At 50.9% G+C, this 141,860-nt stretch overlaps 3 protein-coding genes across 5 annotated transcripts in view; all 3 read right to left on the reverse strand.

Annotated features, from left to right (window-relative positions):
- Nucleotides 1-3,751: 3,751 nt before the first annotated feature.
- CACNG1 (calcium voltage-gated channel auxiliary subunit gamma 1) lies at nt 3,752-15,116 on the reverse strand. The gene is made up of 4 exons (XM_081027981.1): nt 14,685-15,116; nt 5,881-5,955; nt 4,668-4,805; nt 3,752-4,487 (listed from the first exon to the last, which is right to left on the reverse strand). The coding sequence occupies exons 1-4, from the start codon at nt 14,917-14,919 to the stop codon at nt 4,261-4,263; spliced, it is 675 nt and encodes a 224-aa protein (XP_080884107.1). The 5' UTR covers nt 14,920-15,116; the 3' UTR covers nt 3,752-4,260.
- An 8,151-nt stretch (nt 15,117-23,267) lies between these two features.
- CACNG4 (calcium voltage-gated channel auxiliary subunit gamma 4) lies at nt 23,268-80,248 on the reverse strand. The gene is made up of 4 exons (XM_081027730.1): nt 79,934-80,248; nt 34,548-34,631; nt 28,999-29,139; nt 23,268-26,197 (listed from the first exon to the last, which is right to left on the reverse strand). Exons 1-4 carry the CDS (start codon nt 80,151-80,153, stop codon nt 25,662-25,664), a joined length of 981 nt encoding a protein of 326 aa, XP_080883856.1. The 5' UTR covers nt 80,154-80,248; the 3' UTR covers nt 23,268-25,661.
- A 44,723-nt stretch (nt 80,249-124,971) lies between these two features.
- The window catches only part of CACNG5 (calcium voltage-gated channel auxiliary subunit gamma 5), a 40,543-nt gene continuing 23,654 nt past the window's right edge, over nt 124,972-141,860 (reverse strand). For all 3 annotated transcript variants that reach the window (XM_081028673.1, XM_081028674.1, XM_081028675.1), the window contains 5 exons: nt 140,495-140,755; nt 139,040-139,126; nt 137,999-138,139; nt 134,738-134,883; nt 124,972-134,439 (listed from right to left, as the gene is read on the reverse strand). In XM_081028673.1, coding sequence (XP_080884799.1) covers nt 134,182-134,439; nt 134,738-134,883; nt 137,999-138,139; nt 139,040-139,126; nt 140,495-140,690 — 828 coding nt within the window. In that variant the 5' untranslated portion in view covers nt 140,691-140,755 and the 3' untranslated portion in view covers nt 124,972-134,181. The remainder of the gene's footprint in view (nt 134,440-134,737; nt 134,884-137,998; nt 138,140-139,039; nt 139,127-140,494; nt 140,756-141,860) is intronic.

Consider the following 141,860-nt stretch of genomic DNA (forward strand, 5'->3'; position numbering starts at 1 on the left):
GAAGGAAATTCTGACACATGCTACAACATGGATGAACCTTGAGAACATTATGCTAAATGAAATAAGCCAGACACCAAAGGACAAATACTGTATGAGTATGATTCCAGTTACATGAGGCCCCTAGAATAGTCAAATTCATAGAGACAGAAAATAGAATGGTGGCTGCCAGGGGCGGTGGGTAGAGGGGATGGGAAGTTGTTTCCTGGGTACAGAGTTTCTGTTTGGGAAGATGAAAAGAATTATGGAGCTTGGTTGCACGATCATGTGAGTGTACATAATGTTATTGAGCTGTATACTTGGAACTGGTTAAGATGGTAAATTTTATGCCATGTATATTTTACCACAATTTTTTAAAAATACCACACTTAAGTATTAATCTTGACGACTGAGTTGCTAGTCCTGGCTCTGCTACCATGTTTCCCTGAAAATAAGACCTAGCCGGATGTCATGCAGGGTCTCTAGTCCTGCTCTCCACACAAGAACACAGGACATGGTGAGGCCAAAAAGGAACACCCACGGAGCCATAGGTAGGGGAGTCAGACCACTATAGTCTCGCTGGCGGCTGGGGTGGAGACACAGGAAGCAGGAGCCACATAATCCGCAATCCGCCGTCCACTTCTCTGCCAACCAAACTCACTTGCTAACTGCAATCTGTGCTTGCTAGTTTAGCCACGGCAGTTATATCAGTGGCTAATGGCTAACCGGTAACTGCTGATGGCCAACTACTATCCGAACCAGCATCTTTCCATGGGAGGCCGAGAGCCTCGAAACTGCTCTCTGGGATTCTGTCCCCACACCGGACCATCAGCTCTAATGCGTCTTTTGGAGCAAAAATTAATGTAAGACCCAGTCTTATGTTATATTATATTATATAAGACCCTGTATTATATTATATTATATTATATTATATTATATTATATTATATTATATTATAGAACTGGTCTTATATTATATTAAAATAAGACTGTGTCTTAGTTTTTGCTTCAAAAGACGCATTAGAGCTGATGGTCCGGCTAGGTCTTATTTTCAGGGAAACACAGTACCTTCCTTACCTCATAGAAGCTGATGAGTTTTAAAAAGCTGGAAAAGTGTCAGTGTTATGGGACCTCAGGATTTGATGATTGTTGAATTCACACACGCCTGGTGAGAAGTTAGAAGCTGTGGGTTTCTGATGCTAACTCCTGCTTCAGAGCAAATTGCACTTTGTTTGCTGCCTCCCCACCCCACCCCCAGTAGGCTTTCAGACATGGCCTGGCCAAACTCTGTCTGCAGTGAGAGCCAATCCATGCCTGAGTCCCCGAGCCAGACCCAGCCCGAGCAAGACTGCCCAACTGCCTATTCCTGACAAGGCTCAGTTCCTGGACTGGAGAAAAACAGATGTTTTCTCTCATTAGTTTGCTTGACGGGTTCATTTTTTCGGCATTGGGCTCTGTTTCGCATTGTCACATCGTCTTTTTCTCCACAACAGAGGCAAACGGAGGTGCGATGCTGTGTGGCGGTCTGGCAGCTACCCTCCGACCCTTTTGTCTGCCTAGCAGTTTCAGGCACATCTTCGTCTCTATCGAAAGATTTAAAACTCTAGAAAGCCAAACGTGTTCTGTTCAGTGGATGGTTAGTCCATTCAGAAATGTTTTTCAGTGATAAAAATACAGGCATCCATGTAGAAATATAAAACATGCACCAGTCTAATTCTGCTAAAAGTAATAATAGTAATAAAACAACACAACAACATTACTGACCTCAAAATGGAGTTTGTGGAATGAGGTCATTCGTCTTTCTTCTTAGCTGTAAACCATGGCCCCAACTACCTGGCTGGCCCAGACTTCCATTTTCCTATTCCCTTACCTGGAGCAAGTTTGTGCCAGGCTCCCCTTTGCATGGCTGGAACGGTGTCCTGCCTTTGGCTGTGGGACCTCGTCGAGCTGTGCAGCCCTTCCCAGGTCTCACCTGCTGCCTGCTTCCCTCTCCCCCCACCACAGTGCCCAGGCTTTGACCTCATCACATTTTATATCACCTGCTCTTTTTGACCCTTTTGGATTTCAGAACCATGTGCCAAACATTTGCACTGTCCCTGACTCAGAGGCAGGCTGGGCTGTGCTCTCTGTCTGTCCCCAGGCTCCTCAGCCACCCCTCCCAGCCCAGCCCAGACCCCTGAGATAGCAGAGAAGAACCTTGACAAGCACCCCCATCCCCACTGATTAGGGGGGGTGGCCACTACCCAGATGCCCCGAGACTCACGCACCTTTCTTTGAGTTTGTTCTAAGCAGCATGAACAAGTCTCTTTCCCCTCGCTTTACAGATGGGAACAGAGAAGGGTTAACAAGCTGGCTGATGAATGCACAGGGGCTGGCAAACGCTTTCCATAAAGGGCCAGGTAGTAAATATTTCTGGCTTTGCAGGCCAGACAGTCTCTGTTGCAACTACCTAATGCTGCTGTCTTAGCAAGAAGTTAGCCACAGAAGGGGCGTGGCTGTGTTCTGACAGAGTCTCTCCTTGACCAGACTCTAGCCTGGCTCCTTTGAGCCCTCTCCTCAATTCAGCCTTGGCCTATCAAGACTTGAGCAAACACTAACAGTCTCTGACAGCTCAAGCCCGCATCCCCAAGATGACCATAACCCCCTTAAAATGATTGCCTGAGAAAACTCAAGGCTGCCAAAAGAGTGTGCTGATATGGCCGCCTCCTGAAGATATGGCCTCTGTGAGAGGGTAGGAGCCTAACGTTGATAAGAGCCAGTTAGCAAACCCAGATGGGTTTTACATGGACCAACTCCCCCTTCCAGCTTTTTGTAATCTTCCATTTCTCTACAGACCTCTCCCTCACCTCCCTCCCTACTCCCTCATTCTCCCTTTAAAATGCCCATTCCCCTCTGTACAAATCACAGTTGAGTCCAGTTCATACTGGACTCTTCACTATTGCAGCAGCATTTACAGGACAGATTAAAATCTGTCTTTCCCACTTTAACCAGTGGCTTTGTTTATCTTTGACGGTTCCAATAAAACGTGACTCATGGACACTGAAATTTGAATTTCATACAATTTTCACATCATGAAATATTCGTCTTCTTTTGATTTAAAAAAAATTATTTAAAATTGTAAAAAGCATCCTTAGGTTGTGAGCCATACAACAACAGGGGGTGAGCCAGGTTTGGCCCCCAAGCCATAGTTTGCAGCTGCTCCATGCCCTCTCTAGAAGAATGAGCTCTGCACATGACTTCTGGTGCACGTTCCAGGCAAAGGAGTATATGGGTCCTCTGCCAACGATGTTTGACTTGCCGTCTCTGAGGGCTGGGTGAGTACAGTGGGGTTTTGGAAGGCAGAAGAGTGTAAATTATGGCACGCCATGTGGCCCTATGTGTCTAACTGCTAAGCTCTGCTTCCTGATGTTCTTGGCAACAAAAACTCAGCATCAGAAATCAGACACTTGTGGCCGTGCTGCTTGAGTGCTGCGTTAGCACTCAGATGCCAGCGTGCCCGCCTCTGGAAATAACCCCTCCTATTTTTAACACCCTTGCCTAGTCAGACGTTCTCTGGTTTCCCCCAGAGAAAATCTCAGGGCCCAGAGATACAAGTTGGAATTCAAAACCTCTACGTCTCACTGGTAAATAGGCCCCCTCTGCCCCCTCTCCCCGTCATCCGCACAGAAGCCCTCAGGATACCCAGGGGACACACTTTCCTTTCTCCTTCAGGGATGTGGGGCCCCTGAGCTGTGGTCAGGAATCCAAGTCATTTCTATGCACGCACAAGGAAAAGGCAAGTTTTCAAAGAGCTTTTATTTCAAATCACAGTCAGAAAATACCCAGTTAAAAATGCTTCTCAGGCCTCCTAGGAGCCAAAGATGGAACACTCAGCTCACGGGACAGGGTGCCACTTGTCACCCAGGAGGCGAGACGGGCTGGCTATTTACACAGGAGGACACCCAGAGCTGGTAACGAGCACAGGGCATCCCCATAAGGTAAGAGAGGACAACAGGAGCCAGCTTATCAAAGACAACGGGCCCAGTGGGGACAACTTGGGGCCCCAGCGGAGCTGGCCCTGCCTCCTTCCCACCGTGGGCAGCTCGGGATCATGTCCACTTGCTCCTTTTGCAGAGGAGCCTGTCACAGCCCAGAGAAGAGCTCAGAGAGGGCAAGCAGCTGAGGCTGTTGTGGGGCAGGTGGGAACAGGAGCGATGTCAAGTTCCTGCCTCCTATCTAGAATGTTCTGGGCTGGGCTCGGCTTCCTGAGGGGTGAGCCCTGGGAGTCGCTGGGGCCTCAGGAGGACTAGTGCTCGGGCTCGGCGTCCATGCAGGACTCCCAGGGGTTCTGGGGCATTCGAGGCAGAGAGAAGATGAGGAGGGCTAGGCCGCCCAGGAAGAGGAGGACGAAGGCGGCGCACGCGCAGGCAAAGGACCAGGAGTAATGGTACTCGATCCAGACGGTGTCCTCGCTGTCAATCATGCGCTTCACCGACTGCCGCATCACCTCCACCGAGACGAAGATGCAGAGGCCTGCGGGCGGAGCGGGGACGGACGCTCAGGGCCGCTGCCACCCTGAGCGCGTCTGCGCCTGCGCCTGCGGGGAGCCTGGGACTCTCCACACGCACATCCTGAGGTTGGCGCGAGGCGGGGTCGCAGCGCCCCCTCCCTGCGCCGGCGTCCCCCCCACGTGGGCAGGAGCCCCCCTTCTACCTGCGAAGGCGTAGAACATGGAGGCCGGCCGCAGCAGGTAATCCCGCTTCTTCCGGAAGGACAGGAGCACGCAGACGGTTCCCATGAGGAGGAAGCCCAGGCTGAAGACGGCGATGGCCGCGGCCGAGATGCTGTACTCTGCAGCACACAGAGGGGCAAACACAGCCTCACCCCAGGGCCTCGGTCCCGGCTGGTTGTGCTGTCAACCAGGTGAGTGACGATACCACGCACCGCGATTCCCATTGCACAGGTGAGCAGACTGAGGGTCTGAGAGATTGAATCACTCACTCAAAGGCGCATCGCCGGGAAGGGGGGTGTGTGGCCAGGACGTGGACGAGTCCTAGTCCCAACTCCCAGGCTGCCCTGAACTGCAAGTTCCTTCTGCCCGGGGCAGAGGCCTGGGCAGGAGCGGGAAGCTTACGGCTGGAGAACTTTCTGGAGCAGAAAACTTGCTCTGAGTGACAGGGCAGAGGGACAGACAGCATGTGGGAGTGTGGCTTGTTTCGGAGCCCCGCGCGAGTGACTGTGTGTGTGTGCGTTGGGGGTGTGTGTGTGTGCACACGTGTGTACACCCATGTACGCGCATGCTGCAGGTGTAAGATTCGCCAGTGAGGGGGTTAGTGTAGCACTGGCATGTAAGGGTCTCTCAGCGTGAGTGTGTGTGCCTGTGTGTGTGTGCAGCTGTCTGCACACGTGCTGCTGTGGGTCTATATTCATGACACTGGATGCTTCTGAGCTAATGGTTCCCCAAAGGCCCCAGGGCTCACATGCTCCCCGAACCCTTATGGATCTCCCCACATCCCTGCTCTCCTGATTCTCAGGGAGTGATTTATCAGCAAGGGCGGGAAACCGACAGTTCCCCACAGACTGACTCTCCAGCCTGAAAACCATCAGTGGGATGTGGAGAACTTGTTCCATTTTCCTAGCTCCTGTCACAACAGCTTCCCTTAGGTGCTGTTGGAAAATTCATTCCTTCTGCGATTCAGGCGCCTACCAGGAACCAGCTCTTTACAGCGTCTCCCCAGCCCTGATGAATGGAAGATCCGCACACCTGGAGATGGAGCAGTGCTGTCTCTGGAGCGCAGAGGGTGACAAGGCTCTTTTCATCAAGAAAGGGGAAGTCAGGGCTTTTGTGCCAAATGATTTTCTGGCTCAGCAGCGTGTGACGGCAGTCACTTCTCCCCACCCTCCCTGCTTCCCACCACGGGCTCACCTTTCTGAGTGGTGACTTCAAAGATCTCCGAGCTCTCTCCTGGGTTAAAATGCCTGAAGTAGGAACAGTTTTTCTCTGCAAAGGAGAGAGACAGTTGAGAGAAAGGGTCTTTAGCCAGAGGCAGAGGCTGGACCAAGAAAGGGTGGGTGTGATCCCGCTGGGGGTGGAGGGGGAGGGGCACATGAAGGGACTTGGTGACTGGTCCTCTTCTCCCCAAACCCTGATTCTGGGCCCAGACAAAGAGGGTTCCCCGACCCTGACACCAAAATGTCAGTAAGTTAAAGGGGTGGCATAAAAGGGTAGGAAATCTTCAGGGAGCTGAGGCTGATGAGTTGAGGGCGCAGATAGCACTGTGGGTGCTAACCCCGTGGGGCAGATGGGGAAACTGAGGCCCAGGGCGCAAGCCATTTTTCAGGGAGCGTAGGATACATGGTCAACAAAGGGCCAAACAGTAGTTCCCGCCGAGCCTGATTCTGCCCCCCAGGGAACATGGGGCAATGTCTGGAGACACATTTGGTGTCACAACTGGGCAGGGCTGATGTTGGAATCTAGTGTGTAAAGGCCAGGACTCTGCTCAACATCTCACTATAAACAGCTCCCTACGACACGGAATTTTCCAGCCCCCCAATAGCAGTGGTGCTGAGGTTGAGAAAGACTGGATCACACCAAAATCTAGAGCTGTGTTTCTTATCAGCATTCAGGCCCACCCTGACTCACTGAGTGTGACCTGGGAAGCCAGCAGTGTATTTCCAAAGCTTTCCAGGAGATTCTGAGGCTCGGCCAGGTTGGGAAGCCCTGCGCCAGGCTCCTTACAAAGCCCCACGAAGTGCTTCTCTGAGTGGGCCATCTGGATGGACTTGGGTGAAGGGCCATTCGAGGGCCAAATGGGACCATCGCATCATTTCATCGGACTCTTGACACCTGTGGCCAAAGCGGCAGCCCAGATAAGACCTCCCCTGGAGAACTGCTTGGTCCCCTGATAAGTGTCAGAAAAGCCATAGAAGATCGGTGGACAGCGGATCAGAAATCTGGATTTGATGGGGGCTAGAGGAAGGTCCTAGAACAAAGAAATTCATGCCGATTTAAAATACAACTTCAGGCATAATTCCTCTTCCGTATTTCTCCTTTCAGCTCTCTTATAACTCAGGGATACTGTAAAAATCAAAGGATAGCCTTTTTGCTTATTGAATATAGTTAATATTCTTTACTTTTGATTTAGGAAGTAGATGAATGGGTTATTTTATATTATTTTATTTCTTCACAAAACAAGCAAACCTTAAATGAGGTTGCTTTTTATTTGTGGGAGGCCCTTCACTGATTTCTTTTTCCTGTAGATCCATGACCTTCAAATAGAAAACACCTGTGCTCCTAGGTTAGATGGCATCTGGTTTTTGCATTCATTTCTTTACCTTCAGGCTATATATACATTTTTACAAGGAGATTGACGCCTCATTTCTTTTGAAAACACCCGGGAGGTGCTGCTAAAGCCATAACCTTCTTCGGAATGCAGCCTTCCTTTTCTCTGGCCTAAATCATTATTGCCACTGACGCCTGAGGCCTCCCACTCTTCCCTCCTCCCCCAGTGTCAGGGTTACTGCCGCCCCCACGGTTGAGGAAGGAAATGACCCCTGGAGACTAGGCCTGGCTTAGCAACAGTAAATGCTCTGAGAGGTAAATTGCCTTCTCTTTGAGCTTCTATATTTAAATCACTTTCCTTTTGAACTGAGTTACCTGGGGTGTCTGACTACCAGTGGTGATGTCAGAATTGATGCTTCTCTTTTCTCTCTCACAGCTTCTGGTGCTATTTTAAAGCATAATGCAACCCTCTTACATTTGTTAGATTATTAGCTATAGATTCTCTTGAGTCACTGCTTCAAAAATGGCTCATGCTATGTCATAAGTCACCATGTGTCTCCCTCTGGACAAAGGAACATTTCTGTTTCATTCTTTAAGGACCAATTTTGGTTGTCATTGAAAACCCTCTGAAAAGAATTGACTGAATTCAAGTGTATTTCACGGTCAGCTGCCTCTCTGACTACTTGCAATCCGCAAGTGAAAGGCCTTTGAGTGGAGGGCCCTGAGATAAAGGTCTGTGAGAGCCTGGCCAAGGCAGAGCTATTTGGCGGTTCTGGGTTGCTGAGGCTATTGTGTTTCCCCGAAAATAAGACCTACGCCAAAAATAAGCCCCAGTTACGATCGTCAGCCAGAGGGACACATTTAGTACGTTATGACAATGTTCCAGAAGATGACATGACTGTATTTGAATAAATGTAGATTGTTGTACATGAAAAAATAAGACATCCCCTGAATATAAGCCCTAATGCGTCTTTTGGAGCAAGAATTAATATAAGACCCAGTCTTATTTGGGGCGAAACACGATGCTCTTGCACAGGTCGTGTTTGGATTGTCAACCCTACCAGATAAACATCAGGCTCCATTCTGGACAAACTACTGCTGACACCAGGTTTTTGCATCAAAACTGTCTTAGCTCAGACCACAGCGGGAGGCTGCCTGTCTGGGAAGGCAGACTGAGGGTTCTGGGAGGTGATTTGCGCCTCAGTGGCCCAGGTACGATGTTTCCCTCCCTCCCCTCCCCTCTCAAATGCTCTCACACATGGGAGATGGGAGCACGCAGTGGGTGGGGTTCCCACTCAGGACATCTGGAAGTGAGCTTCTCTCTGATGTGGCTGAACTCAAGGCTTGAGGGTGGACAGGTCAACCCGGTCTCCTCTTTGGGGCTTAGCACAGGAGGAAGGCTGGTGCTTTCTGCCCTGAACCCAGGAGGAACATCCACTCAGGGAGCCGCGGCTGCCCATTGGAGACTATGGGCTCCTCTGTGGTTTTTGCTGGCCCTGGCCGGGGTGGGGACATGTCAGCCCTAGACCTCAGCCTGGGTATGTCCAGCACCCACAAGATGCTCATTCAGGACTAATCAAGCCAGGCATCTACCATTGTCATTCAAGAATTGCCCGGGGTCCTGTGGAGATGGGCAGACCTGCTCTGCCCCTTTGGGTGCTGTCTAGGTAAACTGAGCATCAAGGGCAATTTGAAAAAGGAAGGACCTCTGGAATGGGCCATGTGTGGGCCACTTAGTCACAGGGAGGGGGTTTGGAGGAGAGGGGCAGTGACACTTCAGTGCAGATCCTGAGCCTTCTTGCCTATGCCTCTCCCAGGTCCTCCACGGTGCCTGCCTGGCCTCCATCACACTTGCATGAAGCTCAGGGCTTGCAGCTCTGCCTCGATTGGCTCCAGCCCCTTGACTGAGCCAAAGAAGCAAATGCTTTGGACTAAGTCAGCAGAGAGACCGATGACAGGGTGATGGTCTGGGACCATAATTAGGAACTCCCCCCCCTCCGCCCCAAGACCAGCCCCCTTCGTCTCTGCAAATGGCTCATGGTTATTTTAACATTTGTATTTCTATTTGACTGTATTTCAGAAATATCTGCCATGAGCGGTCATAAGACTCAGTGGTCTAAAAACTTGAAGTGGATTATTCCTTTAAAAATATGGTGAACTCAGCTATTGGGCTTAACTGGGGTCGGAGTATGCTGGCTCACCAAGTCTCCTGGTGAAGGGAGTGATGCAGAACCACATCTAACTACCATTTTCAGAGAACTACAACAGAAGGCACATTTGACTCCAAGCTGAACTTGAATGAATACAGCTCTTTCTCTGATAGTTGGAACAGCTTATACAATTAGGGGGTGCCTCTGCATTATTACTGAGAATGCACCGCGTGCTGGTTGATGCAGACTGTAATATATTAAAAAATACCTGGTTGATTTGCATAAAACCAAGGGAACTAGTGCTTTAGGAGTTGGAAGAAACATTTCACCCACTCCTTACTTGCTTCGACGCCAGGGTCGTCTTCACCATTTTTGTAAAAGTCCTTGCTCCCAACAGTGGTTTCTCTGTGCTCTGTCTCCCTCCACCCCTCTGATTGAAGACTTTTATAAAATGAGTTGGAGAAATCCTCAAGACTTGACCCTAAGCTTCCCAGCATTGCTGTTCTATGGGAGAGAAGTCTAGTTATGGCCTGGGTCTCCAGCTCGGGCTTGCGTGGATGGGAAAGGGAGCCCCTGAAATTCTTGGGGTCAGTAGCATCATGTTCTTTCCTATGGCCCCAGTCCCTGCACTAAATACCAGCAGAGAAGATAGGCCACTAGGGAAATGGGGCACTGGGACAGGCCGCTGCCTTGCCCTAAAGAGGCAGAGCCTGAAAGAAACAACATTCTACTCAGCCCAAGGGCAGGTGTTGACCCCTCTGAGATTCACTTGGGCTTTCAGACAGACATCTTCTCCTGACAGCTGGGGAAGCCCTATTTCCGCTCTGGAGGCACTGGAATTGACCTCAGATGTTGATCGTGTACACGATAGTCCTTTTAAGACTCTGGGTCAGTGAAAAACCAAATCAGACAATTTGTGTCCTCAGAGCCTCCAGCATTCTCTGGTGGAATGGGACCTTGAAAAGTCTCCTGTATTGCTACTGGGCCATGTCATGTCAAAAGCTGGCCTCTTATGTGTTTTCTGGGCCAGCAGCTTTTAGAACCTGTGTTTGTATGTACAGTAAAGGGTATGGGAGGGGACTGGAGAGAAAAGAGGCTCTGGACCTGAGACTTGGTTCTGTTTGTTAATTGGTTAGCCTTAGGAAGGCCACTCTGAGCCTCAATTTCCCCACCTGTAGAAGGAGAACCACATGGAGAATGAGCGCCTTCTCACTGGGTGGTTGTAAAGTAATATAATGGTGTGATTAAGAAGGTGAATTTTAGGGGTTTGAATCCTGGCTGCTCTGCCATCGTAGTTGTGTGAGCTTGGTCAAATTACTCAAATTTTCTGTGCCTCCTTTTCTTTATCTGTAAGAAGGGATAATGATAATAGTATGAACCTCATCGAAAATTTGGTGAGGATTAGATAAGTTCATATATATATATGTGATCCCACTGCCTTCTGGCCTCCATGGTTTCTGGGAAGGAGCAGAAATCCCTTGCATGAGATGAGTCACTTCTTGCTCTTACAAGATTCTCTGCCTTGACAATTTGATTATGATGTGTCTAGGTTTCATTTTATTCTACTGGGAGTTCATTAAGCTTCATGGGTTTGTAGATTCATGTTTTCCATAAAATTTGGGGAAATTTTGGCCATTATTTTTCATCTATCTTTTCTGCTCCTCCCTTTCTCTCCTCCCCTCTCCTTCTCTCCTCGCCAGTCCTGGAGAGGACTGCCTTTATGCACATGTTGTACATTTTGCTCTACAGGTATCTCAGGCTCTGTTCTCTTTTCTTCATTCTTTGTTTTCTGTCTGTTCCTCAGACTCACTCATCTTAATTGACTTATCTTCAAGTTCACGGATTCTTTCTTCTGCCTGCTCAGGTCTTTTATTGAACCCCTTTAGTGAACATGTTCATTTCAGTTATTGTGTACTTCTCAACTCCAGAATTTCTATTAGGTCACTTAAAAATAATTTCTATCTCTTCCTAAAGAGTCTCTATTTCATGAGACATCATTCTTATTTTTACTTTACTTCTTTAGACATGGTTTCTTTTAGTCCTTTGAATATATCTAAAACACGTGATTTAAAATCTCTGTTTTAATATTTGGGCTTCCTTAAGTCTAATATTTGGGCTTCCTTAAGGATCTATTGGCTGCTTGTTCCCCCCTATGTATGGACCATCCCTTTTTAGTCTTTGCATGTTTTATAATTTTTTAAGATTTAAATTTAAAACTGGACAATTTAAACAACAGAGTGTAGAAACTCTAGAAATCAGATTCCCACCCTTCCCCAGGGTTTGTTCCTGTTTCCATTTGTTCCTGTTGTTTGCTTACTGACTTTTCTGAATTAATTTTGTAAATTCTATATTCTTTGTCACATGTGGCCACTATAATCTCTGCTCAGTTAGTTTAGTGCTCAGCTCACAGAGGTTTCCTAAAATGCCTGGAACTAATACATCACCCAGTCTTTACTGAGGGCCTCCATGCTAAGCATAGAGCAGTCAGTGAAGCAGTCTACATTTCTGCCTTAACCTTTCACATTCTGCTTGTTTAGCCTCAGGATGGGTCGGAGGTGAGAGCTTAGGGCCTTCTCAGGTATTTCCTACACACTCACATAGCACTGTGCATGCACATGGCCTTCTAAAGTCCTAGGAATCTGTCCAAACTTTTCAAAGCCGCCTGTGGACCTCTCATTCTCCAGCTGTTTGGTTAGCCTATTGTTTGCCCTAACTGTTACCTACTCCCGCAGGCAGTTGTGATATTAAATAATTGTTTCTAATTGTTTTTGACAAATGACCCCCTGCCCAGGGAAAAGACTGTTTCCACTGGAGGTGCTCAGAGTCAGGTCAAACAAAGACAGCCTTGCAAATAGGGACTTCCAGGGAATCACCAGACGGATCAAATAATGACCACTCTTTGGGAATGACGCTTTGGAAGAGATCCAGCCCATTCTGTCCCCTCTGGTGGCTGGCTACCAGGCTGCTGGTTTTCACTGTGATTGCAGGCTGGAGGTTTTCAACGCTGTGACAGAGTTGAGGGTGGGGTTGGAAATAAGAATAGAGCAAGTTAAAACATCACAAAGCTCACTGTTCTTACTGAGGTCTTCCCGTTTCTCTTGAATAAGCACTGCTGGATTGCTGCAAGACTGGTTAATTTCCAGAGTTCTGAAAAAGTTTATGCTGATCATTTTTGCCAATGTTCTCATTGTTCTTATGGAGGAGATGACTTTTGGAGGTTCTTACTCTGTCATTTTTTTTCTCTCTGATATTCTCGTAATTCATATCTATAGAGCACTGAAAACAATGTTTTCCAGATAACTGCTCTGTTTGTGTTTGCAGTTGTTATTATTATTGTTGTTGTTAATGATAAATCAGAGAGCATGTGTGATCTCTTTTCATCTATCCAGAAAACAGTGAACCCATAGAGTACAGGGAGGGTGGCTGGGGAAGAAAGAAGATGTCCACTTGTAGAGAAAAGGGAAAGGGGAGAAGGCAGGGATGCATGTCAGAAGCTTGTTTTGGGTAAGGCCGTGCTCACGAGGAGGGGAAGTATGATTCACTCTGGATCAGAGTGAGAAGGCATAGAGATAGACTCCCTTCAGGTTCAAGGCCAAGCCATGCCTGTTGGTCCCCTGTGGCAGATTCAGTCACCTCCCACCAATCTGCCTCTTCCTTGTATAGACTTAGCTCACCTCCCTGCTCATCTGCTCTGCACACTCACCAGACTTTAAAAGGCAGGTGCTTCCAAGGACAGGTGGCCAGGACCATATCAGTGCATTTCCGTGCATGGTCCCTGGAGAATCTGCCTCACCCTGCCCTGCCCTTCCCTGCCCAGTTGAGTTGGCTGGATAACGCATCTGTTTACGGGTGTGCTCAGCCGTGGCCGAGGGGCGTGGGCATCTGAGCTATGTGATACCCTTCCAGTGCATGTTCATGCCATTTAAAGCCCTCAGCCCTGGGACGCGATGTTTCCAAGACAGCTGGGTATTTACAAGTCTTCCGAGTATCCAGTGGGAATAAGCAAGGCAGGAGTTCCCTGGAGCCAGCAGGAGGTGAAGGAAGACGAAGGAGGGAAGAGAGTGGAACAGGGTTTGGGTTCCTTTGTCCCACACATACAGTGCAAGATTTGTGCAGACTTGGCACTGATTTCCTAGAAGGGCAGGTTTCAAGGAACACCCAGTCGAATGACAGAAGGAAATATTCTGAAAAGCAGGTGAGACACTACACTCACCCAAATGCACTGCCACCTTGGAGTGGCATTTGTAAGCACTGGAAGGGATTTCATGTCGCTGAACCCAAGCCCTATAGGAGGAAGCAGAGGCTGTGATGGGCTGTCACCCCACCCCACCCCACCATAGTCATTTGTGGGGGGTCATGGTCAATGTATGACTAGAGCCTTGGACTCTGAGTCTCCAAGCAGCGTTCTTCCCTCAGCCTGTGCTCTATTTGCTGTGAGTGCAGAGGGTTCCACATTTGCAGAAGAGACCTAATTTGCAGAATACCTAACCCAGGAATTCGTGAGAAGGAATTCACCTTCAGTGTGTCGTTTGGTCACATGGTAGGACATCAAGGAATGCGCTTCTATTACAGAGGAAGAAACTGCATTCCAACTCTGAAGGGGTCTGAGCCAAGAGAGGACGTACGGAAGGACCGACAGTTCTGACTAAAAGGCTCATCTACAGCCAGGTACCTGCTTCACAAACGTGTGACCTGTGCAGTCAGTCACGGAAGGCCCTGCACCCAGAAGGGACCTAGGCTTGATTTCATGCTCTGCTGTCACCATCTTGAGATTCTTAAAAATAATTACAAGGAGCCCTGCATTTTCATTTTGCACCAGGCCCTGTCAATTCTGCAGCTGATCCTGTCTATACCCTGGAGGCTGGGGAAGCCAGCCTCTATACCCTGAAGAAACAAGCCAGCCCCACAGATTCCTTCCCTGGGGACATAGGGCCAGCAGCCTGTCCTTGCCCGGAGAGCTGGGCACACCCAGAAAAGTGACTGCTGCTGGGGCCAGAAGCCCCTAGGCTGGCAGCTCCATGGTTCCTTTCTTGAGCCTCTTGTCCCACCTGAGCAGCCCTCTGCTCTGGGTAAAAAACCCCAAGCCTCAGCAAAACAGAAATAGTGAGAGACAAATGCCCTCCTTTTACAGCCCAACTCTGGCGGCCCGCACAACCTCATGCAATTCAGATCCTCTTCCCCGGACGCAGAGGGCTGTTCTGAGGCCGGAAAACCTACCCTCTTTCCCACGGGCCACTTTTCCAGGGGGATGGGAAAGGGCAGGAAGCAGGGACAGGGGACAGAGACTGGCTACGTTACCCCCAGGCAGGGTGATGGGTCCGCAGCTCTTGTCCTTGCTGTCGCGCATGACAATAGTCTTGGTGCAAATCCGCCAGAGGCCAAAGTGGGCCGCCTCGCAGGTGGTGTTGTGGTGCTCTACCTGGGGGCTGAGCACAGCCCAGTGGTCGGTCACTACGGCCACCGTGGCCAGCGTGATGCCCACCAGAATACAGAAGAGGGTGGCACGGATCTTCAGGGCTTTGATCTGGGCCATGGTGGTCGCAGAGGAGCGTGTACTCTGGACAGCGTCCGGCGGCAGCGTCTTTTTGGGCAGGTGGCAGCCAGGCTGGGGTGGTGGCAGCGGTTATGGTGCAGGAGGTGGAAGCTAAGTTTAGGGTGCCTGGCCGAGCCAGAGTGGGCTGGCCTTGGGGCAGAGGGACACTGGACGGGGCTGAGCAGCTGCCCAGACGTGACAGGGGCCTGAGGGAGGCTTCTATTAATGCACATGGACAGGCACGCCGCCGTCACCGAGGATGACTTCTTCTCGGGTTTCAGGGCTTTCTTCCTCTCATGGAGCCAGAAATACCCCAGGGAGGGGCGAGGAGAGAAGGATCTGGATGGTGACTGGAGACCTACAATGAGTGGCAGCTCAGGACACCTGAGGTGGGAGGGAGTGAGGGGTAAGCAATAGGGATACTCAGTGTAGGAATCTGCCTGCTCTGGCCTGAAGGAGAAAGGGCACTTCTGGGTGAGGGCAGGGGACCCTGGGAGATACAGGTGGCACAGCTTTCTGTTGTCACATTGGGCAGGGTGAGTGGGTCCTTGTCCTGGAGGCCTGGGGGACCCAGGATCCTGCCTAGGGACATCTTGGGGATCCCCCCCGCCATGGCCTCTGGAGCCCACTACTCAGGCAAGAGCTTTAGCTCAAGGCCTATGCCATCCCCCAAACGACAGGAAGATTTCAGGTGGTTCCTGGGCCTGGCATGGCCGGGCACTGCCCAGCCTGAGAACATCATTTCCGCTTCCCTTCTCCCCTCTCTCCTATTTGGTCCAGAAGAAGAGCTCCATTCAGGGTTAGTAAGTCTTTACCACCTGGCTGACACTTGTAAATCAAAGCGTGGAGAGGACACAGAATCCAGCCGGGACCTGACTGTAGTTCTGTTTTTGTTTTACTGTTTTAGTTTTACTTCTATTAATTTAGGTAATAAAGATTTTCCAGTTATGTTTCCATTTACAAAATAAATACATTTAAGTACAGAAGAACAGAAGTAGATTGATTTATGGGTGACTATTATGAGGCTAATGGGTGAGCAGAAGCAGCAGAAGACGTGAAAGTTTGGGACCACCATCCGAGGGCCTGTCTGCCCACATGACCCCCGGGCTGGTCTCCACCCCTCCTGGGTTTTGCCTCTTCTTCCTCAGTTCACCAGGTGCCTCTTTTGGGGTGTATCTGAGGCTAATGCATGGCCACAAATAAACCCCTGAGCTGGGCAGGGCTTTGAGCTTCAAAATCCTGGCCTCCGGCTGGGGCCCCGACACCCGGGGTACACGCAGTGTCCGCTGCACCCACATTGCTGGTTCATCAGACAGCCAGGCTGCACCTTCCCTCAGTGGCGTGCAGGTTTGTGCCGCATGCAGGGGTCCTGAGTCCTCCAACCCAGCCAGGAAAGCATTAAAGATTGATGTCTGTTCCTTCAGAAGTAGTAGGTGTGTACATCTCCCACAGCATTGGCAGTGCCAGGGACTGCAGGCAGGTCTCCTTTCTCTCTCCCATTCACTAAAAGCTCCTTCAAACAGATCATTTCTGCTCATGGAAGCCACTGCCAGGCTTCTTGCTTGGCACTTCCCAGGGCCTTGCTAGGCCAGGAAGGGGGCTCCAGCATTTGCTGGGAGCCAGGGCTGGGGGACGTCAATGTCCTCCACACAGGTCCTACCTTTTCCAGGTCATCAGGAAAGATAGCTTCTTAGGGATTGCGAGTCAGCTTGCCAGTGATGGAGCGGGCAGCCCCAGGGTTAGGTCCCCGCTCTGCCGGTCTCTAGCTGTATGGCTTCCAGCAAGCCATTAACCTCTCTAAACTGCCCTTTCCTCATCTATAAAATGCGGGCAATGGCAGCTGGCTGGGGAGCTGCTGTAGGATTAGAGATAATGGATTTATCAGTTTAGCCTGTGGTAGGTGCTATGGACTGAATTTTCCGCGCCCCCCCCCCCATTCATATGTTGAAACCCAAACCCCAATGTAATGGTATCTGGAGACGGGGACTTTGGTGGGTGATTAGGGTTAGATGAGGTCATGAGGGTGGGGCCCTCCTGATGGGATTGGTGTCCTTCTAAGAAGAGCCACCAGGGGGATGGCTCTCTCTCTTTTCTCTACCATGTGAGGACTCAGTGAGACGCTGAAAGCCAAGAAGAGGACTCTCACCAGAACCCACCCAGGCTGGCACCCTGATCTAGGACGGAAGGAAGAGCTGTGAGAAATAAATTTCTGGTGTTAAGGTCACCCAGCCTATGGTACTTTGTTATGGTAGCCTAAGCTGACTGATACTGTAGGCAACTGAACCAGGATGGCTGTTATTATTATCGATAGACTGCAGATGGATCAGCTTTCTCTGCAGGGAAGGTAGAGACGGTGAGAACGTATTATGTACTCATTTTGGGTCCCCTTAGAGAAGCCCCCGAGAGCTGAGCCCAGGATGGGAGCTCCATAAATGTTTGTTGCATGACTGACGGATGGATGATGGACACGTGGATGGAAAGAAGAAGGGGATACAAGCTTAGATCATTTACTCCACTGGTTGATCCAAAGGACATTTCTATGTAGCTTAAGGCCACAGGGAGCCCCGGGACAGCTTGAATTAATGGCTAATTTACCTGCGGGTGCAGAGGGACACCCCAGGAGGGCACTGTCGTCACCTCTGCAATCAAGTGCCGCCTGCCTACCACCGGCAGCCTTCCGAGATAGGACATTATCTGCAATCTTCAAAGTAGATGTGCCACACTAAGAAATTTGGTAATTGTCTGTATTTTCCTCATTCAGATGAACCCGTTTCCATTTCTCCCAAGTGACTAATCTTTTCCCAAGAAGGACCAGACATAACGAGGGGAAAGAAAACACCTCCCAGAAGTGGGCCTCATTCAGAGCTAGGACCAGGTTGTGCCTGGGTGGGGGCCCAATAAACCCTCTTTGGCAATATGCTGATCTAATTTGAGCTCAGGCTTAGTTGGGCTAAGAAATGGCCTTGAGTGTTTGATCTTAAGATACTATATAAAAAAGCAAGGCACCCCCCAACTGGTCCCAACCTCTTCACTCCATCTGCCTCCCGTCACTGTTCATCTGGGACTCTCTGTTGTATCAGGCTTGCTGCCCCCAATTCTATCTGGTGCCTCTGTCCAGGGGACCCAGAAGCCTTCCATTTCCAAAGCAGTTAATCGCATCACTCTGACCTCTGCTTCCGTCATCGCATGTTCCTCTGTGACTCTCCTGCCTCCCTCTTCTTTCCCTTCTACAGACCCTTGGGGTTAAGGTGATGATCCATGAAAACCTCCCCATCTCAACACCCTTAATTTAATCACACCTGCAAAGTCCCGTTAGCCGTGTCAAGTGACATATTCACAGGTTCCAGGGATTAGGACTTGGACATTTCAGGGGCCGTTGTTCTGCCTACCACAAGCATCGGTTTTGAACTTGCTTGATTTTCTCTGGCATCACTTCTTAGCTCAGGTGCAGGGATGGAGAAGATGGAAGGTGAGATTGAAAGAGGGCTGAGGCTCTTTCAGGAGGGAAAAGATAGAAAGCAAAGGGCCCAAGGGGACTGAGGGCATCAGCAAGGGTGAGTTTAAATGATGAGTTGCCATGTCGGGGCTGGTTAGGATGCCCGGCAATGAGGAGGTGTCAATATATTAGGAGGAAATGGAGAGGTCAGGGCCCTGAAGGGTTTGATGAGGTTGGAGGACAGCTGTAGTGGTGAAGGAAATGGGAGCATTGGAAGTTGTGGTCAGAGAGGAGGACAGAGCCCTGACGATTACAGGGGGGACAGTCAGGGGTGATGACAAGATCCAGGTTGGAGACGAAGGTCCAGGGAGGTGAGAAGGCAGAGCTGTGAGGCCAGGGAGTTGGAATGGCTGGCCCCACAGACGTTGATGTGGCTCAGTTTGGTGGTGGTAGGACTTGGGGAGCAGAAGAGGGCTTTGAGCTAGATGCGAAGTTTCTGATGAACATAAAGGTGTGGGCAGGACGGGGTTGGAGAAATGACAGTGATGAGAAAGGGTTCAGGATGGTCTACCCAGGCCCTCAGAGAAGGCTTTCCCCAGGAGGGTGGAGGAGTGATGGTTTGGCGGTATCAGCGCCCCCACCCTCCCCTGTCCTGTAATTATAAATCCAAGGACATGAGTTCATGACCTTCTCTGATTGCAGACTTCTGTTCCTGTGGTTGTACCAGCAGTTTTGTAGGAAGCTGCAAGTTTAAAAATATCTGTATCAGGTGTATCTGCCCCGGTCTTCCTCTGGAGCCTAAGGTCTCTCAGATCCCCTTTCTCCCTTTCCAGCCCCACACCTCTTAGGACTGAGTGTGGGACTGGGCAGCCTGGAGCATTATATTGGGAACCTGGGCAGGGAACCCCAGCAGAAATATGGACAGCTTTCACCAGGATCCTGGGGAAAGGAGTGTCCTTGGAAGAGAGGATAGTTTCATTGATCCCAGCACGTGGAGGGAGACCTCAGTAAGGAGATTTTAAGATGTGTGGAGTTCCAGAGGGAGATGGAGGATGGAAGGGTTGGAGGGTGGAGAAGAAGCTTAGAGCCAGGTGAGAGTCCTGGAGAGACAAGGGGGACAGATTGTATCTTCCCAAAGTGGCCACAGCACAATTTCTGCTCCCACATGTTCCTCCAGAACCTCGTCATTCCCCATCAACAAGTGGAACCTATTTCCTCTCCCCTTGAACTCGAGCAGGTTTTTGACTGTTCTAATATGTCAAGTACAGTGGAAGTGATGCTATGTGACTTCTGAGACTGCCACCTTTCTCTCTTGCTCTGGGACACTTGCCCTGGGACCCAGCCACCATGCTGTGAGGAACTTCAGGCCACCCAGAGAAGCCACGTGTACACAGTCAGGGTGAGAAGTTTGCCAATAACCAGCATCACCTGCAGGACATGTGAGCAATTGAGCCTTCCGATGATGCCAGCTCCTAGCTATTGAGCCTTCCAGCCGAGGCTCCACTCTGGAGCAGAGATAAGCCATCCTGAGCCTGTCTTTCTATCAGGCAGATGTAAGAATCTGTGACCATATTTAATGCTCGTTTATTGCCACTAAGGTTTGGTGTAATTTGTTACACAGCCCTACTAACAGATACAGTCAGTGACTGGAAGGAATTCTGTTTTGTGTGGCTGAGGATGGCTAAGTGTAAGGCCTGGTGGAATGAAGCAGCCCCAGCCTTCTGAGAGGAACCTGGTGTGAAGTTGCTCCCTAGCCACCTGGCAGGGAATGAGGGAGGGGCGACTGTTATCCCCAGAGCCCAGACACCCAGGTGTGAACGTAGACAAGATCCTGACCGTGTTTGGAGCGGGATCTTTCCATCAGCCTCTAGGACAAAGCTGGGTCTGAAGATCACAGTGAGAAGTTGTCAGATCTTAACCAAATGCAGCCTGAGTATCCCAGTACTTTGTTCTCATTCAGATGCCATTTATGATCTAGGGAGCAAACAAGCCACATCTAGCAGGAGGACACCAGTTAGATAAATAGTGATATCTCTGTTTTATAGGGAGCAAACAAGCCACATCCAGCAGTAGGACACCAGTTAGATAAATGGTGATATCTCTGTTTTATGCAGCCTTTAAAGATTATATTTTTGAGGAATATTGAAAGGTGGGAAGATTCTCATGATGAAAAACAGTGGAGGGAGACAGGGCATTAAGCCGTATCCACACACACATTTGGGTACCCTGAAATGTGAAGCGTGCTTATGGCTTGGGTAGTAGAATGATGGCTGACATTGTTTTCTTCTTTAACGGTGCTGTATTTTTCATGTATTTTTAGGTAAGATGTAATACTTTTTAGAATTAACAAAATAAGTATAATGTTTTTTAAAAAAACATAAGTATATTGTTTTTAAAATGATCTGGCTATTTATAACTTAATTTGTGAATTCTGGAGATCCCACAGGGGTTACTGTATCTCCAAGGAAACATACCAAGGGACGAAGGTCAGGATGGAGGTCCCTCCAAGCCCCCTTTCCTGCAATTGTAAGCACAAGGAGGTGGGTCCCTAACTCTCTTTGATATCAGACTTCTGTTCCCGAGGTTGCCCTGGTAGTTTTGCTGGAAGCTGCAAGTTTAAAAACATCTGTATCAGGTATATCTGCCCCATCTGCCCCTCTGGATTCTAAGGTCCCTGGGCAGTCCCTCCCCTGCCCTCATCTCTAGGGCTGGACAGTCGGGGATGCTATATTAGGAACCAGTGCAGGGAGCTGAAATCACATGGCTGGTTATCTACAGGGGGGCCTCCCTTCCCGCCTCCCATCTGCTTCCCTCCCTCTCCCCTCTTCTTCCCCTTCCCCCCAGGCCTCTCCCCTTTGCTAGCTCCACACTAGGGACCCAGAAAAAGACTCCTGTTTGTGCAGCCCGGCTCCCAGGGCACCTGAGTGTGGTCAGGACTGGGCTTTTGCAGTCCCCGGCACCTGTGTGGAATCAGGAATGCCCCAGTGGGATTTAGGGGTTGCGGGACCTGCAAAGAAAGCAGCAGCCATGTGGCTGCCTTGAGCACCAGAATTCCACAGCTGGGGACCCCTGTGGGCAGAAATGCATGGGCATCAGCCAGGGGAGCAGCTGGGGGAGGACCCCTCTCCTGGAGGGAGAGTCCTGCACGGTACCTGGATTGGCTGGATGACAGGTTTGTCCCAAACCAGAGTGCTGTGGGCTCAACACACGAGGGACTGGCTCTCAGAGCACCCCTCCAGGGGTTGTTCTAGAACAATCCATTTTGGGAAACGGCGTGAGTGTTGTTAGTCAACAGGTACTCCTGAAAGCTCACTCTAATGCCAGTCTCTGAGCTGGGGTATTTATGAATGTTCCTTGTTTAAGTTAAAGTTTGATTCACTCCACTAACTCTGGGAGAGAAGTCTTACCTTCCTCGTTCCACTGAGGAAGGGCTGGGGCTCGGAGAGAGGTTGGGTGACTCACCCAGGGCTGCCTGCAGGTGACCGCAGGATACGATCCCCATCTTTCTGCCCACCTCACTGCAGTTGCTGGGGTGTGGGTGCAGGAAGATGCCACAGAGAGCTGGGGCCGCGTCAGGCTGGGCCAGGTTTCTGCGCTTGCTTGTTCTTCGGCTGCCTGTTTGGTTGAATTTTGCTCCTAAGCCCAGGGAACAAAGGCACTCCCACCCCCAACCTGGGACACGTGGCCATTTCCCCATGTCCTTCTTCAACCCCCAACTTCTGTTTCCAAAACTGTTGACTCAAAAGTGAAGAAGAAAGAAGCAGAAATTGGAGTTTGTTGCAGGGAAAGGAAACACTGGGAATAAAGAGATGAGTTTTCTTAATATATCCACAGCCTAGATACGAATACCAAAAATCCTCTGTGTGATTTTGCACAAGTGGCCTCACCCTTCTATGCCGTAGTCCCCCTCACTATAAAATCAGGCTAGGGCACGGTTTCTCAGCCTGACATTTTGGATCAGATCATTCTTGTGGGGCAGCGGGGGATGGGGGCTGCTGTCCTGTGCCTTCCAGGTTCTCCAGCAGCCTCCTTGTCCTTTACCCGCTAGGTGCCAGTAGCAACTGCCTTCCAAGTTGGAAGAAGCAAAAATGTCTCCAGACATTGGCAAATGCCCCCTGATCAGGGTTGGAAAGGCCTTCATAAGGATCAAGAGGGAGGCCAGATGGCTCAGGTGGTTAGAGCGCGAGCTCTGAACAACAGGGCTGCCAGTTCGATTCCCACGTGGGCCAGTGAGCTGCGCCCTCCACAACTAGATTGAAGACAACGAGCTGCTGCTGAGCCTCTGGAGGGGCGGCTGATGGCTCAGAACTAGGGGACACTGATTATCCTTCTCATGCCTTCAGTACAGCAGGGTTGGTCCCCCTCTGTTCTTTACCTTACTCCTCCTGGTGTCCACCTGTCTACCTGGGATTGGGGGGCGCTGTCTCATTTGGCCTCTGTCAGGGCCACATTCTCCCATCAGCTTTTTCAGTAATATAGCTCATATCTGGAACGTGGGCTCCTCTATTTCTTAATCACTTCAGAACTTGGAGGGGAAAGGAGGCTGGTTAGGGACTTCTTGGGAACCCCACCAAGCAGCTTAGGGCCTCTGAGGCTGTGGCTGTCTGTCTGGCCTCCACCCTGCAGCTTGGCTTGGTCAGCTGCCCTGATGCCTACACCCTACCCAGGGTGGCCTGTCCGTCTTCTGACCCTTTTGTGAAGAGGCCCCTCGACAACACCACGCAGAAGTCTAAAATCAGCTGCTGGTACAGGGACCCAGATGAAAACCAGAGAAAACGGCCTTGAGCCACACAGAATCCACCTTCCTTCCCAATCCCAGTCCCGAGACTCGGGGACACTGTTTACCTTAAGTGCCTGAAGATTTGAGGGGCTCTCAACCCCCCTCCTTCCGCCCCCCACATCAAGAAGAGAACGTTTTAAAAATGTTTTTATTTAATTAAAAAAAAGACAGAACTAATCCAAAACCAGTCGTAGGTACAGGATTCACAGGTGCTTAATTGGCAAAACACACGGGCTGGTTGGAGAGGATGGTGGGATGGGAGGGTGGTGAGGAGGCGGGCACAGGCCACCACATATCCCCTGTGGGCGCAAGGTCTCAGACTGATAGTTGGCAGGGGGCCAGCTCCGTTCCCTTCTCCAAGCATGCCCTGGCTGAGATACCATGAGGAGCAGGGGACAGACCACAGACGAGGGTCCCTCCCAGAGCCTGGGGCGGCAGTGTGGAGAAAGGCTGTGAAGACCAGGGGGTCTGAGGTTGTTCTCCCTGCTCTGTCGCTTCTTTCTACTCTTTCTAGGAACTAGAGTGGGCTCTGCGTTCTCTGCCTGGGACTGGGCAAGAGGTAGGATTCATTGGAACACAGCTTTCTCCATGAGATGACAGAAACTTCCAGAGATGATAGAAACTCATGTGGAAGAAACAGCAAGGCTGCCTTGCTTTTGGAAATGACAGAAGAGTCTCTGGGCCTTGCTAGGTGATGGGTCCCCCAATTTCACCCCCTTCTTTCTAGCCTGGAAAGATGATGTCATGGCGTAGAGGGGGTGCGGGTGGCCTGGGATTAGGGCATGGGGACAAGGTTGGTCCACAGCAGGGGCAGGCCATGAGCCCTGGCTCTCCAGCATTCACTCTTGTACATGCTTGGACAAACCACCACACAAAGCCAACCTCAATGGGAGGGAAGGGTTCTGAGCAAGCACAAAGGGGCCGGGGACACCACGCCTCAGCTCACCAGCACACAAGGGCGTCCAATAGAGATGGGGCAGTGGAGATTTCCAATCTGGGGGGCAAAAGGAGGATGGCAATGACCATGGTCTGGATGTGAACTAGGAGCCGAGTCCGCTAGGTGAGCAGGTGGCTGAGGTAAGAATTTGCTCGTCACTTCTAAGTACACAGCTACTGGGATCACAGACAACTGCTCAAGGTTGAATGACCAAGTCTCAAAAAGTAAGAAAGGATGTGTCTTTAGAAAGCACGTGTTTTATATAAAAGAGGGTAAGCTCCATGTTCCAGAAAGTTTTTCTTCTGAACCCAGACATGCTTCCATGTTCTCTCCTGGCTTCGGGAAGTGGAAAAATGTTTGGAAAAAAATGTCAAACAGGGAACCTGCCTCCTCAGTTCCAAAGCGCTGAGACGTCCCTTTCATGAGGAGGAAGAAAAGCATAGCCTGGCCCTTCATCCAAACTTCCTCACTGAGCCCTTTCAGGTGGTGGCAGAATAAATTACAACAATAGGAGTTGGGGGAGGTGTTCTGCTACTTTTGAAAATGAGGAAATGAATGTAACTTGCTCTCCTGGCATTTATTTGCAATAAATCATGATTAATAACCACCTAGGAAATGGATGTTTGTTCTCTGATTTTTTTGGTCACTGTTGACCCTTGGGTCTCCCTTTCTTGCCCAGAAGTTCAGGCTTCGTTGCTAAACCCCCATGAGAGGGGGTATCTGCCCTCCACCTCCCCCAGAAGAGACAGAGTTGCTAGTCAGGCCAGTCGGGCAGGACACAGCAAGAGGCCACATGACCACCTTTCCTCTGACCCATGGAATCTTCCGGACTCTCAAGTACAGTTAGTGTGTTCTGCTCTTTCTTTGTGAGGCAGAAACTTCCATAAGCAGATAGGAAACCCAGCAACAGACTCCAGCCTTTACCTCATGCCCAGGCCAGTGAAGGCCCCCCCTCTGTGGATTCCTCCTCAGGGCCAGGGGAGCCAGCCCCAGGGCAGCACACAGGCCAAAGCACCAGTTGGCTGCAGGGCTTTCTCCTCAGGATTACTGTTATTTTGACAACAGGCCACTGCCAGAGAGGGAGACAGACAGACAGAAGGGAGGAAGGGGTAAGCTTCGGCTTTCACATTTCCAGCTCCCAGACATGGCAACTCCAGGTTGAAAAGCAGCTGACCAGTATCCTAAGGCCTCCATTTGCCTGGCGAATACCTTGGTGGCCATCGCCCAGGCAGGGGGGGAAGGCCCCGGAAACTCATTCTTCTGGCAAGATTTGTTTCCAACAGGAAATAATGGCTCGATTTTATTTACTCAGGTTGGTGAAGGCTGGGCAGCCTCAGGAGAGCGCTGGGCCTCCTGGGAGATTTTGGAACCCGGGGCATCAGAACAGCCTTTGGGGGGCTACCGTGAGCCTTCCGCTTCTGGTTCTAGTCTCCTGGCACGTCGCTCTGAGCCAGCCCGTGACACATCTGGAGACCCGGGAGGGTTGGGTTTGGCTTCAGTCCATTGTGGGTCCGTCTTAAGGGTTCAGTGCCCTCGTGTGGGATCCAAACAGCCGTTCTGAGGGAGAGGTCAGTGCCAGAAAGGGGTGCTCACACGGGGGTCGTCCGCCGGTTCAGCATGCTGACGTGCAAGCCTTCCTTCAGGTCCTGCTGGAAGAAGTCGTGCACCTGCAGGAAGCTGGCCTCCTGGTCGGGGCTGTAACTGGCGGCGGTGGTCACCTTGAGGGGCTCCCGGGACAGAGTGTACATGGACAGCTCGCCCATGGGGATGGCCCCGGCGATCTTCAGGCCCACTGGTGACACGTCCCTGGAGGGCGAGGCCTCGGTGGACCTCGAGCTGGACCGCGAGCGCCGGCGGTACCTGTAGGTGGGCATTCTGGCGTAGGGGGACGAGGAGGGAGCCCTAAGGAACTCCCGTTTGGTCTTAAATCGCAACTCTTTATTTTTCTCAATGTAAATGTTCACGGCCAGGACACCCACGGTCTCGGCCACAATGAATGACAGGGCTCCAAAGTAGAAAGACCAGCCGTAGTTGTAGTGGTTTTTTTTGTCTTCATCGCGCTTGTCGCTTGGGTCACCTGTGTTACTGGAAATGTAGACAATGATGCCTATGATGTTACTGAGACCTGAAAGGGAAGCGGGAGAGGGGGCAGGAGGGAGAGAGGCAGAGGTTAGTCCACAGCAGGACAGGGGGCAGGAGGGTGGAGGGCAGGCTGCTGGCCACTCCCCCGTTTTGATGGGCGTTGCTATCATCTGGTCGCTAACTTGTCTTCTAAGTAATTAATTTGGGATGGGTAGCAAAGTACAAAGTTCAGATGAGGTATACAAAACACAGGCTCTTAGCTACTCAATTTCTCTCCTGAAGGCGGCTGTTGTTATCCTCTCTTGTATAGTTTTCTTATATCCAGTCTCTCTCTCTCTCTCTCTCTGTGTCTCTCTCTGTCTCTCTCTCTCTCTCTCTCTCTCTCTCTCACACACACACACACACATCTGTTTCTTTCTTTGCACAATACTCTTTGGCTCCTTGCCTTTTCACTCAACAGTCCATCTGAAAGGCGGTCCATACCAGGCCCTGAAGAGCTGTCTCTGTCTTTCTAACTGCATGTGGCACCCACCACATGGACATCTAACCAGGCCTCTGCTGGGAACAATCAGGTGGCTTGCAGCCTTGGATACCCTTGTGTCCACACCATTCCACACATGAACGGGTACCCCTGTGGGAATTCCTTGAAGGGAAACTGCTGCTTTATCCGGTGTGTGCATTTAAAAACTTAAAAATAAGCTTCTAGTTGGGGATACTTCCAGATTTATTGACAAGCTGAGAAACAGCACAGAGAGCCCCTTTCTAACACCCTACCTGGTTTCCTCTATGAACAGGCACTGCCCAAGCACCCTTCATGGGGGCACAACCTGTCTCTGTAGTTTATAATTCGGATTATCCAATTTCTGGATCTTTGCCAGCCTGGGAGGTGACACATAGTCACCCGTGGTTGTGTTTATTTGGTTCTCTCTTATTATAAGTGAGGTTGAGCAGAGCCAAGCTGCCTGGGTTTTAATCCTGGTTCTACCACCTGAAATGTTGGGCAAATGACTCCCCTCCCTTTGCCTCAGTATCCTCATGTGCAAAATGAGAACCCCCGTGGTGCACCCTTCACAGGGTGGGTGTGAGGTTATGTGAGCAGTGGAACACAGGGAGTGGGCTCTAGGCCCTATTTTGTTGTATTGTCAATGCACTGCCATGTCCTTTGTCCATTTTCCTACTGCACTGATCCCAGTGTGGATAGGTTGCAATATTTCCTGCTAAGTGGATCAGAAATCCTGCCCGGAGCAAACCTGTTGTAGGTTTTGATCCTAAACACATGTTCTCCCTCCCAATACACACACACACACACACACACACACACACACACACACACACACATCCCGAATACACATTATATTTAATGCCCTGAAGGAAACAAAAGCATAAATGGTGTAGAGGAAAGAGCACAGGAACTGGAGCCGGAGCCCCCAGGGCTCTGCCAATGTGGCCACAAGATTTTGAGCTGGTCCTGTACTTGCTTTGACCCTCAGTGTAAACAGAAGTCATCTTCTAAGAGAAACCACGAGGAGAAGGCGAGAAGAGATGAGGATGACCTCTGGGCACCTACATGGGTTGGGGGCCACTCAAGGCCTTCCCTGTTCTCAGCAAAGGGGGCACGACCACCACTAGTGCTGGAATTCTCATTACCAACATCCAGCTATTACTGATCATTTTAGGATGTGCAGACCTGGAGCAGTGAGGGGACAGGGCTGGGCTGGAGCTCAGGCCAACCCCCAACACTGTTCCACCTTCCCAGTCCAGTGTAAGAAAAAAGACACTTTGAAAGCAAAAGCACTGTTAGGACAGTGCAAGGAGCTATGATAACAATTTAGGAAAGAATCGCTGAGCTTTGTAACATTTTTCACATTTATTTGCTGGAACGAGGCCATAGAAGTCAGGCAGCTCCTGTTTCTCCTGACAGGGACCCTGTTGCACCTTTATCTGAACTCCACAGGCATGGCCAGAGCCTTGGAGATGCCGCCAGCCAAGCTCTGCCCCGGCAGGCACCCTCGCTACAGGCTCCCAGAGACTCAGGGCCAGAAAACTGGGTTCTCGCTGAGCTACAGGCACTGGGCAGTGACTGACCAGCTGTGAGACCACTTCTGGCCTGGATTTCTTCCATGTTTGCAATGGCATGGCATGCTTTGCATTGTTTCCATTGAGGCTCAGAGGAGTGACAGTGGTAAGCCATTTTGGACCCGTTAAACGGGGTATGTTACTGTCACCATAGCTCTGTGGGTTTTCACTAGGTCACAGTGGGGTGGCTCTGAGGTGCTGCTGTCTGTCTCAGCCAGGAGAGTCGGGTAGTCAGGATGGGCAGGAGGGTCTGCCCTGCTCTCTCCCGAGCCCTCTCGCTCACCCTGCCCCAGGCACACGGGGCTTCTCTGCTCTTTCTGCACCCTTGCCTGCCCTGTACCCCAACCCTGTCTACCCCTGTTCAGCTCCTTCAGGTCTTGGCATCCATGAGTCCCTCTGGGTACCTCCCTGAACCCCGACTCAGCCAGGCATCCCTGTTCCCGGCTTGAGAGGCAACAGTGCTACCCCTTTGTGGAACTTTGCACACTTGGACTAACTATTTTCTATTGAGGTGAAGTCACCTAACATAAAATCAACCATTTAAAGTGCACAAGTCAGCGGCATTTAGGACATTCCCAATGTGCTGCATCCGCCTCTCTCCACTCGCAGAACATTTTTGTCCCCCTAGAAGGAGACCCCATACCTGGTAAGCAGTTGCTCCCACGCCCCGCGCAAGCCCGCTCACACCTGGATTTTGGAAGTCATTGCACGGCCTGCCTCCCCACCAGGACGGACGCTCTGTGCAGCGGGGGCAGAGCAGGGGCTCACCTGCGGCCACAAAGAGGATGCCGGCACTGAGGACGATGTTGTTCCTGCGGCTGTAGAACCTCCCGGCGCCGATGCAGAGCCCGCCGAGCAGAAGCAGGATGGTGCTGAGGATGGGGAAGACGCTAGAGGCGCGGACGATGCCTGGGCCGGGCAGGAGACAGAGCACTCAGGACGGTGAGACTGACCACCCTCCTGGGCGTGGCCATGGCACTGGCCAAGAGCCCCAACACTCAAGGCGTTGCCCCCCGACTTTGCATATTCCCCTCAGGCCCTGGAGACGGTGGTGGGTTGGCAGCTGGGGCGAGGTGGTCCAAGCCTGCTGGTTCTCCCCTGCCGGACGCCAAGTGGGCCGGGGCCACACTGGCCCACATCTCGCTTAGGCTCTCCCTGGGTGTGGGTCACACTTCTGCCACCCAGAAGGGACGAGGGCACCTCAGTGGCATCCGGGAGGCCACAGTAACAGCCATGAAAACACTGGACCACCTCTCATCCGGGTGACATCTCACAGCCCACTGCGCCTGTTCATAGACACCATTTCCACGAAGCTTCTGGACGGCTGGGAAGTGGCGTCTGTGGGAGGTAGCTCCAAGGGGTGGCTGAGGACCCAGGCTTTGGCACGGGCTGGGTCTGGGGGCAGGCGCTGCTCTGTGACATGCTGGCTTGTAGCCTTAGCCAAGTCACTTTACCTCTCTAAAACGGAGTTTCCCCATTTGTGGAATGCAGTTCATGACCGTACCTACGTCCTATGGTTGGTTTTGTACATAAAGGGCCTAGCACAGGGCCTGGCCATAGCACACACTTTCCTAAGTGACAGCCATTATCTCCACCATCATCATCACCTCAGGACCTCCTGAGGTCACAGAGGAGGAGGTGGCTAGACAGAGTGTGGCATGCATGGACCATGGTGACCAACAGAGCTAGATTTGCACCCTTGCTTTGCCACTGACGTGCAGGTGACCAGGACAGCTCACTTCTGACCACTCAGTTCCCTCTTTTATAAGCTGAGGAGAATAGTAACACCTACCTGGTGGGGGTTGAATCGTGGACCCCAAAAGACATGTCCAAGTCCAAGTCCATAGGTGCTCACACCTACGCATGTGAATTTATTTGGAAAAATGGTCTTTGCAGATGAGATGATGCTAAAAACTCTCAAGATAATGCGTCCTAGATTAGGGGTCACCCTAAACCCAATGACAAGTGCCCTTCTAAGAAGAGGAGGCACAGGTGGGAGAAAAGATACACAGAGGAGAAGATGGAGGCAGAAAAAGGAGGGACGCAGACCCACATCAAGGAGGCCTGGGCGACAACAGAAGCTGGAAGAGGCGGGAAGGAGTCTCCCCTGGAGGCCGTGGAGGGAGCACACCCTGCCAACACCTCGCTGAAGATTTCTAGCTTCCACACTGTGAGAGGGTAAATGCCTGCTGTGTGAAGCCACCAGGTTGTGGTAACTTATTATGGTGGCCTAGGAAAAGACGACACTGCGCACGAGGGTTGTTGTGAGAAGTTGATGGAATCAGGTTCATAAAGCACTTAGTGGGGGCTTACACATGTGGGTCCCCTTTCCTTAGCATCTGCCTGGGAGGAAGGGCAGGGAGATGTGAAGAGGAGCTCTGAGCTCAGCCTTCCTGATGTGCCTGCAGGTCTCTCAGCCCAGTGGAAATCTTACTAGGTGGATCCTTGGTGGCCCCGGCAGGGGACAGTGAGTTGGGGAGCGCTGGCAGGCGCCAACCTCCTGAGCCAGCTGAGTTGGTTTGTGGCCTTTCAGCCTCTGAAGACAGCGTTTGTCTCCTGTTCTCTAAGCCCACCAGTGTGTGCCGTGCTTCACAGAGACGGGTTTGTTCGGGGCGTTAAATGAAGCCCTTCTCCGCACGACCTCCTCCTCCTCCCTCTGGCTTCTTGAAGCCGCAGGCTCTGGGGGGAGGTTTCCTGTGGGCTTCTGAAACGTGCCTCTGAGTTGTGCAGGCCAGAAAAGCCAGGATCAGGGTCCCCTGGATGCCCGCATTCTGCGGGTGGTTCAGAGGGGCAGAGAGAAGGGTGCCCGGTGCCTCTAAGTTTGCTGAGGGCAGGCCTGCCTCAGAGCCATCCATTCTGCCCAGGTTAGTCATGTGAGTACCTGTTCTTTGCCATATGGGCTCTCTCTGGAGCTCTGAATGTGCAGATGTCAGCTGGGGTCACTGTGCACAGAGGTGCAGGTTGGGTTTGCACAGAGCTGAGGGACGAGTGGGGCCGATGTCCAGCCCATGTCCCGTGGCCAGAGCAAGCCCTGGCACACCTCCTTCTAACTCACCCTCAAGCAGACTCAGCAGCCCTGACTCCAGTACTCTGCAGCTTAACACAGAAAGCATCCAGCTAACTGGAAATTCGAAAACCTGGAAAAGGGACGCCAGGCCCAGGGTAAGATGCTCAGGAGCTGGTGGGGCCCTTCGGGCCAGTGGAAGAGAAACAGCAGGCAGAGTGTGGGGTGGGGACCCCTCAAACCCCACACCCGCTTGTGAATCTGCAAATCAGCAGTGGTGTCGCCAGAGCCCGGAGGCCATCAAGAAGCCCTGTGAAAGTGACCTCACTCAGTGCAAACCCAGTTTCTCTGAAAGGTTTCAGAATGCACGGCTTGAGGGTGGACTTTGTTCTTGAGTTGTCACAGACAGGATATGAGGAGCACAGACCTGCTGGGGCCGGTGTCCCACTCCCAGACAGCTGAGCTGCTACTCTAACCAGTTCTCCCACAGGCAGCCCACTGCGAACCCTCTGTGACCTCCAACACACCGGTCTCCACTAGAATGTCAGCATCAGCAGGGCGGAGCTCTGTTTTGTTTACTGTTGTATCCCACATGCCTAAAACAGTGCCTGGCACATAGTAGGCCCACAATAACTTTCTGTTAAATGAGTGAATAATTCCCATGAACCCTTGTCCCCTGCAAACGTAAGTCCCCAGAGCGCTCTCTCTCTCCTGTGCTTCTACATATTTTGGGGATCCACAGTCTGGACATAGCCCAGAGGACTGAATACTGGGAACCCTGGCATCCTGGGAAACACAGGCTGGATGGCTGCGGTGACCGAGACCTTGGCCTGTCTCGGAATGTCGCCTACTCCCTTTTGCCCCAAGCTCACAGGACCTGTACCCTGGAGCTCAGTTTTAGGGTGAGTTCTCCCCATTTCTGCAGCCCCTGAGTGGAAAACAAGGGAAAAAACCCCTCCTGGTCAGAGAGAGTCGTCTCTGCCCTCCACCCCAATTCCACCAGCGGCCAGAGATCACAGGCCTTGAAGCTGTCACCTCTTCTCCTCCTGGGGAGTTTCCCGGCTTGTTAATGATCCTGCTGGTTTCCCCATAGTGTACCTTTGAGGAGAACATTTCCTTCTCAAATGAGCTTTCATCGCTGTTGTGTTGTCACCGTCCTTTTATTTGGGAAAAATCATTGCTGGGTCCTCCAGGCCATCCCACCCTCCCCAGTGCAGCACTGGTGGGGTCCGAGGAAAGCAGCAGTCTGAGGCTGGATGGCAAGTGAGCGGCGCGTGCTTGGTCTGCCCCCCACACCCTCGTTCCACCTCTTTCCACCCTGCTCTGGACCCAGGAGGCTGATGCCATTGACGGATGAGCGATTGGGCTCCCCTGACTCTGGCTTTAGGAGGTGAGTGCAGGGGAGACAGTTCTTCCCCTGGCTTCCTTCCTGCAGACTGTACCTCAGGTGGCTGCAATCCTTCACAAAGGCCACGGCTCCTGCCAGCCAGCTCTGTCCTTATGGCTGCTGTCCTCCAGGTTGCCATGGCTGCCTCCCTCAGCTGTCCAGGCCCAGGAGCCCAGGGGTGTATGGCCTCCTTCTATCGCTCAGCCCGGTGTGCTCAGTGTTCCCTGCAAGTTTCCCTTACCCTTCACTGTTGTCAATAGTCCTGCACTAACATCCTTCATTCCCCCGTCTGAGCACGCCATCTGCTTCCTGCCGGGATCTCAGGAAGCCACATCCTCTGCCCTCTGGGCTGATAGGTCATGAGGCCAGCCCAGAAAGAGATCCTAGAGCTCTGGAGACCACGGGGAGGACAGGGGCAGACGAGTGAAGAGGAAGAACCAGAACCAATGTCCATAGCTTCAGGCAAGTTCAAGTGGGAAATGCAGATGGCACGGCTTGTTTCTCCAGCGCCTCCTTCCTTAGAGTCCCCGGTGGTCAGTGGGGCAAATCTGCCCACAGAGCCTTCAGAACCACCTGACTGCCCTGCGTGGGGCAGACAAGGGCAGGTTCTGAGTCAGCGTGGAGTTTGAGTTGAGTCATCCCAGCTGGGCTCAGCCCCAGGGGCCACTGTGGATGGCTGTGCAGGTCACACACTGTACAACTCGAAGGGTGTCATGTAACCACCGTCTACGCGAGGGGCATCCCCCAAGTTGTGCAGTGTGCAACCTGCACAACTATTTGTGGCGGTCGACGGACTATCACTTGCTCAGTTCAGTGTTGGCTGCCAGAAAGCAGAAAGAGAGTTCAGGCAGGAGGAAGAGGAGCAGGGGAGAGGGGAGGGAGGGGAGGCAGATCTGACCAAATTATTTCAGGTTCTGCACTTCGCCAGAGCAGCCTGACACTGCCAAGGGCTCCACGGGAACCACACGCTGTTCTGTTTCACTAGATGACTCAGAACCAAAATCCTTTCTCTTAGGAAAAAACGACCCATAAGCAGGTGCAGAGTGAATTGCGTGCGCTCCCTCGCAGGACACTGGTATTGATTCTCCATAAATGAAGCCAGGCCAGAGCCCCTGGGGTGCTGCTGTGAGTGGCGCAGCGTGAAAGGGAACATAACTTCGAAGTGGTGCTGCTTTTTCCGTTTCCAGGCTCCTTCGTCCCAGGTAGGTATTCACAAGCCCTGGGATGAGAGCTGCACTGAGGGCGTGGGGGTGGGTTTGTCCTTCGGGTTCAGAATGTGCTGAGATTTCCGGGCTCTGTTCTGGGGTGCAGGCAGGGCAGGGGCAGACCTGGTGGCTCCCCCAGTTGGTGCAGAAAACACTTGAGGCCCACCTATCAGAGGCTGCTCCTGCCACCTTCCTCGCCTTCTCCCACAGGCTGCCTGGCACCCTAGCATGCTGTCTTACTGTGCGACGTAACCTGGTTTGTTGAGAGTAGAATGCTGGGGGTGTGTGGGGAGCGGTGGGCAGGCCCTGTGCTAGCAGGGCAGTGTGCTTGGGGTTTCACAGTCCCCTGGGGGTGCTCAGCCTGGACAAGCCCATGTCTTTAACCTCCTGGCCCCAGGCCCACCTGCAGCAACAGCTCCTCCAAAGCTAACCACGCCCAGCACCCCTGGGGAGTGGGACACCACACCCTTATTGGCTCTCCCCAGGCCTCATTCTCCCCAGGCAGGTGCCTGTCAGCCAAGTAACTACACTGCGATGCCCAGCAGGTCACGGCAGCATTGAACGAAACTCCAGGGTCTGAACTAACAATTCTGAATCCGAAAGGGAGTGACATGGGCATGCAGAGAAAGGTACGCCCTCCACCCAGTCTTTCTGCCAGCTGCTCACCCGCCACCTGCTTCCCCTCCACATACAAAGGAAGTGAGAGACTCTTGACACTCACGAAGGAGATACTCTGAGCTGTCGTGGTCGTAATCATTGTCCTCGGGGAAATGATTGATCCGGAAACAGTGCCCTTTATAGATCCCTGGAGGGAACAAGAGGAAAAGAACATTGTAATTGTTTCATGGGTTCCCCTGTCCATTCATTCCAGAGCTGGTTACTGCATGTGTGCCAGGCTCTGTGCAGGTCCAGAGCACGTAGAGAAAAGAAAGGCTCAGGCATCCCCAGTCTCGTGGGGGACGGGCACACACACACACACAGACACACACACGGAATGACTGGCCAGTGAGAAAGTGCCCCAAAGGTAACTATGGCATTTATGGTCCCGTCTGATTTTTCACCTGCGAGAGTGAAAGGACACACCATCGATAACTATTCAGGGACAAGGGGCCTCAGGCAAGAACTGCCCTGGGCAAGCAGGATGTGCAGTCCCCCTACCCAAGGGGACTGCAGAGCCATGTCTTAAAAAACGACAAAGAATTTGCCACCGGGAATTGGGTGGAGGGGGTCTTCTAGGCAGAGGAGGAGACCATAAAAGACAGGGTTAGGGTCAGAGCTTGGTGGATTTGGGGAGTGGCAGGAAGTTCAGTGAGGCTGGAATTGTGAAGGGCCTGTGTGTGTGTGGGGGGGCTGGGTCTGAAAAGGGGCTGGAGGCAGTATCAGGGCAGCCATGGGTCAGGGAAGGCAGGATGAAATCTCCCACGGTGTCTGTCTGTGTCTTTCCCTCTCTCTCTCACAGTTATGGCGAATCCCTTCTAAAGTATATACCGAATATGTACAATACTGACAGCCTGATTCCAATCCCCTCACTCAGCATGATGGAAGGACGAGAACATGGAGCAAAAGAAATTTCCAGAAAGGCCGAGGCATCTCCTGCCTGGTTTCCCTTCCGCACTCTGAGAAGTAGCCTTCACAGGGTGGGAGGCACGACACCTTGGGCAGGTTAGTAACTGCAGGTAGAGAGGCCAGTCCTCCCTTCCAGAATCTTCCATCCAACTCTCCCGGCCCCTGCTCCCCTGCAGTCTGGGAATGCCCAGCACAGAACTGGACACAGGTGGGGGGGGGCACACAGGGGGTCAGGTCCTGCCCTGCCAGCCAACCTCCGCATACCAGGGCAGCATCCCTGCTCTTGCAGGCTGCGCTCAGGATATCGTTCCTCTTGATCACAAACACTCATGGTTCTCCACCAACTTAACTACCCACAGTAGAGTACGGACCTGCAGAGCAGAGGGTGGGTGATTTCTGGGTCCAATAGCAGTGAACCTCCCCCTCCCCCCACTGCCCGAGCCATCAGCATGGGCTAAAAACCAGCTAAGCACCTATTAGGGATTATCTTGTGCGAGTCTCCTAGATCCTTAGCAGATAAGGCCTGTGGTTATCTCCACTCTACTGAGGAGGATGGGTAAACTAAGTTGTTCATGTTTGACCCGGCAGGAACACCACATATCACACCTGTGTTTTCTAGCTATTTCTAATAATGCTGTTATAAACATTCATGTACAGGTTTTTGGGTGAACCTGAGTTTTCATTTTCTGGGATAAATGCCCAGGAGTGTAATTGTTGGGTCATATGGTACTTGCATGTTTACTTTTATAAGGGACTGACAGTCTGGTTTTGAGGATGGCTATATCCCTATTTTTAAAACGGAATTATACAATACTCTTTTCTCTGTTACCTGCTTTTTTCACTTACCACTATGTACAAACATCTCTCCAGGTCAATACCTGCAGCTCTAACTTTAAAAAAACAAACAAACAAACCTGTTTATTTGTAATCAAAATACATTAAGTTGATACTTATCCAATTGTTGCTGAAAATCCTAGAAGGAAATAAACAGCGTAGGGATAAGGAGGATAAAATCTGCCCCAACGCTGATAATGTTAAAAGAAAAATATGCTTTGGCAGAAATGAGGAAACCATATATTTATATGTTCAGTCTGAAAGTAAAACTCAGGTTTTGAAACATTACTAGCTTGCATATAGACACATTTATTCCAAATGCTTCTCCACTACATTTTGCTAACCTCCACTCCACATTGAGGGTGTTATTTCATATTTGACAGAAACTGTAAATAGAAATCACTACGTAACACATTCCTTTTAGCGGCTGCTTAGCCATCCATAGTTACAGTTTACCAATTCAACTATTCCATAAACATAAACATCCCCCTCCTTCTTGGGACTGTCTATATACACATGGATGGGACCTCAAGGAATTATGCTCTAAAGCACACTGAATGCATGCACTCTGCAGTCACTCTGCCACTCACTGACTCCTTTCTTTTCCTTTCTTCTCCCCCTTTCTCCTTCTGCACCGAGCTCTTCTGCCCAGACTAAAAGAATGGATGCTGCTGGAGATTGAATTGTGTCTACCCTAAGGGATATGTTGGAGTCCTAACCCCTGGTACCTGAGAATGTGACTTTATTTGGAAATAGGGTCTCAAAGATGTAATCAAGTTAAGATGAAGACACACCGAACTAGGGTCCAATGACTGAGTCCTTATAAGAAGAAGGAAATGTGGACAGACACACACAGAAAAGGCCATGTGAAGACAGGAGCAGAGAGTGGAATGATGTGTCTACCAGCCGAGGGTACCCAGGAGAGCTGGCAGACGCCAAGAGCTAGGAAGACGCAAGGAAGGATTCTACCCGGAGTCTCAGAGAGAGCTTGGCCCTGTGGCCACCTTGACTTTAGACTTCTGGCCTCCAGCCCTGGGAGACAATCAACTGCTGTTGTTCTAAACGACCCGGTTTGTGATCGATTGTTATGGCAGCCCTAGGAAGCTAACACAGGAGTGTTGCTGTGTGAGAGAAAATGCAACCTGCCTCATCGTTGGGACCCAGCCTTGCAGCAAGGTGAAAGGGCCCCCAGGCACAAGTATGATAGGCCTTCCTGCTTCTCTGTCAGCTCATGGACGATGTCCCAGAAGCCATGTTTACTGGGCATCTGCAAAAGTACCTTCTTGTTGAATGTTGTACAAGAAAACTCATGCAATCTCTCAGGCTTAGTCTTCCAAAGCAACTTTGTCAGTCGTCTGGTGCAGGTTCCCCCCACCAGGGGCCCGAATCTTCCAGCCAGTACCTATTTGGGGACTGCTAGCAACGGGGACCTCACCACCTCCCAAAGCATTCCATTTTCAAACAGCATTAAGTTCCTGAGAGGACACCTGCCTCCACAAAACTTCATCCATTGGTGGTATTTATTATCCCCGGGAATAAAACATTCCTTTGACCATGTGTCAACCCTTCATGGTTGAGAGAAATTGTGTCTAATAGGATAGACGCACAGGTACTTGTCCAGTTGCCCAGGATTTGCAGGTAAGGACAGAGGTGGCTTACAAGCTGCCAAGGGTTGGGACCAGGCGCCTTCCCTAGACAGAACTCATTAACAGACTGGGACACTGACCCTATTCCCATCAACCTTACTCTCATCCCCAGTCTGAAGAGGTAGGGGCTGTGGAGGAGAAGGCACAAGGCATCTTTGGCACATGGAGAGTGAAAGAGATTGCTCCCTGCTCCTAGAGTCCACAGTTATTTGAGAATTTCCCCTAAGTGAATGTCAAACATCTTCAGTTCCTACTCTGGGTATAGGACGTAGGACTGATGGTTCCAAGACCCTTCTCTAGCTTAGTTCCCAACTCTCGCATCTATACAACTTGGGAATTGGGTCAGAGGGAGCCCCTTGTGCCCTAAGATTCTAGGACTATTTTGTCGATAAAAGGTATAGGAGCGTGTGCATGTGTTAACATAGCCATTCATCTACATACATCATGAAACACTTTTGTTAAAGGTATTCCTATAGACATAGGAAACATCTGGAAATAGCCTAAAATGTGTGCAGTGTTTTATTTCTGGGTGCTGGGGTTATGAGAGAATTACAATTTTATTCTTTACATTTTCCCCCCTGTATTTTCTGAATTTTCTATGATGTCTGAAAGTGAACCAATAAGGCTTATTAAAAGAAAAGAAACAGAATCTTTGATTCTAAGTGAAAATGGGGTGTGCATCTGAAATGACCGCAGATCCACTTGGATATGGAAGCAGGTGAGAGGATGTGAATTGTGCTGGAAGACGTGTGGGCGGCATCTTAGCCTCTTGTGGGTGAAGGTCCTGCCCTGGGGTCATGCCATTATCTACAGCTAGGATGACCAACCCGCAGGACTCAGCCTACGGGACATAGGACTTAAACACTAAAGCCAGGAGAGCCCCAGACAAACCAGGATGAGCTGGTCACCCTATGAGTTCTTTCATGGGCGCTAACATCTGACACAAGTCTCCATAATGGGCCACCTCAGAGGTCTGTCGTAATGAAGGGGACCCTGGAGAAAAGAACGTGAGAAGGCGACTTAATGATAACAGTGCTCATCCGTGTAATCCTTACTGCGGGCGAAGCATTTTCATCAGCACCAGTTCACCTGACATTCCCCAATACTACTTACTAACAGCAACAACGGACACCCGTTGTGAGTGTTAGGACACCCTTTGCCCCACCTCTTACTTCTCTGCCACCTGTGACTCCAGCCATTCATTGATGCAGCAACCAGCTCCATGCACGTGTCACCTGCAAATGCCTCAATTCAGTGGCACCAATTATTTCTTGCTGTTTGCCACGGCATCAGGCAGGTTGCCCAGGGGAACTGCATTGTATGTGCACGTGGGGAACTGGAAGCTCAAGGGATTAGGACCCCACCCCCACCGACCTCAGGGTAATCTCTGGGCAAGAGGATGGGAACTGGTGGATAAATGTTCTGGTTTCCACCCTTAGGTCCATTCTACCTGCTTGGGGAGGGGAAGGGGGGTGGCGAGTCCCAGCAGGACAGAGCCAAGGGATGGTCAACTCAAGGATACCCCTGCTCAAGGATACCACTGGCTCTCCCTCTGTCTTGGTTTCACTCTCCCCAGCCCTCCCCCATGCCCTCCCCCTAGGATGGACACCCAAGATACACCACCTCTGAGCAAGCCCTGGCTCAGGCTAAGATGAAAGCTACTAAGCATGTTCGATGCATTAGTCCATTTCGTCTTCGTAGTAATGCTCCTTTACAGATGGAGGAAAGAGACGTAGAGATGGTGGAAGACCTGCTTTCACAAGCCCCACTGCAGAGGCCCAGCTCTGAAGGATTAGGCCTTCTCCCTTCCGCTGTAAAGCCTTCATTGCCCCATTTTAAAGAAGAGGCTCAGGGGATGCCTGGTGTGCCTGTGGCAGAGGCGGCCCCTGGAATCCAGCTTCTTGACGTCTCATCAAGTGTTCTTCCGGCCCTACCCCGACGCTGCAATGCCAAGTGTCCTGCGGGGTCTCAGCTCCCGCTCCCCACACAAGAACACAGGACATGGTGAGGCCAAAAAGGAACAACAATGGAGCCATAGATAGGGGAGTCACACCACTATATTCTCGCTAGTGGCTGGGTTGGACACACAGGAAACAGGAGCCACACGATCTGCAATCGGCCGTCTGCTTCTCTGCCACCCAACCAACCCCGCCTAGCATAGCCACGGCAGTGGCTAATGGCTAACCGGTAACAGCTGATGGCCACCCAGCCACAGCGGATGGCCACCTGATTACAGCTGATGGCCATCTACTACTCGAGCCAGCACCTTCCCACATGAGGCTGAGAGCCTGGAAACTGCTGTCCTTACACCAAGAATCCTTTCTGAATGCAAGAAGGGGTTCTAATGCAGTGTAGGCCACTGGTCTTCCTCCCCTCCAAGATAGACCAGGAAGTGAAACCAGAGAGCAACCGAGAGCATTGGCTTCAAGGGAACAGTTTCCAGATAGCGAAGCAGGAGGCAGCAGCATCTCCAGGCCTTGGAAAAGGCAGCTCTGGATGTGCGGGGCTGCTGGAGGCAGGGGGAAGGAGGCCTGGCGTGGCAAGGCCCCTTTCAGCTCAAGGACAGGATGAACATGAATACACAGCAAAAGGGCTCTGTAGAAGAGGGTGCTGAGTGGGGCTTTTCTGCACCATCAATTCCTCAACAGTACCTGTACTGAGCACATACTGCTGTGCCCAGTATGTTCCAGGCGCTGGAGCTACAGATCTGAGTTAGGCATTGTCCTAAGCTCCCATGCCGGGGGGACCTGACAACACGAGAAGATAAACCAAATGACTAGCGGTATCATTTCAGGTGGGAACATGGGCTGGCCGGCAGAGGAACGGGTCTGAGGCGTTTTAGATCATGAACGCCTGTCTTGAACTTGTGGCTGAGCTCAAAGCTAAGGTCAGCGGCTCAGATACGTGATTTCAGAACATCTCTGTCATCCCCGCCCTGCGGGGGCAACACAAGGAGCGGGAAGGGCCAGACGAGGCCCAGCTGCGGAGGGAGGCTGCCCAGACCGGAGGAGGGGAGCGTGAGAACCACGTGGGGGCCAAACATTCCACCAGCTTCATTTGAATCATTTTATGTGTTGGAAAATAATCAAACAACATTTCGTTTTCTAAATAACTATCAATTTGAACTTTATAATAATTTGAAGTGGCCGTCTCCTACTGTGAATTGAGTCATCAGATGCTGGCCACTGCCGGGGTCCAAGGGCCAAATGGCCCAAGTCCTTGTCCCAGAGTGGGGCATGTGGGAGGAGCTCTCCATGCTGGTGCCAATCACCTGCTAGGACGGCTTCTCTTCTAGTGTTTTCCCAGAGTTGTTTATCTGTGAGCCTGGCCTCCTACCCTAACCCACTCCTACCCTAACCCTAACGCTAGGAAGGGCAGAAACAGCCTAGGAGGAGGGCTGTATGTTTCCAGAGAGGACCCAGGACTTCATGGAGAAGGTGGAGAATTGAGGGGTGGCAGGGTTTTGGCCAGGCTGATGGGCGGGGATGTGGGGGAAAGAGTGTTATCCGCACAATGAGAATAACAGCAAGGATTTATTGAGCATTACGTGCCAGGCACCATTTCAAAGCACTTGGCATTTATTCACTCACTTCATCTTCATACTAACCCTATGAACTAGATAGGATTACTAACATTTGCTACCAGGTGCTCTAGGCAGGATTCGAACCCAGGCTGCCCGGCTTCAGACTATATGCCCTGACCTCCCACACTCTGGAGGCAGAAGGACACAGTGTGCTCTAGAGCTCCAACAAGTTCTGATTGGCTGGAGCATGATGGGGAAGTGTGGGTGCCCAACACTCTCCTTTGGTCGGAAAACTAGTTTTCTCAGACTCTTGGGCTAAGGGCATTTATTGGCCGATGTTTGAGGTGGGACAACCTTTCACTGGAGGTGGAGATGCTCAAGTAGATGGATGGCAATCCAGGGCCCCGCACTTGTCAGGACAGTGAATAGCTGGGGTGGGGTTGGGGGACTGGGCATGAGAACAGAGCTTGGCTGTGGCAGAAGGTCAGGAGTTTTGAAAGGTGCCGGTGTGTATGGAGGGGGTGCTATGACTGGCTGTGGAAGCACAGGACACGTGGGGGCCGAGGCGTGCGGAGAGGCCAGCCTTGTGCTCTGGAACTCAGATGGCCTGGCGTGGGCATAGAGGCAGAAGAGGCTGGGCTGGCCTGGGGATCTCACATGGTAGGCTGAGATGGGACTTTACAGTACAGTCTCCAGGGCGGTGAGTTGGGGCTGGAAGTCCCTGGGCGGGCAGCAGCCACTCCTGAAGGGAGCTGCATGGGGTGAGGGAAGCCAGGAGGTGTGAAAAGAAGAAAGGCAGCACAGGACAAGGGCAAGCAGTGTGCTTGCTTTGGGGAGACCCCAATTCTTGTCCTTAGATGTGTCTATAGATGAGGGACCGGAGGCCAGGATGGAAGTGACTTGGCGGAGACCATTTCAGTGCAGAGAGGCAGAGTGCATTCGTTGCGAGGGCTGCTGTAACAAAGTACCACGAACTGGCTGGCTTAGGTAACAGAAATGCCTTGCCTCACAGTCTGGAGGCCAGAAGCCCAAGATCAAGGTGTGACAGAACTACTTCCTTCCGAGGGCTCTGAGGGAGAATCTGTTCCACGCCTCTCCCCAGCTTCTGGCCCTCCTTGGTTTAGAGAAGCATCATCTTGATCTCCGCCTTCATCTTCACTTCGCGTTCTCCCTGTGTGTGTCCACTTGCGAATTTCCCCCTTTCATAAGGACACCAGTCATCCCGGATTAGGGTCCACTCTAACGACCTCATTTTAGCTTGATTAACTCTGTAAAGACCGATATTCCAAATAAGGTCACAGCCTGAGGCATGGGGATTAAGACTTCAAAATAAGAATTGGAGGGGATACAATCCAGCCAAACACAGGGTTAGGAGCACATGCTCGGTCAAGTGTCCAGGTCAGTGTGCCAAGCCGCATTGACAAACCCAGGCTCCATGCTTCTCCCACCCATTGAGCTCCTTGCCCTACCCTACCCCCTGCTCTCCATAATTCCCCACCCCCATAATTCTTCCACTTTCATGCCTATCTCCAAAGAATCCTCCTAATAGCTGTGATTTTCCCAATTGGCACCCTCTGGTGTCCTCCTACAGCTGGCCCCTCTCCAGCTGCTTCAAGGCAGGCTGTTGGGTAAAGAAACTCCAGGCTTGGAGAGGCAGCGTGGGCTGAGCTGGGCTTTCCTGGGGGAGCCCTAGCTTCTGGCTTGTTAGTGACTCTCTGTGAGACCCTGTTAAGCCACTATGACCTTCAGTTCCTTCACCCAATTTACATTTATTGGGCACCTGCTATATGCTAAATGCTGGGGACTCTGATGCAGCAGAGTATCTGCTCAATAAAAACTCATGTCCCCTTCTTACTGGGCACGTGGCTGCACTGTATTTCTCAGCTTCCGTCGTAGTTAGAAGGTGGCCATGTGGCCGAGCTGTCGAATGGTGTGTGAGCAGAGTGATGTGCGCCCTTCTTGGATACTTCTCAAAGTGGGTGTGCCCCCTCCAACTCCACTGCCTCCCCACCAGCCTCAAGGAATGGGGGAGCCACAAGACAGAAAGGGCCTGGGTCCCTGGGTCCCACTGTGGAGGAAAGCCACCACTCAGGGGATTATCCACTTTGGGCTGTTACGTAAGCAATAAATCCACTTCTATTATGTTTAAGATTATACATTTTGGTGCATTTCTGTTACAGTAATAATAATAATAATAATAATAATAATAATAATAATAATAGTAAAGAACAAGACAGATGTGGTCTCTGCCATTCTGGAGCTTTCCGGTTACAGAGCCACTCAATTATGACTGAGGAAAGAAGTCTGAGGAGGGGCCAGCGCTTCAGGGCGCATGTCACTGAGGAACCTGGCCTAGACTACAGGGCAGAGGTCAGGAGAGCTTCTCATCACCTGGAAAATGGGGGAAATACTGTTCTGCTCTTTCAGAGCTGAAGTGAGGCCCAAGGGTATCCATGTTGGTCAAAGCATTGGAGAAAGATAAGTCCTGATAATGTTGTGAGGGTGAGAATACAGTTTTTAACTCCTCATTTCTTAGAGATGCCTCAGACTCAGCTGTTTTCCGACTGGGGTTTGGGGAGGAGCTCTCCGTGTCCTCCCCATGGCCAAGGGCTTGGGACTCAGAGCCTGAGCAGTGTCTCTGGGCAACAATGACGCTCACACCAGTGCCAGACAAGTCCCACACGCGCTCTTTTCTTCTTTCGATAGCATAGAGTCATTGAGCTGCCTAGTCATCCCTGGGGGGTTGGTTTGGGTTTTGGTATAGACATGGATCATCCCTCCAGCCCTTTGCCCATTCTTCCTTTTAATTCAGCGTTCGTTTGTTCATTCCAGACCCTGTGGGAATCCAAAGACACGGGTCCTGCTGGCAAGAATTTAGAGCGTAGTTGGGGAGGTGGGTGTACACATCACCTTAGAACAGGACAGCCAGTGGCATGTGCTACAAGGGACGTGGCAGGTTCATGGAGTTTCAAAGAATTAGGGATACGTGCTGGTTGGGTCATCTGGGACAACTCCTGGAAGGAGCTAGAGCTCACGAAGAGCTGAGGAGTAAGTAGTACAGTGGTACCTCGGTTTTCGAACATAATCCATGAGTTCTGAAACGTTCAAAAACAGCCAACAGTTAGGCCTCAGGATCTTGCACTCAGTGGAAGCCGAGTGACATGTTCAACTTCTGAGTCGTGTTCAAAAACCGAACCGTTTACTTCCGGGTTTACGGCATTTACAAACCAAAATGTTCATCAATGGAGACGTTCGGAAACCGAGGTACCACCTGAAACCTGTATTTGACATATGGCAGCCCAGACAGAGGAAAAGGCCTTTGGGAGTGCGCTTCTGGAGGACAGCCGGCGCGAGGAGTTGGAGGGGTGGGGACTGAAGCTGAAAAAAAGCAGGTGGGGCTGTAGTCACTGAGGTGGCCTGGATTGCCCTGCAAGGGGACTGGATTTAATGCCATCGGCTCCGAGGTGCCAGTGCCACTGTGAGCTTTCCTTAAACTGGAAAAGTCCCCTCAGACTAATGCAGGGAGCTCTCGTCCCTCTCAGCTCTACACGTCTGGGAATCTATTCCCAGCCTGGCTGGGTGTCATTTGACCTGTTAGGGTTGAGGCCCCACCCTGGGCCCCATGGGCGTCTTATTTTAGTCCCGGAGGAGCCCAGCTGCGTGGGGGATTGCAGGCGGCACTGCTCCAGGATTAACAAGCTCTCCCTTCATTGTTCCCCTCACATTGGAGCTCCTTGTGAGGAGGGACACATTTAAACTTTGGCTCAGAGTCGGCAGCTTCCTGCAGCTGTCCAAAGGGCCATGGCAGGCTCAGTCCCGGCCGCTGCCAGGGCTGCGGGGTGGGGAGGCTGGCAGGAACCTTAGGCTCAGCCTGCCTCACCTCTAGCTCCCTGTCAGTCACAAGGAGAGAGCCATCTTGAGGAGCGTTGGGTCTCAACTCGCAATGTTTCTGACCTAACCGGGGAAAATGTCTCCTCCCTCAGCTCTAGTCTAATCAGGCAGCATGCAGAGGGATCTGCCTCCAAGACACCTCCTATCTCTGCAATCTAGGTGAGCTACTAGGTCCAGTAGGGTATTTCCCTCAAATGGGACAGTCTGGAGTGAGGCCAGTGGAGGATTCGGGGGGAAGCCACCCTTGTCACCAGCAGAAAAAAGATGGCACCTGTTTCAGTGGGGCTGGGCTCTGGTTCAATGTCTGATAGGGAACTGGGGTCTGTCTAGAACCGGTCCTGGTTCAAGACCTTTCCCCAGGCAGTGGGATTCTCAGGGAAAACTCTATTTTTGCCCCCAACTCTGTCTCTATAAACCTGAAACCTGGAGATCCATGAGTCTGGTAAATGGAGGCATCTCTCTAGGTCCTGGACTCTAAGGACCTTGTGCTTGGATAGCTGGGCAGTGACCCAGAGGGGCAGAAGACGGGGAGCGAGGGATGGGCCATGTGCCTGGTGCTAAGGCCATTCTGAGGCTCTGATGTACTTCTGGGGTGTACCCGTGGGAAAGGGCATGGGTCCTTCACACAGACCATGGCCCTGTCCCTGGACAGCACCATCCTAGCACACATCTGCCCCAAGTGCGACCAATCAGATGCTCACTCAGGAGTTTGGATTTTGGATCAGAAACAGAGGAGATCCAGGGGCTAAAGGGTGCTGGGAAGTTCACAAATGGGGTAGTCTCAGTGGCCCGTGATGCCAGCTACAAAACTCCTGGTTCTCCCTTTCTTCAGTTTTGGCTGTTAAATTCCCTTAACCCTTTGGGGCCCTCTACATCCAATCAAGTCCTCTTTTGGGATCAAGCTAGAAGTTGGTTTCTATGCCTATAACCAGGAGAACCCTAACCCCCAACCAGCTGCACCTCCATCAAGGGAAAGAAATTCCAACCCAGTTCTCAGTTCTGAAGCTCGGGCCCTACTTCCTTCCTCAGGCACACATTCCAGGGGAGAGGAGGGACGTTGTATTGGGGGACAGGGGTGCTGAATGCCAGTTCCCGTGCTGCCACATGGAAACGGTGTGACCTACAAATTTCAGCCTCCTGAAGTCTCAGTTGCCTGGGAAAACAATCACTGGGCTGGTCAGTTAATCTTTCAGTATCTTGTTTCCTAATGGACAAAGTGGAGATATCAATGGATCTCACACAGTTCCCATGAGGAACAAGGAAATGAGACCATGTGTGTTTAGCATGGAGCTGGTTCCCCGTTAATGGTGACTTCTCCTCCATCCCAATAAGAAAAAGCCTTCTTACCTGCTGGTGGCCAATGCACCAAGCCCTTGAACCAAATTTCCTCCCACATAAGTCCTGCCATTTCAAGAAACGCCTACTGTGAAAACCTCAGAGATGGCTCTTGGGCCCCAAAGGACCCCATCCTCATGGCCCAGCTCCTGTCCACCCACCCTGGACCTTGGTGGTAGGTGGGACCCTGGCCTCACTCTCTCACCACCCGCCATCCCTCATCTCATTCAGCAAGTTCTTCAAGAACCCACAGAGCCAGCCTTACGCCTCCTCCAACCCTTCACTCCAGCGCAGCCAGGATTTTCCAGGCTTCCTGCCGAGATTCATAATTGAACGGAGCCGGGGAGATTTCCCCAACCAATAGCTCGTTTTCTCTCCTAACACAGGGAAATGGGTGTTCAGTTATTGTCTCTGTGCTTTTTCTACTTGTAGCTGCTTGATAACTACTGCTTGGATGAAATCTCGGTACCAAGATTCGGGGTTTTTTTCCCTTTGTTTCTTTCTTTTAAAGAGGAGCAAATAGGAAGCGCCAAGGGGGCGAAACAGCGCTCTGCAGATTCCAGGCTTTCCCGATGGTTTGCCCCTGCAAATCTCTGGGAAGTTATGCTCCAATAACCTAAGAGTTTTAATTGAAGGGTCTGGGTGAGGGAAGGAGAATCTTAGTGTGGGATCACAGACTTCCAGAAGCGACTCTTGGGGCCATCTACTTCATCCTCTTTACTTTACACATTAAGAACCAGATGCCTGGGGCGGAGAAGGGCCATTTCCACGGTGACAGGTTGGTTGGTGACAGAGCCAAGCATAGAACCTTGGTCTCTTGACTCCATGTTCAGTGCTCTTTTGTCCATCCCCCACGGCCTGCTCCAGTGCAAAGGTTCTCAACCGGGGGCAAATTTACCTCCCAGGAGACAAAGTCTGGAGACAGTTTTCATCATCAGAACTTGGTGGTGGGGGGGAATCAGGTTGTCAGTGCTATTGACAAGTAGTGGGTGGAGTCCAGGAATGCTACTAAACAACCTAAAATGTACAGGATAGCCCCATAATAAAAAACGATCTGGCCCAGGGTGTTAGTAGAGGTTCCTGATGCGAAAGTATTCTATAGAGAGCCGAATCCTCCCTTCCCAAGTCCATGGAAGACATTGCTAGTCAGTCACAGTACTTTCCTCCCCTGATCACAGTCTAGATGTCTTCCTGCAGGGACTTCTAGTCGAGATGATATCTCTTGATCATCCCGTGGCCGGGTGCCAAAGAGGTGGCAGGTTCTGAATCATTCTGCTTGGATCTCAGTACTGGCTCTGTCATCACCTACTAGCTGTGTGACTTGGGGTCCTAATTAACCTCTCTGTGCCTTATTTTTCCCCATCTGTGAAATGGGGCTCATAAATGGGAAAACCTTCAGAAGGCTGTTTGGGGGATTCAACAAGTCAACGCAGTCTTTAAATGTCACTGTGCCTGGGACATTGTAAGTGCTTAAAACATGTAAGCTGTTATTATAATCAGCCCTGCTCTCATGACAAAGAGGAAGCTGGCCCTACTCTCAAAAGGGTGCAGACCAGGTTTGTCCCCTATCAGGACTGACATCGATTCTCCCTTGTCCTCATATAGCCATGATATGGTGGCTTTCAAAATAAGCAAAGTCTCCTGACTCTTAGAAGGCACAGCAAAGCGACCCTGCCCTTCTTTAGCCCCGTTACCAATTGTGGGGACAGAGCCCCAGAGAGCAGTTTCCAGGCTCTCGGCCTCACATAAAAAGGTGCTGGCTCAAGTAGTAGATGGTCTTTGGCTGTGACCAGTTGGCCATCGTCTGTTACCGGTTAGCCATTGACCACTGATGTAACTGCCACGGCTAAGCTAGCAAGGTGGGGGTGTAGTGGCATGGCGGAGTGTGGATTACAGATTGCAGAGAGGCGGATTGCAGCTAGCAAGTGAGGTTGGTTGGCAGAGACTAGTGGACAGCGGGTTGCGGTGCGTGTGGCACCTGTTTCCTGTGTCTCCAACCCAGCCGCCAGCGAGACTATAGTGGTGTGACTCCCCCACCTATGACTCCGTGAGTGTTCCTTTTTGGCCTCACCATATCCTGCATTCTTATGTGGGGAGCGGGACTAGAGATTCCGCATGACACCCCGCGTGACACCAATGGACGAACGAGAGCTGTCCTCCCTGGAACACTGACTCCCTGCAAAGCCCTGTGCTAAGTTCTTCCCATTTTCTCATAGAGGCCTCCAAATAACCTATGAAGGAGGAGCTCCTAGGAACTCATTTTACAGATGAAACCAAGGTTCTGAGGGGGCAAGTAACTTAAGTGCCTGAGGGAGCAGAGCCCCAAGTAGCCAATCCAGGATTCTCACCTGCTCCTGTCTGACTCCGGAACCACAGCTCTCACCACTGTGCAGCCTTGCTTCCCTATTCTATTTGAGAATGGAAGAGAGAGAGGAATAAAGGGAGGCAGAGGGCACCAGTGTGTTGGAGGACACACACATGCCAGGTCACCAGTATGTGACAGGCGGGTGGGCAGGGCTGAGGCCAGGCTGCAGGGACTGCACATTTGCTTCCTGAGTCTCCCCAGGGTTGGAAACGGCTCCTCCTGCGCAGCCAGGAATGGGTTTCCAGCCCAGTTTTCAAGACCCTGCTCACTACCGCCAGCACCTGTGGTCCAGGGTGCCAGGTTAAAATTCTCACCTGTGCTAGAACCATAGTGCTTCTATGGTGCTTGGTGGGGAGCCTCCAAGCTGTGGGCTTAGACGGGCTCTCAGAGTGCCTGGGCTGACCAGCCACACCTAGTGCCATGTCCCATTTTCCCCAACTCCAGAGCACCCAATGTCCTGCCAGTGACCAGTCCACTGTCTGGAGGCTTTCCAGGAAGGGCTTCACTATTTTTGGACTGTGCACTGTCCCTTCTCTTTGGAGCCAGAGAAAGCACATCAATGCCGCCTCCTCCGCGAGGGCCCCCCAAGTGTTAGCAGAAGAGCTAGCTGTGTAGTCACAGCTACCCAGACTCCCTTAATTCAAGTCGGCACCCAGACCCGAGGGCCTCCATGTGCCAGGAAGCTGGCTGTGCACTGGGCCATGGTGGGGGGCAATCCAGAATCTCTCGACTTTGAGTTGGCACTGAGGGGGGCTGGGGTGCCTGTAGAGGAGTCAGGGAAGCTGCCCCAGGAACTGACACAAGAGCTGAGCCCTGAAGGATACGTAGGAATTGGCAAGGTGAAGATGGGTGGAATTCCAGATAGAGGAAACCGCACTGCTGAAGCCAGGGGTTAGAGGTCAGAAGGTGGGGCACATCTGGGGAGATGAAAGGAGGCCGGTGGGTGCAGGTGGAGGCAGAGGGCAGCGGGAAGGGATGGGAAGTGGCAGGGCCTCCAAGCTACAGGGGACTGTGGAAGAGTGTTAAGTCAGTAATCCGACAGGATCAGATTTGCTTTTTATAAAGGTCTGTCCCTCTCTAGCGTGGGGAACAGAGTGGAGGCAGGGAGCCCAGTCAGAATCCAGTCTCTAGGATGAAAACCTCATTTAAGGTCACCTACTGATTTGGGGCAGAGAAGGAGGTTCCCCAAAACTAATCTGTGCCCCATTCCCATCGAACTTCAGACTAACCATCCATCTCCCCAAAAAGGAGCCCTGGCTTAGGGACACTAGCCCCTTTGAAGTGGCCTTCCCAGGGCTGTTTCACTCATGTCCTGTGTCCAGACTCAGGGCCTGGGGAAGTTGGCCCTCATTTGTCCTCCTGTGTCCTTCCCAGTCTGTCCCAGAGGCAATGCCCACACCTGAGTTCTGTTGGTGGCTCTTTGTTGATGGCTCAGTGTCCCAGGGCATGTGCCCTGAGGCCTGTCTCCTGTCTCCAGGCCCTTTACTTCCAAGGCCCAGCTCACTCAAAAAAAAAGGTAAATAAAATGTAAAAGCCAGCTTCCCTCCTTCCACAGGCACAGCAAGGCCCATGACTAGGGTATTGGTGGAGTGGGACACAGCAGTGAGAGGTTGCCTGTGAGCAAGATGATGAACGATGGAGGAACCCCCGGGAACAGAGCAGAACAGTTGTCACTGTGAGTCAAGCGGGCCATTTATGGGGAGGATAAAAGTTAATGGGAAGCCATATTCCTCACCATTAAGCAAGAGAAATGCTGGCGAAAGACAGAGAAAGAGAGAAGAGGCCTGGAATGCTGCAGGATTCTGTAGGCTGGGGATCCCGGGTAAGGCTGGATGGAAGCCGGCTGGAAGCAGGTGGTGGAGAGCCACATTTATCACCTGATTAGGAAGCACTCAGCGTTTGGACATGACTAATTTCATCTCCTCTCCGGGGGCTTCTTCCTCTGTCACCCATCATCCTTCCCAGGCCAGCTGGGGGGTGGCGGAGTGGGCCTTCTCCCTCATTCATCGGAATAAAGTGTTTTCAGGAGGCAGCCCAGTTGGACAGCCCGAACTTGAAGTCTCTTCTGTCCTAACAGTTTGTAGTTGCCCTGGCTTGTTGCCAGTCTCCAGAGATGTGCAAGGGACACAGGACCCAAGTCTGCAGAGGGGAGCACCAGTGGGGTCAAGCAGATACTCCCATGCTAACCACCACGATTACTGCACTAGCGACTACTACCAACAGCTGACACTTATTGAGGACCTCACTGTTCTAAATGCTCTGTCGACTCATTTAGTCCTCACTACAACCCTCTCATGTGGGTGCTGCTGTTGTCATCAACCCCATTTTATTATTTTTTAATTTTATTTTATGACATTTTTTATTGGGGAATATTGGGGAACAGTGTGTTTTTCCAGGGCCCATCAGCTCCAAGTCAAGTCGCCGTCCTTCAATCTAGTTGTGGAGGGCGCAGCTCAGCTCCAAGTCCAGTCGCCGTTTTCAATCTAGTTGTAGGGAGCGCAGCCCACCATCCCATGCAGGAATCGAACTGGCAACCTTGTTGTTAAGAGCTCACGCTCTAACCAACTGAGCTATCCAGCCGCCCCATCAACCCCACTTTATAGATGAAAAAATGGAGGCTCTGAGAGGTTAAGTGACTTGCTCAGGGCTGCCCAGATTATAAGTGCAGAGCTGGGATTAGAACCCAGGCAGTCATCCTTCAGAGCCCAAGCACTTAAAGACACTTGGCTCAACCACCATCACACACTGTGTATAACACATACTGGCACCATCTGGCCATGCCAGGGCTGAGGGAGGCCCAACCCATATGATGGAATGTTCTGTGGGCTCCTTGGACCATTTTAGGAGGGCCTCTCTCTCACCAGCTTCTGTACCACACTGGGCACCCAAGTGGACCGAGGTTGGGTGTGTCTCCTTGGAAATGTGTGCTCAGTTGGGAAGGCAGAGCTGGGCAGGGTGAGGGAGAAAAATGTGTGAATCACCCTCAGATGAAATGGACGTGGAAACAGAGCATGAGGCGGGGAGTGGGCCTGCATGGGTCAGCCCAGGAGCGTGCCGAGGCCCCAGGGCTGGGCCTGGGTGAGCTCAGCTATGCACTGCTGCTGGAAAGGAGCTGCCTGCATGGGAGTTTGGGGGACACTCGGGGGAGTGGATGCATGGAGGGGTCCTGAAGGATGGGAACTTTAGGCCAGGCTCTGGACCAGCAGTTCGCAATCCTAGGCTCAGGAATGCACACGTTAAATAAAGCCTGGGGACCTCACTTGGGGGGACTCCCAGGCTCAGAGGGCCTCAAATTCTCAGCATCGATGTATGCTTCCCCCGGTGACTTTCAAGAACTGTTCTGAGGGGCCCGGCACCCTGACATTTCAAGGGAAAGAGCTCAGCATCCTGGACCTTTGCAATTCTTCTCAAAGGTTACTTCTCTGGCTTCTGTGGCCTTTCTCTCCAGTGAGAGAGATTAGGAAATCTCTCTCACTGTCCTTCTCAATCTCTTCTCAGAGGGTCCAGAGTTTCTCCGCTGCCCTTACTTCGTGTCCTCACACTCCCCCTGGTGACCTCCGCACTCATGCTGTTCACCACTCTGCAGGCTCCGCTCCGCAGTCCATAGCTTCTGCCACTTCAGGCCCCACAGCCAGCTGCCCGGTGGACACCTCCGCCTGGATGTCCAGCAGGGACCACCCTTGTGTGTGACTCACATCAAATGATCATCCTGCCGTTGGTGGCCCTCCACCTCCGCTCTTTGTCTTATCGCCCCAACCCTCTCTGGGTGACCCTCACAGGAAGGCGTCTCGTCTCTTCCCCCTTCTGTGCCCTGCCTAGATTTCACCCATCAGCCAATCTTGCAACTTTATCTCCTCAAGATGCCTTGTCACTGCCTCCCTCAAAATCACCTGCCTGGGTGACCTTGTGACCTGGGACTCTGACCACAGCACCGTCAGCGACGTTCACCTCTTGCGAGACGAAGTTCGGGCATGCCAGTCATCATGGGCTGGTACGTGTTGACCCGGGTCTCATGGCTGGCTGGCTCTGTCCTCCAACAACAGGGAGCTGTGCAGGGTTCCCTGTTCATGCCATTCTCTTCTGAACCATGTCTGGTTCTGGCTCTTCTCCTGGTCTGGAGTGTTCCTCCCCACTTTCACTTTGTCAACTGCCGAAAGTCATCAGGGCAGGCACTGCCCTTCCAAGAAGCTTCTGGACCTGCCTCCCCCTTTCGAGTGCACATAATGCTCTGTGCATACCCCTATCCTTGCAACTTCCTGCATTCTATTTAAATTGTGTCTCCCTCCGAGCCAGAGGGCCAGTTCTGAGACTTGCTTATTTTTGAGTCTCAAGCTCCTATCCCAGTCTCTGCTCAACTCATGCTGATTGAATTGCATTGAACTTCTTTCTCCAAAGGGGGCTTTTGTGACGCTCGGGGTGTGGAGGGCACTGCTCTGTCCTGGCACCGTTTCCATGTCCACAGGGGAAAGGTGAAAAGACCATCCACCCTGCACTCCCATTGCTCTCTCTCCCCGTGGGTGAAATGCCCCAGAAATGCCACCAGAATGTCCAGTAACAAAGCTGAAAGACACTGGCAGGACACGCAATGCCTCTCTGTTCACGAGATGCCAACGACACATGTGCTTGTCATCAACCCTCCTAAGCCAATAAATCACTCCTGGAAACCTGGGCCAATTGTAATATGAATACGACTGTTCTAGCATTCAATGCATGGGCTGCACTCTGAGAACCATAGTTGGGGGACAGTGTGACCGCTGTCAGACAAGTTCTATCTCGACAAACTCTAAAACCGAAGTGAAAATCACCACTGTGTAAATAGGCCGAAGTGACAGCATCCGGGAAAAGAAGGAAAAACCCAGGGGTCTGTCTAGATCCCATTTTCAATTCCACAATCTCTGTCACACAGTCCTACCGTCTTTCTGGCCTTCTTCTTCAGAAGAAATGCTGGCCCACATGAGAAGATGCTGCAAATAGAGGCATGGATCCTGCGAGGCCTAAGCTCTCCAGCCCGCCCTGCAACATATCCCCTTTCTGAGCTGGGGCAGAAAAGCCTGCACTTCCTCAGGCCCCAGGAGAAGCCACCGCCGAGTCACGCACGGCAAAGCTTTCATTATTCAGTAAGCCATTTTTCCTCCCAGTTGAGATCTGGACCCAGACACAGGAATAGCACACCCTTGTTCTTTGGCAGAACCTCTCCCTGTCTGCGGACAGAAGCCCGGGACGCCCATTTCCAGCCGTTCAAGTAACAGCCGGAAAATGAAGTTGTCCAGGTGCCATGACCCAGGCCAGAGGCGTGAGCCGTGGCCGGGAGCCAGCATCACACCCGTGGAGGCCTGAATATTTTACATCTAATGCCTCTGAGTTATGGGCTTTATACCTTTAGATCCCAGCATTAACTTGATTTGAAATGGGCCCTGCGGGAAATTTGTTAAAGAGAAATAAAGATGTTAGACAGAGTCCATTGTACTTTGCAAGGTGGTTCTCTCCACTTACATTCACAAGGCCATTGGGGGCTAATTGTTCCAGCCTTCCTCGTATCAACGCCATAAATCCCCATCCCTCCCCGCCTCTCATCCTGGAAATATCACTCACTCACCCTCTGCCCAGCGTCAGCCTCCAAGAAGGAAAGAAGGGGAACTGAAAGCTGACTTGGTGTGGCGCTCCGTGCCACGCCGCCAACATGTTTATTGCCAAATCCTGATAACCCGAAAGCTGGGTACCAATGTCCCCATTTTATGGAAGAGGACACTGAGGCTTCAGGAAGTGATTTAAAGAGCAGCAAGCAGACAGAGCCAGGGTTTGAATTCAAACACGGCCACTCGGGGGCCAGTTTGGTAGTTGGCTGAGTCTGTTAAGGGCTGTTGGCACTTGACAAGTTGCTCAGCTCCTCTGTGCCTCGTTTTCTGGCTCCAAACACCAGGATAATCACAGGATCTGCCTCCGAGGGTGAGAATAGGTAAAGCAGGAGAGGGCCTTGGCATAGTGCCTGATGTGCCTTCACGCGTGTCTGCTCTTATAGGAGAGGACATTGTGACTTAAGCCCAGTATCGAAATGCTTTTGTCCTTGAATGACAGGGTGTGCCAACCTGTGTGTGTGTGGATAGGCATGTGGGTGAGCTGGTACATGGCGGCTCCAGCTGGGGTGTTGATGGGGGAGAAGGCGGATGGACAGTTGTGTGCTCTTGTCAGAGGCCCAGCCCAGCCCCAGTGGGGGTTGGAAGCTGCCTTTTGCCCCTGAATGCATGAGCTTGGCTTTGAGTAGACAAACACTGTGGGGAGTGACCCACAGACAGAAGCAGCACAGAGCATCTTCCAGCAGATGACAAGCCGCTGGAAACCAGTGGCCTTGCCTGCCCAGCCTCTCAGAACCCACGTTTCCAGCTGAGCCCTGATTCATGGGGTTGCTGCCAACGCTCATTAATAAATGATGGAAAACCTCTCAGAAAATGTCGAGTTTCCACCGTGGGCCTTGGGCCCACACGAATGAACCAGGCAGCCTCAGGTTGTAAGGCCGGGTGGCGGCCTGCAGAGCTCCATGTGTGGGTATGAGATGCCTTACAGCCAGTCCAGGCCTGGGCGGGTGGGCGGGGCTGGGTGCCGACATATGCAAATGCTGGATGCAGGGGTGGGCGTTCCCTCTGGGATTTTCCTCCAGAAACTCAGGCAGCCAGGTTGGACGGCTCTGGTTTGCTGGCAGGGATCAGGGCTGCTGGCTGGCATCTGAAAGGTCAGTCTGATCAGTGTGCTTTCTAATTGTCTGGGGAGCTGGAGAATAGACAAAAGAAATGAAACACACTCACAGTCCTTGCTCGGGGGCCCCTACCTGGCCAGGGGCACAGGACCAGCAGACTGGCTTCAGACAGGAAGGATCCCCAATTCCATCCTTAGAGACCGGTCCTGTTTCAGTGCCAGGAGTCCATTGTCCCTGTCCCCTTATAGCTTGATTTAGAGAGACCTGCTGGAGGAAAGTGGGCTACCCCCAGAGGTGTGCACTGACATTCTGGGCCCCCAAACCTTCTTTCATAAAGGGCCTCTTGGAGCCCCGACAGGCGGGGACCCCATCTTCCCGAGTAATCCTGCTTGGGTGATGCTTACATCTATGGCCCAACCAGGGACAGATCCAGATTTCACTGGGCCCTAAAGTTTGTGCAATTAGACAGACCCTTTTAAAGGAAAAGAATATACATCTACAAACACACAATTAGACTCTGGGCCTAGGAAGGGCCTATGCTAGGGAGCTCTGGCTTCTCCTGCATCACAGTAAGTCCACTTTTGGGCTAACCCAGGACAGGCTCCTGGGCCCCAGGGCTGATCTTGTCTGGAGAAAGCATTTCAAACACCACAGCCCTCTCCCACTTTGTTACCTTCTCGGGAAACCCCCAACAGACTGGGGTATCTATATCAGGCTTGGATCGCTTTGGGATACCTCAGAGGGGCTCACACAGGCAGTTCCTGTCTGAACCCCTCCCCAGCCACTCAGGACAGGCCTGGGTTCCTTTGGTGCAGTTGGGAGGACTTTATTATTTGACATATGCCCTGTGCCTGGGAGAATCAGTGCTCAATTGAGTGAATGAATGAATGAATGAATGAGGTCAAGGCTTCATGGGGAATGCTGCCTCTGACGTGAGTCTTGAAGGATGAATGGAGTTGGGCAGCAGGCAGCTTCCCCAGGGAAAGTCCCATGGCATTCCAGCAGGGTGGTTGTAGGTGAGGCTGACGTGCACAGCAGAGAGTGGAATTTCAAGTTGGAACTCTCCCTGGAGGTGGCAAAGAAGGCTCTGTCTGCAGACCTGTGCCTTCACACCTCTGATTTCAGTTTGCTTCAACATCAGGGCCAGAGGACGCCCTAAACAAATAAGGCCCTCGGCTGGCAAGATGCTCTCCTGGTTGTTCAGTTGCCCAAGTATCATTAATGTGTGGGTGAGAGTTGCCAGGTCTTATCCAGGGTTAATAATTGGAGGCTGCATAGGACGGTTCATGCCATGTCGGGGTGGGAAAAACCTGGTCTGCATGAGACTCTCCTGAGGGTTACGACAGAGAACACACTAAAGGTACCAAATGGGCCAACGAGTGATCACACAGGAGGAAAGATATCTACTACTGACCTGCATGCCCCCATGGCGCAGCTCAGGACCAGGAGGGGAGGGTGCCTCTCATTCTACGGGATCTGGACCCTGGGAAGAGGAGAACAATGCCTCACACTTTACAGGGAGAAAGACCTTTCCAAAGTGTTTGTTTGGGGATCTTGTTTCATAGTCACCTTTCACAAGGCAAAGCTGCATTTGGGAGAAGGGTAAGGGGCAGGCAGGCCCTGCCCCGAGATCCGGTGGAAACCTGGCCAGGCCTTCTGGCTTCAGGGCCAGGTGCCTTCCACCCATCCCGTGTTTTCCTTTGTGAAGGAGATACACATGCAAAAGGAAGGGAAGGAGCTGCGAGGTACTGAGCTCCTAGCAACTGCCAGTGCTTGAGGGTTTAATTGATCTAATCCTCATAACAGCCCTGAGTCTGGTATCATTGTCTCTCTTTCATAAATAAGAAGACTCAGATTTAAAGGGTACAGAAGAAAATTCTCCAAGGCCACACCCCAAGTCACGGAGAGCCAGGACTCCAAGTTAAGTTCATCTCAGTCTCAAACTCAAGTTCACCTGAATTGGTGGTTCCCCAGATCCCCACCCCCTGGTATGTTCCCCTGGAGTGTGGGCAGCACCTGTGAATATGATGATTAGGTTACTTATATAAGACTCCCCTGGCTGGTGGGAAGGGGAGAAGTCAGAGAGATGCTTCTGCTGGCCTGGAAGAAAGCATATTGTCATGTTGTGAACGCCAGCGGGGCCATGTGGCAAGCAACTGTGGGCACCCCTAGGATCCGAGAGGCCCTGGCTGATGGCTAGCAAGAGAACGCGGCCTCAGTCATACAGACACAAGGAAACGAACTCAGCCACCAACTGAGCTTGGAAGAGAACACCAAGCTCCCGAAGGAAAGCAGCCCCACTGACACCTTGATCACAACCTTGGGAGACCTGGGTAGAGGATCCAGCTGAGCTGGCCCAGGCTCCCAAGCCACAGAAACAGTGAGATAACAAATCTGCGTTGCTTTAAGCCACTAAATGTGTGGTAATTTCTTAAGAAGCATAGAAAACCAACATTGCTCACCCAAACAAAATCCATTTGGCCTTCGGTAGCTGAGTTCAGCTTTGAAATGAGCCAGTGACCAAATAAGAAATAAAAAGATTCACGCTGTCGTGGGAAAACGATTTCACCTCTCTGAGACTCAGTTTCCTCCAGTAGAAATGGGGAGGATGACAGTGCTTACATCCTAGGGTTGGTAGGAAGGTTAAATGAGAGGACACACAGCTGCTGACAAAAACCACATTTCTTTCATGTCAGGTTACCCACTCGAAGAGATGACATGGGCACAATTTCAGGAGGCTGGTTAATTTGGTGGATATGTATATGGTTGAATTCATTTCCCTGTACTAGTTTCCTAGGGCTGCAGTAACAGAACGCTGCAAACCAGGATGGCTTAAAATAATAGAAATGTATTCTTTCACAATTCTGGAGGCTGTAAGTCCAAAATCAAAGTGTTGGCTGGGCCCTGCTCTCTCCGAAAGATCTAGGGAATCACCTGTTCCATGCCTTTCTCTTAGCTTCTTATGTCTACAGCAATCCTGGTGCCCCTGGGCTGCCTCACTCCGACCTCTGCCCCCGTCTTCACATGGTCTCCTCGTGTGTGTGTGTGTGTGTGTGTGTGTGTGTGTGTGTGTGTTCTTCTAAGGACCCAGTTTATTGGATTGAGACCCATCCGGTTTGAGTATGACTTCATCTGAACTTGATTACATCCAAAAGGACCCTATATTTGGCCTCCACCAAGGAATTTCTGGAATGTTCAGGCCTGAGAGAGGTGAAAACTCTTTCCTTTCCCCCCCCGCTCCAGGCACCATGTTCTGTATCCCTCAGGACCCTTCGAACAGCAGTGGACCATGAGCTGCTTGGTGCTTTCTGAGTGTCGAGATGCCAGGGCCAAATGCACTACGGAGGCGATCGGAGGCAGGTGCCAGGAGGGGGCAGGCGCCAGGAGGCAGGCCCGGCCTCCCTGCAGGTCCTGCCAGGTTGACATGTGAAATCAGTAGGCAGATGCGGCAAAATGCCTAATGATGGAGCTGGATTTCTAAGGAAAAGAGAGAAGCTGCTTCCTCCATTCCAAGAAAAGCTGGTGCGGCAGATTCCAGGATCCTTCTCCTTTCTCCCTGGCTCCTCTGTCCTTGCACTTACTGGGGGGCATTTACAGCAGGAAGATGTCACATGACGAGACTGGCGGAGTCACAGGGCTCCATGGAGGAGAGAGAGCTGAGCCTGAATGTGTGTGCCCAGCCTGCTCCTTCCTCCACGGCAACGCTGTGGGATGGGCTGCAGGCAGATGCAGCTCCAGGTGCCATGTGACGGCCTCGCATGATTCCAGGTGCTGGCACACGGGGACTCATATGGTCAGGACGTGTCCTATCAGGTGGGTGGCTCTGTGGCCCCACTGTATGCAGTTGTACATGCTTTGTGCACACAAGGGGATGTGCGGCCATGAGGCACATGCATGCATGTGCTGCGACTCTGCCTCCCTCCTTGCTGCAGACCTGTGGCATGCACGCACCAAGAGAATCTCCAGTCTCAGCACACCAGTATCATATGTGAACCAGCACACACAAATTAACAGTAGACTTTGCTCACCAACCCACAGGCGGCAGAGAATGGCTCTGTATCCCAGGGGACTACATTTCCCAGGCTCCCTTGTCCTTGGTTTCTGGGTAAGTTTGGCCAATAGGAGGCTCTGATGGAACATCAGAGGGCGGGAGGAAGGGAGAAGTACAGGTGTTTCTTCCCCTCTTCCTTGGATAGTGTTTGTGGCAGCTGCTGCATGTCTTCTGGGAGTCCAGTTCCTTCTGGAAAATGCCCCCCTCTGTGGTCCCAGCTTCCTCCATGATCCAAGCCCCTGCTGGACGGCCTGGCCTCTGGACTCTGGTAAAACCGCCTCTTCTTGTTTTCTCTCCACCATAGGAGTGGCAGGGCTTCCTGTCCTCACATCTGGGTGCCTCATGGTTCCCCCGTACGTCTTCTCATCACCTGGGACATCAACTCCCTCTATCAGGACAGAGTAACTTCTGTTGTCCTGGACGGACCCTGACTGAAAATGACAATGACCATTTATTGAGCACTTAGAAGATGCCAGTGACTCTTACGTACATTATCGCCTTGAATTCTCACAGGGGTAGCGAATGGGGTTGGTATATTGACTCCATTTTAGGGATGAGAAAAATGAGGCTTGGAGAATTTAAATAACTTGTCCAAGGATAACTTGTCTATTTGAACTCAGTTGTAAGGGGAAGAACACAAACTTTGGGATAAGTCTCATCTTGACCACTTAGTTGTCTGACCTACTATTTCTAAGCCCGTTTCCTAGTTCTAGAACATTTTCGTCACCCCCATGGACACTCCACGCCCATTCAGAGTTACCCCTATTCCCTGATCCCCTCCCCAGCCCCTAGCAATCACTAATCTGCTTTCTGTTTCTATGAATATGTTGGATAGTTTGTATAAATAGAATAATACAAAATGTGGTTGTTGAGGTTTGAATTGTGTCCTTTCTCCCCTAGATTCATATGTCGAAGCCCTAACCCCCAGTACCTCAGAATGTGACCTTATTTGGACATAGGGTCATTGCAGTATAGTTAAGAAAGCCATTAGGGTGGGCCCTAATCCAATATGACTGATGTCTTTATACAAAGGGAAAATTTGGACACAGACACATGCCTGCAGGGAGAATGCCATGTGAAGATGAAGGCAGAGACCTACGAGCGGAGGAAAGGAACGGTGAACACTGCCAGCACGCCACCAGAAGCTGGGGAGAGGCACAGAGCCGATTCTCCCTCACAGCCCTCGGAGGGAACCAACCCTGCTGTCACCTTGTTCTTGGACTTCTGGCCTCCAGCATCGTGAGGCAATAACTTTCTGCTGTTCAAGCCACCCAGTGTGCAGTACTTTGTTATGGCAGCCCTCGCTTTTGTGTCTGGCTCCTTTCACTTAGCATTTTGTTTTCTAGGCTCATCCATGTTTAGCAAGTCTCATCACTGTGTTCTGGGTCCTCCAGGGCTTAGTTCTACACTGATGACAGCTAAGTGTCTCTTGACAGTACGCGGCAGCTATGTTCTCTCCCAGCGAGCACTGCAGGCTGGAGACATGACTAATGCGGGGAGGCCAGCTGGCATGCACAGTCCTTCCAGGAAACACAGCTGAGGAGGCTCAGTGAACTCTGTTTTGTCCGTCCTGGTCACACCTGTGGGGTCCTGAGTTCCCCCCCATGCCAGCTGAGAAATAGGTACCAGCCTGCGTGGCTCCTCCCACTGCCCCAGAGAAGTTCCCAGCTCTCCCCTGCACCCAGCAGGTGGGGGCCTCTCTAGGGTTGCCTCCCACAGTGTGGTGGTTAGGAGAATGGCATCCTGAGCCAGACTGCTTGGGTTCAAATCCCAGTGCTAGCTCTGCCACTTGGAAGAGTTGCTGTAACTCACTGTACCTCAGTTTGCTCATCTGTGAAATGGGGATAAACAGTGAAGAAATTAGTTAAGACACAACAGCCTTGTTCAGTCTGGTCCAAACGGATCAGTTGCTATAAAGGGCCCTGCCGTTCCCTATACACGTCCTGTGCTTTCACCATGGAGCTGGACTTCTCAGTCCCATTCATAAAGTCCTCTGCTCCTCCTAGGTGTCCTGTCTTGTTTGTTAACACACCATCTACCCCGTCACCCCGTCCGTGATGGGTTCTCCTCCCTCATCCCCACATGCAGTCTATCTCCAAGATGGATCTCACAACCACCCTCTCTCCTCCATTCCATCATCCTAATTTAGGGCTCATCAACCCTAGTCTGGACTCTCCCAGTGTTTTCCTTTACTGGTCCCCCTGCCTCTAGCTTTGTTCCCTCCATTCCATCCTCTGAATTTCTTCCTCATTCCGATACACACTCTGTACTCTGTGTCCCTTGGCTTCCCAAGGACCTGGGACATGGTAAGTACTAGATAACTGCGGAATGCCTGGGTGCAAACATGTAGGCTTGTGTACCTTTGCCCATGCTGGTAATTCTGCCCATATCCCTCTCCTCCTTCTTATTTTCCTACCGAACTCATGTTTATTTTTCAAAACTGGCTCAGATGACCTGTTATCTAGAAAGACTCCCATGACCACAGGGAGGCCGCTCCTGGCTACTTTATCATCACAACCCTCACCTTGACACTCCCGGTTCTCCTCGCTTATTGTCTGTCTTCCCTGTGGCAATATAATCCTTACACAAATTGTTGTTTTATTCACTGCAGCGAAGAAAACTTCCCTCACCACTGGGAAAGCTGCTTGGTAAGTAGCGGGTACTTAATAAATGTTCGCGGAATGAACAAATCAGTCTTTGGGTGCCCAGGACTCAGTCTGGGATCTGGTTTTCAAATTCTCCCTCAGTATTTGCTAGATTCGAATAGAGACTAAAACAACAGTGGGGTGTTGGGGGCAGATGGGGCAGGATGAGGGCTGGTGGCCTGAGTCTCCCAGAGCAGGGTACCAAGCAGTCTCTCAAAATCACAGTTGCCCAGCCGAGAAAAAAATGGTCTCCTGTGGGGTTGTGAGGGAGGGTTCCATGAGAGATGACAATGGGAGGTCTTATCATTCTAGCAGGTCAAGCAGCGTTCCCAAGAGGTTGGGCACAAAAATAATTGCAGAATGAACGAATGAATCCTTGAGTCCTCAGAACTTAGCTGGGTGCATCCATTCCCAATGAGTATTTGCTGGGTTGACTAGAAATAAAGAAAACCCCCACCAGCAGGTGGGGATCAGTGGGGTCAGACGAGGGCAGGTGGCAGGCCACCTGAGGGGTCTTTGTTACTCCAGACAGGTATTTGTCTGTTTTAAATTTGTATAGAGGGTAATACACAGATGGTAATCCTAAGAGCACAGCTCAATGAACACATGTCTACATCCGTGTAACTACCTCCCAGGTCAAGATACAGAACATGGTCACAGCCCTGTAGGCTCCCTCTTGCCCCCTCCTGGTCTGTACTCCACAAAAAGAGCCACGTCACTGACTTCCATCGCCCTGCCTTAGTGTGGCCTATGTGTGAACTTGCTATAAATGGAGGCATACAGTATGATCAGACTCGGTGATTCTATCTGCTGTTTGTGAGCCAGGAGTCGACACGTGAATGCCAACAATCGGAATCTGGGTGTGAAAGCGTGCTGGCAGGTGGCATCCCCTGCAAAACGTGGGTTCCAGGGGCTTCCGGGGGTTTGACGTGCATAGTTAATGTCTCCTTAAACGAGCTGTCTTGAGCAGAATGATTTTCACCTTTTCTGCTGAGAGCACCCCATCTTAAGAGCCGCCCTCGGTCTGACAGCGGAATCTTTTCTCTCCAGGCTGCATGAGTCAGTTCTGGAGCCCCACATTGTGCACTGTTCTGGTCACGACGCTGTGCCCACCTCTTCCGAGAAGACTGCCGTGCCAGCCTGGCCCACTGCCAGTGTCTGGTAACCATTGGGCTGTACCTGTGGGGTGGGTCTTGTTCTCTCTTCACCTCTAACCTCCCTCCCCCGACCAGCATCGCAGCCTGCACTGTGTTCCTTGGATTCCTGGGGGTCACTTGAAATATCTAAAGGACACTGAGCCACCCCACATTCTCCTGGGGGAGACTGAGGCTACTTCTCTTTTCCAACATGCAGCATGCAGAGGACAGTTTTCAGCATGGGGCTGGAGAAAGAGCTGAGAATGGGCTTTGGAGCCAAAGACCTGGGTGCAAATGCTGGCTCGTGTTCCAGAGCGTAAGCTTGCCTCATCTCCTCACTTCCCACAGGGAAACGGTACCCGTGCTATGTTGTAAGGATGAAACGAACTATGAAAAGTGCCTGCACATAAGAGATTTTCAGAAGTAGCAGTTACTGCTGTCACAGCTCAGTGGTACAGCTCAGTGTTGCAGAGGATGGAATCTGAAGCTTAACTGCCTGGGTTTGAATTCTGACATTACCACTTGTTAGCTCTGGGGCTTTGGGCAAGTTACTTAACCTCTCTGTACCTCAGTTTCCCCATCGACACAATAGAAGTAGTGATAGTACCTACCTCACAAGGTGGCTAAGTATGAACTTAACCAATGTCTGTAATGTGCATGGGACAGTTCTTGGCATGCAGTAAAGGCCAGGTAAGTGTTAGCTCTCTCTATATATAATACACCGGATTAAGTAATAGTTCATTAAATAATTAGTTAAATAGTATTAAATCATATCTGTTATGAGGATAAGATGGGATAACACTTGGAAAGTTCTTGAGATACTATACATAGGGCTTGGTACACAGAGAGTGCTTACCAGATAGTCTCTCATTTTTTTTTAATATTCATGACTTGGCTCCTACACGAAGTGAGCAGGAGGGTGTGGGGTGGATAAGCAGGTAAGGGTGGAGGGGAACAAGGGCTGTGCAGGGCTGGCCTGGCCACCTTCCTGCTCGTGGGCAGCTCCACGACCCACTTCTGATAAGTGGAAAGGTCTCCTATGGGTCTCTGGACCCCAGCACCTCCCAGAGTGCGTTGTACCGGCAGATATGCCACCAAGGCTTGTTGATGGAAAACCAGAAACGGTCTAGAGAAAGCAACCAGGTTGAAAAACAAAAGACAAAAACACCAGGTAAATTTCCTCCCTGATCCTCCAGAGATGGGGAGGCTGATGGAAGATGTAAATACCACTTCCAAGAAAATGAAGGGCTTTCAAGGGCTGTAGATGAGTGCTTTGTTTTCAACCCCAAGAAAGACTGAACAAGAAAGAACAGACGTTACCATCAGAGACATAGCAATTTTGACGAGTATCAAGGAACGGCTTTCTAATCCCAGTACTGGACATCTTAGCCGCAGGATTGATGGACTTGGGACCTCACTGTCTGCTTCTCTGTACATCACCCGCACTTTTAGTTCTTTTTAAATTTATTTTTTAATTAGAGTTGACATACAGCATTAATATATTGATTTCAGGTGTACAACATAGTGTTTGCACATTTATATAACCTTACAAAGTGATCAAAAGATATTTGCAGATGATATATCTGATAAGGGCTTAATATCCAAAAATATAAATAACTCACTTTTTATTTTTATTTTTTAACTAGGAAGGCTGCTAACAGCAAAAAGCAACATTAGTGAGCACCTGGCAACAAGGGCATGGAAGCTGAGACCTTGGCGTCGCCTGAAATTTAAGGGTCAGCTGACTCATTGACACAAAGAGCAAGGGATTGTCACAGTGGCGGTACAAGTCACGATGGAAATGGCATTTCCTCCAGTATCACCACGCAAAGATTTTTTCTAAAGAATTTACACAGATGGAATTGGCAATGCAAAAATTTTGAGACAGAAGAACTCTTTCAAGTGTTAGAGGATTTTGGGGTGCAGCGAAGCATGCTTCAACTTGCCACAGAGAGATTTTCCAGGAAAAATAAAGTAAGCATCTTCTGTTCAAACTTCATTGGGTTCGTCTTGGGCAGTCTGGCTCCGGCAGAAAAATTCCCCCAAAGGAACCTTTCATGACACAGCTTTTATGTTAAGTGCTTAGTTTTACATATGTGATAAAAGTTGGTAAGACCATAGATTTGGGTTTTATTTTCTTTTCACTTCCTTTTGTGTTCAGTCTGGGCACTTTTATTGTATGAGATAGATTTCTAGGAATGGAAACCCAGAGTGTAAACTGTGCTTACAGGAAATAAAGATTCCACTGTGCACGGCTGGCAAGGCTTTCATCCAGGAATCCATTTGGTTATAAGTCAGGGGTGGACAGTAATAAAACACTGACAAAAGGTGACTGGGCATGACGCCGGGGAGCGTGTTCCTGGATGCGTTTAAGAATGAAGAGAAGAAACACCATCAATGCTGAATGAACGTCCACCTGCATTTATCTATCTGAGGACTGGAGACAGACCCTGCCTGGTGCTTTTCACATCTAAACATCAGGTTTAAATTTGAAAAAGATAGAGGGAGATAAAATCAATAACTCATAGTTCCCATGATCACATTTTCACATTTTGGAATTTCTTTCCAATATTTTTTTTCTGGCCTCATAGAACAGCCATAGCCATATTCCTATCTGTATTGTACCAGATGATCTTCAGAAGTTCCACATCTGTGGGTTTTTCCACACACTCCATTTACTATTTAATAGAATGCTTCCCATGTTTAATAATCCTCCTGATAATCACAGAGTTGAAATAATACATTTTTATCCAGTCAATGCTTCAAGAACTTTCAAAAGACTGCCTTGAACAGGAAGTAGGAGAGGGCTTATGATTTAAATATGGCAGACTGGAAATGAAAGGGGTAGAAATAATTAGACATATAATACAGATAAGAAAAAGGGAAGAAGGGATGGGGGATGAGAAAGAACAAGTGATTTGGATTTCAGAGGATGATCATAGAAGGGGCCTATGGGGTTGCCAGGTGGGTGTGGTGATGGTGGGGACAGTGGGGATGGCAGCGACCCAAACAAGGACCTTTGGGACACGTAAAAAATCAGTCACTGAGTGGGAAGAGTAGTATGACCAGTGTGAAGGTGGAGGGAAGGCAAGGGGCCAGTGGGCAACTGCCCAAGAGACTGAACCTGAAGGCCTTGGCCACGGACTATAAACGGCCGCCATGGTGGAAGAAGGGAGACCCTCCAAAAGGTTAGGCAAATGGGGGACTCTCCACCCACTAGGCATCTGGCCTTGACTCACATGCAGGAATCCGTGGGCAGAAAGACAACAAAAGCTATTTTTCATGCAAGAGGAGCTGGACATCAGGAAAGATCAGAGCCCCTTTGTATGACATGCCAAACTGCTGAAGCGAGAAAATGTCTCGGGCGAGGGCTCAGATGGGAGCGGGGAACAGCAAGCTCGCCCTGGGGAACCCGGGCCGTCAATGCGTGCTTGTTATCGGGCTTTTTGGAGCGATGGCCGGAAGCAAAAGTGAGGCATCCTCCCCCCACTGCATGGCAAAGATGAGCTGGTGCCATGGCCTTGGCCGGACTGTTCAGCCCCTGGAAGGGAGCCTGGGTGTCCTGAAATGTCCTCAGGGAGTCTTTGGGGATCCATCATCTTTTCCTTGCTTGTGGTTTGGTCTGGGGGCTGGGTGATGGCCAAGGACACCCTCCCTCTGCGACCCATCCTCACTGCGGGACCCCTTCCCACTGCCCCACATGCAGGGCATTCTTTGGGTTAGCAAATGAGAATAACCGCCAAGCACTGAACACTTGATTCCACCCCTAAGCTAAGCACTGACATACCTCATCTTGGCTCCTGCCCGCAAATCTGCACAGTAGGTATTGCTAACATCCCCATTTTGCAGAGAAAGCAACTGAGGCTCAAAGGAGGTGAAATGACTGGCTGAAGGTCCCACAGCTAGTAGGAGGCACAGCCTGGATTCAAACCCCTGCTCACTCCAGGACCTGGGCCCTCCAGCACCATCTCCACCACCATGTCCTACTTCCGCTCCAAGACGCCACTCAAAATAGCCACTGTGTATTTCAAGTCTGTGGCGAGGCCGAGGCCCTGCGTGTATTTGATCCTCCTGAAGACTCTGAGACAGGCATTGTTAGAGTCCCTAGCAGGAGGCCCTGACACCCAGGTGTGTTCTAATGCTCTCCACATCTGCGCTGTTATTATGCTGTCCATCTTTCTCCTGTGGGTTCCCTGGACCCAGAAAGGAAGTTCCCCAAAGGCTTTCTATACCCACAGTGCCCACCAGCATGAAGGCAGGCACTCAGCAGGCGCCCCATAAATGCTAAACAATGATGGAGTTTTAAGTAACACTGCTCTCCAGGCAGCCCTTGGCTCTGTGTAGTGTTTGTGGTGGGCTTTGGAAAAAACAAGAGAGGGGTGAGGTCTGGTTCCAGCACCCACCTCTGCCCCCCACCCCACTCCAGCTGCCAATTTCTGTACAACCTCAGGACCCTTGGTTATCAGCTTTCCTGCGGTACCAGCTTCCCCCGTCCCACCCATCCTCTAATCAACGTCTTTTCTCAGGGTAGAACAGGACACCCAGGAGTGGCTACATAATTTGTGGGGTGCAGTGCAAAATGAAAATGCAGGTCCTCTTGTTCCCACGTGATTAAGAACTTCAAGACGTGACAGCAAAGCATAAATTGTACCAAGTCCAATTGCACAAGTCTCAGGCCCATGAATATGGCCCGGGTGACACCAGTCATTTTACATCCCTTGAACATGACCTATTACTGGGGTCTGGATTTTTCTAGGACAGTCTTGATTTAAAATTTTCTGGCTCTCTTCCTCACTCCGCCACTTCCCCCGCAAAACTAGAAATGCCAACATTTCAGGGTCTCAATAACAACTCTTGGATTGCCTCTTATAACAATGACCACAGAAAGTCTGTTGCCTGCTGTTTTATCTAGAGTTTTAGTTCGGAAAATGCAAATGCCACACTACCATGTGTGGCACTGGGGTTCAACCCCCCCCCGCCTGACATCTCATCGCGAGGAGGAGTTGCTTCTCTCCATGCAGGTGACTTCCACCTCTGTCTCTCCAGGCCAGCCTCGCCTCAACCTGTAGAGAAGAGTGGTCCCCCAGCCCTGAGCACTCCACTCATCCAAAGCCTAGCTCTCCTGTTCCTCATCCCCAAATGACTCCTCCTTCGTCTGTGTCTTGGGAGATGGTTCCATTGCCTGGGGGTGTCTATCACTATATTCATTTTACAGGTAAGAAAACTGAGGCTCAGAGAAGCTAATAATGTGCCCAAGGTCACAGAGCTAACACAGGGAAGACAGGATTCAAATGCTGCTCTCTTTGACCCCCAGCCCCTACAGCACCTGTCCTATTCACCATCACTTGAACTTGGTTTGGACATCATCTCCCCTGACTCTCATGGACAGTGAAGCTCCTGGCGGGAGATGTCAGAGGCGTGCGGGGCTTCATAGGTCAGGGAATGAGTTTGCCTTTATCACACGTGGGACGTGGTCCCGTTGGAGGGTGTCGAACTGGGGAATGATGTGATCTGATTTATATTTTTATAAGATGCTTCTAGCTATGATGGAAGGGCCAGAATGGGGGGTGGAAGGCAGCAGAGAGAGCGGGGAGATGGGTCCGGACACTACCTGGGGCATCCAGGGGGGAGGCAACAGGCTGGGAGTGAGGTTGAGAGCAGTGGAGGGAAAGCTGTGGTGAGTTCTGGAGATGGAGTGGGTGGAACTGGGGAGGGCTGTAAGGAGTTGAGAGGGGGTGTTGCAGGAAAGGGGTTTTTATCTTACCTCTGAGGTGGCCCTCATTGTGGGGGGCACAAAGTAGGCTTTGGGGTTTGCTGCATGAGTGGACTAATGACCGAGCGGGTGGAGCGGGAACAGGGCTGATTCTCTAGAGCTGAGAAAAGACACTAGCCAGGAGCAAGCACATGTGACGTCTGAGGCTCCCGCCAGTGTGTGGGTCCTTGCTGAGGTGTCAGGGTGAAAAGAGGCCAAGCCAACAGTGTTTCCAAGAAAATGAGCCTGAAATCCTGTCCCTTCTGTAGCGCTTCTGTGGCAGCACAGCCACTGTGCTTTTCACAGCACTTTCCTAAGTATCGTTTCTTTGGATTTTCACAGAACGGGGTCCGGGGAGGGGGAGGACATAGGGATAGACGGAGGACAGAGGGAGAATGGAGGGAAGGAAGGATGGAATGTAGCAGAAAGGATGGAGGGAGAATGGAGGAAGGAGGGAGGGATGAAAGAAGCATGGGGGGAAGGACAGGTTGATCCTTTGCCAATTTGACAGCCAAGCCAACTAAGGAGGTTAAGGGACAAGCAGAAGAGTGTCCAGATGGTTAGTGGCAGAACTAGGACCAGTCCACAGGCCTCCTGACTCCCAACCTGATGTCTCCGTATCCCTGCCCCGTCCGCCTTTATCACAGCCCACATCCTGGGACACTGGACGTCACAGCTATAACCGCAGTGCCTGCCGGGGAATGGGATGAGAGGACAGGCAGCCTGGGTGGCTGCCATGGGGGCTAGACCCTATTTCAACTCCTAATTGACAGCCCTCACGTTCTGATTTGATGGTTCACAGAAGCCATTCAGTGCGGTTCTGCCTCTGAGAGGTGAGGAAACAGTGCCCTGTTCTCTACTGGCCCGAACATCCTTGGGGAGGCTCAGCTTCTCCATTCCCACACTCTGGAGGTCAACGAGCTGACCTGGAGCTTCATTGAGCTCAGCTGCAAAGGTTGGGCCACTTAATTCTTCTGGGAAAACTTCCAAGTTTCAGGAAATATGGAAATGGGGAGAAGGCAATCATACCTGGACGATCTATGAGGTACCAGGCACTCTGAGGGTATTTTGCATTGTTTTCTCCAATATAACCTTTACAACAATCCCAGGGGTTGATTCGGTGATGACTCTACTTTACGATGAGGGTAAGCGGAGATCAGAGAGGTTAGGTGATTTGTCTGAAGACATGCAGCTGACAATTGGCAGAGTCTGTACTCAAACCCAGATCTTGGTTTTTTCTCTCAGGCTCTGGAGCTGGACTTAAGTCAAGAAACTTTCCCAGGCCTTTCCACACTCAGAGATGGGGCAGTGGTGGGGAGGAGGAGGGACCAATAAACAGCATTTGCTAAGCACCCCTGGCTCTGTGGACTTGGCACGGTAGGAAACACAGAAGGGCTGGACGCTGTGACAACAGGGGCCTTGGAGGTCTGCTCTCCTTGGAGGTGGGGGAGGGGAGGATACGTAGAGAAGGGGCAAGAGCAGCCCCAGGTAAAACCCAAAGCCCTTATAAGCCTAGGTACAGTGGAGGCCCTTGTGGCTGGGGGGACATAAATGCTTGAGGAGCCCAAAGAAGGAGCAAGCTGGGGTTGGCTTTATAAAGAAGGTGGCTTGAAGGATGGATAGAAGTTTGGGGGGGGGAGTAGAAAAGGGGGTGGTGCTTTGGGGGAGCAAAAACAATAGAGGACTCTTTAGACCCAAGCACATCTCTGGCTCCAGCACCCCAACAGGACGGCTCCCTGCCCCCATCCTGGCTCCAGGGCAGTGGGAGGGGAGGGACAGAAGGCCTGATGCCAAGGCCAAGCAAAGCTAAGTGTGAAGCCACAGCCTACAGTCCTTGAGCCAGCAGAGAACCTGGGGTCTGTGAGGGGAGGGACTGTCCGCTTTGCAAATACCCTGGAGCTTCACTTAGAGGGTCATCTGGATGCAGCAGAGACACCAGGGAGCCCTGGAAATGCAAAGGGGCAAGGATATCTAGCTCCTGCCTGGATGGCGGCCCAGTGATGGATAACCTTTGGGCCTCTCACAGCCCCCGTGTGTTAGAGGTTGGTCCCTTGGCCACACCCAGGAGCCTGGTGGAATACAGAGGCCAGGGGCAGTCCCGATTTCCCCCAGCGTTCTCTGAACAAACTCCATTTAGGGAACACCTACTCTAGCTGTGTGCTGGATACTTTCACATTCACTGCCTCATTATCCTATTTTCCAGGCACGTGAACAACTCAGAGAAGTTAAGTAACCTGCCCAAAGCTACACAGCTACCTGGAAAAACTGGGATTTCTCTCCCCGAAACCTGGCTTCTCTAGAGTGTTCATTTCCTTTTATTATATGTGCACTGTGACTCTTATATCTGGTCATATTCTTCTCTCTGTCTCAGCCCCCAGAAAGCTCAGAGACCAATCTATGGAAACCCACCTCTGGCAACCCAGCCAGCCTTTGTAGCAAGCCTTTTGTGCACTAACCAGACTCAACCATCATCTTATTTGCCTAATTTTATTTTAACTTCCATTCCAGTCCCTCACCTATTTTGTTATTTATCTGGTTCCTTCCCTCCGTTCTCTATTTTTCAGTCGGAGGAAAAAGAACTAAACAGAGTAAAATCATGTGATATAATTTTCACAGTTTCAAAAAGTTTTCATATGAAGAAATTGATATGTTAGAAAACAATGTGCTCGGTCTGGTGCCAAGTCCTGACTTGCAGTGCAGAAAAGATGGTCTCACGCAGCACTTCCCAGAATGTCATGGGGGTGATCAGCAAGAAAGATGGAAGGCTCCTGGGGTCCACCTAGGCAGGCCCTGCCTGGCCAATCGCTGGGAGGGTAGAACCAGTCTGTTGTCTTTTTGAAGCTGTTTCCAGCAGAGCCGGCCCGTGCACACACTCACAGAGGATGTTCCTGTTGGAGGACAGGGCTGCCTCTGTGAGTGTGTGTTCACAGGTTAACTCTGATGGAGCTGACGAACTGTGGCAGAGAAAGGCCCACAGGGAGCGCGTTCCCTGTCCCTCCGCATTTCTTGCTGCTTACCCCAGACTGTGGTGGCTGCTTCTTCCCAACCTTCACCCAGGTGCTGCTGGCTCCAGGAAAGGGGTTGCTGACAGAGCCTTAATCAGGCAGCCCCCCACCCACTTCTGTCTGCTCTGGCTCTGTTACTAACAAGCCATGTGACCTGGGGGACATCATTCTGCCTCTCCTGCTTTTAGTGTCCTTTGCTTACAGAGTGTGAGGATCGGGTTACATCAGCTGTTCTCATCCCCAGGGGGGACACATGCTAGGATGTCACAGGCAGGGTGAGCTGGGTCACCTGCAATTCATTACTCTTAAGGATGGAATGGAACGGGCACAATCTACGCCTCTAGTCACCCAGAGCAGATAACAGGTCATCCCAGGAACAGAGATGCTCCTCTTACTTGCGATTCACGCCTTTTCTAGAAGGAAAGACAAATGAGTGGTGTTCCTACCAGCTACCAGGAACTGGGTCTGCCCCTGCCTCCACCTAAATGATGCTTCCTTTAGAGTGGTTCTCCATGGGGGACAATTTTGCTCCCCCCCACCCCAGGGGACATTTAACAATGTCTGGAGATATTTTTGGTTGTTACAACTTGGTGGGTAGGAGGAAGGATGCTACTGGCTTCCAGTGAGCACACTCCAGAGATACTACCCAACACCCTACAACACACAGGAAAGCCCCAAACACAGAATGATCTGACCCAAAATAGTACCGAGGTTGAGGTATCTGCTGTGAGGGGCAGTTGACAATGAACCCACACACTTGGGACTGTTAGGAGTTATGATTCTCCTGAGTTATGCTCTACACGTATAGTTCTTTCTGGCACTGCTTGGCTGTGGGGGTGTTGGATAGTAGTGTCAAAAACTGGGGACCCCCAGGGGTACACACTTGATTTCCTTTTCCAATCCTGTTCCTTCATGTTCCCAATGTGGAACAGAATTGGAAGGAACATGAAGGAACATGAAGGAACAGAATTGGAAACTAACTTGCCAGCTGCCATAGCCCAAAATCCAGGCTGTCATCCTCGAGTCGTCACTCCCTCCTCCCATCCTGCCCTTCATTCCTTCTATCTCTGCTGCTGCCCCTTGGTCCCAGGTCTCAGTCTGGTCACTTGCCATAATGTCCAGACTGGTTTCCTGGTGGCCTCCCCTGCTGTCCCGAATCTCCATTCTCTACATACAGTCACAGGATCTTTTAAAAACATAAATCAGATCACTTTTCTCCTTTGCCCAAAAGCTCCCAAAAAGGTGTTTACAGGACGCCACATAAAATAAAGCAGGCTCTTGACTCTGACCTTAAAGCCTCTCCGGGACCCCCGCCCTCCACAGTGATGCAGCCCCACGCACCCCACTGAGCTCCTCTTCCTCGCCCACTCCCTCCATCCTCACCAGGTTCTTTCCTCCTTGGCGTCTTGGCTTTCCTTTTCCTCCTCCCGGAAGATCTTCCTCCAGTCCTTCTCTGATAGCTCTTTCCTGTCCCCTCGACAGACAGCATCCTTCCCTAGCCTCTCCCAGCTTAGCCCCCTGCTCTGTTTTCATCGTAACACTCATTAGTTTCTGGAAGTGTCAGCTACCCCAGTAGATGTCGGCTCCAGGGGAGCAAGGACCATGTCTGTCCTGTCCACCACTGTGACTCAGAGCCTCACACGTCTGACACAGAGCAGGTACTCAGTGAGCATGCATGTATGCATGCATGCATGCATGAAGGAATGAACAGAACTGTGTTCGGCAGGCAGGTGACTTATATCCCTTATGTGTGTGTCTTAGCAGAAAAAAGGTTGAGAGCCGCTGAACTAAGTAATCTCAAAGGCTCGTCCAGCTGGAGAAACACACCCCTCCTCCTAGGAGCCCAATCAAGGCCACGATGAACCTGGTTCAACTGGAAGTTATGGCTCTCCGGGGCTCGTGTGGCAGAAAGTCAGAGGTGGGAAGAATATTCCACATCAGCCAGGCCCCACTCTCAGATGAGCAAACAGAGGCCCACCAGGCTCTCTTCCATAGCTCCGGTTTGGCTGTGCTGTTCTTGCCTCCCTCACCTCTGAGACCTTGGATCCGATGGCCAGAGGCCCCTAGTACTCTACGCTTCCGTGACTATGTCCTAGAAACTCCCAGAATGGAGGCCTTCTGAGGGGACTGACACAGGAGGTATCTTTTAAAGAGCTGCTTCCTTCCTACTGAGCCTTGCTGCAGCCTCAGATAGGCGGCTCCTCCAAAGTTAGCTCTGTGGTGGGGCCTTGAAATCAGATCTCAGGCTGGGGTCCACCAAGATCCCCAGCTTCTCCCCACTAAGTCAGGGGGTTCCAGTTAAAAGGAGCTGATTTTTTCTTATGAGAGAAAGCAGTGAAGAGCAGAGGCGGGTGAAGAGACAGAGCAGGGCATTAAGGGAAGTTAGACACAAGAAAGGACTGCCAGGGCTCCTTCCTGAATGATTGCAGACTGAGCACCAGCTATGAAGCAGGAACAGGAAGGGAGACCACCCCTGCCAAAGAATGAATGTTTGTTTGTGTCCCCCGCCCCCCCAAACCCATATGTTGAAGCTCTAACCCCAACCGTGTTTGGAGCTGGGGCTTTTGGGAGATGACAAAGTTTAGATGAGGTCCTGAGGGTGGGTTCTTCATGATGGGATTAGTGCCCTTATAACAAGAGACCAGAGAGCCAGCTCTCTGCCATGTGAGCGCACAGAGGGAAGGTGGCAGTTTGTAAGCCAGGAAGCAGGCTCTCACCAGACACCAAACTGGCCGGTACCTTAATCTTGGAATTGTGAGAAATAAACGTCTGTTGTTTAAGCCACCGAGTCGATTGCATTTTGTTAGGGCAGCCCGAAATAACGAAGACAACACTCTTTCCTGCCCCTTCCCAAATCTGTGTGGTCCAAATAAAGGACAGCCCCTGACTGGTGGCAAGCTTGGCTCATCGATGCACTCTCAGCCAACATCCGGACAGCAGAAGGCATCCTGACACAGGCGCTATGGCCACGCTAAGCCTCATTTTCTACATTATAAAAGGCAGATAATTAATATTTACCTTGAAGTGTTGCTAGCAATTACGCGAAATAATGTAAGTCCTGCATGAAGGTCTTCAATAAGTGATGGCTGTTATTATTATTAACACTAGAGGGCAAAGGAAGGCCTGCGGGTGAGGTGACTTGCTGTCGCTGTGGGAAGGAGGCTTGCTCTGGCTGCTGTCACCCACCGGGGCCTGATTGGACAGGCTGCCCGTGGGTTACTGCAGGAGAAAATGAAAGCAAACACAGACAGGAAAGGTTCTCAGCCCGGTGCCTGGCCTGGAGCTGGTGCCGAAAGGATGTTATTTGGATCAAAAGCTCCCTAATGGTCTGATATCAGGAGTGTGGCTTAAGGCAGAGCTTCCCAGCTGATCTGCCATGAAAGGGTTCCAGGTGCTAGAAGAGTGAGCCCCCACCCACCCTGAGCAACCAGGCAGGGAGTGGGGGCTGGAGCCCTGGCAAGTCATTAATGACTGTTCTCTCCCGCCCCTCACCCCAGGGGGCAGGAATAATAGTTTGTTTTTCTCTGTGTGCCATGGTGTGAATAGTCTTGGTATACTGGTGTGAGATATGTTGCCCAGGTGAGGGAGGTGGGCATGATTGGGGCAAAGGACCCTCTCCCTCTCAGGGTCCAGAATCTCGCTGCACCTTCCCCTGCCAGTGCTCAGGACAGAGCTGGCATAAAGCAGGCACAGGGACCACCCCTGGTATCAAGTTTAAGGTTCTGACAGAGCTGCAAGTACGCTGGGGGCAGCTTCATCTATGGCTGACATGAGGGCATGCAAAGGGCACGGTGCTGCTGACGCTGAACTTTGCCAGCGCCGTTTATTCTGGGGCCAGAGCTCTCCTGATGACAGCACCGTGACTGGGTCCCTTGTGGACCCTGGCCTCTAGCAGCCCCAGTGAATGCTCCGGCACTAACAGTGAGTGTGCATGGGAGCTTTGACACGCTGCTATGAGCTCTGTCATCTGGGCCCAGAGTCGCCTCTTCCCCTCCCGAGGTGTCACAAGGTCTTCAGGCTCTACCATACAATACATGCTCCACAATGCTTGCTTACGTTGTACACCTTGTCTAATTCCAAAATGCATTCGAGATTGAACAAATGTTGGTAGGCGATACCTTTGATTGAAACATCTGCAAAGATTTATTACTCCTTTCCTATGTCCCTAGCCTTGGGCTGAGTGTCATCAAAGAAAAGAATGAGTGGGGGTCTCAGGGAGGGAGGGAGCAGATGGCTAATTGTGGTTTGGGCAGGCTAGTCCAGAACATGGTGGAAGGAGAGAAAGAGACAGAAAGATAGATTGAGAGAGAGAGAAACACAGACAGAGACAAAGACAGAAATGGAGAGGAGAGGAAATGAGAGGAGAGGAGAGGAGAGGAGAGGAGAGGAGAGGAGAGGAGAGGAGAGGAGAGGAGAGGAGAGGAGAGGAGAGGAGAGGAGAGGAGAGAAGAGAAGAGAAGGAGCAGGTGTTATGCAATTTGAGTATCAGTTGTACTTCTCACTTCTAAATGCCTAATCCAGGCTGCCGCCAGCCCAGCCTCAGAGCTGGGCTCCACAGCAGTCAAGTACTTGGTTCTATTTTTAATGGCAACCCAGCAGCTGTTTGAGAAAGAGCAGGATGATAAGGTGGGAAGAGCTCTGTAGTGAGACAAAGGCTCAAATCTGGCCCTGCAGCCTCCTACCTGGGTGCCGCTGGGCAAGTGCTTTACCCTCTCTGAACCTGTTTCCTGCCTAAAGATGCGGGTGAAGCAGCGCCCTCTCAGGGCATTGTGCGCATGCCATGCGGTAGCGGTAATGTGAACAAGGCTCTGGGCACTTGAGTATTTTGACACAGGTCCAACAGAGGGGCAGAAGGGGAAGACCCGGCTTTGGAGGGGCACAAAAAGAGACTGGGGTGATGTCAGCCCTGGTGGGGCTCGGAGCAGCCTCCAGCTATCCCTCTGCGTGCAGCCCTGCCAAACTGCATGGATGCTTTACATCCATCCATAGAGGGCTGGGCTCTCCTGGCCTGGCAACATCATTTATGGGAAACAACCAGGAAACTGAATCCGGTGTTTGTGAGTTGCCAGCAAACCCGCCATCACAACTGGTGCTTTGTTAGCTGCCTCCTGCAGTATTTCTTCAGTTTCCGCTCAGAGATTTGATCTCCTTCTCTCTCTCTCTCTCTCTCTCTCTCTCTCTCTCTCTCTCTCTCTCTCTCTGTAATGCATTGGGGCACTTCGCTAGAGAACAGGTGGGAATAACGCAGTTTACACACAAACGCCAACACTGAGGTGAAAGGGCCTCTCCATGCCTTCAGGTAGTGGCCTGAGGTTAATGTGTTGTCCGAGTCTCAGCCTGGACACTGGCTGGCAGGTGGTGGCATCATAGGTGTCAGATGGCTGTCAGGCTCCGTGATGTGCTTTTATGAGATAAGCTGGCAGTTTCCACCCAGGTTGAAGGATGGTCACGACGATTCAAGCCATGACAAGGAATCCTGAACCAGTTCTCCCAGCCCTTGGTTGATCTAAGGATATTCCAGTGCTGGGAGGTGGCCTGGATTGGCCCTCAAACCCCTGAGTTCTGGAGGCTGACTGAGGCATTGGTGAAGTCCCCCAGATGGCGATTCTGCACCCTCCTTCTGCCAGCAGAGCCAGCTGCCCAGATCAGCTTGGGGCTCTCCTGATGAGCACATCAATCCTAATTAGGGTGAGCAATTAATAATGGAGGCAGCAAAGCCACTCTGTAGAGGCCAGGCTTGCGGGCCTGGAGGACTGAGTTCCAATTTCCTGGGAAACTGGAAGGCCTGGGGTCTCCATGCACGTTTGGGTGTTGACAGGGGTATGACTTACTATGCCACATGGACAGTGCCCAGTGGAGCCTGTGAGGGGGCACTGCAGCCCCTGCTCTGTGTCTAACTCAGGTGCCATAGCAGGTAGTGACGTGGGTACATTCTCCGGATGAAAGGAGTAGGTGTTCATGATCTGAGCAATTGTACAACAAAAATGATGTTTTTCAAAAGAAACGAGGAGGGTGTGATCGTGGGCCCACCAATCCTTTGTGCGGCTGTGTTTCCCAAACTATTGATTGCACATTACTGCTCCTAGAAGACTCCACTTAGCCCTGGCATTAAGCTTCAAACTGCAAAGGGCAAAGCAACCTAGTTTGGGAGAGGATGTGGGGGGCAGAGGTGGGCAGGATTCCAGATGAGAACAGGCATGGTCTAGGGGGAGAGAAAGGGGGCAAGTTGGATCTCACCAAGCCCACCCAGTTTTACAAAGCCTCTTTTTAGATGACTCCAAATGCGGCCAGAAAAGGGCCATCTTTTTAAGAGCTCCCTGCCAACCTCCACCAAGATCCAACCACGCGGCTGAACTGTTTGCAGGGGCTGTAACTAAGGTAAGGAAGGCTAGGTGTGTGGGAGAACTTCCCCAACAACTGATGGGCGGAGTTAACACACGGGAAAAGGTTACAGAAAAACAAAGAAGAAACTGTGTCCAAGGATTTTTGAAAGGAACTCTCTGCCAACTTCCTCCAACCTGTCTCCAATTTGAAAGCGAAGACCAAGAGGCAGACACGTTCACAACTGGCTGGGACCAGACGGCCCCTCCACAACCACCTGTTAGTTCAAGTCCGTAGCGGGGCGGGCAGGCACCCGGGAGGCGCTGAAGTCGGGCGCATTTCGCCACTGAGGGTACCTGGGGCCCTACCCCGGAGGGAGAGGTCCCCCCAGTCCCAGGGCACCCAATTCCGGCACCTGAAGGCATTCCAACCGTACCACACCTACTCACTACCCGGCCTCTTAGCGCACCTGGGGTCGCCGCGCCCCGCCCCTCCTGACCTGCCCCGGCGGCCACGCCCCTTCCAGGCTGTTCCTGGTCCTCCGGTGGCCCCTGCACACTCTAGTTCTCTGCGGAGGTCTCCCGCATCCTCCTTGCCCAGGGGCCACCACGGAGGGCTCGCTGCCCCAATCGGAGGGCGACTGGGTGTCGCTTCCCTCCCCTCCACACCGAGCGGAGAGGAGCGGACAAGTAGCCCCGCGGAAGAGTAAGGGACGGAGCAGGGTCTCGGCGGCGTTAGGCTCAGGCGACACGACACCCCCCGCCCCGCTAGGAGCCCAGCTCCCACCCCCACCCCCACCCCTCGGTCTGGGCCTGGAGCTAGCGCTGAGCGGTCCCGGCGCTCCCCGCCCCCGGCCGGCCCCGCCCCAGGATGGCCAGTTCCCATAGCAATCGCACTGACACCGGTTGCCAAGCAACCCCTCCCCCTCCTCCCTCCCCTCCTCTCCCCATCGCTCCCCCCAACCCCAGCCTCCTCCCGCCCCCTCGGCAGCCTCCACCTCCCCCGGGGGCGCCAGCGCGGCCCCTCGGGATCGGTTCGGTGTCCGGCAGGGCGCGCGCGCGTGAGTTTCGGGGTGTTTCATTGTGTCTGTGTGCGAGGGGGTGTGCGTGTGCTAGTGGAGAGTTTGTGGGATCGGTGTGTTGGGGGGGTCCCCAGCCGGGAGGGACCCCGAAGTGATAGACAGCTGGCCGCGAGGGGACCCGCCCGTTCGCTCCGGCTCCTTTGTGTCTCGCGCGGAGTCAGTGCCGCGCCCACCCCCTGCCCGGCCGGCGCCCGGGGCCGTGTGTGTGTGTGTGTGTGTGTGTGTGTGTGTGCGCGCGCTGCGGGGTTACCGGGGCCAGCCGTACCTTCGATGCAGCATACCCTCCACAGCCCCGAGTGGGTGAGGTCGCCGCGCGCGCGGCGGGGCGGGGGCCCGTCGTCCATGGTCAGGTTGGTGCCGTTGCAGATGTGCGCGCTGGAGTAGAGCCAGTAGTCGGTCCCGATGGCGATGGCCATGAGCGAGAAGGCGGCGAAGGCTCCGGCCGTGGTCAGCAGCATCTGCAGCCCGCGGTCGCATCGAACCATGGTGGGCGCCTCATAGTCCGCCGCCCGCCGGCCCGGCCCGCCGCGCCCGCCCGCCCTCCTCCCTGCACGCGCTGCTCCGGGGGCGCCGGGGCTGGGGGGCCGAGGGCCGGGGGGCGGCGCCGCGCTGCGCGCTCCAACCCGGCGCCCCGGGCGTGCCTGCGCTCTGGCCGCGCCGGGGCTCAAACTCCGAGGCGCGGCGGCGAGGGAGGGCTGCGCGGGCCGCCCGGCAGGTGGGCGGCGGCGACGGGGGCCCCTCCCCCCGGCCCGCCCTCCCTCCGGCCCGCCCTCCCGCTCGGCCCGCGCCTCCGCCCCGCCCGCTCCCCGCCCGCCCCCCGCGGCTCCCGGCCCCGCCCCCCGCGCCGCGGCCCCCCCCCCCACCGGCTTCGCGCTCGCCGTGCTCCCTCTCCCTCTCCCCCCGCCCGGTTACTCTCCCTCCTTGCGCTCGCGCTCGCGCTCTCCCTCTCCCAGGGTTCATTCACATTATTAGAGAAAGAGAAGCCGCGGCACGGCTGCCCCAGGAGGACCGAAGAGAAACCGCGTTGCCAGCCACCTCTCTTACCCAACCCAGGACACCCAGCCTCCGCTTAGACGGCCCTGGGGACTCTTTAATGTGTGATGTGTACTTGTGTCTTTCCCCCATGTACATAGCCGTGCCTTTACCTGGCGACGGACGTATAGGAGTGAGTGTGGGAGAGTTCAGGTCAGATTTCCAGAGCCCCAGATGTGAGTCACCGCTGGCAGACATCGCAGGCCAAACAGGCCAGGGCCACTCTCCTCCCGCACCTAGGTGGCTCCTGTCTCCCGAAGCGCCTCCGGACCTGCAGGCAGGGCCTGGGAGAACTCAGACTTTGGGGTGGAGGCAGAAGAGAGGTGTCAGCCAGAGGTCTTTTGAGAAGGACCTAGGATCCTGTTTTATAGGTGGGCGGTGAGGCTGTGGGTGAAAGGGGGGGCGCACCCCCATTATTACATTTCTGATGGCATATTACTGTGAGGCCAGGAACACCCTGCTTGTACTAGATTCAAACATAGGATACCAGCCTCCGAGCTGTTTCTCCCAGCTCCACTCTCCAATACCTTTATTTCTTTTTGCGTTTCACTCTACTCGAGCTTAACTGGCTTTCCCTCACCTCCTCCCCTTCAAGGCCAGCTTCAGACTCAAGCTCTGCTGGCTTCACTTAATTGCCTTTGCTGCTGGCATGATCTCAACCTGGATAGCAACCTTCCCCTCAGAGCCAACCCAGGCTCCTCCTCCATGGAAAGCCAGCTCCAAAGTTCCCTCCAGGAGGCCCTCAGAGACCAACACCTGGATGTGTAGCTGTCTTTACTTCCTCCCTCCTAACCTCATGTTGGCATTGCTGATTGGTTTGCTGTGGGGTGTGGCACTGGACCCCCCCCACCCCCCAGGCAAGTGAAAGAGGAATATGGAAAGAGGAATTGCTATTCTTGCAAGATGTAGCTTAAATTTCATCTCCTCTGTGTCACCTTCCCTGGCCCCCACTACCCAGAAAAAATTGGTGACCCCATGCTGGAATTACTTTCTTACCCATGAGATTGTGAACCTTTCCCGTACCTGACATATATGACAAATGCTTAAGAAATATTTGCTGAGTGAGAGGTGTTCCTTGCCCCCCTGGAAAATTACAGTCTGGTTGGGGGAAATAGAGCGTATAAATAAAAGGGAGAAAATTCCGACAATATAGCCCAAGGACCAGACTGGCTGCGTTAATTAGCATTTGTTGGTCCCCTTTTCCTGCCTTTGAGGTGTCTGTTCTGCTTCCTCAAAGACTCAAAGGACAAGAGTCATCACCTCTATGTTAACTTCCACCCACCACCTGATCCAGCTGTTTTGCACACAGCAGGTGCCCAATGTGTGCCTGAAGGCCTGCAGTAGGTGTAAGAAATCAGGCTGGATCTCTTGGAACAGGGCTGCCGACCTCTATCCATAATATCCACAAGGATAAATTCTGGGTTCTGTTCTCAGAAGCTCCCAGAAAGGTGGATCTCAAGCTTTGCTTTGTTTTTTTCTTTCTCTCTTTTACTTTTCATCTCCCCCTCCCCCTGCTTCTCTTCCTCCTTCTCCTTCTTCTCTTCCTCCCCCTCCTCCTTCAAGGAACAAATCTTTGCTTCATATTAAATCTTAAACAGAAGCCCAACATATACAGACCATGTCTCCTACCAGTTAGCCTTGTAGGTAAGAGCTGGTATTACTCTGGTTGCATGGGGGACCCAGAGTACCTGTACCCACCCATCCACACCAATCCTTGCAGCCCCCAAAGCACTTCTGTGGATCTAGGGTGCCATGAAATGTGGTGTGAAAACTGACATCCTGAGCGACCTCGGCGGTCACTTGGACATGACACCTGTGTGGCGGGGCCCTTCTCCAAGCAACGGGTCCTCACATTAATCCCATGGAGACAGAACAGACATCTTCGTTCAGTAGAGTCCTATGAGACCAGCTCCCACCCCTCCATTCTCAGAGGAGAGAGCACTGGACTAGGAGCCAAGACAGTTTCCATGTCCTGCTGGCTTCACAACTAACTAGCAGGGTGATTTGGGACAAGCCAGAACCACCTAGGAGGAAGACACCTCTGCAGTCTCCCTTGCAGAGTTGTTTTGAGGGTTCAGTAAAGTAGCCTTGCACACTGCATACACTTAGCAACCATTGAGAAAGGAGTAGTAAATGCTCCCTTTTGTACCTGGTATGGAGACAGTGAGTCAGACACGTCTCGGGGACGGATGTTACATCTTCTGTTCATTCTCACTCTTACCCCCTTACAACACCTGGAAACTCCAAGCACAGAGAAGGTGAGTAACGTGCTCAAGTCCTCACACCTAGAAGATCCCAGCTCAGATCCCCATGACTTCACGGCCAGAGTTTTTCAAGAACACTGAACTGCCTATTGGTCCTTGTCAAGTACACTTGACAGTGTTGTTATTATTACCCGTTAATTGGGGGGACGGGGACTCCAATGGGGCCTTGGCAATTTGCCTTTCTTCCTGTAGACACCCGACTGGCAGCCATGCTTAGTCCTAAGATTGTGAAGCTGTATACTGTGGAGCCCAATAAGGACTGGCCCGCCGGCAAAGGGAGTTGGAACGAACTTAAGACTGTCTGGGACCATTCATAATGCCTGGGCAAGCACAATTTAAATCTGGACGTTTCTGCTCAGCCCGATTAGAGAACTCTAAATGGCAGTATTTAACTGCTGCCTGAGGTCCCAGGAGTTTCTCCCAGGTGACATTTCCAGGTCTGAGTGAGGGGTATGTCCTTTGCTTGTTCTGGGGAGTCTTTGGATTGGCCTTGTTCTGGAGCGGAGAGACACTTGGCATCTTCCCCCAGGGAGCCACTCAGTCATAAGTTTTACTGTTGGGGGAGGGGACGTCATCATACGTATTACCTCTCTGGACAGCTGAGAAGGTGGAGATATTTGGACCTGTGCTCCAAAGCTGTCTTTTCAACACAAAGTGGTTTCTCTCTCTCTCCTGGGATCATTTAGATAATTACCACGATTCTTCACTTGACGTTGGCTGTGAAGACAGAGCTTTAATGAGCTCAGAACCCTCAGACGATCCCAACTCCAGGGTAAGCGGTTGGGCGGCGGCAGTGGGAAAGGAATCCGGTATCAGGCTGCTGGTGCTGTGTACTGTGCATGTCACAGCGGCCAGGAAGCTGCATTTGCAGTCATAGGGAGATGGTCCGCCAGCTAGGGAACATAGTCGCTTTCTGTGGCGGCTCTGAAAGCCTTTATTAAAAGCTTTGTTTCCCCCCCTTTGTCCTCCAGAAAGAATGACCTTTGGGTGGCAACTTTTGGTAATGTATCATTTTCATGCCCAAAGCAGATGGTTCTGCTGATTTCAGCCGGCTTAGTGGGGGGATTTGGGGAGCTTGGGAGAGATCTCGGGTGACTAGACATAAAGAGTGGTTTTGGGTTTCTACAGCACAGGGTTGGGGATGAGTGTTAGGAGGTTCCGGGGCTTGGCTCAGTGTGGAGCCTTATCTGCAACCCATCCCAGCTGCTCAGAATGCAAGAATGCCTCCAGACTTGGTACTGACAGCCTTCCTCCCCCCCCACCCCCCATCGGATTATGCTCTGCAAGAATGACTTTTTTCTCTTTTTTCAGTACACTCCTTTGAGGAAGCATGAAAATCAGAAAACGCTTCTTGGCTTTATGTGTTCAAGTTTATTGTATTTCATTTGCTTATCACTTACATCCCATTCAAGGTGATTGGAGCTGGAGATGCAGTGTTGTTTGTCAGCTCTGCCACAATAAAGCAGTGGCATGCTCACCATCCCCACACCAGACTCTCCCCTGGAAGTGCAGAGGGAAGGGGAATAGCATTTACCCAGTGCCGTTTAAGTACCATCATTCTGTGTGCATGTCACTTAATCATGGCACCAACCAGAAAAGGTGGAGGCCTTCACTCCCTCCCATTCTGTAGATGAACATGCAGCCCAATAGAGTAAGTGACTGAGTTGGGCTTTGAACGCAGGCTCTGTCAGCTACGACAAGGCACCCCACTCCCCAGAGGGTGCAGTGGCTTGGGGTCTTCCCAGTCTACCCACATTTGCTTCCTCTCCCTCTCCTCTCTCCAGATGAAATCAGGTTCAAATGACTATCAAAGTCACGTAGGGGTGGAGAGGTTAGGAAAGGGCTGCATCTGCAACCCCGGTGGGATGCAGCAGACTCCTGTTTCCTGGGAAGGTAGGGTGAGCTGGGCTGATGGTAGGTGCTGGAAGCCATCAGCCAGCCTTAGGGAGACACTCACCTGTCCCTCCTGACTCCTACCCCCAGGACTGGCCAGAGAGGAGGAGAAGGGCAGCCCCTGAGCCCAGGTGGCTTCTTTGAGACAGCGCTGGCCTCCGGCTGTTACCCTCTCTTGGGCATTTTCCATTTACTGTTGGAAGGAGGAGAGCGCAGCGCCCTGCTGTCAGTGTTAAACAGTGAACAAAACAGTGTCCTGGAGTGAAGTCCGTGTGGGCTTATTCAAGACCTGTGTGTTTCCAAAAATCGATCCCTTTAGGGGCTGTGCTCGGTGCCATGCTGGGCCATCTCCCCCACTAGAATTTGCTCCGGCACCAGCCCTGATGATGAGAGTATTGATATTAACGGCCTGGTTTGGCCAAAGCTTCCGGCCCAGCACGCTTGATAGTTAGCCGGTTATTCTGAGAACATTCTTTTCAAAACACTCAACAGGACAAACAGGTCCAGAGGTTTCTTGGTCCACAGCCAGCTTCTAAAACCCAGCCGACTCTTAAAGGGTTGAGAAGAACACGCCAAGGAGGAAATCGGCAGGAATATTTGAAAATGGGGGTGGGGAAGATGGCCAATGACAGCGCATTCCACAACGAACCTGTCTCGTTTGTGTTTTTACCAAAGTGGAGCTTTTAATTCCTAAAATATAACAGCCTTGTGCAGGAGCTGGAAGAAAAGGCAGCGTTTCATGCAGCACTTTGCTGCAAAGGGCCAGGCTGGTGAATGAAAGGTGTGGTTCAGGGTACATCTGGCTCCTTCTGACTTCTGAACTGCACCTTCCTTTTCATCCCCTGCCTCCCGGGGCTCTCAGCTGCCTGCTGGAGGATGGCGCGGCGGCTACTCGTGGCCCTCTTGGAGCCGTGTTTGCTGCTGGGTAGGAGCGTTTGCTTTAGACTGCAGATGGTTTTCTGAATCGTGGATATTAATCGAATATTTGCATCTGCCCCCTCTGCTAGCTAGTTCCGTTCACTTTGTTATTGAAGAGCTGCTGGGTCTTTGCTGCTTTCCTCTCCAAGGCCTCTTCTTACGAACACGAAAGGGGAGGTCATTGGGTTCAGGTTGACTCAGGTTTCTAGTCCTGCTTTGCCATTTGCAGCTGTGTGGCCTTGGACTAGTGGCTGCACCTCTCGGTAAAATGGGGAACCAAACACCTGCCTCATGGGGCTGTTGTGCAGATTAAAGAAGCCCAGGCGAGGCACGGACACAATAATGCTAATAGCTGATGTTTACTCAGCACTTCATAAGCACCGGGGCTTTTGAACCTCAACAGTCAGATTCCAGAACCCACGCTTATAATTTTGATTGAAGTCGGTACCAAATAAATGGTAGCTTTAATTATCTTGCTCATTAATACTCCCTAACAATTAACTTTGTTACTCAGTAGCCTCCTCTCTTGACAGTCCCTGCCTCCACCAAATGCAAGCTTCCTTTATAATAGAGACCATCACCGGTAACTCATCCAAACCAGAAATATTGGATGTTCCTCGGTGGGATCCTCTCTGTTGGTTCATTTTTATCCCCTGGGAACCTATAAATGTGCATCTTCTGGGTGATAAATACTTAATTAAAAGCATTGCTGTCCGTTGCCAAAACTCTCTTTGAAATCTTCTCGTGGCTGGAGAGCTGGGCTTATGGCAGCCGGTGGTGTAGAGGACAGAGCTGAAGCAAGCGACTCAACCCTTCTCAGCTATGGCCTGGCGTGGCAGAGCCCACCCTCATAGAAATGTTATGAAATCTGAAGATGTTGTGTGAGGTGTGTGGCCCCAGCTGACCCAGGCAAGGTGGTCTGACATCAGCAGATGTCTCTGTAAGCAGCACATGATATGAATGAGAAATGGTATTTATTGCACGGACGAATGGTGAACTAGAATTTTGGGGTCCTCTTCAAGTGGTCTGCAAAATCACTGGGATCTTCTCAGGCGTGTCTGCTCCCTGGCATGGCTGCTGTTCCCCTCAGGGCCTTCTCCATCTCCCTGCCCCCCTCCCCCATTCCCTCAGCCCCCGGCCGCACTAGGCAGAGCGAATTCTCAGACACTCACATCTGGCTCGGCACTCGGCTGCATCTGATAACAGACCATTTCCAGATAAACAGGGGATGGAAAATGAATTGACTTCTTAGAGGAGATATTTTAAATGCTTTAGATCTTTCAAAATTCAAGGGAAAATACACTTTGACTGATGCTGCATCTGCAGAGAGTGTTGTCACCTGGGATGTGGCACCTGCTGGGTGACTGAATCGCCCACTCTCAGACTTTGTGCCCAGAGGGGAGGCCCTGAGGCAGCTCTGCAGGTCACAGAACTGACCCAAGCTCCCCGCCCCGCTGCCTGTTGGGCTCCTCTGTGGGCTCAGCTTCAAGAAGCTCTTGTCCCAGAAAATGGGTTCACGGTACAATGTGAGTAGGAGCAACTCTGATTTATTGAACAGTTCCATGGCCGGGCACTTAATAACAAGAAAGATGTTGTTATCCCCACTTTATAGATGATGAAACTGAGGCTCTGAGAAGGCAAGTAACTTTTTCAAGGTCACAGATAGTCAACAAAAGAGCTAGAATTTCAGTCTAGGACTGTCTCCAGAGAGTACATTCTTTCCATAGCTAAATTGTTTTCAACCCTGGATACCCTTGAAAATAGCCTAGGGGGATTTAAGAAACATATGCCTCTCTCTCAGATATTCTGACCACTCTGGAGTGGGGCCTAGGCATTGATATTTTTTGAAGTTCCCAAATGATTTCTAATTTACAGTCTGGGAAACAACCAGGGCATGAAGCCATGATGCCTTTGGACCCAAGTTTTCCTGGAAAGTGGTTTTCAACTGAATTCATAGACAGCCCATACAGCCTGGCTCAGTCTTTGTGGTAACTAACAGGGACGGTGGGCTGGGGCCTCCTGGCATCAGCTGGGCTGGTTTGTGTCCCCAGAGAGAGCAGGGAAAGCAGCTGCTAAGCTAGTGTGATCTGGGAGGTTCTACGAGTTGTCACCTATAGCCCTGCGACCCAGCCAATGCCCCTTGCCCCCAGCACGGGTCATGATGTCCTGCCATTTGTCTACCTTCTCACTCAGAGGGCGGGAGAGGCCCATCAGGGAGAACAGAGAGGGCTCTGGCTCTGCCTCCAGCAGGCCTCCTAGAAGGGGACAGCTTGGGAACGCAAGGACCGAGTCAGCACCTGCCCCACTGGTAATTGGAATCTGCCCTGGGGAGCTGTCACTACCCAGGTGGACTACCTGGGCGAGCCAGAGAGCTTTGGCATCAGACCAGAGGGCCTGAAGGATGAGAGGCAGGTGGGGGACCCTCATATGGGTGCTGTGCCCTGGCTCATGGGAGAGCCTTGAGGCTGTGGGATGTCACGTGGTGGTTGCACCCTGTTCTCTTGGAATGCCCCGCCCCCCTGGGGCATCCCAGAGCCCAGCACCCAGCTGGCCAGCTGGCCAGGGGTCCCTGTGGCTGCCTGCCGGCGGCTCCTCCTCCATCTTCCTCGGCCAGTTCCCAGCAAGCCACCCGCTGCACTTGCCAATGGAGCCAGATGCTGCTTTGGGGAAAATACCTTCTGGGGTTTGTTGTCTAAGCCCTCCCAGCTGACACCCACAGTGGAGAAGATGTGTCAGGATAAATGGAAAATCTCTTCATAAATGTTTGAGAAAAGGCAAAAGGGAGAAGAAAGAAAAGAACTAGCCTCGAACTTGCAGCCTTTGGGGGCGCCTTAGTGATTGCTGCTAGCAGATGTGGGATGCAGGTCATTAACATTCGTCAATTTGTAGTGTGATCCCAGCAGAGCCGCCAGGGCTGCTGCTTCTTTCCAGGGCTGCCGGCACTGAGAGGCTCCTTGCCTTGGCTTGTCCTGTGGCTCGGGGGGGAGACCTGGCCGGGCTGCTGATGGAAGCCAGCGCAGGCGTCAGGCTGCCCTTTATCCATAATGCATAATTGTGCCTTTAAACTCAACTGCCTTGGGACTTTATTACGAGTGGAGTACAGGCTAACGTGGCTTTTAGGGGAGCCCCTGGGAGAAGAGTAAAGAGGCCCTAGAGGCTAAGGAGCTAACAAGGTAGTGTGGTGCCCATGTAACAAGCAAAGAGTGGCACATCCAGGGCAGGGAGACCCAGGGGGTGGGGCACTTGTCTGAGCCCCAGAGGGGCTCAGCTTTGGAGAAATAGAATGTTTGAAGGCTGGGCAATACGGTCAGCAGTGCTGGGCCTCCCCCATGAAAGGTCTGATTTTCAGAGAAACTCACCACCTAGGGACGGTGCCCTGGCCGCACTCCTAATAGTCCTAGTTGCAGCCATCCTACCCCTGTGCACCCCTGGAAAGAGAAGCTGCTGCTCCCTGCTCTGTGAGTGTCTGGACTTTGGGCTCAGCACATGTCTTCCAGCCGGCCCTCGTGTGAGGTCCCTTGCCTGACTCAGGGGCCTGCTTCCTGCTTGTCTTGGACCACAGCAGATGGACTCTTCAACTGGAAGGGCGAATGGTCCGCAAGGGCAGGAACTGGGCTGGGGCAGGGTCTCCAGAAGATAAAACCTTCGGAGGACTTGTCTTGGGCAGGGAGAAGTGGGGTTCCTAAATGTAAGTGTGGGTGCCTGTGGTTAACCTGAAAAAGCAGACTTGTTCTGAGACCTTGGAAGGCCCCGTGTACCCTGCAGAAGGTGCCCTCTGTTCTGGGACCTCTCTGCTGGGAGAGGGGGGCACACAGACAACTCCCCCATACTCTTTAGCGGCTGACACCCTTTAGTTTCCATAGTTGGTGCCATCACAATAGAAGGGGGCCTTCAGCGCAGGTTGGAGTGTGGAAAGAAGGCCGTGTGTGAACTATGATGTGTGTGATGAGATGTCGGCCCCCAAGCACAGGATGGGAGGTCCCAGGGATCTTGAACAAGACATTTGGAGCAGCATTTCTTGTTGGCCTGTGTATTGGTCAGCATTCTCCAGAGCAACAGAACCAATAGATAGAGGTACGTGGATATGTTATGGGAATTGGCTCACAAAATTACAGAGGCTGAGAAGTCCCACAATATGCCCTCTGCAAGATGGAGAACCAGGAAAGCCGGCGGTATTACATAATTCAGTCTGATTCTGTAGGCGCGAGAACCAGGAGCTCTGCCGTCTGAGAGCTGGAGAAGGTTGGACATCTCATCTCAAGAAGAGAAAGAATTCACCCTTCCTCCACTTTTTCCTTCTAGTCCAGCCTCAACTGATTGGATGATGCCCACACACATTGACGAGGACCATCTTCTTTACTCAAACGTTAATCTCTTCCAGAAATACCTGCATAGCCACGCCCAGAAAAAAATATTTTACCAGCTTCTGAGCATCTCTTAGCCCAGTTAAATTGGCACATAGAATTAACCATCACAACCTGCCTCCTGCTCAGATGTTGGAAATATTAACTGCTTCTGGAAGGAGATAGGGACCGAAAGGGCCTGGAAGCTGGGCTCTGCAGCCCCTGCTCAGACATGGCGCTCATGCCTCTGTCTCCATCTTGGCAGGAAGAGGCACAAGAGAGGCTCCAACCGGAAGCTGGGTTGATGTTCACCTCTGTAATGTGAAGCCTGCCTTTAACTAGAACTCAGGTTCTCTCCTGTATACGGACTGTGAGTCAGTGCTACCTGAAATGCTGTGTTCTGGACACATTTCCAAATACCCAACTTAGAGAGACTAATGGTGAATACAAACAACCTGACAAGAAGGTGGCTGAAAAGCAAAGCGTTTGCCTTCTGCCAGAGTGTTTGAGTTACACTTGGTTCTGTAGTCAACCAACAATATTCAATCAGGCTGTTACCGGTGTCTGGTCCTGGGCTAGTCACATTCTCTTTGACAAGTGATGATGAAGAGTAAGTATGATACACTCCTTCATTTCCTCAGTTGACAGACATAGTGGATTGAATGGTGGCCCTTCAAAAGACATGTCTGTGTCCTAACCCTTGCAACCTGTGAAGGTGATCTTATTTGGAAAAAAGGTCTTTGCAGATGTAATCAAGATAAGGATCCTGAGATGAGATCATCCAGAATTAGCATAGGCCTTAGGTCCAATGACAGTGTCCTTACAAGAGATGGGGGGAGACCCACAGAGCGGCAGGCCATGTGAAGACGGAGGCAGAGAAGGGAGTGTTGCAGCTACAAGTCTAGGAATGACAAGGATTTCCAGCAGCCACCAGAAGCTAGGGCAGAGGCATGGAAAAGATTCTCCCTCAGAGCTTCCAGAAGGAACCAATCCCATTGACACCTTGATTTTAGACTTCTAGGCTCCAGAATATGAAAAAATAAATGTGTGTTGTTTTAAGCCACCCAGTCCATGGTAATTTGTAGCAGCAACCCTAGGAAAAAAATACAATGGGCATTGGAGGGCCAGCAAGTACAAGGCACTAGATTCACCGCTCAGAACACAGCAGTGGCCAGAGTAGGGGTGACCTGCCCTCATGGAGCTTCCTCTCCAGGGGAGACAGACTCACTCAGGGGGTTGAGTGATGAGGGTTCCGAGGTGAGTGCAGGTACCACGAACCCTAATTTCTCCTTCCAAACCTGCTCCATCATCTTCATATGGCATCACCATTGGCCCGTTGCTCAGGCCACAAGCCTGCCTGTCACCTTACACCCCCACCCCCACAGCTAACCCACCTCTGAGTTCTGCCAGTGTCACTCCACAGCACACATGAACCTGGGCACTTCCTCTGCTGTGTCTTGCTGCTTCCCACTGGCCGGTCACCATCCTCTCTGCTCTGGATTAGCAAAAACCCCTCTAATTTATCTCCCTTGTTCTCCCCTCAGCAGGGAGCTGAGGAATCTGTACAAATGTTAATGTTTCACTCCCCTGGAAACCACGTCTTAGCTTTCTAAGAGCTGAGGATCAACTAGGAGCCCCTGAACATGGCCTGCCTGTGGGATCTGGCCCCTGCCTGCAGCTCTGTGTCAGCTCAGGTTCCCTCGGCCCTGAGAAGCTGGCCATGCTGGCCACCTTTCCTTCCTCAGACTCCAAGCTCTTTTCCAGCTCAGGGCCATCACACGAATGTCTTGTTGTCTATCTAGAAAGTTCTTCCTTCTACTCATGGGTCTCAACACTTGGTCTCCATCTCAATCTCTTGGTCTCACTCAACTGAAATGTCACCTTCTCAGAGAGGCCCTTTTCAGACCACCCATTCTGGATAGAGTGCCTCTTTCTCCTTCCTTATGTACCTTTCTTCTTAGCTGTTAGCTTCACATTTACAAAGTGATTGGAGGATTGACAAGTTTAATGACTGTCTTTTCCACTCTCTGCAAACCCCAGCAGGACAGTGGACATCTGTTTTATTCAATTCTAACTCTCCAGCACCTCATATAGGGCCTGGAATATAGAAATGATCAATAAATATTTGTTGAATGGAAAGATCATGAATAACTTCCCTGAGCCATATGGGGGAGGGAAGGAGTAAAGAAGACCCTGCACACTTCTCCTGGGATCCACAAGTTTATCTCATGACAGCAGCCTTGGAAATGTAATTATTTTATTGTATTTTTCCTCTCTCCTCCAAAAGCCTTGTTTTTAAAGTTTGCTTTTCCCCCTACAGAGTAAATATGTGCGTTAACTCTTAGACAGCAGAAGGGGAAGGGTGGGCTTAGTAGAGCGCACTGGCCAAGGTCAGACCCCCCCAGAAGGAAAAACTCCCAGTTAAAGCGGAATGTCTGATGAAAGTTAAAATGCACTTGCAGAAATAAATTGGTTGCTGTAGCAACCAGTCCCGGTTCTCCCCCAGAAGAAAAACATAGAAAGAGGAGAACAGAAAAAAAAAAGAAAAAGAAAAAGAAAAAAAGCTACCTGGTTAGAAGGAGCTGTCCAAATAGAATTATGGGACAATACTGTGAAATGTCTCACGTTCCCAGCATAATATGACATTTTGCAGGTTTGCCTCAGTTTGTGCCATAAGCTCCCTTCCCCATCCTGATTCCCCATTTCCATCGCCTTCTTGGCTGGCTCCTGTGGGCGGCAGAATGTTCCACACCTGTCAGAGAATGCCTCCTGTGCCTCTCAAAGTTGTCCACCAGCTCTTGTATTAAAATGCTCCCAGAAACATTCTTTTTAAAGAGATTCTGTGCTGGGGTCCTGGGGTAATGAGTAACGATCTTCTAAAAGTCTCTCATTGTAAATTCAGATTTTTATCTACATGCATTTTTTCGAGAGTGGAATCCATTCACCTGAGCCAAGAGGGGTCACTGAAGGTATCAGGGTGGAGACTGAACTCAGAAGTGAATCTCAACAGTGCATTTGGGGTTCATGGGCAATGGCAACCCACGTATGGGGGAGAAGGGTAGCAATGAGGGGCCAACTGCAGGGTGGTGGGTGGGTGGGTACATTCCCCACCCCTGGCCCTGGTTTTGATTAAATGTGGTGGTGCTAGTGAGTGAGCAGTCCGGCCTCGGCTGGTTTTCTCTGACCAGATTATCTCTTGAGCACGTGATTCTAAAGCTACACTTTTAAGGGGTTCAGTGGTGGCAAAAAGGCACAAAGAATTTTCGTACTGACGGCTCTTGGTGGGTAGTAGTTCATGAAGTTCATAGGTTTGTTTTGCTAATTCATCGTTTTTCCACATGCATTTGTTGACTCCCCTCTGGGAGAGGCAGAGTAATGGCTCCACATAGATGCCCAGGTCCCAATCCCTGGAACCTGTAAAATATTACAGTATGTGATAAAGGGGAATTAAAGTTGCAGGTGAAATTAAGATTGCAAATCAGCTAATTTTAATGTAGATTATCCTGGATTATCTGGGGCCCAACATCATCAGGAGGGCCCTGAAAACTGGAAAAGGGGGGCGCAAGAGGAGGTCAGAGTGACACGGTGGAGAAGAACTTGAGCCACGGTTGCTGGCTTTGAAGATGGAGGAAGGGGCTCCAGCCATGGAATGCAGGCGGCCTCTAGTAGCTGGAAAGGACAATGCTTCTTCCCTAGAGCCTCCAGAGGGCCCCTTGGCTTTACTTCAGGGAGACCCACCTTGGACTTTGAATTACACAACTTTGAGATATTAAATCTGTGTTGTTCTAAGCCACTAAGTTTGTGGTCATTTGTTACAGCAGCCTTAGGACACGGATATGTGTCAGTTCCTGCACCTGGTTCTGGGGGGACAGAGTTAAATGAGGCATGGCTCCCACCCTTACCGGTTAACAATCCAGAGAGGGGGGCAGTCAGGAAAATCAGCATTTGAAGCTGGGTGAAGTAGGTGGTGGGGTGCTCTGGGTGCTGTGGGGTACTGGAAGGCAGTGCTTAGGGAAGGCTTCCCAGAGCTGAGTTTTTGAGGAATGGACTTGAAGGATTAGCTCATGAAAAAGGAGCCAGAAAAGACACCCAAGACCGAGGGAGGAGATGAACCAGCTGGGTGGGGGTGGGGAGCTGGGAACACAACTCTGAGAGATGCAGCAGCAGTGCTTGCTCCGTATGGGCTGGAGAGATGTCCTGGAGAGCTGCAGGGACCCTCTGAAGGGTTGGGGGCAGGGGACTGACATGTTTTGTCAACCTGACCATTGAAATCAGCGAGAAGTACAGCATGTCAACAACAGAGCCAAGTGGATCAAAAGGAAAGTGTATGGGGCATGGATTGAGGAAGTGTTTCCCTCCTGGAAAGAAAGCAAGGCCTCTCTCATGGGTCTCTACCTTCCCCTCCACTCACTCCCCCCCACTCCCTTAGTTCCCTTCCCAGCGGAGTCAGGATCCCTTGGTGTTGCTTAACTTGCTTCAAAGAAGTGGTCAGAACTCCACACACCAGCCCTGTTCCCCTCCGAGCACTCTCCTCTTCTCAGCTGGCAAGGGCACCAAGGAAAAAAGGTAAATGGAAGCGAAGCTGTGGTCACAGGCAGAGAGGAGCACTGGGCCTGCCATCCCTTCGAAAATTAAATGTAAACTGTAAAAATCGATTATTTAAGGCATAATTGCCATTATTTTCTAATAAAAAAAAAAGGGAGGAATGCTGTGATGGATTATGAGCCAGAATGAAGAGAGGCATTTAATTAACTTCACAAGCCTGCTGAAAAAGCAATCCCTGTGGAGTTGTGGGGCTGCCCTTGGCCATGCCAGGCTGCAGCTGGCTCTGCCAGGCTGATGTCTCCAGTTTGGGGTCTGCTCTGGAGCCCTTCCACAGAGGGCTGAGGCCTGGGCCGTCCAAGACGTGAAAGGAACAGCTCTGGAGCTGCCTGGGGATGTGGGCTGGCGGCTCAGGCACTGGCTTCATATCTGGACTTGCATGGCAGCCAGAGGGCTGGTTGGTTGGGCAAGTGGGAGGTCAGTGGAGGGCCAGAATCTAGGCTCTGGAAGGTTGAGGTCAAGTCCAGACATTCAACTAAGCCCCTGTCCTCAGCCCAAGCCACGGGAACTACAGGTGGGCTTTGAGGAGGAGCTTAAGTTCCTTCCTTGCATGACTGATCTCAGGGACCCCAACTTCTGCTCTAGTCCTTATGAGAAACCCCCCACTGTCCTGTCTAGTTCTACCACCTGGCTCCTGTCTTGTCATTCCCTTTACAGTTTCCCTGGGTTCCTGGGTCCTTATAATGACAATACCGTTTGATTTAAAACCCACCATACCCCGCCACCCCCAGGTACAGGCTCTATAAATGTATCTCATTTAATCCCCTCAACCCCACAAGCTGGGGGTTGTTGCTACTTTACATTAGCAACTTGAGGCTCAGAGGGTTAAGTAGTTTTCCACTAACACACAATGAGCGGCAGAGTCAGAATTCACACTCAGGTCTCTGGCCTGTCCATCCAATCTCTCTCCTCTGTGCCACTGGCCACTGTCCCAACCTGTACCCCACGGTCCTCCAGGGTCCTCCCTAGACCAATCCTGCAGTGAGATTGCTCTGACGAGAGGGGAGATTTCTGGTGTTTGGTGTGGGCCACTTTCAGAAGTAGCGTTTCCTGGCTGCCTTCAGAACTGGGTCATCTCTCAACCAGACCCGTTTCTCACGTATTCGCATGAGTGCCAGATCAAACAGCAAAATGCAGGTGCTGTTTCCGGTCGTGGAGCCTCTCTTTCCCTGGTCTTTCTCTGCCATCTCCATCTGGCTCATACCTCTCACCTGCACCCTCTAGCACCAGGCTCAGGAGATACAAATTCACCTTCGCCAGAAACCCCACTCCTTGCCACAAACAGCAATTAAGTATTTGTCACTTACTGGGCACTGAGCTAAAGACGGGTGTCAAAGGTCTGAGTCTGCTTTCAGGAAGCTGGCAGCCTAGGAGGGGAGACAACCAACAAACAGGTGATGACAACTCTACATGGATGAGTCAAGGCAGGGGCTGAGGGCTTCCAGAGAAGGGGTTTTTCCCTGAGTTTGAGTGGAGGTGTGGGGAGGTAGGGGACACTTCCCGGAGGAGGGGACATCTCCACAGACTCCCCAAATAATGAGAAGAGCAGAGAAGAGCCTTGTGGGCCAGGTGCACAGCACGTTTGCTTACGGGAGGGAGAAGCCTTTGGGGAGCTGCAAATGGCTCAGTGGCCACAGGCTGTCAGGAGGAGAGAGAACTGAGGCTAGAAAGGAGGTAAGGGTTGGGTTGCAAAGGAGTTTGCATCTTTTCTTGAAAGCCATGGGATGGCATTGAAAGAAGTTAGAAGCAAGAGACTGAATGACATGGTAAACCTCCTTTCAGGGAGATAAAGCCAGTATTAGCATGGAGCCAAGAGCTCCAGAAGGGAGACCCTGTGTGAGGAGGTTGTGGGCATCTGAGCAAGAGAAGGTGCTGGCTTGGGCTGGGCAAGGGCAATGGGGGTGGAGGGATGGAGAGAGACTTGGGCTTATATAGAGGTGGCATTGGGAGTTCTTACACAGAGATTTCCATAAAACTGAACTCGGGTGAAAACAAGAGGCAAAGCAGCCGTTTAAGTGCCAGACTCCCTCCTCATCACTTCTGGTCCCCAGCACACACGGCCGTGTCTATTTTCATGCCCTGTCTTGAGTTTCAGGACACGTCACTGGGAATTGAGAGAGCAACACCATTCTGACACTTGTGTGATTCATGGTCCCTGGGACCGGTGCTCGGGAAGCTGGCTTGGCCTCTGTGGCCGCTGGCGTCTAATTGATTTAATACATCAGCTAAGGAACTGCTGTTTCCTGAATGAAACCTAAAATTGCATTGACTCTACAGCACAGCTGAGAAGGATTTCACTCCAGCAGTCCAAATGCATAAACAGAGGTGGCGCCAGGGACAGTCGCCAGAGTTAATAACTGTGCCTGCCTTCGATCTGTTGTCTCCTGTATTTCCCCTAGGGGAGGCTTGGACACCAGAGGCTCTTTAGAGGGTGACAATGGCCACTTGTAAGAAAACAGGTTCCCCTCTACACACTCACCCCTCACAGCGGGCTAAGATAATGAATGTTCTATGAGCAGCTCTCATCTGGAGGGAACTAATTGATTCCAATTTTCATTTTACCAGATCCCGTAATTCTTCATTGTGCCTTCTTTTATGACTTGGGAGGCTTTGGCGCTGAGTTGCTGTGTAACAGGAGGGCTGTATAATCTACACGATAACCATTTATTCACCCGCAGGACAAATGGCGCTTTGTGTCATTAAGAGCGTGCTCGGCTCTCACCCCGTCACTCTTCTTTTCCGATCCAACACAGGTGTGTCAATCTGAGAGCCATCTTCCCCTTGGAGGAGAAAGAAGGGAACAGGATACCTCAAAGGAATCTCAGAGATGAATCTGCCATTACAGCTGCCTTTCCCTTGGCGTTCTGAGACAAACGGTAACATTTTGGGGAAAATCATCCTTCAAGATGATTCTCCAGGGGCAGCTGGCATGAGACAATATTTATTTAAGGAAAAAGGACACAGCTATGTCTACATGTGGCCAGGGTGTTCTCCTCTCCAAAGCTGGCTGGGCACAGCTCCAGGAAGCCAGGTGATGAGGCAGGTTTTCAAAGACGTGGGTCCTTGCTGTTCTTTCCTCCCTGTAAAAATACAGAAAGTCAGCTCCTCCCTGCAGCTGACTTCACAGGCTCCTGAATGCACGGCCTCATTCATTCACTCACTCATTCACTCTCTTACTCCACACACATTTATCAAGTCCCTGCAGTGTGTCAGGCACTGGGGATAGAGAAATGAAAAACACACGTGGCCCTGTTGTCAAGGAACTGACTTTCTGGCGAGAGAGGAAGAAAAAAGCAAGCCAGTAAAAGAGCACTAGCGTGCGGTGCAAACAAGGGAAGAAGCAGGTACAGAGGGGGCGTGATGAATCTGGGGCGACCTCAGAGCTGGGGCGGGGTGGGAGGGTGGGGGGGTGGGGGACAGAGTTTGCAAAGGCTTATGGTATGAAACCGGATGGTGACTGTAGGGACCTATTAGCAGAAGTTCAAGGAGAGGAACGGCGGAGGTTCGGTGAGCCAAATCACGAGGGCTATGTCTGCCTTGCTAAGCAGTTTAGGTTTTATTCGGAAGGCTGTCGGGAGCCAGTACAAGTTTTTAAGCCAAAAAAGAGACACTACACAATGTGCAATGTATGCATTTTAGAAAGATCCCTCTGGCTATAGTGCAGAGAGGCTTTGGCGAGGAAGATGGGGAGCATGAAGACCTGACCTAAGATGTGAGCAGTGAGCATGACGGGGAGAGGAGAAGAAGGGGAGACACCAGATACAGTCTCCAGGATGTGGTGACTTACGAGACACATGGAAGGTGAGGGAGAAGGAGAAAAGGGGTGAATTTTACTCCTGGGATCCTGGCTTGGGGAGCAGGATAGGAATGCTTTCAGCAGCACCAGTGACATAAGCAATAAAGGCATTTAATTATGTCACATCTTGGGAAGTCTGGAGGTGAGCCGTCTAGGGCTGGTTCTCAGTGATGTCATTAAAAACCTAGGATTTTTCTTTCTTTCTGCTCCCCATCTTCAATGTATTGGCTCTTTTTTTACCTCATGGTTACAAGATGGCTACTGCAGCTCCACACATTTTCATGGCATTCAAGGCAAGAAAAAGGGGACAGAGGTGGCCACAGCCATGTGTGTTCCCTTTCGTGAAGGCAAGTAAGGAAGAAAGGAATTGAGAATGGGTATTGAGTCAGCAGTCTCACCAACCAAGATGGAAAAGTTAAGGAGAAAGAAAAGGCAGCGTAGTCCCATGCCCTGGGCTAAGTGGGATGTGGGATGAAAAAGCAGGTTCTATCCAAGAGGGTTATGGGGAAGTGAGTGCTGGATGGAGAAAGCCTGGTGTGGTCCTGGGTCTGTTTGCCTCACGTCCACTCTTTGCCCTTCCCCTGTTGGGTGTGATTCCCCGGCTCCCAGCTCATTCCGTCAGTGGGAGGCACTCTAGGAGACTGAAAGGCAAAGGAAGAAGTCAGGGTATTACTCCCCCATCTCCATCCTTGTCTCCAGGGGCTGCATTTCCTCCTGCATCTCCTCTGTTCTCTCCTCTCCTCTCAGGCCGGCTCCTCTCTGCTGTGGTTCCAGGTCCCCCAGGTAAACCCCAGGCCCTGTTCTCTTTGTCCCTCCTGACTCCCATTGAAGGTGGCTCCCTGCTGTTGCTAATCTCTGGGTCTCCTCCCTATTGCAGTTTGGCTTCTCAGCTCTTCTACCTCCTGTGTAACCAACCCCTTGGATCAAATTCTATTTGAAGTCTTTGGAACGGTTTGTTTTCCTGGTTGGACCCTAACTGAGATGCATGTCTTTGAAGCGGTGCGGGGTAGAGGGGAGGTGTCAGAGATTTTGTTTCTTAATAATGGTCACAGGAGGCCCCAGTAAATAGAGAGAGAAAGAGAGGGCAGCAAGGGAAAGAGGGAAGATGTCCTGAGGTTGACAGGGATGAGAGTCCTGGATGGAAGGGATCCATGGTTGTAAACGTCAGTAGGCTGTGGGCTGGGTGGGGGTGGGTATGGGACGCAGGCCCGGCTGCCTCTGGGCTTTGCTGCACCTGCAGTCATTTGATATCCTGGAGCTGGTGGTGATGGGGCTATAGCCACTCATGACACACAGAGTGAATGGGAGATGAGACAACTGTCATGTGTGCTTGCTTGATGGATGAGAGAAAAAGGCAGGGTTTCTTCATTTGCATTCTCTGCTTGGGGACCCACGTTTTCGCTTCTTGTGGGTCTGCTAAGACATGGCTACAGAGATGAGACTGTGGAAAGCTCGAACAAGGCTCAAATTGGAGAGGTCGGTTTTACCCATCAGGACCTGCTCGGTTATGCTACTGCGATCACAAGCCACTCCCAAATCTCAGTGGTGTATTGACACTGAAGTCGATTTCTCTCTCACTCAAGCTGTCTGCCGGCTTGACATGCGCTCATGGAGGGCATTTGAAACGTCCACATGGGGGCACTGCTGCTCTCAGTCACCCAGGGACAGAGCGGGTCACACGCCTCCATGAACAGCACAGCATGGGGAGAAAACGTGGAAAACCGAGCGCTAGCTCTTAACGATTCCACCCAGCACACTTGTCGCTTCTGCAGATGTGACCTTGGCCACAGCCAGTCACATGTGCCCCAAAAGAAGAGACGTGGAATTTCTGTGCACAGGCCTGAGGAACACATCCCAAAGGAAATAGCCTGGGGCTTCTGGCCAATCATGCTTCTGCTGAGAGGCAAGAAGTCACTCACACGTTAGTAAGAGTTAGAGCACCTACCTGGAGGTGCTAGCTCTGCGTGTGTTCACTATAGTGTAAGCTCCAGGAGGGCAGGTATCTCTCTCTGTTTGGGTCACCGATGTAGCTCATGCAGTGACCAGCACACATGGGGTGCCCAACAAATATGTGTGGCGTGATTATTAACTCATCAAACCTCACAACAGCCCTGGTGAAGCAGGCATTGGAATCATCTCCATTTTCCAGGTGGAGAAGCCGAGGGTCTAAAAAGTTAGCAATTGCCAGAGATGAACACCTTGTCTTAGAAGTGAGCGCTGGGTGTCTGGGGAGCTCATCCCCTCTCCCCTGCATCTGCTTCTCTGCTTTGTGGCGAGATGCTGCTGCTTCCCTTTATCAGTCTGGAAATTTCATCTGCAGGGACATTGCTTGACCATCTCCATGCAGTTGGCTTCCGTCAAGGACCGACTGGGCTGGACAAGGGGATCCTCCAAGACAGAGATTTGTGGGGTTTTTGGGTGATGAGGGGAAACCCACCCCACGGAGAGTGACAGGGGAAAAGACAACATCTCAAAGCCCTCAACAGCCCCGGGCCTAGTTCTCCTCGGTTCATCCATCATCTGCAGTAGAATCAGGAGTCAGTGTTCCCAGACCTCTGTCACGTCACACAGGATGGTGGTGTCAGCTGTTTGTGCCCCTACAGCATCTGGTTCTCTTTCTGTAGCCACAGCAACCCATCTCCCCTGAGGACTGGGTCTCTCTCCCAGTGGTGAAGTCTACTGATCCAGGATCTGTGCCCTCTGCCGCTTGTGGAGTTGGGGTCTCCAGAGACCCCAATGCGAAGACATGGGCCCCTCTTGGTGCTGGTTCCCTGAAGGTGTCCAGTGGTGTCCACTGCCCTGCCCTTGGACCCTTCCTGCCTCCTGTCCCCATCCTCACTTCTGTGGGCACTTCGCCCCTTTCATCCTAAAAATCCCTCTTGACGGAGCTCAGCCAGAGTTGCACGTCTGCTACCTACGACCCAAATCACAATTCCAGAGCTGGAGGGCAGCTCAGAGACCATTTGATCCAGCCCTTTTGTCCTATAGCTGAACCAATTGAGGCCTGCGAGTAAATTGGAGTCTGGAGAATGGACGTAACGGCAGGCATTGCTGAGAGCTTTCTGTGGGTCAGCCGCTTTTCTAAGCGTCCCAACAACTCAACAACCCAAGACGAGGGGCAGCATTTGCGGAAGCACAAAAGTGCCAAGCCACTGTCCCCAAGTGGCAGGGCCTGTGTCTGAATCCAGGTGACTTGGTTCCAGAGCCCTAGCTGTGCCTCTATGTGCTCTTTTTCCTGTCGCGACTTCCCCAAATATCAGCATGAAGACTGGAACCCAGGGCTCCTGGACCCTGCACAGGGTTCAACCACAGGTTTTCACCCACTCTGTGGTTGACAGGCTGATCCCAGACTCCTCTGTCTGAGATCTGTCAGACTCCTCCTTCCCGCCCTCCCTCCTTTCCTTCCTTTTGCTTCTGGGTCGGGTAGGGTCCCCAGTTTTCTGTTTTGAAGCCTGTTTCTTGAGAGTCTGTGGAGCAATCAGGGAATGCAGGTGGCTACTGTTTGCCACACAGGTGTCCCCTGCTGCGATGGTCTGGTGATCTGGTCCATCCCCAGAGGGTCCAAGCCTGGGAGCCCGCAGAGCCTCACAGAGCCCGACAGATGACTAAGGGGCAGCCCTGCCCTTCCCCTCCGGAGAACTTGCATTGTGCCCCCGCTCTGTAGGATGTGCCATCACATAGGTCCCACAGAGCGGACCCGTGGAGCAGGCCCAGCCACAAAGGCTTATAGACCACTTGGCGCTAACCTCGTCCTACACAGGGAGGGCCTCAGCCCACCCACGAGGCCTTTGCGAGGCTCCTACTCACTCTTCCCATCACTACCCATTTCTTCCCAGGCAGCCCCCACTTCCAAGCCCTCAGCCTGGCCTCTCACAGCCTCCAGGCCCCCAGGAAGGAGCCTCTGCCCTCCTGACTCCCTTTCTGTTATCTGTAAACTCCAGCTGGGGAGGGTGGTGGACCCAAATGCCTGGAGAATTTCCCTTTTCCTTTTCGCCATTTCCAGAAGCGGAGGGATGAGCCCCAGCCTCCAGCCTTATGTGCCCACCCCCTTCCCCTCCAAGTCCAGTTGTGAGAGCTGTGCTTCTTCCCATCTCCCCTGGGAAACAAGCTCCCTCACCAGCCAGCTGCAATCTTTCTGGAGGCATCTGGTGCAGATGTCCTTCTGTTAGCAGACCACTGATCTTGCCCCTCATGAAGACTGAACCCCAGGATTCTGCATCAGGGGACATTGCATTGTTTTCTAAGTGTCAGTGTGTTATCTGCACATGGCTTGTTCAGTGCTTTCCGAGACAGGTGAGCAGAATCAAGGGATGATGCTCTATTCTCTGGAGGACCAGGGGCTTTGTGGTTATCCCTCCACACCATCACCCCCCTGCCCCCAGATATTTAGGGAGAAATGACAGGGTGTGTGGTAATGCACAAGGCAGGTTGGCACCGAGTGGGGCCGACAGGCATTAAATATGCAATGACAGGCAGGGGCCGTGAGGGCACACGGGACCTCTCTACACTATTTTTGCAACTTCTTGTGAGTCTGTAATTATTCCCAAATAAAAAAGCTAAGAAAAAGGGGGAAACAACTAAGGAAGGGTGAAGGATGAAATCTCCCTCTGTCTTCCCGTGCTATCCACTGGCTTGTTTCTGCCCCACAGCCACCCCAAGGAACCACTTTAGTTTCTCATTCATCCTTCCAGAATTTATTTTTGCAGATAGAAGCACATGCAAATAGAAATGGTGGTTCTTCCCTCAGTTTTATATAAAAATAGTATGTTAATACTTTTCTGCCTTTTGGTTTTTATTCACTTCATAAATCCTAGAAATCCTTCCATTTCAACACAGAATGCTTCCTGGTTATTTTTCAATGTGCATATGACTCCATGGTATGGGTATACCATGATTCATTTAACCAGTCCCTTTTGGATGGACAGCTAGGTTGTTTTTCTATCCCAAATAACCTTGTTTAGAGGCCATTCTGACCTTCTCAGAAGTGCAATCACTGGGTCTTTTGCCTGCTTATCTCATGAGTGATGGATAATACTTGGGAAGGCTGCCTGCCCCTGCAGAGGAGTGTCAGCTTTGCAGTCAAATTGACCTGGGTTTGAATCCTAGCTCTGCTATGCACTAGCTGTGAGACTCTGGACAAGGTCCTTCACCTCTCTGGGCCTGGGTTTCCTCATCTTCATGTGGGAGTTGATGCAGGACCTGTCTCCTAGGGTCATGTGCTCGGCAATGTGTTGATACACATTTATTGCATTCATCATGAAAATAGAGTCCACTTGGACAGCAGGTGGACAGTTGGCCAAAGAGGGAGAGAACTCCTTATTCCGCTGGGCTTGGAGCTTCCTGCCACCTCTGAAGGCGCTGGTTCCAAAAAACCCGAGGCCCTTCTCAACGCCAGACCAGCTGGGAGCAAACTGGGGAGAGATACAGTTGGCAAAACATATTAGCATCGTCCTCTCTGCTAATTAGTTTTGTGAAAAATTATTTATTTATCTATTTATTTTCACCAGAGAGCAATTGGGGCTGCGGAAATGTGGTGACAGGTTTTACATGAAAAAGAAAGGAAAGGAAAATGCCACTCACTGTGAGATTTAAATCATCTCCCATGTAGCTAATGAGCAGGAATCTGGGAGGCCTACAAGCAGGGGAGTGACGGGGGACAGCCACACTCCCTGGGTGTGAGTAGGATGCTTCTCTCACACCCCAGGGGTCTGAGGGAACATGCTCACAGCCCCGGACTGTGTCTGCCTAAGGGTCATGTGACTGGTGTGGAATTAAAGGCTGTTCCCGAACCCCATGCCTTTGTTAGTGCTGATCTTATTGCCTGGAACGCTCTTCCTTTCCTTGTCTGTCTAGAAAATGCCTCTCCCTTGCTCAAGTATCAACTCAAGCAGCATCTCATCTGGGGAAAGTTTTCAGACCCTCAAGGGTAGAATGCAGCCCTTCTTCCAATGCCCTTTCTGGGCCACAATAGCATCTCAGTGGTTACGTGGAACATGGAGAAACCAGGAGCCAACCTTGGGAAGGCTGGCTCCAGAGCTGTTCTCTTTTCCCTTAGATGATTCACCTTACCCACAGCCAGCTGAACATTTTTGTCTTTCATCCTCAGGGGAGAGAATGACTGTTCTAGCAATGGCAAATATGGTTCATGTGTATGCAAACTGATTGCTTAGTTGTGGCTGCTTGGAGCCCTGGCTTGACAAAGATCCAGGTTCAGAAAGAGGCAGTTGACTAATAATGTCTGCCATTGAGAACAAGGGAGTGGCAGCAGGTCTACCTCAGATTTGCTGTCTCTGGACAATCCTGGATTATCTGATAAGCCCCACCTAACCTGGCAATCTGATTTCCCTCTCCCCTCACATTAACTCTGTCTCCTTGTTCTTCTCTCCAGCACCCATACTTACTGCCTTTGCTTCTTTGTGCTCCTGAAAATGCAGTCTCTCCTCCCATAACCCACCTGCACCACTCCTACCTCCCATGTGAAATTGCCTGCGATTACCCTGACCTCACTGATCTTTATTTTCTTGGAATCTCTCTGCGTTGTGATGTGTGATCCAGCATTTATGTACACAGACTACCACCAGTCAGACCCCTTAAGGTGGGGCAAATGTGGGGATTCATGCTTGGTCTCTGTCTGCCCCAGAGGCTAGCACAGAGCCTTGTGCAAACTGGACACTTAACAATGTTTATGAAATAAACGAAAGCATGAACGGCTAGTGTTCTTTAGACGGTTCACATTTATACATCTTGCCAACACTTTATGAGCAGAGATGGTGTCATCTAATTCTTGCGGAATTAAATGATCTCATCTAATTTTGGGGGAGTGGGCTCTCCCCAGCACTACTGTGTGGATGGTAATAATTTCTTAAAATCTGTGGGGACAAAAACAGAGCTAATAAAACTTCCTTCACAGGTTGGTTATTGAGCAATCTAAATGAGAGAATAATAAATGCGTATAGCAAAAACGTGATAAATATTTGAGTGTTACAAATATTTGTAACAATAACAATCATAATGCCACATATTGACTTAGCTGTCTTAACTGTACAGAAGCTATTTATTTCATGTATTATTCAACGCTTCTCTTTCACTGTCAATATGAATATATAATTTATATCAGTTAGCTTTGGCTGTGTAACAAATAACCCTAAAATTAGTGGCTTAAAACAAAATGGGTAAAACTTTATAGTATGCAATTTATATCTCAATAAAGGTGTTTGCTAAAAAAGAAATAGCAACAAAGAGATCCTGCTTTCAGCTTAACACATTAGCAAAGGTGTTTTGTTATTTATTATTCAAAAATAATGTTTCATGGCTCCCTGAGGCCTTTTCAAGGTATCTGGGAAATCAAAACTATTTTCATAATAATATTAAGTTACTATTCACGTTTTTCACTCATTCTCTCACTAGTGTACAATGGAATTTTCCAGAGGTTCTGGGATATTGCAACATATTGATGCAGAAACTGATATGAGCATTCAGGATCTCTTATTAAATCAGATATTAAGGAGATTTACAAAAATGTAAAACAATGCTACTTTTCTCGCTAATTTTTTTTGTTTGGTAAAATAGTTATTTTTCATTAAATATATTATTATGTTATCATGTAATGAGCTTACTGCTGTTATTTTAAGTGAATTAATATTTTAAAAAATCTCAATGCTTTAATTTCTAAAATGGTTATCTTTGATAGAAATAACCCCACGTAAACCAAAGCTATTTGGATCCCTGACAATTTTTGAGCATATAAAAGGGCGCTGAGCCCAGGAAGTTTGAGAAATGCTTTTGTAGAGCAATGTGACAACATGATCCAAAGCCTTGAAAATGGAGCTTTTCTTTAATCCAGCATTCCCATCTTAAGATAGTGTGTCCTAAGGAAATAATCAGCGATCTATCTCAAAACATTTCTGTAAGTGTATTCATCACAATATTGTTTGACAGCAACATGTAAAAACAATCCAAATGTCCATCCATAAGAAATTGTTACAATAAATTCCCACAATGTAATAGAGCGTATACAGCTAATAAAAATAATATTACAAAATAATAGTATTTATTGTAACAAAAAATGTTCAGAATTCATTAAGTTAAAAAAATGGGGTACAATTCAGTGTGTAGGGTGTGATCCCAGTTTTTAAAAAGTCATTTATCTACATATGCATAAAGCAAAGAACATAGACTGTTAACAGTAGCAGTATGTATTTTCATAGTAGTCTATATGAATATGTATTGCTTTCTAAACGGGAAGAGCTGGGGGGAAATGTTATATGGATAAAAAAATAATAATGACTTCTTTAGGCCACAATTTTGTGAGTTGGCATTTTGGTCCAGGCTTGTCTAAACAGTTCTTAGATAAGCTCGGTCTGGGTCAGATCTTGGCTGGGCTTATATGTATGTCTACGCAGCTGCCAATTAGCTGGGTGGTGCCAGGCCTCTTGAAGTTGAAGTTTGGAAATCACATGTCACTTTCACTGTATTCCACTGGCCCAAGGCCATCCCCGATTCAAGGGGTGGTGAAATCGACTTCACCTCTTATGACACTGCAGAATGTTGTGGAGTTTTATGCATTTACCGGGTAGTAATACATAGACCCATTGAGTTGATACATATTGACTCTAGGTCACGCCCTGTGCTACCTACACATCTTTGTTTTCAGTGGGGGAGAGACACATACATCTCACCTGACTACCAAACACAATTGTTAAATGCTCAGGGAATATTTGTTGAAGAAGGAACAGAGCTGGCACAGCCTCAGCAAACCCTACCGACCACACTAATAAGCTTCGCTATTATTCCCCTGGCATGAGATGCCACATGGCATCAGCAAATCACGCAGACGCAGGTCACATAAAAGCAAAGAAGGGTTTCTTGTAAGATGAACAAACAGTATGCTGAGTTGTCATGGGGTACAGCCTGATCCAGGACAAGCAAACTGCTGAGTGCTCCACTTTAGAGGGAAGAGGGGGGAAAACAGCAAAGACCTATTCATTTAGGAGAAAATCATCATTCTGGGTTTAGACACAAGCAGACAAGCATATGAAAAGAATACATTTCTTTGATGTTAACACTGATACAGGAGCTACACGCTCCAGAGACAGCCTTGCTAGGCTGAGCTCCACAGACAAGCTTCAGAGAGAGGGGGAGCAGGCTGGGGAAACTGTGTGTGTGTGTGTGTGTGTGTGTGTGTGTGTGTGTGTGTGTGTGTGTGTGAGAGAGAGAGAGAGAGAGAGAGAGAGAGAGAGAGAGAGAGAGAGAGAGAGAGAGAGAGGAGAAGCTTCAAATCTTTTCATCTCTAAGAACGCCTCAGAAGATGTTGTTTTACTTTGGGTTTTTTATTTATTAAAAAAAAAAAAAAGGATGACTTCTTGTCCAGAAAGAAGGTGCTTGGAGCAGCTGCTTCTGAGTCTGCTGTCCTCTCTGCCCTGTGCCTTCTGAGGCAGCCACTCACTGAGGCAGGACCACAAAAGCCTGGCCATAATCTGTGCCATCCAGAAACATTTTCCCTCACTCTGAACAGCCCACAGCCTCTCACAGAATACAGAGAGAGACAGACGCCCAGGGGTGACCCCATTCTGTCCTGTCCTCTTGTGGCCAATGAATGCAGGACCCATTGGGTTCCTTGCAAGGCAAAGAGGACGAGGCTGGTCAGGAGCTGGGGATGCAGGCCTAGCAAGTGCTCCAGGCAGGGCTGTGCATAGTGGTTGAAGAGCATGGACTTTTGACCCCAACAGCCCTGCCACTTACTAACTGGGCAAACTTTGGGCAATTTACTAAACCTTGCGAGTCTCCATGTTTTCATCTGTACAAAACGTGGATACCAATGGTGTCTATTGAGCATATAATAAATGTTTAGCCCATAATAACTGCTCAATAAACAGCAGTGTTACGGTCTGCATGTTTGTGTCCCTCCAAATTCATAGGTTGAAGGCTTAATCCCCAATGCGATGGTATTTGGAGGTGGGGCCTTTGAGAAGTGATTAGATTTGGATGAGGTGATGGGAGTGGCGCCCTTATAAGGAGATAGAGACCAGATCTCTCTCTGTCTGTCTGTCACTCTCTCTGTCTCTCTGTCTCTCTCTCTCTGTCTGTCTCTCTCTGTCTCTCTCTCTCTCTCTGTCTCTCTGTCTCTCTCCCCATGTAAGGAAACCAGGAAAAGAGTATGTTGGCATGCTGATCTCAGACTTCCCAGCCTCCAGAACTGTAAGAAACGTTTGTCTCCCAGTCCATGATACTCTTGCTGTAGCAACCTGAACTAAGGTAAGGAGCTCCAGTGCCATAGGATGTTGACACATGTTAAACTGTAGAGAGAGACCTCAACATTCAGATCTCTGAAAACCACTGTATCTTTGAGTTCTCCACCCCAGATAGGCACACTCCCCCACCCCATCCCAGGGGCTGGAGGGTCCCAACTCCAGGGATTGAATGATACTGGGAAAAGTAGTACATTTTAGCAACGCAGAGCTCTCCAGAGCAGAAAGTTACTCCCTTGGGTGGTAGTGAGTGTCCTGTCCCTGGGGATATTCAAGCAGAGGTTGAGTGACTGGCTAGCAAGGATGTATGGGGTGATTCAAGATGGTGGGTGGAGAGATACTGCTTTTCCATCTTTGTGATTCTCTGGATCCATAAATAGATAAGTAATGCTCGGTGTTTAGGTAACTGTCTCATAACTGATTCACGTATTTAACTTGTCCTTCCCTGTCCTCATCTGAGTCTCCACTTCCCAAATTTGGCCCCTACGTGACTTCTCCATAGCTGTCCACCCCCCACCCCCCACCACGTGAGTAGCAATAAGGGTCTGGAGATGTCCGCATTCATGACAGGCTTGGAGGAGCCCTTCACGAGCTACCACTCATGGGGCCAGCCTACGACGTGGACTCCTACTGTGTATTGAGGTTATGGCAAGCAGAAAGTACATCCATCACAGCACCACAAAGAAGACCATTTGAAGTTGACCTTGGTCATGTCCTCTAACTTGGGCTCCATCATCCTGACACCTTCACGCGCGTGGTCCTCCGTGCCCCTCTCCTCCATGCCCACACCCGCCACCAAGCTTCTGCTCATCCTCAGCTTTTGTTATTTCCATCTATCCCTTCCCTGGGGCTTCTCCTTTTGCCCTAAAGTGGTTATCCCAGTGGTTTCCTAATCAAAGGTAGGTCCTCCTTCCCTGAGAGCAGCTCTGGTCCACGCTGGTGAGAAGTTTCTTCCCCTCTATACTACCATCTTTGCTTCAGAAGAACAGTACAGAAGCCTCAGACATTTATCGGTTCTACCCTGCCTTCTGGGACAGTAAATAAAATTGCCCCAGACAGATTGGTCAAATTTCCCTTGGGAACACAGCTCTCATTCCGTGCCAGCAAGCACCAAGAAACCAAAGGATGGCCAGTGGTCCACAGTGTCCCTTTCATGAGGCAAGCCAAGAACAAACAGCCTGAATGAGGGATTAGAACAGAAAACCTATTCCCTTGGGGTGGTGACTCCAATTTTCTAAGTAATCATTCCAGACACACAAATACCCAATTACGATGCCACAGTAAACGATATGGGGACTGAAGGGGTCATGTGATTTCCCTGCTCAGTATTCTAGCAAGCTATTAGTTTCATCCCCACTAAGGAACCATTATTTCTTAAAACCCAAGTATGCAGGCCTCGGCTGATTCCCTGAGAGAGAGCTGGGCTCTCTCTCCTCTCTATTATCTCTCAGGCACACGGCCCCATGGGTCATCCACATGTACCTTTCTCCCAGTTAGGGGCCCTTGCTCCGAGGATCTGGGCCCAGGCCAGCCATCTTCACCAAGATCTCTTTTAAATATCATAACAGAGCACCAGGCAAGGAGGAGGAATTAAACTGGTTTTCTCCAAGCCAAGACTATGGAGGATCAACCAGTTTCTTTCTTATTCCATGGGTGATGGAGAGCCATTGGAGGCCATTAGATTTGTGTTGCCAGGGGGTCACGCTGGTAGAGACAGGAAGGAGGGGCTGGAGTGGGAATATAACTGGAGACAGAAAGGCCCACAGGCACCTATGGCTATATCACTGGGTTAGATTTGGTTATAAAAAACAAACAAAAAAACCCAAAATAATAGTAGCTTAACAAGATAGCTTGTGGTCCAAAATGGCTGCTGGAGCTCCAGGCATCACATCTATGTTCCAGATGGGAAGAAGGTGGAAAAGGGAAAAGGAAACACATGCCCTCTATGTAAGGACAATTCCTAAAAGTTACATATGCCTCTTCTGCTTATATCCTTTTGGGTGGAGCTTAGTCTCATGAGTTTTGCATTGCTGCAAAGAAAGGCTATGCCATGTAGTCTTTATTCAAGGTAGTTACGTGTCCAGCCAAACATCGAGAGTTCTGTGACTATGGAAGAAAGGAAGAACGATTGGCCTGGCTTTCGCTGAGAGTGGCTTTTCTGTACTCTGTCACCTTGAGCAAGGCAGCCGCATGAGCACACTTCCCTTTCTCCCCTAGATGACGTTCGCAGCACACAGGTCAGGCCGTAGAATTCATAATTCTCCCGTCATGTGCAGGGCACTGCAGAGGTGGGAGATGTAAGGCACTTTTGATGTCTTACCTTGTTCATTACTGTACGTCTTGCCCCTGCCTATGGACAAAGAATAGGTGCTCAACAGATATTTTGTTTTGTTTGTAAAGACAATTTTTTAGAGCAGTTTTAGACTTACAGCAAAGTTGAGGGGGCAGTACCTGGAGGCGAGACAACCATCAAGAAAATTACTTTGGTGAACACAACTGAAGAACACCTGTTGGAAGGTTATTAGGAGCACGGGATATTTTCGGGAGGGCTGGAGAACCAGGTTTCAGCAGACTCCAAAGGCGGCATGCCAACGTAGGTCCCTGTCCTTTCTCCGCTGCCTGGATGTCTTAGCTCCCTTGCCTGCCTGGCCACACGCCTGCGCATTCTCTAAAGTCCAGCGAAACAGCTCTTCCTCTGGGACCCATCCAAGTAGCTCTGATGACCCCTTCTGAGTCCCCATGTTACCAATTGTGAGCTGACTGAGGGCAGGGCCTGAAGCGCCTTCTTTCTGGGTGCCCAGGTCCTGTACAGTGCCTGGCACACGCAGTGCACGGATTCCCAAGCACCAGCAGGAGTAATTCATACTAACTCTGAAATGCCACCTCCTAACTGCTCCTGGAGTGTGTCCTGAGATGTTTTCATTCCCAGTTTTAGGTTTGCGGGTGGAGAGTGATGCTAACTACTCGAGGTGGGCAGAATAGGGCTCAAACCAGGCGTTTGCAGTGGGGTTGGGCAGCATCCTGGGTTTCTGGGTGTGGGGATGTCTGCCCTGGAGGGTGTGCCATCAAAACAGTTACAAAGCACTGTTCTAGCGGTAACAGCTCCTGGAGAAGATTTAGAAGAGGGGGTTGTGTGTATGTATGTGGGGTATGAGTCTAGTAAGGGTGTGCATGTGTGTCTTTCTGGAGAGGGGTGAGTCTGAGGTGAGGGGATTGGAAGAGACCCCTTGGGCTGTTCTGTGTACGTGAGCTGCAGACACACACTGCCTGTACTTGTGGGGAGAGGTCAATGTGTCAGATGCCAGAGTCTGTGCGTGTGCAATTACTTCTGTGTGGAGGAACCAGGTGTGTAGCCTTGTGTGTAGGAGGGGGAGGGATTAGGAGGAATGTTTTGAGAGTGTGTGTGTGTGTGAGAGAGAGAGAGAGAGAGAGAGAGAGAGAGAGAGAGAGAGAGAGAGAGAGAGAGAGAGAGAGAGATTAGAAAGGAGAACAGACAATGCACATTGCTCGTGAGATTCACAGCCGGTGAGATGCGCTGTGACTCGATCTGTATGCAATTTATACGATTTTTCTTAAAGTGAAAACAGGTTGGGCTTTGTTGGCGATGTGTGGATGGCCAAGGACGTGTCTCCTTATTTCCCAGGTACATTCATGACTGTTTCTGTTGTCATTGCTGTTGGTGCACAAAGGGCACTTTTCCTGCTGTGTTTCCTGGCGGATGAGCAGAGTCTGGACATCTGGTGGGTTGGGGCAGTGGAGACACACAGCAGGAAGGAGGGGTCAAGCATCCCGCCGGGCTGTGCCCTGGTGACCACCGAGCTCCTTCCTTCCGTGGAGCTGACAGCGGGGCAGAGGCTCCCTCTCCTGGGTCTGCAATGCCAGTGGGAGCGGAATGGCAGAGCGGAGAGAAGGGGTGAGGAGTGTCTGCCAGGAGAAGGGGGCTCTCACCCCAGCCCTGTGCTGGTCTCTGCTCCAGCCTGCCTCTCCCTGCCCCAGGGTCTCGTCCAGCTCCCGGGCATGTTGCAGGAGCCCAAGGTTATAACCTGGAGGCAGCCCTTTGACCCCTCCCTCTCACCCCAGGCCTCTCTGAGAGGTAGCAATCTGTAGCAGCAACACCCGGAGCTGCTTAGAAATGCAGTCTCACCTGCTCCCCAGGTCCCCGGCATGATAATCTCTGGATGGAGCCTAGAGTCTGTTCGACCAGCTTTCGCGGGCATCCTGACCATGCTAAGTTACACAGCACTGTTCTAAACAGCCGAATACAAGCCGGTGGAGTAAGGTAACTTGCCCCGGGTATCACTCACTCATTCATTTATTCGATTTGTTGAGTGCCTCCTATCGGCCAGGTATTGGTCCAGGCACTGCGGATACATCAGAGGCAAACTAGACAAAAATCCCCACCCTCTGTCCTAGTGGGGCGGGGGAGGGGGATGGGGCAGCGGGGGGGGGGGGGGGTGGGGTGGGGGTGGGGGGGAATGACACACACAACATCGAAAATTAGAAAGCAAAGTGTGCCGTGTGCTAGAAGGTGGAGGAAACTCGACCAGGGAGAAGTGCTTGGGCGGGAGCTGCAATTTTCAGTGGGTAAGAGACGGCAGGTCAAGCGGGGAGGAAAGACTTAAGGAGGTGAGAGGAGAGGGGTAAGCCAGGAAGGTATCGGTAGAAGGAGAGATTCAGGGAGAGGAAGCAGCTATAGCAAACGCCCTGGAGCAGGAATGAGGTGCTCAGCATGGCTGGGAGGAATAACCGAGGAGGAAGGAGGAGATGAGGGCGTGCAGGTGCAGGTGCAGATTTAAGACTAGCTCCTACCTTCTCTTTGCCTCTAGGCGGGGGCATCTAGACCCTGGAATGCCTAAACTAGCCACCCAGGTGGGGACTGAACAGACTCAGGAACGTTGATTGCTGGTCGCTCTGAGGGCCCATGGGAGGATCCTGGTTATGAATGAGGTGAGTTAGCGTTAACCAGGGTTGGAGCACTGCCAGGTGAGAGGCATGAAGTGAGGGGTGCCAAGGAAGCAGAGTGTGGGCTCAAGGGAATGAGTCCAGGCAGGGACCAGGGAATCTAAACTGTGCAAGGATGGGGGATACCCAGTGTTTGTGGCAGAGCTGCGGTGAAAAACCAGGGCTCTTAGCTCCTCCCAGACCTGAGTTCTTTGTAGGACAACAGATGAAGCTGCCTCGCTCAGGTTTGGTGCAGTAAAATCCATCCCACACCCACTGCTGTCCACAAGGAGACGTGAAGTCTCTCCTGTGTCCTCTGGCTTGTGCAAGCAGCTGGATTTCTGGGGCCTTGGCATTGAGCGAAGCGGGGGAGTCACGTGCTCTCCTAGCTCCAACAAAGAGCCTGACACACAGTAGCTGTGCAATAATGTAATCAGTGTTTGTTGAATGAATAATGAAGGGACTGCTTTCTGGCCTTAACATTCCAGTTAACACGAGTGGTTTTCAATGTTTTGTAATTGTAGCAGTTTTGAATGTAAAATTTTAAGTAGAATTCCTACGTGAAGGGATAAAAACTTTGTCTAAATCACACTCCATATGTGAGCCATATTTACAACATTGTCCCCAGTGCCTTACCGCTGTAGCTCTCAGCATCACAAACAAATCCTCACAATTATTGCATCATTCATTTTTGTCAACCCAGTGCCAGGATTAAAATCACCCCCTCTTTGTGCTCATGCTGCAAAGTTAACCCCTTCTTAGGGGTCAGGTTCTAACATTACCACCTAAGGAGAAAAAAAACACAGTTGAATAAAAAATTACTCTGGAAAATAACTGAACGTGCCTACTAAAATTCCTGATTTGTGCCCACAAACCTCTGCCCTGACAGGTATGTAATGTACACAATTAGATATTTTTATGCAAAATGTCAATTACAGTATTTTTGATAGACAAAGAGTTAGATTTCAGTTAAATACTCGAATCAGAATATGTACAAGGCAAAGTTCTCATCTGTCCTGGCTGTGGGTCAACCAAGACCGTGGTCTCTTTGGCATGAGGTGTGTACCCCAGGCCCACAGCAGTGAGCAGGACCCACTCACTTCAATTATCCACTGTAGGCAGAGGTGGTGGAGGAGAGATGGACACCAGACCCCAGATCACCAGAGGGAAGCTTTTTAGGTCCCATGAATCCAAAGCAATGGCTTGATCTGAAATTCTGGAACCACAAACCCTGAGTTTAAAAGGGAGACTAATTAAGAAGTAAACAAGTGCTGAGCCCCTGTTCCCAGGCCCCCCTGGAACGTAGGTGTTATTCTCACAAATGATCTAAAGCAGAGGTTCCCGACTGCCAGGCCACAGACCCTGAAGGACAGTCACTGATGGTCAGGGTCTCAAAGTCCACATGGAGAAGCAACCCTGCCCAAAGTAAATGCGGTGTCTCATGCGTATACTGTTTTTCAAAACTGTATAGTTGCTATTATGATGAATCCACTATAGATTTGTTCCAAAGCACAGTGCGAGTCATAGTAACTTCTGGTGGGTTTCGTACAGTCTCAGTCAGCAGATACTCTGCATGCAACCGCTAGGACATGGGCTCTGTGAAAACACAGCCTGCACCTTCCACATTTAGGAAGCTCTGCTCCACAAGCTGTAGGAAACTGCGCTCTTCCCAGGCCCCTCCCGTTCTCCTCCCCCAGTGAGACATCAAGGCCGCTGTCCTTTTAGATTCTGTGTTTTCAGAACAGAGTTGGGCAGACAGGGAAGCAGATGGAGTTAGGGAGACGTGGAAATCTCATTATCCAGGTTGCTAACATGCTGAGTTCTACTGTCTCCTGTGGATAGGACCCAGGGAAGGTGGAAAGGAATTTCTCCTGGTTCTAGGGTGTCCCACGCTCAGAAAAGTAACCCTGTGGTGGACACACAACCTGGCCTTCAGCCTTTGGAATCTCACCTTCAGCTTCCCAGCCTCGAAGGCTGCGTCTGCTCTTTCTGTTCTTATTCCCAATTAGATTTTATAAGCGGATCCTTTGCTTCTGGAAATGCAGCATCTGGGCCAAGAATGACAAGTGGTTGATTAGGGGCATCTGACACTTGGCAATGAGTTGGTAAATTACAGACGCCTGCTATGAAATCCCATCCTGCTCCAGGCCACTATCTGGGTTTCCTTGCCCAGCAATCCTGTCCCAAGTCCCCAAGTGGATAGCAAAAATATCTGTTTCTACAAACTGATCAGGAATGAGGTCATGAAATAAAATTTGAAGAACAATGGCACTTGAGGACTTTTCCGAAAATTTCACTTTGTTATTTATATTTGTTGTGAACCTAAAACCACTCTAAATAAACAAAGCCTATTAATAAAAAAAAAAGAAAAAAATTTAAACGAAAAAATTATAGCAGAACAATAATTTTTCCTTTGTTTTCCTCTTGACTGCAAAATCATGATGCAGAAACCTTACTCAAAAGTACTCCAAGAATCATACATATCATTCAGCTGTGTTTTAAAGCTGCTTTTAATGAATGAAAAAGAGTTGTAGTACAGGAGGATGATGTCATACTTAATGGGATGACGCTCACCTCCCCAGGTGCAGAGAAATAGTGAGTCAGGAGACCTAGTTGCTGGTGCAGGCTCACCACACCTTGTGCGACCTTGCTCATGTCAATTAACCTCTCGGAGCCTGTGTCAGGGCGGGAGGTTGGTTTATGGTCACCAGGGCCACTTCCAGTGTTCATTATCAAGATTCCATGCCTGGACAAGCAGGTACACATAGGTACGTGTTTTTGGAGCCCCCAGGACAGAGCACCCAGCATTTTAGGTGGGGCCAGGGCATGGCTTCAAATAACCCATGTTCCAGCGAGAAAGTCATTCTCCTCTCAGTGTCTTTCCTTCCTTCTGATTAAGGCAAGTCTCAGTTCTGCTTCTGTCTCTGACGTCGAGTCACACTGGCTAATCTCCTCCTTTAAGAGAGCAAGGCCGGGAGGCCAGAACTCTCAGGAGGCAGCTGTACCTAGCTGGAAATCAACACCACCATTTGATGTTCGGTGGATTCATCTCGATGATCATTTTCAACGTCTTTTGTGCAAGACATTGGATTTCCACTTGCTTTAAGAAGTTGGCAAAGATTTTTCTTTTAAATGAGATGTATTTAAGTAAACAAGTAAATTGGTCTATCAAAAAAAAGTGAATACTATTCATGTTACAAATGACACCTACATGTGACAAAACATTTGGCACGTGAGCACACACAGAGATATGTGTAAAATTTGGAGATCTTTACTTCTTAATTTGGAGGTTATTATTTATCTTTTTATTTACTTATTTAGGGGTTACGAGTACCCCTCATACTGCCTCTGAATTGCAGGGAGTTTTAAAAGGGTTGTGTCTCTCTCTAGTATGTGTGGATGCTGAATGCACCGAGTTCTCCGGTCTGCAGGCTCGATTCATGCAGTTGCTAGATCTGGCCACTAGATGGAGACTCTCCCTTTGCGTCTGAGCAGGCAGCCTTGGCAATGGCTTTGCACCAGGTTTCTCTCTCCGAGTTATTCCACCATTTTTTTTTTAAATTTATTAGTTTCAGGTGTACAAGACAAGGTAATACTTAGACGTTCATCATTTATATCCCTCACACTGTGAACCCCCCTCCACCATTTTTTGGAACTTAATCCAAACCTTTGTTAATAGTTTCTACAGATATTCCCTTCCATTCAGTTCTCAACCCAAATGTCATCTCCTCAGACAGGCCTGTCCCACTCGCTTCCACCTGGTCCTAGTTTATTGCCGTCATTGCACCTGAACCTACCCTAAGTGTGTGCTAAGCTGGTTATTGGGTTTCATTCATCCCCCAGCCCCACCCCCTGGAAAGTAGATTCCCCAAGGGCAGAGCCTCTAGCTAGAACAGCCTCTGGCACATTGTAGGCACTCTATAAATATTGTTCAATGGCTGAGTGGTGGTAAGTGTTCATGGAAGGATCAAGAGTCAGACAAATCTGACAGCGAATGCCAGGCTCCATGATCTGCTGGCCAGGTGGTTTAGGGGCAAGTAATTTGGATTCTCCAAGACTCACTTTCTCTGGGGAAATGGTCACTATTTCATCGGGTCATTCTGAAGATCAGGTGGGAGACAACTTAAGTCAAGTGACCAATTCAGCACCTGGCTCACCTAACATATGTGATGGTTCCCCACCCTTTCCCCAGGTAATAATTCAGAACAAACACAAAATTTACACTAAATTTCATATTTTTCTCTGCTGAGTTCTCTGCACAGAAACGACCTATTTCTGAGTCCAGAAAGACATAATGAACTTAGAAAACCTGGTAGAGAAATACAGACACAGGCCCTTGGAAACTGGTCTATCTGGCTTGGGCAAAAGTTTTGACTTGACTATTTTTATGAAAAATCGTTCTATAAAACGCTGTTTTTCTCTCCAAAAGTACCAAGCAATGTGCATAATTGTTATAATCTGGATGCTCACTGCAACCCTAAGCTCCATCTCTTATATTCCTCCTCCCTCCTGCTTGCTGTCCTGGGCTTCTCTCACCTCGGGGTCTTTGCGCATACTAGTTCCAGCCTGAAAACATCCGTCCGAGTCTCTTCCCTGGGAAACTCTTGCTTACTCATTAGGGCTGGGCCTAAATGCCAGCTCCTCCAGGAAGCCTTCCCTGATCACAGATCCCACTGGATCAGCTGCCTCCTTTAGGCTCCACGGTTCAAACTTGGATTTACTTTCTCAATGTCTAGCTTTCCTATTATTCGTTGACTGGTAACTTGTTACTGGACATCTGAAAGTGGAAACAATTTAGTTTTTAGCTATAGTCAGAGGATCCACAGTTCCAAGATGGCTACATCGGAACAGCAGGCTGGATATGCTCTGCCAGAACCTGCCAGAACCTGCATCTGTGCGCTAGGCGTTTCCATGCCAACCAGATGGGCCCTGGTGAGGATCACTTGCTTTTCCAAATGGCCCCCCAAGTTAATTACAGATGTGCCTCCATTAAGGCAGGGAACTTGTTTTAAAGTTACAGTTTGTGAATTCATACAGCTTAATCCCGGCTGTTGAGAAATTCATTTTCAAAGACACGAAGACTATAGGAAGTGAATGGTACGTTCCCAGATCCAAGGTTGGGAGCCAAAAAAGTGGGAAAACCTGGGGAGCTTACCCTACTCTCAGCCTCCTGGGCCTCTGCCTCTGACGCGGGGGCTCATACCCTGCCCTCTTCTTCATCTCAGAGTCATAGGCGGTGAAAACTTTTGGAGGTAACTGCTAGGTTCTCCACATTTTTCTTCTTCTTGGCTAGAGATGGTGGCATTTCAGAGCAATCTGCAATGTCCTGTGGCCAAAGAAGTGTCTCCATAACTGTGTGCAGCTTAATTATCTGCCTCCTGATTGCAGTGTCCTCCCAACGGGACACACCTGCTCTGCCTTCGGAAGCTTGGCACGTGAATGTGTGTGTGTGTGTGTGTGTGTGTGTGTGTGTGTGTGTGTGTGTTGCAGCTATCTTTTTTCTTTTTTGCTAAATATTGTCTGTCTGCTCAGGTAAATTTGTTTGAACTGTAGTGGGCTTTTGGTGCTTCTTCCTTTTAAAAAAATGATTTTAATCATCTTTGGGCTACTATCCCAAAGGAGATTGATTCCCTTCTCTCATGGACTGTGTGCCAATGATTGCAACTGAGAAATGCTGTAGGAATGGCTTCCCTTTCTGTCATTTCTCCGTGTTGGTGCAAACCAGCAGACTCCCTGGGAGCTGGGCGAAGTTTGGGGTGTTGTCTATGGGGGGGGTGTTTCCTCCTTTCCTAGGCTCCCCAGTGGTGAGCCCCCCTGAGCCTGAATCCCAGGCCTTCCCGTTGCCTCCCTCTGTCCCCTTGGAGGACATGAGGAATCAACGGCAGGGGTCTTCTGTGCTCAGAATGAATGGACGCCTGTGACTTTTGGCTAAACATTACCGAGACCCGGAGGGTGCCACTTACCAGGTAAGTATGGGAACCTCCAGGTCAGAAAAAAATTCTTTGTTCTAAGTTTGCAAATTTTCTGTAAGTTTCAGATTGTTTCAAAAGAAAATATGAAGCACTGAGGTCCACTCATAGTCTTCGTGGGGGATCTGTGTGGACAGACGTCTCCCCCGATTCCTAGGACAGCAACACAGCGCCAGGCACGGCAGAAAGCTTCAGAAGCTTCACAGCAGCGCTGTGGTGGATGGCTAGGGGTTGACAAGCCAGGCTCTGAGATTACTGTCACCAGCCACATTACAACAGGTATGTCTGCATTTCTACCAGCAGACATGTGCCATTCAGAAGAAAATGCATGTGAGGCAATGTAAAAACCACAAAAGGAATTAGCTCGTTTCATTCTATTCCAAGGCTTTGTATTAGAGGAAAACGAGAAATTGGCCATAAGAGGGCAGAGTTGTTAGATTTCTTTCTTATAAAACTGGGGCAGCATTTGGGGGAAAAAGACAAAAAGCTTCTTTGTGGGTGCAAGTTCTAGGTTGAAGGGACAAGTGCATAATTTGATAAAGGGAGGAGGTAAACGCCAAGTACTGACTTTCAACTCCAAAAACCACTTTTCCAGGTACAGGCTGGTGAAGGCTGGTTTTTAAGGACTGCCGGCCAGGAAAGCACCTGTAGGTTTATATCATTTCCTTAACAAACAAAACAGACAAACACACAATACTCACGTCAACGAAAGTGCTTGTCTCCAGCATTTATTGCTGGACTTTTGAATCCATTCTGAAAACCATATTTAAAAGAGACATTTCAACCTAGAGGGTCTACCGAGGCCAGTGTCCTGGAGGATGAAATGTCCCAGAACACAGCATCTACATATTGGGAAGGCGATGTGGACATTCGCCTGGAGAAATGGTGACCAATCAGCGGGGATCGAGAACTACTCTCAGATGCGAAGCTGCAAAGCAGGGTTTATGTGTGTGGGGTTCCTAAGGGCACAGCAAAACCAGCAGATCGAAGTGACTTGAAGCAGAGACAGAACTGCAGCAAAGACCACCAGCGATTTGAGCTATCCAACTCCAGAGCCACTTCGGCGGGAGGAAAGTCATCATGACCTTGGGGACATCAAGTACAGGCTGCATAGGGACGGGCCCGTGAAATCCTACAGGTTGAGCTGCTCTCATGAAAGTGGGGTTGGGGGCAGGGGAGCTCCTGGCCTTATCCCGGGTGTGAGGGACCATAATCCTCCCAGCTCGTGCCCCTTGCCCATTCCTTGGCCAGAAGAAGGGGAGCCGGCCGCTGGGCAGAGGAAAGGGAAACATGTCCTGTATGGCACGTTCCTGTGGTTACCTGCGAATCCCATGGGCTGGGCTCACTGCAAGCACCCCTGGGGAAGTTTTATACAATTATAGTGATGCCCTGTTGCAGGCTGGGATTCCTCGGGAAGCGCATCTAGAAAGAACAGGTGTGAACAGGAGTCGGGGGAGTGTCCTTGAGCTGAGGTGCCCAGCGGTGGCACCGGCGCGACCCCCAGGGGGCGCTGTAGGCACACTGGTCCCCCAGAGATCCTGCCTTGGCTCGTTCCAGCCGGGCCTTTTGATTCCCCGATGGATGGAGAAGTCACTGGATGTTGCCTGTCCCTGGAAGGGCATGGCCATGCGTGAGATGGTCCCCTGCAGCAGAGGCAATTCCCAAAGGAAGGGGTTAATGGCTGAGGGTCTGCCTATAGCTTTCCCAGCAGCAGGGACCACAAATCCTTCGTGGAAGGCGGATCCCGGAGGGGCTCATACTGTTCACCACTCGGTAACAATAGTCGTCATCATCATCGTCATTTCTCTGCTCACCTGTGAGCTTCTTGAGACCAAAGGGACAAGACCTGGGATTGACTTCTGCTGCCTTCATTGCCAGTTCCCACCCAGAGCTTGGTCTTGGGAAGACCCTCAATGGCCACGTGCCCACTGGGCTAATGGCCACCTTTCGTATACCTGCTGTGCATAATGTGCTAGGTTTATAGCACGTAACATAGAGGCAGGCATCATCACTCCTCTCTGATGGAGGAGATGGAGGCTCAGAGAGGTGAAACCCTGGCCGCTGCTGTGAGGACAGGGCCCTGTGTGTGGCAGCGTGCCTGCTCCCACATGTAATGTGGCCACTCTCGCCGGACAAGCTGGCCTGGTGACCAGAGCTGTGCTCAGGCCACCCCTTCCTGAGCCTCTGACCCCCCTGCCTGACCTGGTATCCTCACACCAACTTGGAGGAGAGCAGCCTCTGCTCGAGCCCCGTCCTCTCCCATCCAGCCTGGGAGAGATCCTGGCCCAAGCCTGGCCCTGAGGCTGAAGCCGTGGACAGGCCATGAACAGAGAGATACGGAGTTTGCTTGCGACAGAGCCAACTCTAAAAGCCATGGTGCTGTGGGCAGGTCCTTCGATGTGAGGAGGAGGTTGGGGACATGGGTCAAAGGAACATTTGGAGCAGTGAGGCAAAGAGCAAAGGGCTTAGGTTTGGAGTTGGTCAAACCCAGGCTTTCATATCTGCAATCCCAGTGACCATTAGGCAACTTACATGACCACTCTCAGGCTCAGTTTGCTAATCTGTCCAATGGGAATAATAGCACTTGCTTCATTAGGTTGTTCTGAGGACTAAATGGAGTCCCGTATGTTAAAGGCATGTGTCATGCAGGGTGTCATGCAGGGTCTCAGCTCCCACTCCCCACATAAGAACGCAGGACATGGTGAGGCCAAAAAGGAACACCCACGGAGCCATAGGTAGGGGAGTCATACCACTATAGTCGCGCTGGCAGCTTGGTTGGAGACACAGAAAGCAGGAGCCACACTAACCGCAACCTGCCGTCCTCTTCTCTCTGCCAACCAACCTCACTTGCTAGCTGTAACCCACCGTGCTAACTGCAATCCTCTCTTGCTAGCTCAGCTACCATCTTCTTGCTAGCCCCCATTTTCTGTTAGCGTAGCCATGGCAGTTATATTAGTGGCCAAGGACTCACTGGTTACAGCTGATGGCCAACTAGCCACAGCTGATGGCCATCCGATCACAGTTGATGGCCATTTACTACCTGAGCCAGCACCTTTCCACATGAGGCCGAGAGCCTGGAAACTGCACTCCTGCCTCTGTCCCCACAGCATGGCACATAGTAGGTGTTGAAGAAATCTTAGTTCCCATCCTTTTCTTCTTTCCCAAGGAAACCAAGAGGTTCTGGGAGCTTCCATGGGCCTCTTTCCTCTGCAACATCTTGGAGAGAGGGAAGGAGGAAGAACCAAAGGAACAGTAACAGCGACAGCCCTGTGTTTAGGGGGCACAAAGAAGCACTGAAAGCTCCAGATTGAGCTACTGTATAGGAATAATTATGGCTGCTATTTTTACGCATTTGTTTAATAATGTTAATTGGGTGACAGCCTGATATTATAACATTCTCTCCCACACAGAGGTGGCTTTAGTTCTCTATTCACCAGAATCCATTTGCATTTTTCTTCTGGGGTTTGGGACTCAGGAGCTGGTGACTCACACAGCTGGAGGGGGCCTTCAGGAAAGGCCCCTTTCCCTATGGGGGCCTAAGCAGAGGGGGTGTGAGCTCCTGGCAATGTTGCCCTGTGACAGGTGAACTTGACACTAATCCAGTCTCCCTGGGAATGACCGTTTAGCCTTGCTCTGAGCCTCTCTGAAAGCTGGCCAACAAGTAGCTGTCCTTGAGCCATGTAATCAGGGCAGCCTTCTTCGAGGAGAACTTGGGATGTGCTTGTTTAATGGCCTTGGAGCCAAAGGAAAGCACAAGGGCCAGAGAGGGTGAGAACACTAATATTCATGACTTGGAGATTTGTGTGGAAAATGAAGAGAAGAACAAAGAGTGGCTTTTGAGCGAGGGCTGGCAAAATGTTACTTGGGGCTGTTTTGCTGAATCAACCCAAATGCCCATCCATTGGAGACTGGGCTCATCCATACAACGGGGCATAGGCAGCTACACGATGGAGTGATAACTGAGGCACAGAAACCAGAGAGTGGACGAGGGGAAGATTCTCTGGGCAGCAGTATTCTAGTTCATCAGGAAAGGAAGAGTCATATGAGCACATCAGCATGTTGCAATCACCAATGAAATAATGGGCCTAGACCGTGACTGCCAATGACCACGGACTTCACAATGGAAAGACAGCCAGACGTTGCATGCCTCCTAATGTCAGATGATGAAGTTAACAAATTATTATTAAGATTTAAGTGTGTTATTATTGGCATTGTGATTTTATTTTTTAATTTTTATTTATTTATTTAAAGATTTTATTGGGGAAGGGAAACAGGACTTTATTGGGGAACAGTGTGTTTTCCAGGCCTTTTTTCCAAGTCAAGTTGTTGTCTTTTCAATCTTAGTTGTGGAGGGCGCAGCTCAGCTCCAGGTCCAGTTGCTGTTGCTAGTTGCAGGGGGCGGAGCCCACCATCTTTTGCAGGACTCGAGGAGTCGAACTGGCAACCTTGTGGTTGAGAGCCCACTGGCCCATGTGGGAATCAAACCGGCAGCCTTCGGAGTTAGGAGCATGGAGCTCTAACTGCCTGAGCCGCAGGCCCGGCCTGGCATTGTGATTTTAAAAGAACCCTGGTTTTTGCAGATACACAGTAAAATATTTATGGGGAAAAAAACGATGTGATGTTTGGAATTTGCTTCTAAATAGTTGGGGATTGGACATGTGTTAATCCTAGTTGAAACTGGGTGATGGGTGCACAGGAGTTCACTGTACCATCTTCCTGAGGAATTCTGGGCTGTTCCAGTGGGGGTGGGGACACGGGGACCTTGTCTGTAGGAGTATAACCTGGGGCCTCCATTCTGAAAAGCGAGGAGGCAGTGTTTGGTCCAATTAAGTGCACACATACCCTGTGATGCATGCATTCCACTCCTTGGTATTTCCCAAAGGAATGGTCACACGGGTCTGTAAGGAGAGACAGGTGGTTCTATTTTAGCGTCCCTGCTTCGGGAGTTGGAGGCAACGTGAACCCAAGCGAAGTGCTGGAGGGATCTGGCTCAGATCTGGGAGATGAGCTCACGACTCTGGCCTCTTCATCTCATTTTCCTGGTGTCTGTCACTGGGTTGTAGGCAAAAGGCAGTGGATGTCAACCGTGGTGTCCTAGGCAGTGATTGGAGGCAATGGACTACACGTTCATGGAGCAACAGAGCAGCATAGTAAAAGCGGTGCTGAATGAGAAGAACGACACACATAAGGCAGGGCCATTTATTCAAATTAAAATATACGTGCAAAGATCCACAATACACACTTTAAGACGCACATATAAATGAAAATATGTTATTGAACACATTTGAATGTTTTTCATGAGGTGGGAGAAGAAAGGGAAAAATGAATGAATGAAATAAGAAACCAAGCACCAAGCCTTGCATGGAGCAATGACGGCTGTGCTTTATGAACTGGAGCTTATAATTAACTCAGACTCTGCTCTGGGGCTTGGAATCAATAAATAAAATGAAATCATGTAGGATAAACTGCGTAGATGGAAGCTGGCATATAGTACGTACTAAATGAATGGTAGCAATAACCAAAATCATATATTAGCACTAATTATTATTAATAGGCTGGCAAGGTAAATGATTAAGAACACTGACCATTTCCCCCATCTCTTTCTTCTTCCTCCAATCCAGGAAAGACAGGTCACCATTGTGTTTCTAAGGACTTGCTGAGGAAGAATATGGAGTGTCTTCCCAAGGGGACAGGTTGGAAAGATGTCCTTGGATAGGTAAGGAAAAAGAGCCAACCCTGGGGACAATCCCCATGCCTCCTGTGAGTGAAATGAGCTAGGAATTGCGATTGGTGGTTTCCCAGAGCGGTGGAGACCAGAGTCCCTTGAAAGGCATGAAGGGGTGGTAGAGCCGGGTTTCTAAGGACACTGGTGACCAGGCATTGAAGTCCTGCTCTGCAAGGATCCTTCACTGTGCTGGGATGTGGATTTCCAGCTACCTGGTAGGCTCTGCCATCCCCTCCCCCAATGGACTCCTGGGAAGCCCTTGGGGACTGAGTTTCTCACCACCCAGTTGAGTAGAGGCTCCAAATCAGATTTAATTTGATTCAGAAAAACAAGGTGACACTTGTGTTTAAGTGTGGTGAAGTAAAATTCATTCGCACTACACTTTTTTTCTTTGCACCTCAGGCAGCCAGCAGCATGGGAGGTCACACATATGGTGCTTCTTCAGGGAACATTTTGTTGAACAAGCAAATATTCCTTCCTCCTCTCCAGCGGATGGGCTTCAAAAGGTCGGGGCCTCCCCCGATCACCCCCGCCCTCCCACTGGCCATTGGCTTCATCGTGTCCCAGGATTCAGCCTGGAAAATGGGATCCAGAAGCCAGAGTCTGCCATGAGCTCATCCCCAGGATCTGAGCCTGACCTCTTAGCACAGGTTGTTGGCAGGTGACCCCTGGTCACGCACCCACTAGTCAGTCCAAACTTGTGCTGCGAGTCTTCCTCCAGGAGCTACGCAAGCAAGAGGAGGGCGGTGAGTTTCCACTGACTGGATCTCATTTAGGAAAATCTGGAATTGTTCTTCAGCCATTGCCAACATTGGTTGTGTGAAATAATAGAAAATAGTACACATATTGGTCTCTGACCCTAGTTCCTGACACAAAACTCCTTAGTCCTCTGGAATTTCCAGGGTGATAGGAGCGTCTCATTCTAATAGGGCAACTCTTAGTGGGCTCCTGGATGGCTTCAGGAGGATGGCTGGTCACCAGGTCATCATGGTCTCAGCCATGATGAGAAGCTTGGCACTTTCAGCCCTATCCCCATCCTCTGGGAAGGGGAGAGGGGCTGGAAATTGGATTAAGGACAGATTGTGCCTGTGTGATGAAGACTCCATAAAAATCCCCAAAGTAAGACGTTTGGAGAGCATCTGAGATGATGAACACACCCACATGCCCAGAGGGTAACACACCCCAACTCCACAGGGATAGAAAGTCCTGTGCTTGGGACCCTCCTGGAACTCACCATCTAGATCTCTATATCTGGCTGTTCACCTGTATCCTTTATTATTTAATAAACAGGTGTGTTTCCTGAGGTCTGTGATGTGTTCTAGCAAATGATTGGATCAAAGGAGGGGAATCATGGGAACATCCGATTTGTAGCCACGTCGGGCAGAAATTGTGCATAACCTGGGGACCTTCTTCTTGTGACTGGTATCTGAAGTGGGGGGCAGTCTTGTGGGACTGAGCTGCTAACCTGGGGTATCTGCGCTAACTCTGGTTAGTGTCACAATCTAATAGAACTGTAGAACACCCAGCTGGTGTCACCAAGAATTGTTTGGTGTGGGAAAATCCCCCACACATCTGGTGTCAGAAGTATTGTGTATGAATGGAAACCCAGACTATTTCTCTGATTATGGAAGTGGGTGCATTGGCCATGCTAGGCATCAGAACGGCAGATACCAGATCTGTAAAACAGGACTTGCAGAGCACTGCAAATATTACTACTGGTGTGATCATGAGCAAGCCCCTGACTCTCTTTAGGTCTCACTGTCCTTCTATGCACAGGATCGAGAGGGTTAAATGAGATCATGCTTGAAAAGCACCTACTATGTGCCAACCACTCTGATAAGGGCCTCACAAGCGTGTTGATGATGGTGATGATGATGTCTGGTGATGTCCCTCTGCTGGAGTTGAAGCCGAAGTCATTGCGTCTAAACTGACATTCACAAGAAACTATCTTGATTCAAGATGATGAATCCATTTCCCCCAAACCTATGACTGACCTTGTAGGACATCATCCAGCCTTGATCGTTTAGGGCACCAAGCATTGTTTTGGATTTAATACATGGTACTCACCTGGAGCCTGTTGTGGGCTTTGTTTAATTTAGTTGCTCTACCATTTTGTTAATAAAAATAACTTAATCCGGGGAGGACTGTACATACATACTCCCCCTCCCCCTGCCCATAGCTCCCATAGTGTTTTCATGGAGATTTTACTGTATCCTTAATGGGGTAGGAGGTGGATGTGTGTGTGTTCAGATTTAAGATTAGAATTGACCCAAGTTCAGTCTGCTGAGCAGACTGTAATACATGGTCTCTTTATTGCCTGACCAGAAACCTCCAAAGCCCTCAAGTCTTGTTCTTTTTATGATTGCTGAGTGTAAAATGAATTATTCAAAGACCAGCGGTGAAGATTGGTTTCAACTCTACATTTGGAGCGCTGAGACTGCAAGGTCACTTTGAACGTCCATCAAGCCTACTCAGGGCCAGAAGTCCATCTCTTGGCCCTGATAGTGGGGCGGAGAGCACACTGGCTCCAGAATGCTGAACACCACTGTCCTTTCTCAAGGGCAGGCTCTTGCTGCATCCCAATGAAGTCCAGCTCATTAGGGAAAGGGCCCAGGACCAGAGAGGTTGGGCATGAGCCCACAAAATTGACAACTTGCCCAAGGCACAGCCTTTGTCTAAGGAGGTGGAGCCTGATGGATGGGCAGTAGTAAGGATGTCTGGGTCTTAAGCTTCCTTGGTGGCCCACCCGGCACCATTTCTCCTTCTTTTCCTGCATTTTGTTTGGGAAGCCATTAGACTTCCAACTCGCTCAGGAGAAGGGGCTTCATCTCCAGTTCCAAGGGTCAATCCTGGTAGATCTAAGCCAGTGGTTCTCAACCCTAGTATCACATTAGAACCATCTTGGGAGCTTTAAAAAAATCATGTGTCTGGAATCCAGTCCCTAGAGCCTAGAGCATGGCATAGCCTTGACATCTTTGACCTGGAAGCTTGTTAGAGAAAGACTCTCAGGTCCCACCTGAGAACAAAATCAGAATCTCTGGGCTAGGAGAACAACTGGTCAAAGCCAATCGTGGTACGGCTGATGTATTTCGCAAAGATGGTTGCTACGACAATCCCATTTCTCATGCTTTCCTCACAATGAGACTTTGATACTCCTCACATCTTGAATCAACAGGATCTCTGTTTCCTCCCCTTAAATCTGGGTGGTCTGGTGATTATGAGGAAAATGATACCAGGTAACGTCTGAGGCGACTTCAAAGAAAGGCAATGCTGCTTGTCTCTTAGGATGTTCACTCTTAGAACGCAGCTGTCATGCTCTGAGGAAGACCAGGCCTTAGGAGGAATCTGTACAGAGCTGTTCCAGCCGACAACCCTAGCTGAGGTGCCAGTGGACATCAATTTCCAGAAAAGTGAGCAAGGAAGCCTTGGAGAAGACAGTCGCGGTCTGACTCCAACTATCTGAGATCCTGAGTGAGAACCACATTGCTGAGCCCAGCCAGCCCCTAAAACTGTATAATGATATGTTTACGATTGTCTTATGCTACCGAGATTTGGAGTAATTTGTAATGTATCAATAGATAACTGGAGCTCATGGTCACCTCCTCCCCTCGCCAAATGGTGGTTTAGCAAAGGGCATGTGACCTAGTTTGGGCCAATGAGACATGAGGTAGAGTCTTCTCAGAAAGTTGTCTTTGCTACTAAGAAAAGCACAGAAGAGACAGTCCTTCTCTTCCTTCTGATGTCGTGGTATCTTGATATGGGACTCAGAAATGCGGTACCAACCTGAGGAGAAAGTCAACCCCAAGGAAAGCACAACCAACAGACAGAAAGAATTTGGGTCCTTGAGGGCATCACCGAGCTACTTAATTAGCCTGTCCTCATGCCCACCCCTACTCCTGGCCTTCCTGATTGGAAGATGATACTCATTGTTTTCAGTCAAACTTACTTGCTGTTGCAAGTGTCCTGTCTGTTGCAGTGCGAAAGCCAGAAGCCAATCTCTACCAGCTTTGAAAAGGGAGGATCTCAAGGCCAGGCTCACAGGGTAATGGAGTGTCAGCCATCCCCTGCAAACTGCTTCTCCTGATGGTAAGGAGAGAGCTGGTGGGAAGAAAGTCTCTGCTGGGTCACGAGCAGGATGAGGGGCTGAGATGACAGGACGCTTGGGTCATAGAGATGACCAGCACTCAGCCCCAAGTCAGCACATCTCCACCAGGCATCACCAGAATGCCAGCTAAGTTCTCAGTCAGGCTCACCCCTTCCCAGGAAACACAGCCTGAGGAGGCTACCCATCTTGTGGATGGAGAAACTGAGGTTCAAAGTGTGCCATGAGCTTGCCCAGAGGGAGTGGCTGGGGCAGTGGGCTCTTGAAACCCAGCTCCAAGGGCCTTCCGCTTGCCTGCAGGAAGGCTGGGTTGGAACTTGGCAAAGGAAGCAGCAGATTGTACCCCCTGAACCCTCAGCCCACTGGGGTGACCAGCCAGCACCTCCCCTGCTGATCTGAGGATGAGGCTGAGCCTTTCCAGGGAAGCATCAATTCCTTCCTGTAATCCAACTCCCACCTAGAAACTTTCATTTCCCAACAGACACAGTCAAATCCTGGCTACCTTTCAGCTGGGAAGTGTCTTTTCTGGCCTATGTGTAGCATGAAAGTGGGGCCTCTTAACCTTGAACCTGCTCTTGAACTTCTGGAGTTGGCTGAATTAGGGCCAACTCTCCATAATGCTGTCCAGGGGAGCATACACTGGCTGGAGAGGCTCCCTTCCCTTATGACTCAGAGGGATGGGCCCCTCCTTCTGTCTCTGTCCGTCCGGTTACTCTGGGAGCCTGCCATTTGCACTCAATTTTGTTCTTCCTGGGTCCTCCAAGTATCTGATCTTTTATCTAAATTACACATTCTTTGGAGTGTCATCTGGGTGCCTCTGACAGGAGGCAGGGGCTAGGGGTCCATCATTTGAGCTTGGTTGGGTTTTGCCTATAAAGCCTACGGCCTTTAGAGTTAGAAACAAAGCCCGGAGACCATTTTGTCCACCCCCCTCAATATATGAATGAAAAAGCTGAGATTCCCCATGTCATGGAGGGGCTATAACCTGGCCACGGCTCACCATGCTCTAACCCACGGGGAGTCAAGCTGCAGGTGGTGGCCACTGAGTGTCACCACCGTGCTGAGCCCACGCTCGCAGCTCAGGCTGGGTCCTGGCCTGTCTGAGCCTGAGCAGAAGTGCATTTGGCAGAATCCACTAGTTCCTCCACTTCTGCACCCACCCGGGATGTGGATTTTTGTGTTCCAGAGGTTAATTAACTTCCCAAGGGCCGTACGAGCACATGAGAGAGTGTTCACTGAATGTGGGATAAAATGTCAAGATGCAGAGACCTGCAAATGGGCCTGTGTACTCATCGGGCAGATGGCCTCAGCTAGAGCAGCAGGCAGTGAAGGAACAGAGCGTGAGTGTGCCAGGGTATGCTGACTCCCTTACCCCCACCCCGACTCTATGGCAACCCTGCAATTCTCAGGGAGGAATTCCATTTCCCCTGCCCTCCTCTGCCTTTTATCCACTTTGTGATGGTTAATTTTATGTGTCAGCTTGGCTGGGCCATGGTGCCCAGATATTTGGTCAAACATTATTCTGGCTGTTTCTGTGAAGGTGTTTCTGGGATGAGATTAACCTTTGAATCAGTGGACTCTGAGTAAAGCAGACCGCCCTCCACAATGTGGGTGGGCCTCGTCCAATCAGTTGAAGGCCGGAATAAAACCAAGACTGACCTCCCCTGACCCTGAACTGCAACTCTTTTCTCAGTCTCGAGCCTGCTGGCCTCCTCCATCAGAGCTTGGATTTGCCAACCCTCCACCATCAGGCGAGCCAGTTCCTTAAAATAAATCTCTCTTTATGTATCCTGTTGGTTCTGTTTCTCTGGAGAGAATACACCACTTTTATTTAGGGACAAAGGAGAGTTACCCAAACATTAAGGAGGGAGCTCTCCCCACATGGGGTTCTCTGAAACATCACCAATAAGCTAGTGGCATGTGTGGATTTGCCCCTAACTCCTCCTTTCGATTCCTGGCACCGCTCTGATAACAGACCATTTCTTTGAAAGCCATCTAGTGGTGTTGGGGTGGGGGGTGGAGGGGGAGGTGAGGCATCACTGACATACCCCTGGGGCAAGAAGGTGAGTTCCAGGTGGGAGGGAACCAACATCCCTATGGTTGGGAACCCCAAGTGGTTTTATTCCACAATTCATCAGACTTTGGTATATTAATTTCCTCTCCCATGTTTTGAGGGTAAAAAAAGAAAGAGCTCATTGATATATTTTTTAAGTGCTTGAGAAACAAAAGATCAGATAGTGCTTTGGGGAAGGGGCCCTAATTTACAATTTCTGAGTTGAGTTTATACACTTTAATATTTGATGTAAAAAACCTTTTGATTATGGAGAGGCTGCAAATAGCATCCAGTTCTGAGATTAATTTCTAGACCGAAAGGAAATTGTAATGGCTGCACGGTGATTGATACGTTCACCCATCCCCCACGAGGGAGGCCAATGACCCAGACCCCTACCTAAGATAAGTGTAAATTGCACGTGCCCAGGGTAAAAGCTGCTTGATTTAGTAGCTCAGCAACCAGGCCAATACAGGCCCATCGTAATGATGTCACAGTCAACAGCCCACTTGTGTTGAGGAGTGGATTCTATTTTTTTCTATGAGCATGAAAACAAGCCTGGCACAGTGACAGAGAGAGTGCTTTAGGGAGAGAAAAGCACATCCTAGAAGCTAATTACATCGACAACAATTGGAGTAAAGCACATCTAAACAACTGTCCAGTTTGGAAAAGCTACCTAATGGTCTCCAAGTACACTCACCGATTCCTTTGCTACGGGGAGATCGCGGTTTCCGTATTGTTCTGTAAACAGTAACCAAACAGTACAACAGTCATTGCAGGTGCCCATGGAGTGGAAAGTTGAGGCTTTACACTTGCTACTGGTTTATAGACAAGGGTTGACAAGTCACATATGAGGGCAATCTGGAGGTTTCTATATGAGGCTGAAGTACTAGGGTTGGGGGAGGGGTCCTTATAAGAGGGAATTTGGACACCAGGCGTGTGTATGTGCGCAGAGAAAAGACCACGTTGAGAACACATCGAGAAATCTGCAAGCTGAAAGAGAGGCCTCGGAAGAAACCAAATCTGCTGACACCTTGCTCTCAGATTTCCGGCCTCCAGAAATGTGAGAAAAAAAAATGTCTGTTGCTTAAGTCACCGAGTCTGTGGTATTTTGTTACGACAGCTCAAGCAAACAAATACACTGCCCTTCTCTAAAAGCTGCACATGTCACGTGTCCAGGTTTCTGTACTACTTCCCAGAGCCTGGAAGTTGCCCACCGTGGCTTCATGCACACAGAACCCAATGCTATCTTCACGAGAGCAAGAGAAAGAGAGAAAAGCTGGCGGGGCAAACATATATAACAGAGAGAGCCCAGCGTTGTTTGCTAGTCAAAATCTCAAAACCAAAACTGCACCAGCTGAGAAGCCTGGAGAACTGAGGGGGTCACATCCTATAGTGGCCCTTCCACCATTTTCTGCCCCATGGACCTCATGGAAGGGGGCTTACACATCCCAGTTCAGGATTGCTGCTAGGAAAATGGCCATCATGCCGTCTCATCTTCTGGAGGCATCTATTTGCCTACATATGTCCCACACTGTCCTATATTAGAATTAAATTGCTGCCTCCTCGCCCCCCCACTCCCGCAGTGTTCATGGCATACTCAGGAGAGCCCCTGGACCATTCCCAGTCCGGCTTGTTTAGGCTCAAAATGCACCAGGTGTCAGCAAATCCAGCTCCAGATCCCTGGCAGCCTCTTTGAAAGCTGCCTTCTGCTTAGGTGGTATAGACATCTGTCTGCATGACTGGCTTTAAGGGCCTTGGACTGGAAATGTTGCCTACACAAGCAGGAACAGAACCCCCAGGGTCTGAAACAGTGCTTGGGAGTATGAACTCGGACCAGCCAAATCCTGAAATTCCCATCGCCAGAATCACTTCTTTGGGTTAAGGCATGAAAGACCCCTGTGAAGTATGTTATGGAGGGGCCCTACATATTAAGACATCACCAGCCATTAACACCTCTTGGTGACTTCATCAGGGGGTCCTCAGAACCCCCTCAGTCCCTTAGGGGCCAAGGTAGGGCAGCTGAGGTCCAGTGGGAGGAGAAGGGGAGAGATTCAAAGCCCGTGGGGTGGCGGCAGAGGTGGAGAGCACAGGCAGGGATGTGGGTGACAAGAAGAATAAGAGTTCACAGGAACACTGCTGACAATTCTGAACCAGCCAGACCTCCATCGCAGAGTCCCTTTTGGTGACTCTGGCCAAGACCATGAATGTGAGGGCCAGGCCAGTTGGCAAGCACAGGAGTCCAGCTGGGTCTGTGTAAGGAACTTGGCATCTCGGAGTCGGCCTTGGCCTGGGGCCATGAAGCTGGGTGTGCAGGGATGAATACACAGCTGGAACACCCACCTCTCTCAGGAAAGGGGAGAGCTGCTGGAGTGATTGGCACTCAAGAGGTGGGACCACACCCATGTTCTCAGCCAATCAGCTTGCCTGCTGGCTCCAAATCCTGACACCACCCTGGAGCAATAAAAGATACTCTGAGGGAATCTGGGAGACAACATGGGTCAAGAGACAACAGCTAAGCATGGGGGCAGCCCGGGCCTATCAATCATGGGCCTGGGACTCACGGGCCAGCAAAGGAGCATGGGAGAGGGTGTCTGGCTGTCCACAGTCCAGGGAGGGAGGCGGAGAGGCTCAGCAGGGAGAAGATGACATCTGGTCGTAGTCGGGGCACTTGAGCAAAGCTGGGTAGTTGCTGTTCATCTGCAGGGAGGCGTCGCTGGAGATGTCGGAGGGGCTGCGGCCCCGGATCCAGGCTTCTGGGTGTAGGAACTGGCCTGAGTAATCAGAGCAGTTGCTCAGACGCGGGCGGTAGAAGCCAGGGTGAGGCCTGTACATGTCCTCGGCGGTGTACCTCTTCATGAACAAGTACACAGACATCACCCCAGCACTCTACAGTGAGGAGAAAGCAGAGGAGGGCTCACTGCTGGGGATCTGGCCTTGCTCCCAGCTGCGTCTGCACAGGACAGAGCGGTGACAGCAGCTGGAGTGGGGAGGAAGGTGGATTTGAGGACAGGAGCAGGGCCCTGGGTCACCCCGGATGGGCAGACGCAGGAAGGTAAGAGTGGCACATTCTGGGGAGGTAGGGCAGTAGCGTAGCGGGGTCCATGATGTGTGTAAAGTGCCTCCCTCCTCACGCTGAGCCCGGGTAGGGCCCCGCTCCCCACCCAGCCCGGTGGAAGGGGTTTACCTCTGTTAAAAGGAAGGAGATGGCCGCGAAGGCGAACGACCAGCCATACTTGTAGCTGAAATAGGTCTCTGCGTCCTTGGTCCTGTTAAGCATCTCGTCGTTGATGCTGGATATGTAGAGCACCAGGCCCACCACGAGAGAGAGGCCTGGGAAAAGGGTAGGGGGTGCTCAGAGAGGAGGCCCCCCGGGAGGGTTGCTGAGGGGGCACCCACCTCCCCTTGGGGTTCAGGAGAAAGCCAGCAGTGGTGGCAATGCACTCATTTTGGAGTTCAAGGAGAGTAGGTGCTCTCCTCCTGAAGACCCTGTTTGGACCATTATCTTCCAGAAAGCAGAGCTGCAGGTAAGAAAGCTCCCTGTCTAGCTACCTCCTGAGCCCTGGTGAGCCCGATGGTTCTCACCCCATCTGCCCACCAGATCTCCTGTCAGACATATATGTCTCAGCCACATTCCCAGACATTCTGACTCACCTGTGGGTCAGGGCCCTGGCACTGTATTGCCTTAAAAGCGCCCCATGTGATGCTAAGGTGACTATGGGTGAGACCCACGGAGCTAGCCAGTGGCTTTTGCTACAATGAGGAACAAAATTGGATCCCTCAACAGAGGCAGCCAGGCCTCCAATCCCTGTTTCTAGCGGTGGGTGATGATATCACCGTGGAGACCAAGTGGTCCATGGTCTGTGCAGCCCACCTGACCACTGGGTGTGGCCTACTGAGCTTGTCAGGCAGGAGAAAGTAAAGAGAGTGTGTCCAGATTCTGGCAAGCGTTAAATCAGCGGGGCCCAGTGGGACCCAAACTCCTGCTGCCATTATGCAAATGACTGCCTCAGGCACCGGTCCTGTCGATTAGTGACTGTAATTGAATCAAGATGTAATTAATTACTCTGTTTTGAGCTGTTCAGGTTTAATTCCATTCACATGATTAAACTAGGGCATCTTGAAAGATAAATGTTCAAGGAAAATAGATAGGACTCAAGTCTTCCTCGATGCAAACTTAACTGATGTTTGCACCGTTGGCAGAGCAGTGAACCCCTGTCTGTCACTATCAGTAAAACAACTTCACGTGGCGCAGTTCAATCCGAAATTTCTGATCCTGTAGCCTCCTGCTGAAACACCTGAGCTGCCTCAAAGCTACTGTTTAGCCCTGACTACTGTGAAGTTTGTAGGAAGATAAAGAGCTTAATCCTGAGTCCATATCTTTTGCACTAGGTGGACCTGTCACCATGCGGAGGGTGGGCTCAGGACGTTGCCGGTGCTCCATAAATATTTGTTGGATTGATGGGTGGAAGAATGGATGAATAGACGAACAGATAGAAGAATGAATGGAAGGTAGGTGGGTGGGTGGGTGGACTGAAAAAAAGATGGACAGACAAATGGAAGAGGGGTGGGTGGATGGATGGATGGATGGATGGGTGGATAGACAGATGGACAAATGGAAGGAAAACGTAAGCTTTTGGGCAGCAGGCATTCTGACTGCCACCTAGCTCCCAAGCCATATTGACAAGAAAGTGTTGGGAAAAGGCAACTGAAGTGGCTTGGGAATCAGGTGCCAAGCAGAATGCCTGGTACCCAACAGCTGGTATCCTCTTCTCCATGTACCCATCCACCCATTAAGCCATCCTCCGACCCGTCTTCCAGCTATAAGCATTGCCTCCCTAGTCCCTCCCTTATTTACAAGTCCAGGGCTCCAGGGCACTCAAAAGAAATGCCCTAAGAGTCACTCCTTCGGCTTGGCGCATTCTCTCCAAAAGAAAAGGTCCTCATGAAAATCACAGGTCACCTTCAAGAGGAGAAAGAGCCTACTTTTTTTTTTTTAACCACATTTTCTACCCTTCTCACTGTGCATACTCCCTATTAGTAATCTGATCCACATCCACGATTCCCTCTCCTACTCCCTAGGCTGACAGCTCCATGAGCCCCAGACCCAGCTTTCTGCACACCCCTCCCAGATGTTACATGGACACCCCAAACTCAGCACTTCCACACTAAACTCATGATCTTTGCCCCAGACCCGCTCCTTCCCATTGATCCCTAGGTCAATGACGCAATGAAGGCACTACCCACCCAGTCTCCAAGCAAGAACTTGGCCCTCACCCTTTACTCCTCTCTTGAAAGTCTAGTCCTACTGAGTTTACCTCCCAAGTGTCAATGAACCCTCTCACTTTTCTCCTCTCATCCTTCCCTCTGGGCCACCATTACCTTTCTCCTGTAATAGGGAAATAGCCTCTTGCCTGGTCTCCCCGCCTCCTGTCTCGTTCCCTCTCTCCCTCTATTTCCCACAACGGGTATTCTAAAATCTAAATCTGATCATGTCATTCCTTGTCTTAAAACCCTTCTGAGGCCTCTCACAAAGTCCAAAATTCACAAGGTGACATCAGATGCCTTCCCTGTCTCACCTCCCACCACATTCCCCCTTATGCTCCTGCCATAATGAGGAATAATTCCACTTAGTTTCCCCAATGCTTCATCCTTTCTCTTCCCCCCAGGTTCCCTTTCCACCCCCAAACCCAAATCCTTTACCTAAGTTCTACTCACGCTTCATCTCACCTTCTCCTGCTAGTCTTCCTGGGCCAACCCTGGGTCTGCGTTTCACCCGCTGTTCTTGGCCCCCACAGTCGTCTTTGCTGACCACCATCATTACCCTTCTCATGCTTTGTCCCTATTTCCTGTCTACCTGTCTGTGCCTCTCATTACACTCACCTTCAGTGGACAGTGAAGTCAGCACCCAGAATATATGACAAAGAATGAATGACAAAGCACGACCTGGTGTCAGCCCAGGAAGACAGATCCATGTGGAAGGAAGCTGGGAGGGCCAGTGTACGGGGTGTGGCTGGAAAGTGAAGAGGTCAGTAGGAGTCCCCTGAGGATAGCTCAGGGCTGGAGGGGAAGGGGTCATTATTCCAAAGGCAGACTGCGTACAGTTTTCATATAAAAACATGAAGACATAGCCCCTTCAAAAACAAAAATACTCATTAACAGTGGGAACGAAAACAAGTGGTGGTGATGGTACAGAGTGAGGAAAGGGCCCTGGGTTCGAATCCCAGCTCTGCCCCAGGGTGCGCCTGTCAGGTCACGCCCCCTCCAGAAGTAACACAGGGGCCCAAGGTCATCAGAAGTCTCCTCCAGCTCTGACTCTGCCTCCATCATTGCCTCAGCAGGCTGCTGCTGGCGGCTGACCCACCGCTGTGACCAGGACTTCCCAGAGCAGAGCTATTGAAGAGGCAAATGTCCAAAGTACATAGTTCATGAAAACAACAGAACTTACCGGAGAGAATGAAAAATATGCCGGAGACAAAGGCCAGTATCGTCCTGTGGGGACGAATGTGTCCGATGTTGCTCAGGATAAACCCAATGAACATGAAGAAGAGACTGACCAGAGGGAACGGTGTGGCCGAGCGAATCATTTCTAATTGAGGGGACAAAAGGATGCTGTCAGCCTCCAGTGGCCTTACTCCCTGCTCACCCTCCCAATTCGAGTTTTCCTGGAAGTGTCTACAGCTGGTGCCCAAAGATGCATCCCGCATGAGCTCCCAGGGCCCCATCCTCTCCTTGGGCGGCCTGGGACTTCCCAGGGCTGGCAGGGCTTTGTCCCTTAGCCTGTGGAGTCTATGCTAATTCAGGGTGATTAGTGACAGAATTGTATTGCAAGTTCACTTCAGCGGTCAGAACCAGCTCTGGTGAGGCCAAGAGCGTGAAGTCAGCCTCATGGGGCCAGAGGGCTCCATTCAGTTCCCTGAATACTATGGTCTGAGTATGTGTCCCCAAATTCATATGCTGAAACCGAATGCCCAGAGGGATGGTATAGGAGGTGGGGCCTCTGGGAGGTGCTTAGGTCATGAGAGTGGGGCCCTCATGAATGGGATTAGTGCCCTGATAAAAGAGATCCTACAGAGCTCCCTCACCCCTCCCATCATGTGAGGACACAATGAGAGGGCACTGGCTCTGAATAGGAAGACGGCCCTCACCAGAACGCGGCTATGCTAGAGCCTTGATCTTGGACTGCAAGTCTCAAGAACAGAGAGAAATAAATTTGTTGTTGATAAGCTACCTGGTCTGAGCTATTTTGCTATAGCAGCCCAGACAGACTAAGATGCTGGGTTTGGATGTCCTCTCACTTGCCTGGCTCATAAGACTGGGAGACTCCAGCAACCCGTCACCACCACTGAATAAATAATAAACAAAGCAAGTTGTGGTGAGCTCAGACCAGCACAACCCCCTGAGTCTAAGGACACCGGCTCTGAGAAATCAGTTGGTCACCCTGACTCCTCCCTCTATGCTGCTCTGCTGTCCAGCCAGTGGCACCTACTTAGAACGTTGACTGTGGACTCGGATGTCATCTGAGCGTTCATAGGCATCACGTATTCTATGGTAAAGCAGCGTCCACGTTCCTCCCCTATGAAGACAAGAATCGTTTACCTTTCTGAGTCCTTCTGCAACAGGGATTTGAAATTAGTCTTTCAAATATCATTTCCCAAAGCTTCTAGGATCTTTGGCCCATGGCGTATTTGCAGCTAGGCTGGAGCACATCCTGACATCACGTCTTTCCTGGAGAAGCACCACTGTGAAGATGAACCCAAGCACCGAGAGTCGCGTGACAAGTGGCCAGCACTGCAAGCTCAAGCTGAGCAAAACGTCTGGTAGCCGTCGCGTTGCTTTGGGACAGACTTGGCGCATGGCTGGCTTAGATTCTCCAGCGTGGGTGTCATGGAGCAGGACCCCAAAGCCTTGTCAACTACGTTGGAAGCCAGATCCTGGTGACTTCAAACTCTGCTTCAGATTTAAGCATAGTTTGATGCCACATGGTCTAGGGCAGTGTTGGATGCCATTCCCGACGCAAGTGACCGGGAGGCCAGGCCTTGGGAATCAGGTGGCAAGTCACCGGGAGGTGACCTCCCTGCTAAATACTGGTGGGCGCCACCCACCACACCCATCCCCCAAAGTCCCACGGTAAAGCTGGGCGGACCAAACAGTCCCTCTGCCGAGTGCACACGTAGGTGATGGGGCCCCTCAGGGAAGGCCCAGTGAGCACACTGTGGCGATTCATCCAGCCCAGGCTGGTGGCCAGTGTCGCAGGAGATGCTCTTCTTGTACAGCCTGGTCCTGGGCCACGATAAAGGGATAAAGGACAGAGTGCTTGCAGCAGCAACTGCAAGTGTTCCAGAGAGGCCCGAGCAAGCTGGCGGGAGACCCAGACAGGCGGGATCATCAAAACCTGCCCCATCTTGCAGAGTTGGAAAGACCCGCATCTGTGTTTTCTCTCTGCCGTTTCAAGGACATGAGAACAGAGAAACTATTAAGTATCGCCCATCCGGTAAACAAGTGGATACAAGTGACGTTGAGTCAAGGAGACTTACTTCACTTAATTTCCTCATTTGTGAGGTGGAAATCACAACAAGTACCTGGCTTGCAGTGTTGTGGGGAGGCAGTGAGATCGATGATGCAGGGAGCTAAGGTCCACAGGGCACTTTTAGACCCGGGGGATGTCAGCCTCACGGAGGCTGGCCGGTGGGAAGGCGTGGTGACACTCATCTTTCAGGTGGGAGACCCACGTCCTGGGGGATAAGAGGACTTGCTCAAATGGACACCACAAGTCAGGGCTTGAGTTTGGAATGGGTCCTGGTCACTGCAGAGAGCACTGCCTCGATTCAGGAGGCTCGTCCGTGGCGAACCATCTCCTTCCAGCAGGAGCATCTCCTCCTAACGTGGGAGGGGCTGCTCCTCTCTGCAGGGCAGGGCTGTGCACAGCCCTGGGTGTCCTTACCTGCGAGGAAGCAGACACGCCACAGGCCTGAGTGCAGGGACATCTTGATTTCCATGCTCTGGTTCTGGGGCAGGACCACACCCTCCTCCAGGTACAGCCAGTAGTCGGTACTGACTGCAATGCCCAGGAGCCCCAGGCCACAGACGGCAAAGACGCTGCTCAGCAGGGTCAGGGCCTTCCTCCCGCAGGCACTCATCTTCCCAGACAGTCAAGTGCGCGCGCGTGGCCTGCAGCCGAGGTCCCGCCAGCAAGGAGTGGGCTCTGAGGGCAGGAGACAAGGTGAGTGGGCGGCAGCAGCCACAGTTCAAGGAGGCCAACATGAGGGGCCTTGGGAGGCAACCAAAGTGAACCCCACGTGGCTAAACTAATGAATAAAGACCAACAGGCCAGCTCCCTGGACACCAGGCCACCTTGACAGAGGGGCCACGTTCTTCCTCTCCCTGTCAGGAATTCACAGCTTTCTTGCTGGGCCACTGCAAGGGGCCCCTTTGTCCTCTTTGGGAGTCCCCCTTGCTGGATAATGCACTTCCTTCCTTTTTTTCTTTCCTTCCTTCCCTTCCTCCCTCCCTCCCTCCTTTCTTTCCTTCCTTTCTTCCACCCTCCATCTATCTTTCCTTCCTTCCTTCTTCCCTCCCTTCTCCCTCCCTCCCTCCCTTCCCCCTTCCCTTCTTTCCCTCTCTCCCTCCCTCCCTTCATTTTTCCAGTAACCCACTGTGCCCAACATGGGAGATAAAAAGATGAACATTGAACATGACACTATACTTGCCCTTGAAGACTTCCCACCTAGAAGAACAAAGGTGCCGCAAAGCAATCACATGCAGCTTGATGGGGCCTGTGGTAGAGCTCTGCCCAGGAGCTTGGGGAGTAGGGAGGAGGGATGGAGGAATGAGCTCTGCTGGGTGGGCTTCTCGGTGTTGAGAAGGACTCTGAGACTCAAGAGCACACAGGCAGAGAGCTGCAGAAGCCAGACAGGGGAGGGGCAGTAGCCTTGGGAAGAGGCTGAGGGCAGAGAAGTTTTCTTGGGAAGGTGTCTTTCTCATGAACTCTAATCAGCTGTGGTTCTAGGCTAACACAAGTAAAGGAGCCACAGTCCACATTCAATGGGCCTCCTACACCCCCCCCCCCCGCCCCCAACCAGAAACTGACTCTTGCCTGTTCAGCACACGGTATTGGTAGGAGCCAGCTCTCTTAGCCAGAGAGAAGCTAAGAGTCTATGCAAGGTGAGCCACGAGCACACCTACTGATACCTGCCAGGGTCAGGCACTGGTGCTGGGAAAGTGGGAGGAATAAGGCAGATGGATGTCGGCCCCCATGGAACCCACAGGGCTTTGTACTCTGCCTGCAATCTAGAACTCAGGGAGTGCCT

The sequence above is a fragment of the Rhinolophus hipposideros genome (assembly GCF_964194185.1).
Source record: "Rhinolophus hipposideros genome assembly, chromosome: 20".
Taxonomy (NCBI): domain Eukaryota; kingdom Metazoa; phylum Chordata; class Mammalia; order Chiroptera; family Rhinolophidae; genus Rhinolophus; species Rhinolophus hipposideros.

Coding starts and splice junctions, on each gene's coding strand:
- CACNG4 (XM_081027730.1), bottom strand. CDS start 80,153: ATGGTTCGATGCGACCGCGGGCTGCAGATGCTGCTGACCACGGCCGGA. Junction 34,632..79,933: donor GAGGGTATGCTGCATCGAAG/GTACGGCTGGCC, acceptor TGTTCCCTCCAG/GGATCTATAAAGGGCACTGT. Junction 29,140..34,547: donor CAGCTCAGAGTATCTCCTTC/GTGAGTGTCAAG, acceptor TGCCCGGCCCAG/GCATCGTCCGCGCCTCTAGC.
- CACNG1 (XM_081027981.1), bottom strand. CDS start 14,919: ATGGCCCAGATCAAAGCCCTGAAGATCCGTGCCACCCTCTTCTGTATT. Junction 4,806..5,880: donor TGAAGTCACCACTCAGAAAG/GTGAGCCCGTGG, acceptor TGTGTGCTGCAG/AGTACAGCATCTCGGCCGCG. Junction 4,488..4,667: donor CATGTTCTACGCCTTCGCAG/GTAGAAGGGGGG, acceptor CTCCGCCCGCAG/GCCTCTGCATCTTCGTCTCG.